This window comes from Gordionus sp. m RMFG-2023, chromosome 1, assembly GCF_954871325.1.
Source record: "Gordionus sp. m RMFG-2023 chromosome 1, tfGorSpeb1-WG-v2, whole genome shotgun sequence".
NCBI classification, from domain to species: Eukaryota; Metazoa; Nematomorpha; class Gordioida; order Chordodea; family Parachordodidae; genus Gordionus; species Gordionus sp. m RMFG-2023.
The window spans coordinates 83,187,004-83,315,203 of NC_088775.1; the positions used below are offsets into that span (position 1 = coordinate 83,187,004).

General features: G+C 27.4%; 6 protein-coding genes and 2 long non-coding RNA genes across 11 annotated transcripts; 3 read left to right on the plus strand and 5 right to left on the minus strand.

Annotated features, from left to right (window-relative positions):
- Nucleotides 1-11,369: 11,369 nt before the first annotated feature.
- On the minus strand, nucleotides 11,370-18,497 carry LOC135930242 (uncharacterized). The gene is made up of 3 exons (XR_010572737.1): nucleotides 18,481-18,497; nucleotides 17,158-17,332; nucleotides 11,370-11,472 (listed from the first exon to the last, which is right to left on the minus strand). It is a non-coding gene; the product is annotated as an uncharacterized LOC135930242 (long non-coding RNA).
- A 25,972-nt stretch (nucleotides 18,498-44,469) lies between these two features.
- On the plus strand, nucleotides 44,470-49,354 carry LOC135930835 (armadillo repeat-containing protein 1-like). The gene is made up of 5 exons (XM_065467623.1): nucleotides 44,470-44,641; nucleotides 46,118-46,170; nucleotides 47,183-47,299; nucleotides 49,040-49,114; nucleotides 49,172-49,354. The coding sequence occupies exons 1-5, from the start codon at nucleotides 44,470-44,472 to the stop codon at nucleotides 49,352-49,354; spliced, it is 600 nt and encodes a 199-aa protein (XP_065323695.1).
- Nucleotides 49,355-49,656: 302 nt separating this feature from the next.
- Nucleotides 49,657-71,844, minus strand: LOC135929763 (ADP-ribosylation factor GTPase-activating protein 1-like). The gene is made up of 10 exons (XM_065466476.1): nucleotides 71,736-71,844; nucleotides 71,324-71,417; nucleotides 71,175-71,284; nucleotides 59,553-59,727; nucleotides 56,873-57,057; nucleotides 56,686-56,775; nucleotides 56,568-56,634; nucleotides 55,337-55,531; nucleotides 52,941-53,206; nucleotides 49,657-49,978 (listed from the first exon to the last, which is right to left on the minus strand). Exons 2-10 carry the CDS (start codon nucleotides 71,381-71,383, stop codon nucleotides 49,828-49,830), a joined length of 1,299 nt encoding a protein of 432 aa, XP_065322548.1. The 5' UTR covers nucleotides 71,384-71,417; nucleotides 71,736-71,844; the 3' UTR covers nucleotides 49,657-49,827.
- A 3,055-nt stretch (nucleotides 71,845-74,899) lies between these two features.
- LOC135930128 (cysteine-rich PDZ-binding protein-like) lies at nucleotides 74,900-75,556 on the plus strand. Its single transcript, XM_065466916.1, has 4 exons — nucleotides 74,900-74,917; nucleotides 74,967-75,032; nucleotides 75,082-75,219; nucleotides 75,269-75,556. The coding sequence occupies exons 1-4, from the start codon at nucleotides 74,902-74,904 to the stop codon at nucleotides 75,349-75,351; spliced, it is 303 nt and encodes a 100-aa protein (XP_065322988.1). The 5' UTR covers nucleotides 74,900-74,901; the 3' UTR covers nucleotides 75,352-75,556.
- Nucleotides 75,406-97,539, minus strand: LOC135929645 (uncharacterized). Of its 2 annotated transcripts, none has more exons than XM_065466330.1 (13): nucleotides 97,331-97,539; nucleotides 97,063-97,289; nucleotides 96,759-97,020; nucleotides 86,755-86,896; nucleotides 83,919-84,056; nucleotides 83,020-83,114; nucleotides 82,689-82,871; nucleotides 82,266-82,589; nucleotides 81,945-82,135; nucleotides 81,594-81,690; nucleotides 80,758-81,019; nucleotides 80,152-80,419; nucleotides 75,406-75,600 (listed from the first exon to the last, which is right to left on the minus strand). In XM_065466330.1, exons 1-13 carry the CDS (start codon nucleotides 97,518-97,520, stop codon nucleotides 75,559-75,561), a joined length of 2,421 nt encoding a protein of 806 aa, XP_065322402.1. In that variant the 5' UTR covers nucleotides 97,521-97,539; the 3' UTR covers nucleotides 75,406-75,558. The 2 variants fall into 2 exon arrangements, with proteins under 2 accessions (XP_065322402.1, XP_065322409.1); XM_065466337.1 differs by lacking the exon at nucleotides 97,331-97,539 and having other exon boundaries at nucleotides 75,444-75,600; nucleotides 97,063-97,148; nucleotides 97,195-97,242.
- On the minus strand, nucleotides 92,475-92,746 carry LOC135930247 (uncharacterized). The gene is made up of 3 exons (XR_010572738.1): nucleotides 92,685-92,746; nucleotides 92,593-92,643; nucleotides 92,475-92,548 (listed from the first exon to the last, which is right to left on the minus strand). It is a non-coding gene; the product is annotated as an uncharacterized LOC135930247 (long non-coding RNA).
- An 8,011-nt stretch (nucleotides 97,540-105,550) lies between the features above and the next one.
- On the plus strand, nucleotides 105,551-109,251 carry LOC135929711 (uncharacterized). The gene is made up of 7 exons (XM_065466418.1): nucleotides 105,551-105,682; nucleotides 105,792-106,011; nucleotides 106,153-106,315; nucleotides 106,764-106,852; nucleotides 106,911-107,019; nucleotides 107,332-107,514; nucleotides 107,978-109,251. The coding sequence occupies exons 2-7, from the start codon at nucleotides 105,793-105,795 to the stop codon at nucleotides 109,237-109,239; spliced, it is 2,025 nt and encodes a 674-aa protein (XP_065322490.1). The 5' UTR covers nucleotides 105,551-105,682; nucleotide 105,792; the 3' UTR covers nucleotides 109,240-109,251.
- Nucleotides 109,252-115,034: 5,783 nt separating this feature from the next.
- LOC135929679 (basic proline-rich protein-like) lies at nucleotides 115,035-119,182 on the minus strand. Of its 3 annotated transcripts, XM_065466388.1 has the most exons (8): nucleotides 119,045-119,146; nucleotides 118,733-118,980; nucleotides 117,538-117,700; nucleotides 117,291-117,367; nucleotides 117,064-117,220; nucleotides 116,680-116,817; nucleotides 116,336-116,450; nucleotides 115,035-116,305 (listed from the first exon to the last, which is right to left on the minus strand). In XM_065466388.1, the coding sequence occupies exons 2-8, from the start codon at nucleotides 118,961-118,963 to the stop codon at nucleotides 115,174-115,176; spliced, it is 2,013 nt and encodes a 670-aa protein (XP_065322460.1). In that variant the 5' UTR covers nucleotides 118,964-118,980; nucleotides 119,045-119,146; the 3' UTR covers nucleotides 115,035-115,173. The 3 variants fall into 3 exon arrangements, with proteins under 3 accessions (XP_065322460.1, XP_065322451.1, XP_065322442.1); XM_065466379.1 differs by having other exon boundaries at nucleotides 115,035-116,450; nucleotides 118,733-118,965; nucleotides 119,045-119,182; XM_065466370.1 differs by having other exon boundaries at nucleotides 115,035-116,450.
- Nucleotides 119,183-128,200: the final 9,018 nt, after the last annotated feature.

Consider the following 128,200-nt stretch of genomic DNA (forward strand, 5'->3'; position numbering starts at 1 on the left):
TTTTTAAAAATAAAAAAAAATTGAAAACATGGGTAAAAATATATTTTTTGAGATTTTTGTGAAAGTTTCATAAGTTTAAAAACAACCTAACGAAATGGCGTAAAAATGATAGTTATTAACGCTCTAGTTTTAATAGATATAAATTTAAAATTACTTTAAAATAATAAAGATTTAATCGATTTTTAAAACCAATTATATACATTATCTCCAAATTGATAAGTTTTCAGATTGTTATAAGATGAAAATGAAATTTTATCATTGTGAACGACTATTGGTTTGAAGAACTATTAATGATTTATAATTGTTTAATTAGAAACCTTAAGTTGAATGAAAATAAAGGGATATTTAAAAAAAAATATTAATCAAATATTTGATTTGTTTTAAAATAATTCAAATCGAATGAAAACGAATATGATTGGCAAATTGCCCGTTTCGTTTAAATACGAATAAACAATCATTTGATTCAAATAAAGGGAATGATACTAATAATTCTAAAATTATGATTTTAAATATTAGATAAAAATGAATAATTTTAAATTTTATAATAATTATTTCCAAATTTATATTATATTATTTTTTCGATTTTTTTATTACTCTTTAATTAAATATAAGATTTCCAAATGTGGCGTTTTATGTTTATAAAGATATCAAAACACGACATTTTTCTAGGCTACCTTGTGTGAAAACTTATAAATTTGATTTCATAACTCTAACTTTAAATCTTAATCTCTGACTACCGAGAAATATGGATATATAGTATATGCCCAATTTTCTTGCTTACAACCTCTCTACAAATTTAAGTGTAAACCAAAAAAAAATTAAATTAGCTCATACCTTAAAAAATAAATTATAGAATCTATCTCGTATAAAAACAAATATTGTTAAATTGGTTTGAAAACTAGATTATTAACTAGTTTTCGAATTTATATAATTATCACTAAGAGCGGAGATTGAGTCTTCTAGATATATATAACCTTAAATGGAACGTCTCGGGCTGGGAAGTTCTATATTTTGGAGCCTGATTTAGAAATATAAAAATTCGGGTTTTAACTTTTAAATAGGTAGGCGTTATTTAGACTCGTTTCGTGTAAATAGAAAGAATTTTTCAAATTTTGCTTCTTATAAATTTAAGAGTGAATTGTAATTTTTATTTTTCAAAAAATATATAAGTATATTATGCATAAAGTATATTTAATTATTACCTAATTCAATCATTTTATAACAAATTTTTTAGATTTTTGATATAATATATAAAATATTACCCAATTCATATTTTAAATCATTTTATTCAATTTCACGAATCTCATTTTACAAGTGAGCGCAGTCCATTATTTTAGATTCTTTAGTAAATTGGGGGTGGTGACTGAATTTATTTTCGTTCCGGACCGCCAAAGGTCTAACTATTTATTTTCTAATAAATAAATATTTTTATCATATCATTTATACTTGAAAAGAATTTTTTTTTACAACTTTAAATAAATATTTAAATCATATTTTCAATAATTAATAAAATAAACTATATTTTCAAAGCACGTTCCGTGTGGAATTAAACTATTAAAGTGTTCTGTTTTGACCTGATATAGATATACACGGATAGACACCGATATAAAAAAAAATCGAAATCACTAATTAAAAACTAACATTTATTTTATAAATTAAATTTATTATTAGTTAGAAAATCAAGGTTTTAAAATTTTTTTATTACATTAATATTTTACATAATAATATTTTTAAATTTAAAAACTTTATAATTCTAACATTCAATAATGATATGAAATAATTATAATTAACTAAAATGGTTATAATTTTAATAATCAGAACTGGGCATCGAAAATGTTTCTTCGGTTATAAGACCATAACCCTAACATAATCATTCAAGTGGTTATATATGTGTCAAGAGTATATTTATATTATGCAAATGAGGTTTAGTCTATAGTTACGAAGTCGATATCATGTATATCTTTCAAAAAAAAATATTCTAACTTATCTATATAATAAGTAATTAATTTGAAGTAGTTATTTTAAAAAAAAATCATTTAAAATAATCAAAAAGTAATTTTTAATAATATCTGAAAAAGTAACACTGTGAATTGCCACATAATAAATTTACAGAAATCATGATATAGATCATCTAATGATTTAAATGACTGTCATCTTCCTCATAAATTTTATTGGAGGTTTATAAGCCCACTTATTGTATACCATTGGCTATATTAAATTTTATAAAAATAACTTTGATTTTTCACTTTTTTAAAAGTTATCAACTTTTACGAATTATCTTTCCAAATTCTTCCATATATTGATGAATTGTATACATTTTTGGGAAAGAGGGGGTTGGGGAGGAGGGGGGACTTTTACTAGTCTAAAATGATATTTACTAGAACAGATAGGTTTCTGAAGAGGGGGGGGGGGAATTTACTTGCCCCCCCCACCCTGGCTAAGCCTATGTAACTGATCATTATTCATTATTTTCCTTTCGAAAATAATTTTACAAAATACAGCTAAATTATTTTTAAAATAATCAAATTTTTCTAAAAATACATTCCGAGATCGGAATCAAACTTTAAAAAAATATGTCATTATTTTAAAGAAAAGTTTTTATTTTTAAAATCCAGTAAATTCAGTTTTACCGGGTTTAAAATTTTTATCGTCAAATTCATAAAAAAAACCCAAAAATTTCATCGCAAATCAACTATTTATGATTTTTTTTATTAAAAAAAATAATTTAGCAGATATTTTATGAAATATTTTCCTTTTTATCAATATATTTGAGATAAAATAGGTATAGAAATTAATATCAAATATATCATCGGTTGAATCCGGCCGAAAACTGAGTAAAAGCGGGTATGGAAAGCCCCAATATAAAGCAAACATAGAATAATTTATCCCACATATTTTTACATGGCAGCCTTGAGTCCAACGGAAGTTAACGCACACCCAGATGGCGGGACTCACTTAAAGGGTCCAAAACTTTCTTACATTTTTATAGATGGTGTGGGGTATAGACTTATTTCAAAATATTTTTCAACTGTATAACTATTAATTAATTCTTCTCTTATACCTCATTTATAGTAAAAGTCATTTGTTCAAGCGGTGCAGTATTTATAGCTGCTTTTTATTTATAAATTCAAGCCAATTAATACCCATAATTTATAAATAGGAAATGAAATGATGAAAACGCTGTGTTAAAATTTGTAAAACATATGTTGCTACGTATATTTTCAAAAATGGTTGTCGCGGTGAAGAATAAGCTGTAATTTCGATAGCGTTAAATACAGCATCGCTTGAAACAAATAGCGATTATTATAAATGTGATGTTTATTACACTTTATAATATATAGTAACCCTCTCTACTCTACGTTATTCAATATCGATTTCTGTATTATTTAAGCTATAACTTAAAAATAACTATTATTACTTGTCCGTTATCAATAATATAGAATATCATTCATATCTAATGACCACCAATCAACGGTAAAATAAAAAAGGGGGCCTGAGGGACTTTGCAGGAAGAAATTTGGGAAATTATAATATCATCATTTATTATTAAAATTTTATAATGATACTGGGGTTCAATTGTTAAAATTATTTAACCTTATTCTATTCTATTCCTTGGTAATAAGATCATGTAATATAATCATATGTTACCATGTCAGTTCCTGTAAAATTTATTGAATGTTCTGAGGATTTATATTTGCTTCATTATCATAAATGGTATATACATTGATATAATTTATTTATTAATATTTATTTTAAAGGAAAATATATTATTTTGTTGAAAGCTGTAGAACAAATATTATTTTGGAAATAAAAATATAATATTAAAATTGCATATTTTTTTCAACTTCAGCGTTTAAATAAGAAGATAATTATCAATGTTGTTATTATAAATAAATCAAAAACTTTCCAATTAGATAAGTTATTTTAAACAGACTCATGACATAACTTTCCAATTCAAGAGGGTCTGCAAGAAAGGAATTAATTGTTTTAAAAAGATTATTTTGCTTATTGAAATTTACTATCCTTAGATTTATTTTAGTATATCTCATTAAAATATCTAGAGTACATTATGTAATGTAATGGGATAATTCATAGGAATTTGGAATCTTTCAATTAAAATAATTTCTGAGGGCGATATTTAAATAAGAATATTAAAGTTGGATTTGATCAAAAATATGTATTTTAGTTGGTATAGAGAAAGTATCTATTAGGGTCCTGCATGGTGAGTCCCTCAATCCGGCCGATTAATTTCATAGTTAAACTATAGACCTGGCCAGTGGCCCGAAAAATATTAATATTATATTCCCTTCTTATTTTTCCTTTTTTTTGTCGAACTATATCTCAATTATAAAATAAGGGGATGGCAAATTATCTAAGATATTTTGCTGAAATATTTTATTTTATCACAAAACATTAAAATCAAATATTTTGAGTTTAAGATTTCTTCTCTGTAAGCTTTTTTTTAAAATGTGAGCCGCGAGCCTCATTGGTCGGACTTAGACTTAAAAAATTCCGCGGTCTGCGTAGGATCGGAAATTTCTGATTTTGCATATTTCTACAATCTACATCGGAGTTTCAGACAATTTTTAGAGAACTTTTTAAGCGAAAGCCTTTTAAAAAAATTCTTATGATAAAAAACTTAAATGTATTTAATTCTAAATTAGTTAACAACCTCTTTTTTGCGTGTAGCTTTATTTGAGCCAAATATAGTTTTGTTAAATAACTCGATTTGAGCCGAATTTTAAAAAAGTGCTAACTCAATATTGAAGCCAGAAAAAAACAATATTTCATGAGCCTCAAAATTTATCTCATAAATGTCCAAACCTTTGTGCCATCTAAAAATAAAATCTTCAAGCTTGTTTAATATCTTTCTGGATAAAATATTGAGTGAGCCATTTTTAAAAATCGGTTAAAATTGACTGTTTAATAACACTAAATAAATAGAAACTCCACCCCCATTTCTTTTTAGTAATTTAAACATTGTAAAAATCTGAAGAATAATATGCGTATATTGTGAATAAATCTCAAAGGAAATTAAGTTGGAAGGTGGGTGGAGTGTTAGCAATAATATCTTTTAGGTCGTGTCCTTGGTAGACTTAATTTTTATATTTAATTGTTTTTTTGATATTGGCTAGTAAGCATTTGAACCAGGACACTCTAAGTATTTGGTGGCATTGTTATTTTTCGTATTTTATTCTCTGTTTTTTTTTCGTTTTATTCGTTATGTTTTTTTTGTTTTAAATTTTTTTTTTAGCTTTTTTGGCTATTAAATCATAACCTTTCTTCCTATTTTAAAATGTCAGCTTTTATGAAATAAATTACTATAATATATAAGTTATGGATATATGATATAATGACAAACGTGATGTTCTTTAAATTTTCTAAAAAAAATTTGTTAAATCTTGTTTGAAATGAATTTTTTAAAATAGGTTATCACAGTGAATCATTTTTCATGATTAGAAAAGTTGATAAAAAAAAATTAATCATTTTCCTGATTTAGAAATGTTGATAAAAAAAATTTATTTTAAAAGAATTATCTTTTTAAGTATTGTTAAACGGCTCGATTTAACCGATTTAAAATTAAAATTTTAGCCAAAATAATATTACACAAGCCTCTAAATTTTGTTAATAGATGTCCAAACTTCTCTGTCAACTATACTCAAAATCTCATACGTATTTTATGGCTATAATATCAAAATAGCCGTTTTTAAAAATCGAGCCTATTAACAAACACTATCTTCATGTTTCTTTAACATTATATTTTGTCCGTAATTTTACTTTAAATTGATAATTTTTTATTTTCAAATTTTCAAATTCAATATTAAAAAAAGATTCTTTGATTATAAATATTAAAAATATACGTACTTAATAGTCGTTTAAAATAATATTACTCACGAATTTTCTCCAGGGACCGAAGATCTAAAAAAAATGTCAAAAGCGTTCTCGGGTACAAAAATCAATGCGCGCTTATATTCCCTGGGTTATACTGTAATATTTCAACTTCGTATATTGAAATGAAACATATTCCTATATTTACTATATATTATTCCCATATTAACCCAAGGTTTTGGCCCAAATGTGACGTCCTCTGATTACAACCAAGATAATCTTTAATTATTGGAATATTTAATGAGTGCATGCATAAGGAAGATGATTAAATAAAATTTAGACGAATAATTTATAATAAATATAAATTCAAGATAAAAATGAATGTATTAAAAATTTAGGCTAATAATTTTAAATACAAAGAATTAATAATTAAAAAAACCATCAAAGCAAAAAAATAAGAATTAAAATTGGCTGCGAGGCTCTAAGGGGTAGAAAGGCCTCTTATAAAAGGATTTTGACAAAACTCATTTTTAAACAAGAGTTATAGCTCAGTTCAAAATTCATCAATTATCAAATAATTAAAATAAAAAAAATTGTGATTTGGGTATTTTTGTATCTTTACCATCACTTAATTTGAAAATATGCATGATAGACTTGGAAAAATTTTAACCCAGATTTAATTTACTTTTTCAAATATATAATGCTAAATTTTTACAATTTCGAAATTCAAGCCAACACCAGGCTTTTGTTCATATCTAATATATACCATGCCACTCCTCACTAATAATCAAGTTTAGTTAATTTTTCACTATGAAGCTATTTAGCGACGGTTGTACACAGGAATATAAACCTTATTTTAGTCTAAATTTAATATTCCCTTACGGAAAATGAAGGCAATATTTTTTTAAAAATAATTGTATATAAATGCATATTTTATTTGTTAGTTCTTATTAAGTTATATATTTAAAAATAGCAATGGAACAAAACCCTTATAAAATTTTATACTAAGAACTTGAAGGAAACTGAATCGCTATGCTTAAATGTTTCAAACCCTACTTATACTAATATTTAGATAGAACCTTACAATAGTCAAGAAACGTATTGTCAAACATAGTTCTATTTATTTTTCCCGTAAGGCAACCTAGTTTAATACTTAATAGTACCAATAAATTTTCACAAAGATTTTATTTTATTAACCCTATTTTGCCTATATATCATTTGATTTCCTAAAACCATTTTAATTTTTAAAAAACATTCAAATCTGTTGTCTCAAAATTATGAAAATTGGATATTAGTCGTTTAACCACGGAATAAAATTCAAGCTACAACAAGGTATATATAATATAAGAAAGTGTTCGTTTAAATGAATCCAGTTGTAAATTATGTTTAAAATATAAATTATTATCTTATATAACTATAAAATAGAATATAAAATAATAAAAGGGTAGATAACCCATCATTCATAGTTAGCGCAAATTCACAACGAATTATACAAAATATGCTGTATTTTTGTATTATTCTCTGCCGCCAATTTGCGCTAAATGTGAATGAGAGGTTATCATGCATTCACAGTTAGCGTATATTTCGCCGCAAATTCGCGCTAAATGCAGGGTAAGGTGTTTTAAATTGATAAGAACTATTTAATATATTTATAGTTTCTTAAGATGTGTATAAACGTATATTCTTGTTTAAATACGTTCAAACAGTAAGAAAGGATTGGCTAAGTCAAACAAAATAAACAAAATGATTTTCTTCTTATATTTCAAGTAATGATGAAAATGGATTGTTTTCAATATATTATAAAAGTTTTTTTTTGGATTTACTTTTTTTTAGTTGATAAAGAGAGGGTTAGATTAGAATTTATATGTGATTTTCACTGTTGGGATTTATCTATATTAACCAAATTTGATTCCAATGTTCGAATAATGCCAAATGAGCTAAATTTGATGAGAAATTGTTCATTAGTTTTCTGGGTTATTTTATGTGTTATACTTCGTTAAATATTTATATATTATTTCGTCGCATTAAGTTTTATAATTACTTTGACGTTACTTTTAAACAAATTTTTGGATTAATTCGACCTTATCTCAAATCTTGTTAAGACTAGGAATATATATTTTTTTTATACAATTAATTTTATTTTAAAATAACTTTTGTATATTATTAATTTTTAAGTTTAGTTGTATATGGGCACATTTTTTTTAAACAATATTATTTTTATTTCTCTAATATAAAAAAATGTATAATTAATTAAGTCAACCTATCAATGATTATCTTCTTATTTCATTTTTTTTTAGCAAATTATTTATATTTTCATAACCTCATGAATTCCTTTATTTTGTCAATCTTTAATTTTATATTTATTTTATTATTTGTTATACGATTAAAATTAATAAATAAAGTTTTACTATGTGATTTATTTATAAAAATTACGAAAGGTAGGTTAATTTATATGGTAGTACATTTTAAAAAGATTTAAAATGTTATTTTTTTCTTTTTACTTTATGATTTAATTTTTGGGCGAAATTAATAATTTAAAACAAAAAAAATTCTGGTTATCTTGTAAGATCAATTTTAATTGTTTGCTTTGTCGCTAATAAAAAAAAAAGATTTCTTCATAAGTATTGCTATTTGCTACTTTATGTTATTTATTTTAATTCAATAATATTATTCTTACTTCTTTACCTTATGATCAATTTTTTTTTTCTTTCTTTTATTTCTTTCTTTTCATAATGTGATTTTTTTCATATCACGTTGGATTTGTAGGGGAAAATTTATAATATTTAAAAATAAAATAAATAATAAAAAATTATTAGGTTACATATTGATTGCATATTGCGCATTTTTTTAAAAAAACAAACTTTGTATAAATTAATAAGAATTAATGATAATATAACGGTGATGTTTGAAAAGGTAGAATTATAGTAGAATAGAAAATTAAAAATGTATTATACAAATCAAGCTACTATTCTTATATCTTTTTTAAAAAAAAATATTGTTGGTTCTTCCCTTTATACCTTTATTCCCAATTATATTCAAAAAAAAAAATTGATTATATCATTTTTTTTTTGTAATTCTCTTTGAAAATATAACGGGATTATGAAGATGCGTTAGATAAATATAAAAGATAATCTAAATAATATTTTGGTTACAAAAAGATAAATTATTTTTTGCAGATATATATATATATAATAGGACTTTATAAGTCATCAATCGTGTACCTTTTGGAAAAAATAAACATGTATGGTATACAATTATAATATAGCGAAATCTCAAAACCAATATTTTTATGGCTACAATATTGAGTTAGCCGTTTTCAAAAATCGGCTAAACTCGAGCCATTTAACTACACCAAAAACTTTTAGTTCCCCAATCTACATAAAGAAAGAAAAGTATAAATGAAAGGAAATGAGAAAGGTGGAAAGGGATTAATTAGAAATATAAAAAAACTAGCACGCATTTTTTTACGTGAATAGTATTTTTATAAACCGAAAAAAAATATATATTAATTTATTCATAACTGATCAACTGTGAGTTTAAATAATTTTTACATACTATACTCATCTCATTCATTACCTTATAAAAACTTCAGCAGTTACATTAATTTAAATTTAACATATTACCTATTTTTTCGAGGAAAAAAAAATGAGTTTTTAATCTTACACTTATGTTTATAATTTAATAAGTTATTTGAGGAGTGATAATTTCTTTGAAAATTCTCTTTTTTATTCAAATATATAATTGGTCCTCATCTTGATTTAATTTATTCAAATTAATATTTTGTTTGATTATTTTTTAAAGAATTAATCGAGACGTATAAATTCAAAAAAAATATAGGTTTTATTATGCTGACTTAAAAATTGATTGATATTCATAAATATAATTCATAACCCCTTTTTTAAAAAAAAAAATGTAAAATAAAAATAATTGTTTTCATGTAAAATAATTTGACATTCACCATAACAAGTAAGGTGTCGAATAATTGATCCTTGATTACTTTGATTAAAAAAAAATATAGAAAGAAGAAGTGTTGGAAAAGAGAATGGGGAAGAATGGAAAGGAATGAATAAAAAGGAAGATGGGGCAAGTTTATTTAGGGAACATTAGTCGACTCCAATTATAATTTAAGCTATTAATTTATAAATCTTTTAAGCCTAATATAGAACATCATACATGATTGTCTATTAGTATACCAAAGGTAACAAAAAATAATTAACTTAAACAAAGCTTTTAAAATTTTATTATAGGAGAGTTACAACACTATATTTTAATATGGCAATGTTCAGATTTATAAAACATGAATTAACATGATTCTGAATAATATTTATAAAGTAAGTGTGCTTGGTCATGGTTGGTCATTTAATCCGATTAATTGTCTATTTATTTTTTTAATTTTCAATGGATATCTAGCGATCTTTTTTTAATAATTTTTCTCATATTTAAAATATGTAAACAAAATTAGATACTGCATTGCTCTCAAGTGCAATTGAGCTTATTTAGTAAGGCAAATACTTTCTGATCGTCGCTCTAGACTTGGGGATATGGAAATAATACAACAAAAATAAATGAAGTATATATTTTAAATTTTTGCTCACATTTTTATAACCATTCCCTTTTTTTTACATGTTTGAATTTGAAATTTTAATTTATGGACACAGATTAGATATATATAAAACTACGCTACTTTTGAAGAGGTAACTAATAGCGTTACTTTTTTGAAAACATAGTAATGGCGGTAGCGTGTTGTTCTCTTTGGTTAAATAGTATTAATGTAACAAGCTACTTAAGTAGCTTTTACCAACATTGTTTTATCCATGGCTCCCTTTATTGTATAAATTAAGTTTACACTTTATATAACAAATTAATTTAAGCTAAATAAGTATAAATAAATTCCACCACCACAACGATTATGATTCCGCAAATACACGTTCTAGGTGCCATACAACATATTTGTGGTTTTAATTTCAAAGCTGTTGTAAAAGTCAAAAATGAATCTATGATCGAATGTGGGACATTTTGAAAGCCATACGGTTTTGAAGAAACCTCCAAGCCAATATAATCATTCAATTTACCGATGGTAGAAATTTTGACTGCCTTAAAAAATATATGTTTTAAATAAAATTAAAAGATATTTGTGTGAACAATAATAAATCATTATTTATATCATAAAATTGTATCATATTTTTAAAATAACTACAAGATTTTATGACAAACTTTATCGTCATATTAACACCCCACCCCATCCTAACAAGATATAACCGATAAATTTTACAATATGCTACGCATTGCGTTTGTTAAACGTACCTTTGTAAAGGTAAAGAAAATACTCGAGGTATACAAGATGGTAGTAAGCAACGTGTTCAATTTTGTTAAAACTCTGTGGATTATTTCAATTTCAACACCCTTGTGAGCTATATCATATTTACTAGTGTCTTTTAAATCAGTATTCTTGACCCAATCGCTCGAGGAATTAAAATTTAATCTATCTCTTATTTTATCATCGTTTTCCGTTGCGATTCCTTCATAAGGGTTCGATTGGAAGCGTTGCAAAATGTATATCAAACATATGGTGGAAAACAGAAATAGTGGGATAGCGTAATCGTTATTGAGTGTGTCTATCCAAGTCTTGACTCGAAACAGTTCCTTGTAAATATATTTTAAAAAAAAATAACATTCCCATTTTTAGTAAAAATATCTGAGACATAGGTACCATTTGCACAGGCCAGCCTGACCCGGATTTTTTTTTCAATTTTTTTTAGCTCCGGCCTGGGTTTTATATTTTTAGATCATGTCCGGATTTTTCTTCAAAAAATTTTTTAGGGCCCTACCCGTATTTTTTTAAATATATTATATTTATTTAATTTTTATAGCTAATAATAGCGTTTTAAAATATTTGGTTTTAAAATATATGGCCCGGGTATATTTAAAAAAATTAAACAGGCTGGGCTTAGGGCCGGGCCTGCAGGTCTCTGATAAATATAGTTACTATGTTGTATGATAATGTTATGCTATATGATTTAATTTTATGCTTTTTACTAATAATTACGCAAGTATTTAGCATATGATTTTGAATTTTGGTGATGCTATGGATATGATAGTTTTAATGTAATGTTTAAGAAAGAATCAGGGGAAGCTGATGACGATGCTAAATTGCGGTGGATTATTTGTTAGTAAGGAGATGTGATAGGAGCATAGTTAAAATTGTGAAGGTGATACCGGAAGAGGAATGTATTGACCAGCACCGACTAGTTAGGAGATCACTTTAAAAAGCGCCCCAAGGCTGAAGATTTGGAAATTGAAGGAGGAGAGTGCTAGACGTCAATCAATGTGACATAACCGATAAGAGAGACGGAGGAGGCACAAGCATTTGTGGTAACTGGCAAGTGGGAAGCCATGAAAAAAGCCTGGGTGAGGTGGATGGACAAAAGAGCGTCTAGACATAAAGAGACATGGTGGTGGAATCTAGAAGTAGAGAAAGCTGTAGACGAGATAGGGAGGTGTTTCAAAGAATGGTATAATAGTAAAGAAAATAATTATAACCATATCTACAAGGTGGCAAAAAAATTCCAAGAAATTAATAGCGAAAGCGCATGAAGAACAAAGAAGTTTGCTACAATTATGGGATGCGCTGAAAGAATGGGAAATGTGGTATGGATGGCAAAGCAGATGGCAAAAAAGACGAAGGATGTGGTAGGTGTTAAATGTTAAAAAAATATAGAAAAAAAATGGTGATTGATAATAGTGGTATTAAGAACACCTTGAGATTTACATGGAAGGACTTTTTAACGAAGAGAATAAATGAGATAATGATGTTAGTTGTGCAAAAGTAGAAGGTTCAGGGTTTAAATTTGGCAAGAACGAAATTAAGAGAGCATTGAAAGAGATGAAAAAGGGAAGGCAGCGGGTTTAACGAGAATGGTATCAGAAATTTTTAAAGGTTCTGATTACTTAGGGATAAAATGGTTAGTGAATTTAGCCAATATAATTGTCACAGAAGAAACTATTCTCGAGGATTGGCAAAGTATAATTATTCCAATAAGGGGTAAGTTGATCTTTTAGATTGAATATTAAACTCTTATGTAATGAAAGTATAAGGGAACAAACGGAAATTGATGAAATACAGCGTGATTTTATACCGAGGATCGGCAAGATTGGCGTAATTTTTTGTAGTGAGACAAATACAGGAGAAATATTTTTTGCAAAATAAGAGAAACTGTATTATGCTGTTGATTTGAAGAAGACATTTGGCAGGATGTCGTGTGAGGTTACTAGATGGGCCTTGAGAAAATCAGGTAATGAAGAATGGTTGGTTATGGCAATGTATGTGGGAGCATAAACTATAGTACGGACGGATGGAAATAATCTTAGTAATAGATGTGGTGCCTAGAGAGATGCGTGAAGGACTTCTCTGGGAGCTATTATATGTAGATGACCTTGTATGAATGGCGGTGAGGAAGAATGGAGGGATATTATTAGTAGATGGAAGATTTCTATGGAATCAAAGGGCCTGAATATGAATGCAGTAGAGACAAATGTGATAGGTGGGGATAATCTGAAGATGGAGGAATTCGGCAACTGGACTTGTGGTTTATGTAGGAAAGTAGTTGCTAGAAATTTAATCCAATGCACCAGATGCCAGAAATGGATGCATAAACGATGTAGCGGGAAAAAGGAAAGTTTAATGTTAGAAAGAATAAGCTTTATTTGTAGAATGTGCATAAAAGGTATACATAATACTGATAACGTAGAAAATGGTTTGGACATTTGCAATAGGTTGAGAAAAGTAGAAAAGTTTGCTATTTGGTTATTTCTGTTGTTGTTGCAAGGGTTAAACAAGAATTCAAGAAGTTCAGAGAGATCTCGTCTATTCTAATAAATAAAAACTCTCTCTGAATTTAAAGGGGAAAGTTTACGTAAGCTGTGTGACGAGTTGTATAGTTTTGGAGGCAAGACATTAGCAATGAAAGCGGCCCATGAAGCCAAATTGGAAAGAATAGAGATGAGGATGATTAGATGGATGTGTGTATCTCTGAGAGAGAGAACTTGCAAGGAATTGCGAGCAAGAATGGGCATAGAAGTGATTGAGTGGTAATGTGAAGAAATAGACTAAGATGGTTTGGGCATGTGGAGTGTAAAACAAAAGATGAGGGTAAAGAGAATTACTTTGATGGAAGTAGGAGGATCAAGACCTAGAGGAGGTCCCAAGATGACGTGGATAAAGGTGATAGCGTCGGATAGTCTTCCACCTGCTTTGACATATTATAACCCCTGAATTACCTATGACGCATCTAAATGTGGTTTAGGAGCTGTATTATTTCATACTGAAAAAGACGGTAAGAAAAACCTATAGCTTTCGCGTCAAGAACTTTATTAAAATCCGAAATGAACTATACCAATATTAAGCGTGAGGCTCTCGCTATTATGTTCGCTATAAAGAGATTCCAGGAATATTTAATCGGCACGAAATTTACAATTATTACTGACCATAAACCTCTAGTTCACATCTTTACCAAGGGTCTTAAGGATAATAGTACCGACTCCAGAAGTGGAATATAACATTAGGAGGATATGATTTTAATATAAAGTATAAAGCCGGTAAATATGTTGTTCCTGATTGTCTCTCGAGATTACCACAAGAATGTCATGATGAAATTGTTGAAAATATCACTATAATAAATGAATATGGGGATTTACCTATTAATTTTAATCAAATTCGTGATGAAACTTTGAAAGATATTGAATTAAAACAAGTCATAAATGATATTATGAACAACAGGCCTATAATGAACAATATTTATAAAAACATTGAATTGGAATTAAGTTTAATTAAGGATTGTCTTTACAAAAGCAACAGAATCATAATTCCGTCTTATATGAGAAAAAAAAGTACTACAGTTCTGCTGTAATAAGTTGATTTGTTTATTAAAATATTTTTATCTGTACAGGTAAAAGGTAAGTTAACTTCTTAGTCACTATTTTAAGATCTAATATGTCGGTATCAGAGCAAATTGATTTAATATTATCAAACACATCATCAGATAAATTATTAAGTAAAGTATTTATTTTAATAGAGTCCGGTAATGTGCTGGTCGAAAAATAACTTAATATTCTGTCTAAGTAAATCTCAGTGAGTGGTCAAACCAATTTTGGAATTTTTTATATTAATTCTGGTTTAATGTCCATATTTTATTAATGATTATAATAATATTTCATATACATATTTAGAAATCATAATGACACTTTATATTTTTATAAAAATAAACCGAAGTTGAATAAACTCCGAGTCGTTATAAACGTAAAACTTTCCATTGAGCTGTTCAAAATACTAAACCATTTCCTTAAGACTAACAAATTCAAAAACGACATCATCACTGCCGGGTACACTTGAATAATATACGTCACAATTGTAGGTCAACTCAAAAAGTATATCGTAAATAGATATTTCCCAAGGAATATTAATAAGTTTAAATGAAAACATAATAAGAATAACTTTAAAATGATTTTTACCTTTTTTTTTTCTTCTTATATAGAATTTATTTGTTTCGTTTTATTTTTTATTATTCATATTTTTACATACATCTAAAAAAAATTTAAAAAAATTTTTAAAAAAAAATTTCATGTTGGCGAGTCTTTTTTGCCAACCTCAACCGAATCAACATGTAGAGAAAACAAAAAATGTATTTTAAGTCCATGAGGTGCAGAACCAATGCATTGGATAATTGGATATTTATTCCTCACAAGTGTCCAGGCTTTCTTCATTACTAGCATTATCCTTTATTATGATGTTAATTTTTGTGTTTCTTCAATTACTTAAATAAATTCACTAGATATAAATATTCTCCCGTATGCAAATTGGTCCCTGGATCAATTAATTTATAGGATTGCTATAATAAAATTTATAATACATTCCATTCTTATATTTGTCCACCCACATTAATAAGGGTCAAATCTTTAACATATCTTATCTACACTTTTAATCCTTTCATATTCACTGTTTAATAAATTTTTACTGAGTAAATATCTCGAGAACATTTTAAATGGAGTTTTTAATGATTGAAATAATTTCTTTCAAATACACCTTGAATTATGGAATATGGACAATTTAACATAAAAATGACTGTTGCGAAATTATCAATATATTTTATTTTTTTCAGAAATTTAAATTATTATTAATTGAGTTAAAAGAGAAAATTGGCCTATCCTATACTATATCTCTTTAACCTTTGATCCTACTCCTTATCCTTATTTCAGTTATTAAATTTAAAAATTTTCTTCCAATAAACATTACTAGAGTGAGCTATTATTATATTATCGAAATTTAACCTACATACAAAAACAAAACATAATTATGATACATGAACCAAGAAATATACTAAAATATGATTCGAATCCAGATTATTTGATAAACATAAATAAAAAATTGGGAAAACTATATGAAATTTCTCCAATACTACATATGCCAATCTAATTATTTTATTGTGAATTTGATTCCTCATACTATGTTACCAGCGTGGAATAATGGGGCATGTATGGAAACAATGCCATCATAGTCATTCATATACAACACTACAATACCTTCTATTATGGGTAAAGGGATAGGACATCGAAATGGCTATTTGTATTTATAATATTATACACAAGAAAGCCGTGAATCACAAAGACCTTCTACTTTCTAATAATCCAGGGGAGATATATAGCTCAACCCCCGAACTAAAGATGCTAAAAAAATTTATTCTTTTTTCAGAGAAATTATACAATGATTTTACCAAATAGCCGTCCTGGATCGTCATAGAATGGAGAGGTAAAAATACATAAAAATGCTATAGTTATTTGAATAAAATTGGAATGGGAAGGGGGTAAGAGGGTAGGGGGTAAATCTTCATCGGATTAGGGGATATAGAAGTCTTTGTAGATGCACATTAATTATTACAAAGAATCCAAAATGAACCTATATGGTTTCATAGAGGGAAAAGTTGGGTATCTCCTTGAGGAACAACCTACTATCAAAAGATATAGATATACAATCTATGAATATGGAGGAGAGGCATTGTAGGATTCTAATCCCCCCCCCCCCACCAATAATTTCTTTAAGGGAAAAATGTAATAATATCCATTTAAATGTATTATGGTTTGAGTTTATTACATATAAATTTTAGGTCTATTTACACCACTAGTGTTGCTGATATTAAACTTATTATTTCTTGTTACACTATAATCTTCTATAATGAAGTAATATATCTTTACCTCAGTACCCGGGTCTATCATAACAGATTAATGATTAATAAATATTTTTATATATAACGATTAAAAATAAATTCAAATGTAAACCCGTTTGGCAATGTCTAAATCCAATTGTCGGGTTAGGATTTTTTCTTTTATGTCTCTCAGTAAAAATTCTAGAGATTGTAACAGTAGTAAATATGTGCACAGAATAACAGCGATCACCAAAGATGATAATATGACATTTGCGATCAATACACCAACAATGATCCATTCAGATATTCTTGTGTTAATAAAAACATTTATAGTAGTACAACTGTATTCAATGATAAAAAAATTATTCATCAAATAATTGTCTCATCTCTTCCATTGATTAAATTATTATAAATGTGAAAATATTGATAATTATTCAAAAGTATTCGAATATTTTATATTAATAAAAATATTCAAAATTATTTGAAAATATTCGTAATTATTTGAAAATATTCTTATTATTTGAAAATATTCTAAATTATTTGAAAATATTTTAAATTGTTTGCTAATATTTGATTTGTATAAATTAGAGATGTGCAAAACCCGGCCCATTTTGGCTTAATCTCTAATTATTTTTTCAAATCATCGAGGCTGCCATCTTCCCCATAAACAACCGGTTTATAAATCAATAGTGTTTTATATTTATATCTATAATGTGATCATAAATAATTTATTTAATATTTTATGAATTAATATTATTTGAAAGCTCTTAAAATACAAAAGAAAGAAGAATATTGCAATTTTTTAAAAAAATAACATTAACCAAAATATAGGTGGGAAGTTCAAAAAATTAAATCAAAATTTTATATATATAGATAATCCGGCCATGCCCGAAATTTTTTTTGTGTATGAATTTCCCTGCCCGACCTGCTATTTTTTAAAAAATTTGCCAGGCTCAGGCTTTGCAGATCTCGAGGATAAATATATGTAAATAATCGTATTATTGAAATTATTCCTAAATATTTAAATTATTACTAATTATTACAATATATGAAATTATTTGTAATTTGAAGTTATTTGTAAGTATAACTTGTTGTAAAACTTTACATTTTTTTAAAAAAAAATATTTCCTCACCTTTTAAATTCAATAATGCATTCTTCTCACTTTTAAAGATATTCTTTGGATCTTATATTCCACGAATCAAATAGATTTTATTTACGTAAGATTCAAATACGAATATATATTTAATTAATTTTTTCGAAATTTTTAATGGAAAACGAATAATGTAATTATTCGATGAGTATTTTTTTTAAGCCTATCAAATTACTTTTTAAAGTAATACAATTACAAATAAATTCTTCTATTTAATACTATACATGATACATTTTTCAAATTCTCAATCATATTAATCCTATATTTACTCAAAATATCAATCTTTTTTAAAAAAAAGTACAAACCTATTTTCTTTGCTAAGATTTTGATCCATTGTTAAATTTAAAACCGTTAAACTTCCTTTGACTATCAAAAGTAAAGTCAAAATCGTTAACCAAAATATCATGAATTTGTAAATTTTGTCAAAATCTTTCAAGGCTCGGATTCTTTTGGTATTTTCGTTCATATTAGAAGCCTTCTGTTTACGCCGCATACTTTTGACGATGAAAGATGTAGGGTCACTTTCCACAACTTCTTCCGCTAAGGGCGGTAGAATTTTCAAAAATGTCTTTATATTAATTTATATTATATAATATATATTACAGAATTCGCGTAAGTAATTGAATTCATCTATATTCAATTTTTGAATTTTTGATATAATTGATTTTGGATTGATCTAACTGATTTTAAATTGAAATATTATCCAAAGTAATATTACACAAGTAGGCCCCTGCTATCAGCATGGGAAAGCGGGGTAGTCACTTAAGACTGTCAATTGACGATTTTAAATCCTGCCAAATTTTTGTTTCTTTCTTGTTTTTTTATGGGGAAAAAAACAAATTTATTTAATATTTTTACAACTACTAAAATAGTAAATATAACAAATGGCCATATTTGGCAGAAACCAAGATTTAAGATTTTTTATAATTAGGGTCATAATGATGAACTGTATTAAGATAGAACTATATTTTATTAATTTTGAAAAGTCTCTTTTAGAAATAGTCCAGAAGGCACTCTTTGGATATTATGATTATTTTTCCTTTAAGATAAAGAAAAAATGCTTAAACCAAATTATCATTTTAAATCTGCATAGAATATATTTTTGGGATCTTTTTTTAATGGTATCTGGTTCATATGTTATTAAACGGCTCTATTTCGTCAATTTTAAATTAAGATTTAAGCCAAAATAATACTATACAAGCTTAGAGATTTCGTTAATAGAAATCCAAACTTTCTGCCATCTATGAGCAAAAAATCCACTAGGTTTGCTTAATATATTTTTAGTTGAAATACTGGATTAGCCGTTTAAAAAAATCGGGCTTTTTAATAATATTACCAGTTCATTCATTTTTTATACTATTAATTACAATAGGAAGTTTAAAAAAAATATCAATAATACCGTTTCCATTAAGGTATGTATGAATTCCCAATCTTTAAATCGGAACAAGTAATAGCCATCTAAGAGAAGGGCAAATGTTAAGGCATCGGGAAGGATACTATGAAAAAAACTCATAATATAATAGGAGGCATCTGAATGATGGACATTCTGAGAAATATTAGATCCATTTAAGCTATTACTTGAATTTAGGTGTGAATACCAACACCCATACTCCTTAAAAGTAATATGATAAAAATTAAAATTATAAGTTATCATTATTTTTGTTTTACATTATTAGTTTATCCGATTGGGCCCTTGAATAGATCAAAGAAAAAGGTAAGAAAAAATAATGTGTATATGTAATTAATATGTAGAACGTTATTTCTTAATTGCGGTTATTTTGTGGCTAAATAGAGAAAATATTTCAAAATAATCTATTATTTAAAATCCTTAAATAAAAATTTAAGCACTAAAAAAACGCGTACATCATACTTTATATTTAGGGTGGTGGTTCAATTCACTATCACGACAGCGAAATATTTTTAAAGTCAATCCAGCAAGATAGAATATCGCGATAAGAATAGGGTAGGCCGCGTTTGCTATACGTTGGAATATCTTAGGCTCCATGTAAATGATTCTGTGTTTAACGCATGGCTTCCACCCCAGAATCATCATCAAAATATAATAGGGTTTAAAGACCTTAATGATTTACATAATATTTTTTTTTACATGCCTGTTATAAAAAATGGTATAAATTTGAATAAAATATAAAGCAAGGATGGTACACTAATGGCGGCTTTTAAATAATTGTAAAAAAAATTTCCAAAATTATTTATATGTACGAGGAATAAACCAGCATATATATATATGTAAATTACATGCATGTTCGAATTCTAGATATTATTTATAGAGATGAGTGTCATACTTAAATATCTAATTATCATTCTAGATTTAAACATCCCAAATTATTTATTAGAAAAATTTCAGAAAGCCGGAATGCTCACCCGCCTAGTCCACTCCCTGAAAAGGTCTATGACCTAAAAAAGATATAATTTAAACAAAAATTTGTCATTTAATTCATTTACCTTTTGATCATAATAATTAGAAAAAATGTCCGTGGAAAAGATATTTTCGGAGTTCAAAGATTTATCGTTACCCAGGGTTTCTCCGGAATTGTAGAAAATAGACGGGGTGCCACGTTTAGGTTTTGATGAGCCAGACTCTTCATCTTCCGGTGGTATCACGTTAATTACTAATGAATCTTTACTAGAACTTTTGCGGGATCCCTTCATTTTTCCTTATCATTAGAGAATTATTTTGAACTCTTCTAACATATTAATTAAGATGAAGAAAAGATATTTTAGATAAAAATTGTTATTTTTATTATTTATTTTTTAATAAACAAATTCTTTTTTGAAAAAAATATAATACATTTTTTCAGAAAAATGGCGATATTTGAATGGTAAAATAATTCTTACTCATAAAATTTTATTTAAAAAAATGACAAATTTTTTTGTAATAAGCAACAAATAACGCATATTAACTCTAATACCAAAAAAGATACAACAAAATATTAATGATCTCTAAAACCACCTGATAAAAAAAACGAATTCATTTCATCAAAAAAAAAGTGTGATTTATTTGGTAATTGTTTATTAAAGGATAATTACTTAAAACACTAAAGATAGGAAATAATTACTAGTCCGGCCTTTTACTTTAAATTAATATTTTTAAATAAATATTAAATACTTTCTTGCGCATTAAATAATTTTTCATATAATACGTCATGCCTAGTGAGACTCATCAGAGTGATAGCTATTTTAAAGACTTTACATAGAATTTTAAAATGTGTGTACTTTAAAATCGACTATTAATCTATAATAATCAGAGGAGGGGAGCGAATGCATTTTTACGTTTACTATTTCGCTCTAACCAAACATGCCCTATTCCAAGTTTCGAAATAGCAAGGTGTTCCTAAAAAAATATCTAATTTTTTTAATATATACAGTTTTATTCTCTATACTTTATAAACTAAATCAATTATTACATCTTAACCATCTATATGATTGTCATTTATATTTATACATGGGTGGGTGTTATTTCTAAATTTAGGAGTCAAAGAACACCTTGATAACAAAATTATTCATTGAAAATTAGAACTTTTATTATATAATATTTATTTTATAACAAAACAATTGTTCTTGCGCAAAACTTCTATTGGTAATGTCATTCTTTTATATAGGAGCTCCCAATTTCTCTTAAGCTTTGCCAAATCTTCCAGCCCTCCCTCCCCCCATCTTCTTTCAATTAATTTGCTCAAAATTTTTAATAATATCTCATAATTTTAAAAATTTACATTTTTTATGATTATATAAATATTAAAAAAATATAGTATAATTTTAAAATTTAATTTATAATGGACAACAATATTATGTAAAACTAAAATAATGTATGACCATCCTGATCTCAAGACTATACATATCGTTTTAAAAATACTCGGATAAAAGATCATAAAAATTAGTTAATTTTATTTTATCAAACTTATAGGATTTTCTAATAAGTGTAAAAAGAAAAATCGCTTTTAAAATATTATATTTTTTTTATGAAAGTAATTTTTTATTAAAGATATAATATCGGATAAACGAGAAGTAGTTTATGGTTTTAAATTTTAATGTAATCAATTTCAGCAAAAAAAAAATGTATTGTTGCATCATTCGAGCTAACCCTAATTTAAATAAAAATAATTATTGAAGGTAGGGGCCTTCATAAGATTTAATTGGCCCATGCCGGGAATAAAAAAAATTATTTGGCCCAGGGCCCGGCCCATATTTAATATTAAAAAAAAATCCTAAAACCGGGCAAAGCCCCCCTATAAGTTTCAAAAAAATTAATTTTATTTAATAAAAATAAACATTTAAGTGTATGGCGATCATTTTCTTTACATTGCTAAAATTTATTATTATTATAAAGAAAAAAATTGCAATATATTTTTAAATTAGCTGTTTTAAAATAGATTATTTTAGGCCCAGGTCAGCTAGATAGTATTAGGCCCATACCCGACTCACCGCAGACCGCTCCGGCATATGAAGGTCTCTGATTTAAAGGTTCAAATTTGAGTATTAATTTTTTTCTTTTTTTAAATTTTATACAAAAATTATTAAGTATTGATTAAAAGAAGCTTTTTCCTATAATAAAATATTTTTTTCTTTTCATTTTAAACCTATTCATAAAAAAAAATAGACTAATATTATGATCAATATCATTCGGTCATGTAAAAAAGAGTGAATTTTTTTTAAATATGAAGTAAAAATAAAATTAAAGTTTTTTTCTATTAGTAATTCAGAAAATTCAATTATAAAATATAAAAATATAAAAATATAAAAATATAATTTAATTTTAAAATTCAGAAGAATTATTCTTTTAGGGATTTTTGCTTATACCTTCATAGATCGGAAATTAAAAACTGGCAGCCCGATATATGGAACAAGAGATCAGGAAAGTATACCATATTTAAAAAAAAAGATACCCTTATATAATTTTATAATATATATCCATTTATAAAATTATTTTTTATATATTGTATATAATGTTTTGTCATCATTTATCCGAGATATAAATGTACATTATAAATTTTTTTAGTATCATTTCTAATAAAGTGTTTACAATAAATAAAAATTTATTGGAAATTAAACTTCATATTATTTATTTGGCAATATAATTTTTTACATAATACAATATGTTTTTTTATTGTATTTATGAAGAACAAGGAGCTAATATTAAAACGCGTTGGAAGGGTGAATTTTTTAAAACTCATCTTAATTTTTGAGATATTCTAAGTTTCCTTGCTAAATAAAAAATATTTATATAAATATTTTCCTTTTATTTTAAAAATTTTAGATATATTGGACTAGAATATTAAGTTTATATGCTGAACATAATTCCAAAGAATTTACAGTAGACTAAATTATTAAGTTCATATGCTGAACATATTATGACTAAGATAATGGTGAACAGACTTAGGTAGTATGGGCACACAATGAGAAGGTCTATAAACTAACAAGGTTAAGAGTTTGGAAGTGATGGGCCAATTTAAAATAGGAAGGCCAAAAATTTAATGGGGCCATAAAGTTAGAGCCAATATGAAGAAAGATAAATTAGATAAAAGAGGTAGCATAAATAACATAAAGTGGAGAGAGATATTGAAGGAGCTTACCACCACAAAGGCGAAAGCTAAAAAGAAAAAAAAAGCTGAACATAATTCCAAGGAATACATTTTTAACTGCTAAAGTTTTCTAAGAATATTTGAATGTTACGAATTCAATTTTATTTAATTTAGAATAAATCAAAGTTACGAGTTTAATTTTATTTAATTTATTTTAAAATTTTTACATCTCTTTTAAAACAAAAATATCATGCTTATATAACAATTTACATATTAATATAATAATTTATATAAAAAAAATCAATCTTCACAATTTATAAAAAAAATCAATTTATATAAACATAAAAAAAAACAATTTAAAGGTTAGTATTAATCGGTTATATCAACAACTGCAAAATTGCTAAAGACAGTTTTGTTAAAAGTTACTTTCAAAAATAGCGCGCTATTAGCTAATTTACATTACTTTAAAAAAATTTTAAAATATTTTTTACGTATCTCCATTTCCACAAATAAAAAATATGACTAAAATTTTAAATATATACTTCATATTGGCTCTAACGGCCTCATTAAAGTTTTGGCCTTCCTCAAAAATTATCTATAGTAAGTCAGTTTTAATCTGGCTAGGGTCAGTCTAAAATTATAATACTAATATTTAGAATAAATGTTATTGGGGATAAGTGGATAGTTTTTGTCAGCTGGCCAGGCCACCACCCTTTAATTTTTATCTATTGAACTATCAAAATTTATTAAAATGGGAAAGGATTGAAATATGTATTTTTTTAGCTTGTTTTGATTAAATTTATATGTATATAAATAGATGAGTGAATCATTTTAAGTATGTTAAACATCCAGTTAATAATTTATAAAATATTATCACTAAATAGATGAGTCTGATGATAAAATAAAATGTTAATTTATTGTAATTTTAAATAATAATACAATTCTTGAATAATATCTCATGGCTAATTTTGGGCCAAAAAATCAACTGTCACATTGACATCTAGCTCATTAACTATTATAGATAGAGCTTTTATTTAAATTTTATTTTAAAAATTAATACATCACTTTTAAATATTTTTCGTCCTACTAGTCTTATTTGATGATCCGGCACATCCTACAATAAAATTTAGACTCTGAATTAGATTTTTTTTATCGAGATTAAAATATTTTGCAAATTCAGGAAAAGGAAATTTCATACTTATTATCTCATCATTATTCAATTGATATAATCTGTACCAAAGTTATCTTCAATATCAAATTCTATCTTTGACATTTTAAATTATTTTGAAAACTAGATTTTATAATGCAGATTTTTAAATATAAATTATAAAATTAAATTAAATAAAAAGATCATGATTTTAGAACTAATTATAAATATATATTAATAATTTTTATGTGTATTTATTATATATGCTACTTTCTAAATTAGTAGCGAGCTACTGTTATCACTATTTTTTCGTAATAAAGCTACCGTTACTGGAAAAAGTAGCTGGCTATAATAGCGCGCTACTTGTTGCATGTTACTTGTTGTGCTCTAGTTTAACAACCCTGGTTGGCCACACATTTTAAAAAAGTGGAAATGTGAAACATCTAAACAAGACCCAACAATAAATTACCAACATAAGGTTTGAAATAAAGCAAAAAATGTTAGAAAGCATTTATATAAAGTATGATGAGATCTCTGTGTTTTTACAGTCTCGTAACATGATTGATAAAAATAGGTCATTGTTTTTTTCCAAATTGTAAAATATTTTTGCAGGTTTTTCTGGTTCATTTTTTTATTAGACGTTTAAAAAATTTAAAGAAAAAGGCTAACATGAGTTAAATTTATTTTTAAAATAATGTGAGGGATGCCGGGTAAAAAATTTAAAACTAATGGACGGGCACGGTTATATATTTTAAACATGAAAGGATATACACTAAATCCCCTCAAAAACCTATATCTGACCCCTCTAAAACATTTTGGCAGCCATAGGTAATATTCGCATATTATGAGTTATATATTCTTAATTATAATGGTGTCCCGTTCGCTAAAAGTATCTATTCTCTACTACCAAATATTTAAAAAAGTGAATGTAAAAGAGTTATTATTTAGAAGATAAATTATTATTGATTAATATCAGTTTGCTGATAGAATGTTTAACCCTTTTAATTTTACATTTAAAAAGATGGCAGAAAATTATACAGAAATAAGTTTCTAAATTTAATGCTTATTATTGTATGCAATATATAAATTTGGTCGTTTAGCAATCGTTGTATCATTATAATCGATCAATAATATAAGTATTAAATAATTTGTTACAGAATAATATTTTGCCCCATTATACCCAATAAATTAAAAGATAACCACCCCCCCCCCCCCAAAAAAAAAAAAATTTTTTTTTATATACCCTTAAATGCCTACTCCCTACCATCTTATTGAAATTGGGAGTAAAAAACACATACCCCCACCGTCTGATGTAGACGCTAGGTGTGTGGGATAAAAAATTTTTAAATAACTAGTGCGAGGACTTGCTGGTTAAACCCGTCTTGCAGACCTCCAATACGTTAAAATTTTTAATACGTTAAAATTACCAATATATTAGCAAATACGGATTCATAGTGTGGAAGATGATAAAGATAGAATGAGAACGAACCAACAATATTTTTGAGTTTTAGAAAAAAATATTAAAAGCATCATAATACCAGTTCTCGCAGACGGATATTATTTAAAATGTTAAGAGGAGCCTGAATCCTAAGGTGATGAACAAACATGGAAGGTTTTTCATGCGAAAGGTTGAAAAAAATATTACAGAAGATATAGATATTAATTTTTTTAAAAAAGAAAGTTACTATTTTTGGAGATTACGATTCATTAGTTTTTTTTATACGATTTACCCAATAAATATTTTGTGGTTGTGATATCAACTTTATTTTTTACTTTTAATTTTTATATTTTTTAATAATTTTTATTTTAAGTTTCTTACTTAATTTTTATAATTGTATATTATTAATTTTATGATTTAACGTTGGAAATATGTGTTATTAATCAGTAAAATTATTATTTATATGTATTTTTATTACTATTAATTAGACAAATACCTTTTCTTTACAATGTTTACAAAATATTCTCTTTTTACACTCACCATGAAATTGATATCAAATATAATTTGGGCCTATAGATTCAAGGTTTCTTGAAAGTAATTACAGTTATTGTTAGCGAGATTAAGTCAAAGTTTAGTAATTGAATGAATAAATTAAATGATAACTCCAAAATTTTGATTTACTTGATTTTGATGACTAAACAACTTTCCAAATGTCGACATTTATTTCATATAATATAGTAGTGCATCTAAATTTCTAGTAAAGTAATATTTAAAAAAAAAATTTGAAATGATTTGAGAATATATTACTTTCGCCCTTTGTTAAATAATAGTGATTATAACTTTCGGTCAAAATTTTATATTAACATTTTTTTTATATCATTTTTACGTTACATTTTTTATAATATCAATTTGTATTTCACACAATTATCGCCGGGGTGGCCTAATGGGTAAGATGTAGGCTTGGAAACACGAGTATGAACAAGGACGCGGGTTCAACTGGTAAGAACCATAAAAACTTTCAAGTTTTTCTTCGATGACTGATGTGTAAAGACATATGGTATGATGAATTTCGGAGCTTAGAGATGACACCCCGGTCACCGACAGGCCTGGACAGCCGGGTGTGAAGGATACAAATGAAAATATGAATATGAAAGCTAGGGCGTTCCCTCCATGCGACGCGCAGGGTGTAGACCTCCATCCTGTGAAAAATAAAGTAAAGGTCAAAGCAAAGAAGACAAGACTGGCAAGTTTGAATATTGGGACGCTTAAAGGTAAGACGAGAGAATTGGCATCAATGTTGAACAAGAGAAAAGTTGATATAGCGTGCATACAAGAGACGAAATGGAAAGACAGAAAACTTTGATGATTGGAGATGGGTATAAATTGTACTATAATGGACTTGTTAGCAATAGGAACGGTGTCGGCATCATCCTCAGCCTCTTCAGTAGTAGAAGTCAACAGGATCTCTGATAGACTAATGAAGATAAAACTCTGCATTGGTCAATCAATACTACACATCCTATCAGTATATGCTCCTCAAACGGGTTGCAAGGAAGAAGAGAAAGATGACTTTAGAGCTATCCTTGATGAAGCTGTAATGGAAATCCCTAAGGATGACCTAGTCATAATTGGTGGTGACTTAAATGCGCATGTGGGAGCTACAAAAGGCATCATGGTGGTTTTGGATACGGAGAAAGAAATGATGAAGGAGAGCACGTACTGAAATTTGCGCAAGCCTTAACCAACACCTACTATAGGAAAAAAGTAGTGATGTTAAAAGTTTTTGAAACATAACTAGTTACAGTTACTAGTTACATTAGCAAAAACATAACTAGTTACAGTTACTAGTTACATTTTTACAAAAGTAACTAGTTATAGTTACAGTTATTTTCAAAAGTAATTAGTTACTTACTTTATACATCATTCATATGTGCATTATTTATTTATTGAATGCATTTATTTAATATAAAAAAAATTAGGATAAACAAAGTATAATCAGTTATTTAAAATAATATACAATTTATTTATATAAAAAAATATCGCAAAATTGAATATTTACATCGAAGATAAAAATATATATTTGCATTGAAAAAAAACATTTATTTTTCATAAAAATTAGAATCTAATAAATTTTTATTTGCTTTTAACAACAAATTAATTTCAAGTTATTATCTAGGAGACGTGCTCGATCTCCAAAAATGAGCTTACCTAGACTGAACAAGCGCTCTACGGGAGCACTTGATGTTAGAACAACATTATATTTAATAAAGAGTAATTTTAACTTTGGAAAATCGTTATATAAAGAAAAAGTGTTGTTATTAGATTCGATAAAGTTTTCTATAAGTTTATTATCCAGAATATTTTGTCGCTTTAGGTCAAAAAATCCAACTACATCAAGTGATGTTGGTTTTGAGCATGATTCATTCGTCTGGGATTCACTTTGAGGTATTAAGGTAAATTTGAACGGGAAATTATAACAATCAGACATTTTCACAAAATTTTAAATTAAAAAATTTAATTTAAAAAATAAATTTAATTTAAAATTAATTTATCACAACATATTAAAAATAAAATTAATTATTTGAATATATCTTTAGAAGTAACTAGTTAATTTTGGCAGTTACATTTCAAAAATTATAACTAGTTACAGTTACTAGTTACAATTTAAAAAATATAACTAGTTACAGTTATTTTTTAACCTTAACATCATTAGAAAAAAGACAGTCATTTAATAACATATGAAAGTGGTACTAGGAAAACATCTCTCGCAGAAGATTAAAAGATGTAATAGACTGCAAAGTCATCCCAGGAGAAGATATCGCCGCACAACACAAGCTACTAATCATGGATTTACAAATCTCAAATAAATCCACTCAAAATAAGATAAAACTGGAACCATGCATCAAATGGGGCAAATTAAAAACAATGACAGATGCCTTTGCAATCAATGCGAACATTGAAACAATAAATTGCTCACAGATTAATAGACACTGCAAAATCGACACTAGGCTTGACTAGGGGAGGTAACAAATCATACAAAGAACTATGGTGGTGGAATGAAGAGGTACAAACCACTATACAAGAGAAAAAAGCCCTTTATAAAATATGGTACAAATCCAAAAACCCAGATGACAAGACAAGATACAAAAAATCCAAGAGATTAGCTACAAAGGCGGTGGCTAGGGCCAAATCTATGGCATACGATGACATGTACGAAGATCTACATACCAAAGAAGGGCAAAATAAAATATACAGATTAGCCAAACAGCGAGAGAACTCTAGGGATATAAACAGAGCTCCGAGAGTAATCAAAAATAAAGATGGGAAATTGATAATAAAGGAAAAAGAAATAATGAGTAGATGGAGAGAATATTTTCAGGAGCTTCTCAACTTTAATCCGCACATACTGCATCTAGACGATCACTCCCCTTGTCAAAACCTTCTATAACGGAACAAGAAATAATCACATGCCTATGAAAAATAACAAAGCTAGGGGTTCAGACGATATTCCAATAGAAAGCCTTAAAGCACTAGGAGATGATGGAATACATCTCCTCACAAATCTGTACAATAAAATACTTGGAAATGAAGAGGTTCCCCAAAAATGGAGGAAGAGCTATCTAGTTCCTAACTTCAAAAATAAAGGGGATCCACACAATTGTCAAAATTACAGGGGCATAAAACTAATGTCACACTGTCTAAAACTATACGAAAAAATAATAGAAAAAAGATTAAGAGATATAATCGAAATAGGAGAGACACAGTTTGGCTTTATGCCTGGAAGATCAACAACCGAAGCTATCCATGCAATTAGGCAAATGAGTGAAAAATACAGAGAAAAGAACAAAAAGCTACGTCTTTCTCGATCTAGAAAAGGCCTTCGATAGAATCCCAAGAAAACTTATCTGGTGGGCGCTACGCCACAAAAAAGTTCCCGAAAAATATATAAGAATAATACATGGGACATACAACAATGGTCCGTAGCACAACAGGTACTTCAGCAGGCTTCACAATAGCCGAAGGAGTTCATCAAGGGTCGGCTCTCAGCCCACTTCTCTTCATTACAGTAATAGATGTATTAGCACAGTCTATACCTCAAACAGTCCCGTGGAATATGATATTTGCAGATGATATTGTGTTACTTGCCGAATCCAAGGATGAAATGAAAGAAAGGAATTGGATAAATATCCTAGAAACGCACGGAAATAGAGAAAAAACGGAGTATATGGTGATAGGAGGAGATGAAACGGAGAGTATTGATATAAATGATTGGCAGATATCCACAATTAAAAGCTGCAAATATTTGGGCTCCACTATACAAACAAACGGCACAATAGAAAAAGAGATAAAGAATAAGATTAATCAAGGGTGGTTAAAGTGGAGATCTTTATCTGGAGTGCTATTTGACAAAAGAATCCCACACAAATTAAAGGGAAAAATCTACAGTTCCATAGTACAACCAACTATTCTATATAGTTCGGAAACATGGCCAACCAAAGAATCAGACGAGAGAAATCTACAAACTATGGAGATGAGAATGCTGAGGATGATTGCTGGGGTAACAAGAAAGGATAAGGTGCGCAGTACAAGAATACTAAATAGTTTAAAGGTTGTGCCCATTAAGACTAAGAGGTGGTATGGGCACACAATGAGAAGGCCTATGAACTACATAGGAAATAAAGTTGAAAGTTTGGAAGTGATGGGCAAACGTAAAAGAGGAAGGCCAAAACTTCAATGGGGCTATAAAGTTAGAGCCAATATAAAGAAGTATAAAATAGATAAAAGAGATTGTATGAATAACATAAAGTGGAGAGAGATGTTGAAGGAGCTTACCACCAGAAAAGGTGAAAGCAAAAGAGAAAAAAAAAATTCACACAATTAGTTATTTTTTTATTGTTAAAAAAAAGATATATAAAGAAAAATTGTTTTTAGTGAAAGGGTGAATAAAAAATAAAAATGTAATTTATATAAAAATAAAATATATACATCATGATATTATTACTTAATGTAAGATTCTATTCAATTCTTACATGGAGGCCAAATAACGTCGAAACTTCGCGATGGATGCTTTGAACAATTCCACATATATCACTGAATTCGTCAAGCTTTTCCCTAAATTCAGTAGCGATGAGAGCGCCTACATAGGGAAATTACAGAATTTCTTTGATACCAGCAAGATTTCCAACGGAGAAAAGGCCACGTTGTTTCTCCGAAGTCTTCCAGATGACGAATTCAATAACATTGGAGCAATTTGGACAGAAGCAGGCTTCCAGGACCCAATCGCTCTGCTTGGCAAATTCAAGCTACAATATTCATCGGAGACTGAGAACGCCAAACTGTCATTATTTTATGCTGCCACTCAAGACAAGGAGGAGGCGTTCACGGCTTGGGTCACACGCGTAGCACGACTCAATAAAGAATGCAAATTCAATGGCATTTAGCGCATTATTGAGAAAGTGAGAGTTGCTTCGAAGTCCAAAGATGTCAGGAAAGCGGTCAGGAGCTCTATGACTATAGAAGATATTTACAATCTAGGTCTAGAGGAAGACACCACTGAGCCAAGTGATATCAAGGGCGTGATGAAATTGTTTAATTTGGATGAATCACCTGGAATACAAGTGGTTAATCACATAAGCAGGTCAAAAATAGTTACGTAATAAAAACTCATTCAGGACTATCAGGCACATGGTAAATCTCTTAAGCAACCCCAGTTCATCAATGACAATCGTCCCGGACAGCATTTTGATGTACGACTATTGCCGCTACAAACAATTCGATGGACGGCACAGCAACTTCCACGACAATCGTTTTGATCAAAGCTATGATAATTGTCACTATAACCGCCGTTTCGATAATCGCAACGATAACTACAACAACGATCGATACAACAATAGCGGGTACAACGTCCATGGCAATCGCCACGACTATCATTGTGACCATCATCAAAGCCCTGATTGACGAGATGACTGCTATAGAACCAACTATTCCCGTCACGGTCAACACAGACACAACCCTCAAAATATTAATGGTTTTCCGAAATATTCGTCGAAGCCCAACCAGTATAAAAATGACAATAATACTTATAATAAATCTTCTGATTACAAAGATCGTGATTGTCAATTGAATAGGAACCATGCTATGAACATCGAAGTAATCGATGACGACGACGTAAACACAGATCTTAAAGAATATAATCTGCAGAATTTGGAAGTGTGCAATCTGGGGGTCAACGATACCAGATATGACGAGTACAACGTAACGGTGAGCATCAACAACATACCCACGTTGATGCAAGTTGACACCGGTACGAGGTACACTATACTTCCAAAGCTGACAGCTAAGATTGTAGGCATAACCATGATACGTAAGATGGATATGAAACTCACTGGTTGTGATGGCAGCGCCATCAAGATATTAGGTCTTGCTAATGTGAACGTTAAGTATGAAGGTAACTCACAAACGCTGGAGGCCATAGTGGTGGATTGTGACAAGATCCCCCTGCTAGGGCGTATGTGGCTCTACGCCTTCAACAACATATTAAAAACGTTCTTAGTGGGTAACGTAGAGAATAATCTCGAGAAGGTAATCTTGACAACAAAAAAAGATCTCGAATCAACTTACTTCTACAAACCCAACATAATCAGACAAGAGAAAGTTCACCTGAAGCTTGATACCGTGCCTAATCATACATCCGAGGAGAGTTCCATATGTCAGGGTTGATGCGATGACTCGTGGCTGGCTGAAGAACAACATAAACCTTGCTTGAGAGGAATCTAGATGCCCCATGCCATGCACGCAAAGTTAGCTAAGGGCTGCCTTTACTTTACCAATCCATCATTCGGTTTGAAAAAAGATTGCACCATGAACATGGGTGGCTTATTGCGCGGCGATCATGAGCGTTAATGTTGTTCCATTCAACTTATCCAAGGAAATCATAGGTTAAATTTCTTTGGAGGGTGGAATGTTAATTAATAGTGATTATACCTTTCCGTCAAAATTTTATATTAACATTTTTTTATATATCATTTTTATGTGACATTTTTTTTAATCACTCTGTATTTAAATTTAATAAGTAACATTTTTTTATAACATTTTAACTTTACATTTTTTTCAATATCAATTTGTATTTCACACAATTATTTATTTTTTTTATTGTTAAAAAAAAGATATATAAAGAAAAATTGTTTTTAGTGAAAGAGTGAATAAAAAATAAAAATGTAATTTATATAATAATAAAATGTATACATCATGATATTATTACTTAATGGAAGATACTATTCAATTTTAATTCTTACACCCTTCTAAAATCTTCATCCTCAAAAGGTTTTACAACCAAATTTTTTACAATAAAATAGGATAGGTCTTATTCCAAAATTATAATCTAGAGATGAGGCAGCTAGGGCGTCTCACTATCCCTTACAATCTCAGAGGGCTAAAACAAAATTTTAAATTATTATCAAAATTACATCTTTTTTTTTAGTGATTATAAAAAACAAATCTCGAAAGTGAGACTACTGGTGTCAGCTCATAAATTTATTGATAGTTTGATAATCAAACGAATCAAAAAAAATAGAATATCAAATTTTTAATAAGACTTGATGACAGATTGGATTCCTGATTCATACATAAAAGTTTAGGAAAAAATGATCGTACTAATGATATATTTTCAAAAAAATATCAGCAATAAAAGGGAAAAAAGATGATTTATATATATTTTTTAAAATATATATATTATTGACTTTAATTAAAAATATATGGCCCTACAAATTTCTTAGCAATATATCACTCCCTACTACTCTCCTTATTCAATAATAACAGTGTCTTCAAGCTCCCCCCCCCCCTCTTTATAAAGTAGAATCTCATCCCACCCTAAATAATTTTTTCAGATGTATTCTAATAAAGAATATTAAGGAATAAATAAAATTATTTTTAATCAATTATTAGTTGTAGAATTTATCTCTCTCCTTTTCTCATATTATACACTTTTTGCAATAATATAATATAATTATTATATCCCATTGACTTTTTTGCAATATTTCCATTTTCGATTATTGTCCTCTAATAACTGACGATGCTAACGCGTTTGAAAGGAAAAAATATGACATTACTCAAATCCTGGTTAGTTTATTATTTTATAGATAAATGCTTAATTACTATTTAGGAGTCCAACTCTAATGGCTTATGGAACATCTAGTTTGATAATGTTGTTGTATATGACTGACTTAAATTATTATGATATGATTAAAACATTTTATAATGATAAGGATAAAGTTAAGAAATAGATAATAATCAATGTTAATAATTATTAATATACTTCTAAATATAATTTATTTATAACATATTTATGGATATCTTTAAATGACTTGTTTTCCAAAAAAATAAAATTGTTATTTTATATATAAAATTTGTGCTTAGAAATTTTTTAATATATTTATAATGGAATATCTGTTTATTGTAAAAATATCATATCAAATTTATTAAACAATCATTTAATATATATGTAATATGTTACAACTTTATAATATATCTATATTTAGAAACATACATTTTTTAAATATAAGATTGCTTAATATAATTAAAAGAAATCTACTATTTAAGATCTAAGTATAAATATATTAAGAAATTTGTCATTTCATGCTTGACAATCAAAGTGTTCATGGTGTATTAATGGGGATTAATTTTCTTTTATTGTCTTAAAATTAACTTTGATGATTAATTAATTAAAATATGTAAATTCAAGATAATATTTTGCAGATTTTTTATCCAGTAGATTTAAGATATTTGTATCAAAATCAAGGATCTCATGTTTTTAAATTATATTAATTTTAGAGACCTGAATATATTTTTAATTTCTTAAATTTTTTGTGACAATAGGAGAGTTCTTTTTATTAGGGAGGGGGCTACTTCAGGAGAGCTGGTTAATAAATGGTTGAAAAAATATCTAATTATAAACCTCTAATTTGATATTATTGTCAAATAAAAGACCGATTAGCAAATTAAAAGCCTATAATATATATACATATACACCATATCTTTTTAAGGCCAGTCTATATAATTTTTAAGAATACTATTAGGGAATTAAACCAAATTCATTTTTTTGGTTATTTTTACATAAATCTTTGATAATAGTTTTTTTTAATGAATTAATTATTTTTTTGCCATATTAAATATTTTACAAGACAAGATATTATTCTTAAATGAATCTGAGTCTGTAAATTAAGATAGCAATTATTTTACTAATTTTACCAAATATTCTATACATTTTTAAAACTCAATTTGATAGATCCTGCTGGAATCAGTGCAGAATTAGATTTTGATAGAATTGAGTTGGACTAGATATCACTCTTGCAAGTAAGAGTTATGATTTGATGTTGTTATGCTATCTGGAATTGAGGGAAACCTGTGAAATGTTTTGCAATTTAGAATATCTAAAAAGCAAAAAAGAAAATATTGGAAGACAATAAAAATATTGATATAAATAAAGAATTTGCAGAAACTATAAAAATGCCTCAAAAATGAAAATGATGACTATTTTTAGAGAAATAGATAGTCTCCAGAGTAGATGGGCATCCTACTTATTGAGGATCAGAATTTATTGTTTGATGCTTGAGACTTCTCTCCTTTCTGAATTTGGGGTGGAGAGAATGGTACTAGTCTACAAGGCTTGTCATTAGGGTTAGGTCATAAACTTTATTTTCGGGTTGTAAAAGGTCTCCGACAAGAAGCCAGACCCATTAAATAAATATCCTAAATAATCATTTTAGTTCGTAATGTCAATTAAAATAACATGTCGTTTTTCATCATTAAATTATCAATCAGAATCACATGTCGTTTTCAATTCATTCATTACCATCCAGAAATTGCCGAAGTGCAATTTCATCACCCACCAGGAGTTATAGCTTGCACCATGTATAATCACTAATATATAGATCCTATAAATGAGGTATACCCGTTTTATTATAGTGGACGGTACCACTATATAGTCTAGAATAGTGAAGATGAGAGGAGTAAGAAAGAGGTGATCTATTGGCTCCGTTACTGGCAGGATAGTGCTAAGAAATTGCAAGACCATGTAATAATACAACTATAACAATATTAATAATAATGTACCTGTCGCCTGGTTTCCGATGTCTAACGTGTCCTGTTCCAGAGGCATCTAAGTTCCCTATAATTGTAAAGTTGGTCCCTGAAACCATTACCTAAGAAGCTTATTATCGTTTGATTGTTTTTTCATATTATTATTTTTTTGAAATTGGCTTAAACATATCTGTCGTTTTCAATTATTATTTTACAAAGCATCCGTTTACCAATCTATTTTGTTATCATTACATACTTTATTTATTTAATATTCTACAGGTTAATTAAGATATATTTATCTAATATATATTTAATTAAATAGCCTCATTTCAATATTTAAAGTCGTTTACCAATCTTAAATTGGTAGAAGGCTTATCAAAACAACTTTCCAATTTATGATATTATATATATCATTGGTTTTGGCTCTTAAAGTCCTCGCTATCTCTACTTACTCGAGTAACAATGGAAAGGCATTTTCAGCAGCTCATAGAGCCTTTGAAGATATGAGGATTAGAGACTGACAAATTTGACTCCTTATTATTTATTATCACAGTTATTCACTGTGTGATACTATTGATATATCATACATATTATTTTATATAATCACAATAATTTTAAATTCCATAATATTTCAATTTTTTTATATTTAAACTGAATAAAACGTATGTGTCCAATTTAAATAAAATGCAACTTATAAATAATGATTATATTATGGCTATTATTAAACTTTTACTAAGGTAATAGACAGAATTTTTAATTGTTTTTTGGATATTATAATATTCATACTCAAATTTAAAATAAATTATTCGGGTTGAAAAAAAATTTTTAAATTTGAACTCTGACAAAATTTTTTTATAATTCGGGCTCAGGCCGCCAAAAAATCATTTTGCACTCTAATGGTAACCACACATTTTACTTTCGAACAAGCCTAAAGAAAAATATTTGAGCATCCTAGTGCATTTATTAAAATTTTTAAAAATAATTATTAGGGTGTTAAACTGTTGGGTGTAATAGATCAGTTCCACAGTTCTTACTTTAAAAAATTAAAGCAGATTTACTTATACAATCAGAGATGCATACCGTCTCTTTAGCTGATACTTAAACCAATATCTGCATCAAACTTATTCTGTTAGATCTGATTTTATAAAATTTTTCAACTATTTATCCTACCGATCCGATAAATTTCTTCAGGGATCCTAGTTTTATCCAAAATGTTCTATTAGAGAAAGGTTATATTCGATATTTTTTATTGCAGTGTTGAAAAAGTAGATATTTCAATTTAAATTGAAAAAATTATTAAAACTGACCCCTACCCTTTTTAAAAATACTTGGTTAAGCTTATGCTAAAATTTTTAGTCATTGTGAGCGATCACCCTTCGCTATATAAAATACACTTGAACTCTCTCAAATTCGATTTGATTTAGTTATGAAATTGGAGGTAAACTAAAATGGAAGCCCATCCACAATTTTTGGCAGTTACTTGTGGGCGCAAGAGGTACTTAAATGTCCAGGGGAAATAAAAATATATATAAGCCCATTTCCAGGTTAAATAAATTTTAATTATATGAGGTATAGGAAGTTTTAATTATATGAGGTATAGGTGGGCATGGGTCTAATATTTTATTCACTATACGCCCATTCACTTCATGAATGGTAAAACTTTTATCACGTACGGAAATTCGAGGATTTTTAAAAATATAATTTTCTTTAATTATTTCCATGATTTTACATTAAATAAAATAGTCATAAACATCTTTGCAGTTATTAAGAATTCACTAATCAACAGGGGCGTCACTCACCTTTATAATTTCAAGGGGCTCATCAAAATTACCTTCTTTATTTTTCTTAACATACTATATTACCTTTTTTTTTTAGCTAATATTATCAAATTTACATTTGGTATTAATAAAATTCAAAATTTTGAGAGACTCTTCATTTTTCAGGAGGTTCGAATCTATGCCCCCCCCCTACCACCTAGTTACACTACTGCTAATCAACACATTTATAATAAAAATCTTAATATTTATTTTAGTTGCGCTCAACCTTTCGGATTTTTAGCTATTGAAAAATAAATAAGGAAATAAGTTATTACAAAAAATAAAAAAATGTTAGAAATTTTGAAAAATTCTAATAGTTTATTAATTTTTTTTTTAATTTGTGAAAATTTTTGAACTTAAAAAAAAGAATAGTTTCTCAGGTAAAATGTGCAAGGAAAGTAGTTAAGCTTTTTAAGTTATTACTTTGGAAATAACTCAGTCAATCACGTAAAATTTATAATCACGTTCGGTGTGAGAAGTTGGTCACGGAGATTTTTAGGTCCCGCGCTCAACTCTGATGGAAGGTATTGGCTAGGTTAAAATTTACTTTTATTTATTGTAATCCCAAAAGTAGAATCCTGGAACAAAATAAGGAACAAATACAAAATGCCAATATCGACGTCTATCTATTACTTTTAATATGTGCTTATATCAATAAAAAATAACAAAAAATCATCTTCCTTATTTTGAAGTGTATAGAAGCCATCCTCGTAAATCCAAAATATTAATCCATCTGCTATATTTAACTAAAATTTTCAATATTTTTAATTAAATTATTTTTTTTTATTTCATGGCATAAATAAACTAGCATGTTGTCTCTTATTCATTGAGTTTCTGACCGTCGTTCTAATCATTGAAGCTGAATCCTGGTGCATCTAATTAGTTACAGATAACCATCTGGAATTCCTCTTATTCAAATAACCATATTAGAATTGGGTACCGGGAATACTTGTATCTAAGATACAAGATCCTCATTTTCTTTTTGAAATTTTTATTAATATACTATTATCTGTACCTAAGATCGTTTATTCTGAAAAGAATCTTGTAACTTTATAATTATATTGAAAAAAGATACAGATATAGCTTTTTTAAATATTAATGTCATCACAGAATATAACCTTATTTTCTTCGTAGACTTGTATGAATTTTCTTATTTTATTTCCGCGATATTTTAAATATTTTGACAACCAAAATAATCTGGAAATTTAACATCTCACATAAAGTTAGATAGATAAAAAATGATGGTTTGGGAAAAATTTTGGGAAAATTATTTCCTATGATGATGAATATTGAGGCTTCTTTGGTATCAATATCGAATCTATATTTTAAGAACTTATGGTTTGAGTTGGATGATAAAAAAAATAATTTCAAAATGCATTATTAAAAGAAGCCCTAAATATAGTACTTGTAGTATATGATCAAGCTCATCAAACTATAACTCCAATAGATTTAACATCTTCTTGATTATTTTTCTTTCTGCGAAACAAATGTTGCTGAGTTCAATAATTCAGATAACACTGAGCTGTAAGTTTTAATTATATCAAAGATTGTTGAAATACATTAGAAAAATAATTATTATTCTTCCATTAAGAATTTAAAAAAAATAAATATATAATACTATAAATACCATCATCAGCTCCAGTTAAAAGGTTATTCAGTTTTGGCATAATGTTAAATACGCTGAAGAGGCAAAGGGTTAATGAAAATATATTTGAAAAATTAAATATTGAAAAATAATGACTTGATTTAATCAATTTTAAATACCCCTTTGCAAATTTATATTTCAACTCCCATTAAAAATACTAGTCTTCTTTCTCTGTTTACATAATTGAGTTAAAACTAATAAAAGGCATGATTATTAAAATTAACTCGTCATTAAATATTTTATTAATTATTGTAATATTCATTTTTATTATATGCTTATGTTATATTCTTTTCTTCACTAATAAATAATAATTATTCTAATTTAATTTGTAATGATAATTTATAAAGGTATCTTGTATTTAATATACTCTCATTTAGAAAAAAATACAAGATTTTGTATCTTTTTGATATTTTGAATAAGATTCTAGTATCTGTATCTAAGTTCCATCTTTTCATTAAGAATTTATATCTAGATATTTTTTTCATGAGGACCTGCATAACTCTGCACCACATTAGATTCCTAATAGTATCATATGTCTATTTCAGGTCAATTAACATCTCTAGCTTATTCCCCATTTACCAATATTTTTCCATCAGTGTGAAGGGCAAAAATGAAATCAATGGTTGAACAGCCTTGTACAAAATCAAATTGATTTCCTGATATATACACTTAATACGTAGTCACCTGACAAAGATTTTATTCCAAAATTTTTATAATATGGCTTATCAACTTTATCACCCTTTTATTCCAGCATTCTAATGGTTCAACTGTACCTTTGTTTATGGATATAATGATGCTCTCCATTCAATTAACTAAAATTTTGCTTTCCATCCATATTTTATTAATCAATCATGTCAAGGCTTCTTTTTCCCTGCACCCAAACACACTTCAACAAGTAACATGTCTGACGCATTGCATTTCACCATTTTTTTGTATTTCAGACTTTCATTCGTCCCTTAAACATCTAAATCTGATCATGGAAATTATGGGATTGGGGCTAACTAATCCCTTAAATTTTCAATATTTAGAAGGCATTAAAAGTACTATCGTAATTTTTTGGTCCCCTCTTGCTGAAGATATACACTTTTTGACATATCTTTATCTCTTTCAAGTTAAATTTCTCAGTCGTCTCGAGATATGTGCCGTTCTTTGCCATCGCCACTGTTATTTGCTAACCTTTTACACTGTGACTACATGACCGGAGTGGGTAGGAGACAAATACCTCCAAAATATATTGGCATTTAGGGGTGGGGGAGGTAGGTATTGATTTTTGTGGGTAGATATTAATTTTTTAGGGGTAGGCATTAAATTTTTTTTTGGGGGGGGGGGGTAGGTATTGTTTTTTGAGGGGTAGTTTATCACTTGAGTTTTTTTTTGAATCCAATAATTGATACGATTATGATGTTTATCGTTGGTTTTATTCTGACAGATGAATTAAAAAGAGATCTGTCTATTAAAAAAAATAAAAAACTATAAATTTTTTCAACATCCAAAGTTATTGACGATTCCTAGATTATATTTTCTCCTCATTCAATAATCAATCCCAATGGAGAAACCTAAGCAGCTCTTCCAATTTTTTAAAATATATTTTACGCATCTCTCTTTCTATAAATAAAAAATATGACTAAAATTTAAAATAATTATATATAATTTATTTATTTTTTATTGTATCCCCAAAATAATAAAATTTCCTTACTGTCATCCCAACTAGAGCGCGTCGATCAGATGTTATAATCTATAATCAAATAATAGTTCAACCCTAGCACTTGAGGGCAATGCAATATTAAATTTAATATATATTATTTATATAAGAAAAATCATCAAAAAAATTTTTATTCGATTATTTTTAGTATTATTTATTCCAAAAAAATTATTGATAGTAGGTGTCTTTTTTGATGTGTCTAAAATTATAATAGTAATAGTTAAAATAAAAATTATATAAGGGATAAGTAGCATAAATGGTCATGCTTGCTGACTGACCAGGTCAAGATCCTTTAACTTTTTATCAATTTCACTAAAATTGTTAAAAATCAGGATTGAAATAAGTATTTCTTTAGCATGTTTTGATAAAATTTATAAATATATAAAAAGATCAGTGGTTAATTTTAAACACGTTTAATATTCATATAATAACTTATAAAATATTGAGGATGATAAAATGAAAATTTAATATTCATTTTAATTTATAATATAATTTTTGAATAATATCTTATAGCCAGTTAAAACATAACATGTTTGAATTCAAATAAACTCACCTTAATCAAAAACTATTATAGATACAGCTTGATTCAAATTTTATTTTAAAAATTAAGGATTGGGCTATACACATTTATATTAGATTTGTTTGATATCACTTTCATTCCTCGTTAATGCTACTAGTCTTGTTTGAATATAAAACCTTCCGGTATACAATAAATTTATACCCTATGTTAATTTTTTATCGAGATGCGAATTCAGGAAAAGAAAATTCAGGGAAATTACTTTGTCGATATGAACTGTACCAAAATTATCTTCAATATTAATCTCTATCGTCGACATTTATTTATTTTGAAATAGATTTATAATGCAGATTTTTAAATATAAAATTTCAAAAAAAAATTATATTAAATAAAAATGAATATGATTATAGAATTAAAATTTTTATGTGTATTCGCTACTTTCTATATTAGTAGCGAGCTGCCTATATAGATATTTTATTTTCTAAAGTAACGCGCAAAAGCTACGGCTACTGAAAAAAACGCGTTATATAACGTTAACAACAATTTATAACCAACAAATAATTAATTGTGTTTTCTAGCCTAAATAGATTTTGAAGGATGTAAATTTTTGTTGTGAGATTAGAAATGATAGCTAATTATAAGATTTTTCTTTTTATTAATATCACTATAGCATCGGGTTTGACAAATACGCTGAAGGTCACGGTATTTTTAAGGGGGGGGGGGGGATTGGGGTAGATTTTGTAGAGGGGTTTGCCTCCATCAAATTTTCTGCCATTTAGATGATTTTACATTCCTTGTAAGCTTTCTGTTGTTCAAATCAACGTTTTTATGAGCGGGGGGAGGGGAATATTATTTAGAGTGTTATCTATTATATTTTTGAATGATTTATGGACAATATATTGATGTAATAATTTATAATTTAATTTTTTTTTCTTTTTAAATTTTCATTTAATAAATTATGGTATAAAAAACAAGATTAATATCACATTTTATCTATATTTATTTTATAAATTATCTAAAAATGATTCAAACATGTAAAATGTTCTTAAAAAATATTGATTTAGTCACGAAAAAAAAATATGTGAATTCATAAAAATTTAAATAATAAAATCACAATCAAAACCTTGGAAATTTTATATTTTCGCCAATCGTTATTTCAACCGGACAGTACCTATCACTTTTGCTTCAAAATTAACAAAGAAAACAGACACTTTAGGGAATTCTTATTCATTAGACAAAATATATAAATAAATAAATTTTCCACGGTATTTGAATATTAGTTGATATAATATGTTATCAAAAGGTAATAATTAATTTTTCTAAGATAAAATTAATATAGGTGAAAAATATATAAATAGAATTTACGATAAAAAGATAAGGGATAAAAAAGTAAAAATTATTGCTAGATATCGACCAATATAATATACATAGTCATTATTTTTAAAAAACTTATTTCTGAAAAATTTCCTGCTATCTTTTTAAATATCATTTTAAAGGGTTAGATATCTTATTAGTTAACTCATATTCATCCCCAAACATAATAATGGATTAATTAGAGTATTTAGAATTTAAGTTATTCTCTTTAAAATATAAAAAGGAGTACCATTATAATTAAAAACGTGTAATTAAAAATTGGCCTTCGAAGGCGGCGAAGATTTTTTAGGGGATTAGGCATAGGTTTTTGAGGGAGTTTGCATTCAATCAATATCCTGTCATGTAAATGCTTTGAATCATTAGTAATATACCCTACCTTGTGCAGTCCTTTCTTCTTGCTGACACAATTTTGGATTTCCTCATTTCACACCAGATCTCTATTTTCATCACCTTGCCTCCTTGAAGATGGAGATCTGGTGGGGTAATATATTCTGCTATATTTTTTCTTTTAATATTAATTATATTAATAGATATTGTATTTAAAGACGCCGCATGTGTGGCATATATATATTAATGCGGTAGAGATTACATAACTTAGTTACAAAATTATAGTATAAATTTTGTCCAATGTATACCAAATAATATTTAAAATTAAATGGATTTAATGAAAAGTTACTTATAAATTATATGACTTGGAAAAATGTTATTTATTTGTCGTATCTATTTATAATATTAATTAAAAGTTATATTTGTTTCCAATTTATAGGAAATATATGGTAATAGGGAAAAAACCCCCCGGAAAAAAGCCCATGGAAAAAAAATTGAAAAAAAAGAAAATCGTTATTTTTTAAAAAAATTTTCTTGTCAATTTTTCTTAAATTTTTTTCTCAATTTATATTTTTCTTCCCATTTTTGTTTTAAGTCATTATTAATCTTTATTTTTCTGATCTTTTCTCAATTTTTTTCTTCTCAATTTTCCATAATTTTTTTAATATAACCTAGCAATAATTAATATTGATAAATAATTTTATAAGCGAATGCCACAATCATTAACAGCTATTAAACTCCAAAAGAAAACACAAAACACTTACGAAAAAATATTCGAAGTAATAATGTCTAAATGTCAAGAACGGGAATTATTTCCTGATCCATTATATATATACATGGATTTTGATAAGTCTGCTATGAGCGCGGTTAAAACTGTCATTGGTATGATTATTAATATGTTAAATTATTTAGATTTATTTTTTCAATGGGGATCACATCATAATCAGAGGATGCGTTTACCATTTGTGAGTACCCATAGAAAAATTCAAAAGCTATGTCTGGAAAGCCAATACAGAACCGATGAAGCCCTAAGCTTCTTTTGTGGCATGATGGACGGCTTAGCATTTGTTCCTTAATGTGATATGGGCAATGCAATGGCATTCCTTAGGGTTAAGCAATGGTAAGGATACTTGAATATTTCGATATAAATTACATCAATGGAGTATCAAGGGAGGTCACAAGAAGCAATTCTCAATCCCAGACAAGTAGAATTGAGCCTCGATTTCCTCCAGAAACTTGAAACGTGAATGAAAGCACTCTATCCGACGAAGAACGCACGTTTAATCAATGCGAAGGTTGGAATCATAGTTTTTCTAATCTGGTTCGGAATAAACACCCATCAATCTGGGTATTGATTAAAAAAATGAAATGCGAGGTGGCTGCCAATGAAACCAAACTTGAACGATGGCGTGTAGGTAGTTAGACACCGAAAACAAAATCGCAGTGCAAAAAAAATGCTGATGTTCAAATTGGTACAGGGAAAAAAATATGAGTAATCTTTAAATAATGAATTGGGGCCTAAAAAAATTTATTATTAAATTTTATTTTTATAATATTTTTTACTAAAATACTAATTTGTCTATAACTTATTAAATCCAAATAAAAATATACATATATTATTAGATCTTAAGTAAATTCAAAAAAAAATTTCGGGGGTTTTTTTTCCTGGGAGTTTTATTTCCGAGGGGTTTTTTCCGGGGTTTTTTTTCCATGATTCGAAATATATATAATGTTATGTTGATTATTAAAATATATAAAATATAAATTAAAAAAGTAAATATTTTTAAATATATATATAAAATAATGGAAAAAAGAGATGTATATTATGGTGGAAAAATTTCTGGAAAATATTGAATATTTCTTTTTTATAACAACGTAATAATTTGAACCAATATTATGTTCAAGACAAAGGTCATATTTAATTAATAAATAAATATGAATATTATTGTCAAAGATAGTAGAATTTAAGATTGGGAGAATAGAACCGTTGTCAAATAAAGAAAAGTTAGAACTAAAATATGATACTAAATCTTTATTAAATACTTAAATATAAAGTGAAAACATAATTAAAATAAAAGAAAAATAAAATTAATATAAATTAATATTTAAAAATTAAGTTCGCAAAATAATAATTGGAATCATCTTACAAGTAAAATATTCCCGATTATATATACTTTTCTATACTATTCATTTACATAGTGTTTAAACAACAAACTTAAAATCTTGAACTTTATTTAATCTGAATAATAAATCCTTTTTATTCATTTTTCTTATTTGAATATTACAACAATTATTATGTATAAAGATTAGTATTTACTCTCATCTATATTATTTATAACCTTTATTATTGTTATATAGCCCACACCGATGACGCGACGAGCATGACAGGCATTAACCTGAATAGCGTAGCGGTAAATACTAACAGAAATTTATTAGCTTCTTTGCTCTGTTTAACCCTAAGTATCTGAAAGATTTTACCGAATATAGGGGGTTTTATAATTAATCACCCGGATTAGGTCGGTAAAAACTAACTGAAACTTATTGGTTGCTTTCAGCAGCAAGTATTTTAACGTAGCAAGTTCATTAATTAAACATGCTCATTATCTAATTCATAATAATCGCTCAAAATTATACAATTAAATAAAAATCTTTCAGCATTAATATATTTTGTTAACAAATATAAATTTTTTTTTAAACATTTTTTTTTAAAATATATAATATTAGATATTTAGAAGCAATTATATTGTATAAAACTTAACAAAATGTCAATCACTCTAAATTTATCTTAAAACTTTTCATTGCCGCAAATTTCAAAAAATGAATTCAAAAGTACCTCAAAATGACATATTAGAAACATTGATTAATTATAAAAATATTACCAGAAATGATTTTGGAATTTCACATTTACTTAAAGTACAAATCTTTAGATCGATATTGGTTAACTTTTTTTTTGCTAAGGATGATATATTTTTCTCTTTCTTAATATATGTACTTGATGATAAAGACAAAGATATTGTGACAGAATCTCTAAATATCATTTTTATAATAGCATCTAAGCCGCAATATATTAATTATGTGAAGAACATTACAAATATCAATAATATATTAAAACATCTACAAATCAAGTTAATAAATATTTGAACATATTTAATATAATGCTAGATATAAAAATGAAAAAACATTAAATGATTTAGCTTATAAAATATTCAAGTTAATTAATGGATCTATTGCAAAAGATATAATAAAGTTTAAAACAAATTAATATACTTATATATTAATTTAAGTAATGATTATCGACTATCAAATCTACAACCAAAAAACTATTTACAGAATGAAATCCAAAAATCAAAAACATTTGAATTATCACTTAATGGATTATTGAAAGTTTTATATATTTTATAAACATATTATAATTTAATATAGGACAATTTAAAACAATGCCAAGAAGCCTTGTTAAATTTGAGAGGAATTATAAGTTTTACCTTTAATATACCAAGTTCCTTATGTATTGTCAGAACCAAAATTTTATTTGACCCTCACGTGAGTAAAATTTACTAATATATTTGTTTTTGAATAAGGAAGATTATATATTTCTTATCAATGATATCATAAGGAGTATTCCCCATTATCCAAATTGTTTGACCACAGATAAAATTTGTCAAAAATTCTATCCATCAAATTTTTCTCTTGTCACCTCTGTCTTTAACATCACTTCTTCATTTACCTAAGTTTCCATTTTTACCAGCCTTACTCATCAATTTTTATTTACTAATGATTCTTAGTTTTCCAAGCAGACCATTCTTTTTCATGTATCCAAACAAGTGGTTGTGACAGGCCAGACAGAAAATTTTGATCAGAATTTTCAAGTATTCCCATAAATTTTTTTCCTAACTAAAATATTCTATAAAAGTTCTCCAGCCCCTAATATTTTTTATAAAAGAAAAATACAATTCTGAGCTCATAATATTTATGAACTTCAGCCCAACTCAGTTTTGTCTGAGAATCTAAGCAGTTAGACAAACCTCTAATCCAAAACCATTCCCATTAACTCCCTTAGTATCTCCTTTATGCCTACAAATCAGAATACTTTTTAGATTCACCATCCATCTTAATATCTCTGCCATGACTAGGGCTCTAACCAAATATATAAAAAATATATCTCATAATTAAGCAAACTGATTGGAGTTTTCCACTTGACATTTATTTAATAAAATAATTAGGGTTGGGACAATGGCATGACAAAAATACATGCCCTCGGAAACTACACGTTTCTATGCGCCCCTTACTTTATAAAAAAATGATGCAGAATCATAAATAGCATATTAAAAAAATCAAAAAATGTTAATATTATATTTAAAATTTTTTTATAATTTAACGGGCTTTTGTAAAAATACATGTTTTTTACTTAACTATGTGCCCTCGGTAAATTACATTATTTTTAAAAAAATGAAAGCATATTCATATAAAACTCATTAAAAGGATTTAGAAAATGTTAATATTAAGTTTATAAATTTTTTATAACTTAGTGGGCTTTTGAAAAAACACATTTTTATTTTTTCTTTTTTTTGACTAAAATACGTGCCCACGGTAAATATATATTATTTTTTAAAAATAAATGCAGTATCATGTTTAGCTTTTCAGATTCATCATTTTTTTTTTAATTATCAAAAAAATATTTTTTTTTGACTAAAATACGCGCTTCCTATGAGCTTTGATTATTAAATGTATGATGAAACTCTTTCTTTTTATAATATTTCTTATTTTCTAACATTAAAAATAATTAATTTTGGTTCTTTTTATTAACTTATTGAAAAATTATGTATTAAATAAAAAATACTACATAAAAATATTCAATATAAAATAACCCCAAATAATGATAATATTGGTTCATCCAATATTTAATATTGACATATCCCTAGTAAAAATTACATAAGAAAAAAGATTATTTTAAACTAAAACAACTTACTTCTTTTTTTTGGTTTTCCAAGTCAGTCACAACCATCTCCTTTTCCTCATTCTACTTCAATAACCGAACATTCAGATCTTTACATAACTGGTGCTAGCCTCATAATAATTTCTGAATTTTAATTCTAAGGAGCAGTCTTTTATCCTACAAATTACTCTTCCTTTATCTTACCGAGGCCACGTTTAAGTCTTAATCAAATATTCACTTTGATTGCTAACCATGCCTTTATGAACTCCATTGCAGGATAACTGATAGTTTTTGTTTACCATATATGTCATATTGTATATTTAGATAAAATATAAATTGGATTTAAGGTTATGCTGAAGCAACTTAATAATATACCTGAAATAAAAGCTCATTTGTTGGTAAAAAATGAATTTGGGGAAAAGGTAATATTTTTGAAAATACTTTTTTCAAAGACAAAATCTACTAATTTAAACAATTAGGTTATTTTACAAACAGACGACGATTACCTAGATAACGATAAACTTGTCTCCAAAAGTCCCCCTTCAAATAAGAACAATCAAGACATATGTAAAAAGAGTGATATAACATCGGACATGGCTAATAAAGCTTCTGGGTGGTTCAAATCGGCCTATAGTTTTATCAATGATTCATTTTATTGGTGACCAAAAAAAATCATATACCATAAAAAAAAGAAAATGCTACCTATATTTATTGATCTTATATTTTAATGACTCGATTTTTTATATGGAAACATTTGGAAATCTGATTTTTTTTCAAAAATGTAACAAATATAAAAATGACAAATTGACCAATGCAATTTTTATTATCATTAATATATTAGCCTCATGCGTGGAAAATCATTTTTTTTAAAAAAACGTCGTAAAATTTATGTCATATTGATTTGTAAGATTTTAAACAAACGTTCATTGATAAAATTATAATGTAAAATAATTAATAAATTAAATATTTAAAAATTTTTCATAGAGGATTTACGTTTATAATTCAAAGATTAAGTAAATATATGCCTTCATATCTCAACCAAAATCATTATTGGAAATATATATAAATAAATAGAGGGTTTATTTTGACAAAGATTTTAAAATTTGATCAAGTTAAACACCATCTGACTGTATTGTCACCAAGCTTCCCAATTATCGTTATTTTTTTTAACTGAAGTACTATAGTTGTTAGCCTTAGAATTCGTTTTATGCGCGTTATTGACATTAGTAGTGGAAACCGGATTTTGAAATGATTGAAATCCTCCAAAAAAATCATCATCTTCAGTTCTTAAAATTAATGTAAGAATTATTAAAGTTAATATAAATACGCCACTATGGATTATTTTTTTAAGAAAATTTTTCATTAATATTATAAACTGAAATATAAATATCAAAAATAAAATTCGGAAACTTTCGTAAATTTAGTGAGAAAAAAAGAAATTAGATACTTTTATATTTAAAAATAAATACATGTCCTAAACATAATTCTGCAAAGTTTTAACATACTATTTGATAAAATCTTAAAGTTCTTTTTTTATTTTAGCGAATTTTTAAACCAGATTTAAAAAAATCATCGGCTTATTATATACATAGTGCTTAAGCAACCAAAAAGAATGAGACAAAAAAAGCATGAATAACCCTGCATTCATATATACGTATATTCGCCACCACAAGTTCGTTGTTAATTCAGGGTAAACTTGTTTAATTTAGTGCTTACAATTTTAACATTAAAAATTATTGTAGCATGAGAAAAAATATCCAAAAAATGATTATTTTTTAAAATAAATTCTAAAAATAATATTTTATAGTAATTTATACAATCTATCATAAAACTCATTTGTAAAAATATTTTAAAAACTAGTTCGAGAGTTCCAATTTTTTTGACTTCACAGTAATAAGTATTAAGGAAATTAGTTCTGGACCATGTATAATTTTTTAATACTTTGGAGGTAGTTTAGAATCAATAGTAACCATTTTTTATTACTCCACGAGAAAAAAGATCCAAATTTTTAACCAGCAATCTAGACTGGATCATAAGATCTAATTTGTCTAAAATTTCAACTTTTTTCTCTCGAAGACACAATTCATTTCAAATCACTCCTAAAAGTTTGTAATATAAACCATCCAGTTTTTTCCAAAAATGCTTTTACACGATAAACGCAATCAATACAAATTTTTATGCAGTTTTTTAATATATCAAATAATTCCAAGTAATACATTATTTAAGAGAACCAATCAGAAAAGTGGACGAATTTACGATCAAATTACTTTACGATCATGGTCAGGCAAATCAAAGATAGAATGCTCAATATATTCTTCACCAAAAATAATGAATAATATAAGTGTATGAAAAAAATATTCTAGTATACTTTATTATAAAATCCTTACTTTTTTTTTAAAAAAAATTTCAAATCTATCAACAAATTTGTTTATATTTATATTATAATTTTCTATTCAAACCATATTGAAAAGAGTGTTGTTAAATGGCTCGATTGGAGCCGATTTTTAAAAACGGCTTGGACAAAATATTACGCGAGCCCGATGATTTTGCTAATAAATAGCACAAAGGTTTGGACATCTATCTGGTTCCAGGGTTAGGCAATAATTTTTTTGGCCGAAATATTAATTTAACCGTTTTTAAAAATCTGCTCAAATCAAGCCATCTTTGATAAATAATATAATAAAACAAATTTATATTAATTTTCATGAAACGATTAAAACAATCGTTTTTTGAACTAAAACATAATGAAACAACATTTAGTACAAATTGTTGTAAATATTTGTTTTTATAGCAAGTCATTTTGAATATTTTTTGTTGTCAATATTATAATTTTGTCATTATTATTATGTTGGGTTATAAAAACCTTGAAAAAAGAGGAAAATAGAGTTTTTTTTTTTTTTTATAATTATTAATTTATATTTTTTGTTTTTTGGAATTAAGAAAATTATCCTTGTAGATTCAATAACCGTTGTGATATGTTGCTATTGTAGATTCAATAAAAACCGTATATTAATTTATATTTTTTGTTTTTTGGTAATTAAGAAATTGTACTTAAGAAACAAATCACATTGGTAACCAATTTACATCCAGGGTTCAATAAGCTATTAAATCATGTCTTATTTCTCTCTGAGGAATAAGACTTGCCGATCCCTTACGACATTTTTCTCTATATTTGGCATGATACTCGTTTTTTAGGCCAGAGTTCATATTTTTATTACACTAACAGAGCACCTCTGTTATTGAAATTTTAAAAGTTAATAATGGCATGTGTTCTTTTACTGATAACTTAATGGCATGATAATAGGTTTGTAATTATTCTAAGTACATATACATGTAGTTACCTAGTTGGAGATTTGAACAGTTTCGTAGAAAGGAACGATGGAAAATTAAAATTCAGTGTCCAGCAGCTATAAAAGTTTTACAATAAAAATATGGGAGGCGATGTCAAATATTGAGAAAAATGTTGCAACCGACAAGTCTTATTCCGCAGAGAAATAAAACATGATTTAATAGCTTATTGGCAAAAATATAGTAAAAATACGAGATGCAAAAACCCTGGGTGTAAATTGGTTACGAAAGTGATTTGTAGTGGTGTATCATGAAATTATTTCAAAATTAAAATAAATTTGTTTTACTATATTATTTATCAAATAATAAAATTATATGTCTTTATTTTGTAATAGGTTTGAAATTGAAAAAACTTTTTACACGCATTGTGCATTTAAATATACATACTGCAATTTTTTTACGGTTTAAATTTTCTTTAGTTTATGAAGGGCTAATTAGATAAAAATAAGTTTTTAAAAAAATAATTATATCATTAATTGATATGTCGCGAAATAGAGGGTTAATTATAAAGATTAATCAAAATATTTTTTAACATAAAAAATGGGGGCAGGCTAAATTAGGGCTCTACAAGTAAAAATTTCTCAAATAAATGTTTCTGGGAATAAAAAATCAATTAATGACTTTTTAAACAACATTCGTTATATGATTTCACCAAAAAGAGAAAACATTTTGATGTAAGATGTCAGGATTTACCCTCCCCTTCTTCGAAATCTCTTTATTTCCTACATCATCAAAAAGAATTTTAATAAAGAGGCAAACACTGAGAACCCCCTACCAGAATTATATTATTACTTCTGTAGCAATTTTTTAATATTAAATATATTTTTTTACAACTCGATTAAAAAATCGCATTTTAAACAAAAATCACTTAAAACTAAATAAGATTACATCATATTAAACCTATTATCTATTCCACCATAAGAATTTTTTGCTTTATTATTACTGCTACCACCATTATTACTCAATTCGCTTTTTACGTTAGTCCTAAAATCGTTATTGGTGTGATTAAAAGCATGATTAGAATCAATTTCGTTATCGTCAAACGAGTTGGCCGTGTCGTAATTGTCAAAATCGACGTCTTGGTAAGAAGGATGATTTAAATCGCGATATTTAGTGGTTAGGTATTGAGAAGCTTCGTTTAATCCTGATTTAGCTAGGTTGGTTGCCTGTTTGATATAATATAAAAATCGAAAATAATGATGTCACAGATGGATGTTTCGTTTTTTCGCCTCTCTAATATTTAACCCAAACGACCTCGATACCGATATTTAAATAGATTTTTTTATCAGAATATTCATCCCTGTTACAGATTAGTATATATATTATATATATATAATTTTTTCGTAGTCATTATTAGCGCTATATTTCGATTTAGATTATGTAATAAATAATGATTTATTATTGGAATTTAATTATTAATACATTAATATTTATCGCGAAAAATACAAAAAACAAGATTATTTTTATGTTTTTTGTGTCGTGGAAATTACAATAAAGATTGGTAAGTCATTGAATCGTAGGCAAATTTTTTTGTATTTATTATTTTAAAAATAATATTTTAAACAAACTCGTGAGTTTTTAAAGTTTAATAAAAAATCCTTTTATGTCATTATTCCGCTAATAAAAAAAAATTAAACACATACTTAATATATAATGTTTTTAGTTATCTAATCCTAAAACGAATTATTCGTATTTTACGAATGACAAAATTTTTCGATTCAATGAATAAGGAAAAATATTATGAGTTGAACAATTTTTTTATCTATTATTCTATCGAATTATTCTAAACAATTTATAAATAAAAATTATTCTTAATTGCGAAAGGCATTTTTTTCCACATCTAAAAATCGTCCCCTCTTTCAATAATTATAAATAAGGATGTACCGATATTTTTTATCGGATCGGGTCGATATTTCACCCATTTTAAAATATTGGTTATCGGCCAATATTATAAATTTTTCGATCCGATCCGATATAAAATGGCGTATTTAACAAAAACAAAATGTTATAAAAAAGTTATATCTAAAATCATTTATTTTTATAAATAAAATCGAAATCCTATTTATGTATATTTTTTTTAATAATAATAATTAATTAATAAACATTATGCCATATTGTTATTTTTTTTTGCGCATTCTGTTTATAAAAGTGTGCGATAATCTCTTCAGAATCAGTTTTTAGTGAAGCTGGTGATATTGACAGTTACCGTCACCGCAGGCTGACCTCTGATAAATTGGAAATTTTTAAAAAGAAATCTTGGATATATTGATGTTAAATAATTCATATATATTTGTTTATTATTTATATGTATATAGATAAATATATTACTTATTATATAAAAGTGATTTAACAATAAAAATATTTTATATACTTTTAAAATTGCAATTGAATTGAATATAAACTATAACTGATCATTATAATATATTTAATTATGGTATAGTTAAATTATAGATACTAATAAAAAGTATATTAAAAATTAAACCCATTGGTATCTTTATAGAATACAAAATTAGATATGATATCGGATCAATAATCGGCCGATATCAATATAATATTGAAAATATCGGATCGGCCTCTAAAAAGTAATATCGGTACACCCCTAATTATAAAAGATAAAAATCGAGGACGAGTTAGTAAAAAAAAATTATTTATGAAATTGTTAACATTATATATGTTCCAATGTAAAAAAAATTTTAAAGAATTTTATAATATATTTCCCAACTCATTGGCTAACCCTTTTATTTTAACATTTTGTTTTCCCTTTTTTAATAAAAAAAATGATGATTTTTATAAAGTTTTATTGGTAATAATACCAATATATATCAACGGCAATACAATAGAGGTAATGTCGAAATTTATGACGCAAAAGTTTTTTTTATAAAGCAAATTATCTTTTTTAGTCGGATATTTGGTTATTAAAATATTTTTATTATTACAAATAGTTTTAATTTTAAATAGTTGCGTTTTAGTAAAGAAAAATTTAAATACAAGAAAATCAGACATATAGTTAAAATTTTTATTATAATTTGAAAATGATTAATTTATGATTATGGTCAATAATGTAAAGAGAAAATGATATAAAAAGAGAGGAAAAATTATAATCCCGATTGTTTTTTTTATATATTAAATAAAGTTAAATTTTATTATTAATTGTGATTCTATAATACCACGAAATCTCAAAACTTTCATTAAAAAATTTTTATCTGAAAATATTGTCTTTTTTAATTGTCATAGAATGCATTATTTGTATCTTATAAATATCTCATGCTAATTTTTTCTTCTTCTATAAATATAACTTTGGATGTAAGGTCTAGGAATTTATTAGTATGGGCAGTTAAAGTTTCATTCATCTTATCCTTTGAAGACAAAATTTCGTTCAAATTTGTGCCTAATTGAAAAGCTTTTTGACCGGTTTGAGAGCCAATTTTTACAACCTTATCGGAAGAGTAGGCCAAGATTTTCGAGGCGTTGTTGCTTAGCAAGGACCAGCCCTAGATAGAGAAGAGAAAAAAATAAAATAAATACTAGGTAGTAATTAATCAAAATGGATGAATATACTGAATAAACCATTTGCTAACATAATAACTGAAAATATATTCTAAACCATTTTAGGGAGATTTTTCAAATATAAAAAGATGGGGGGGGGGGCTCCATACGATTTAATCTAGAGTTGCCGCCATATTTATGGTAACAGCGACAATTATATTTATGGAATATTTGGTTAACTAAATTTTAGATACAATTTTGCGTATTAAAAAGTGATATTTTATTACAAATTATTTTTATAATTTCATTTATAGCAAAAATTGTTAATTTTATAAGGCCCTTTTTATTTTATAGAAGTTGCCTAACCTGTGTTTCCCTGTATTTTCAGGCCTATTACATTTCATTTAAAAATTCCATTATTACCTGTTGGTTTTCTTCTGAAAAAGGTAAAATTTTATAACCTGGTTGGTGGCTTTCCTTAAAAAAAAATTAATTACAATCCGAAAAAAAAAAATCTCAAAATAATAATGATTTTTTTCAACATTGGGAATCATTTATTATCCATTCTTTTGCCAAAATATATTAAAATAAGTTTAAAAAATTTATTTAATATACTTTATCAATATCAAAATATAAGAAAAAAACCCAATCATATTAGCACAGTACTTCAGTGTTGTTAAACGACTCGATTTGAGGCGATTTTAAAAAATGGCTTACTGATATTTTAGCCAAAAAAATATTGCCTACTCAAAATTTAGCTAATAGATGTCCAACCTTTCTATATCCAAAATCTTTAGGCTTGGGTAATATTTGTCTGGATAAAATATTGAGTCAGCCGTTCATAGGCTCAAATCCGCCGTTCAATAACACTAAGTGGTAAAAATAATTTTTATGTTTTTAGTAAATATTTTATATAAGTATCGGTGATAAGAAAAAAATGGCGTAGGATTATCTCGTAGAACTTTATATCAACGAGAGATAAATGCGATTCTTATTTTATATCTTGTATTATTTTAGTAATAAATGAATAATAGATAATACCGTGTTTATGCTTGACATAGCACCATCCACCAAGGACGAATTGTTTTCCCGTAAAAAGGCAGAATTTCTATTCGTTTTGATAATATTGTATTAATTAAAGTATAACATAAACAATTACCTCGAGGAGTTATTCTGAGTAAAATTAGAGTCATTGCTACCATAGGAATTGGAGCCAAAACCCCCGTAAGATTGATTATTGTTTTTGAAGCTATAAAAAAGAGAAAGTTTGCCAAGTTGTAAAATTGTAAATAATATTTCAAATCAAAATGCATAATCCTTTATAAATTTAATCTTGTCTTTGTAACCTTTGGTTGGATTTAAAGTTATCGCCTTGACAGTTATTATTAAAGGAATCATTGGTGTATGATGAATTGGAAAAAGATGAAATATTATTAAAGGTAGTTTCTTTATTGGATTTTTTGGAAGCTTGGATTCGTTGCTTAGCTTCATTCACGTCCCATTCATCATTTCCTCGTGCCAAATAATTTATCTTCAGTATTTATAAAGATTAGAGGGGAAAAAATAATAGTATACAGATGTTCTCGGAAAATGGCAAGTAGCAAATTAAAACAGCTATTAAAATAATAGTATAAAATATGCCCATTAAGTAATCATTATTAATGGATGCAAGATGAATCAATACCTTGAATTATTTCACCCATTATATCACAGCGGTACAGGGTTTATACCCAAAAATCGAATATTTCGATAGCTACGTTGTACAAAACGTGACTACTTTTTTTTAAATATAATTTTGAAGTGCTATAAAAATAAAGTTTTCATGTGTAACTACCATTTTAGGTATGAAATTTTTTTTTTATATAGTCATCTTAAATATAATCTACCAATATTTTTTTGAATTTTCTTTTATCATTTTATAACTCGCTCATTTTTTTTAAAAAATGATAAAAATAATTATTTTATATCGTTATAATAATTTTTAAGCATCCTTTTCATTTTGCCGTTTTTTTACATCTGTAAATGTAGTTTCTACTCCAAAAAAAAATGTAAAATTCAAAAATTTAAAAATATACATTTTATTTGTATAATTCAAGTGAAGATCACATTATGGGCGTATTTATTAGTATGAACTAATCAATTTTTTTTAAAAATAAAATATATTGAATTTGATTTTTCAGATCTCTTAAATTTAATAGGTTTATCAACAAATTTAAAGTAAGGAATTTCTGGTAGAAATTTTTACGATACTACCGGTTCTGTACAGTTTTCTATTGGGTGTAAAATTTCCCCAATATATGCGTTGGATAAAATAGTTACGATTTTATTTTTTATTAAAAATAATTAATGTTATAAACAAATGCGTTCGTGAACGAAGTTCGTTTATTTAAAAAAAATGATGAAAGGCGTGAGGATATTTTATTTCTTGATTGATTGTTAATTTTTATACTATTTACAAATTTTATTTTTTTTGTATGCTTTTATTACGATGGCCTTTCAAGATTTATTAGTCCTGTCCTGACTCCGAGGTATTTTATATCATGAGTCTCAAAACGTTAAGACTTGTTAATGTACGAAGTAAACATTGGTCGATGAAAATTTATTTTCTATCATATATTCAGTCGGTCCAGCCATCCTGCACCAATACCAGCAATTTTACAATTTCAACTAAGGAAAATAAACGTTTCCCCAACTTCCTATTAAATTGAAAAAAAGTAAAGATATCACTTACAAGATTCCCGAAACTTCAAGTCCGTTCTGAGCATAGTAATGTGAAGGCCTACCCACAAAAAAATAAAATTATTAATGACCTAGTAGTAGAACAACATCCGTAGGGGTGTACCAATACCACTTTTTGGAGGTCGATCCGATCCGATATTCCAGATATTTAATTGATATCGGCCGATAACCGATCCGATATCATATCTAATTTTGTATTCTGTAAAGATACCGGTTTTAATTTTTAATATTCTTTTTATTAGTACAACATCTATAATTTTACTATACCATAACATATGTCATTTAAATATATTATAATGATCAGTTATAGTTTATATTCAATTCAATTGCAATTATTTATATAATAAGTAATAACATTAATCTATTTACATAATTAGTAATAAACAAATATATTGAAATTTGAAATTAATATATAAAATTAATTTATCGAAGATTTCTTTTTAGAAATACCAAAATTTCCAATTTATCAGAGATCGGTCTGCGGTGATGGGGACTGTTAATATCAGTATCACTAAAAACAGATTCTGAAGAGATTAATGAACACTTTTTTAAACAGATTGCGAAAAAAAATAACTATATTGCAGAATGTTTATTAACTAATTATTACTATTAAAATAATTAAGCATAAAAATATATTCCGATTTTATTTATAAAAATAAATGGATTTTTAGATATAACTTTTTTTAAATTTTGTTAAAAGCGCCATTTTATATCGGATCGGAAAATTTTATAATATTTGCCGATAACCGATATTTTAAAATGGGCGAAATATCGGCCCGATCCGATATAAAATATCGGTACATCCCTAAACATCCGTATCACTTTTTTTCAAAGATCTAATTTGTAAAAATAGTTATTAGTAAGTGAATAACGTCCGTAACATTTTTATTTCTTATATTAAAAATATATAAATGATACCACAAACCAAAATCACTTACTAAATCATTACATATAAAATCTTGTGATTTATGGAGCATATTTCTTTCCCCCAAAACGCCATGATATAAAGGATCAATGTTGGTAATTGGCTCGATTAACCAATTTAAATTAAAATTGTAGTCAAAATAGTATCGCAAGTCTCGTGATTTCGTTAGATGTCCAAACCGTTGTGCCAACTATATAAGCAAAATTTCTAGACTTGTATAATATTTTTGGTTAAAAAATAGTGTTAGCCATTTTTTTAAATCAAGCCATTTAACAGCAATGTAAAGGATTAATGGACTACCAACAAATAAATATGTACACACCTCAACTAGTTCATAAACATGATGATAAAAAATATATAACTTTATCTCTATAAAGAGTGGCAGCATTGGAATTGTATTTTTCTTGTAAATTCATAGAACTTCCTTTGTAATCGGGTTGACCCTCTAAAAACTCCCTAAACTTTTGATTCCCGCCAACTTTCATCTTTTCAAGTTCCACGTCTTTCCATTTGTCCATGGTTGTCGAGCGCACAAAGCTGTAATTTTTTTTAACAAATAAAATGTCATTAACCTAAAATAATTATATTAGGGTGTGAAAAAAAAACTTTTATTTTGGTTTAAAAAAAACTTTATTTTTAAAATCCTTATTAAAATTAAAAAATAATTATATCTAATAGTAAAAATATATTAAAAAATTATGATTTAAAAGATATAAAAAGAAAGTAATTCCCCTTTTTACGATCTCGATTTGAATCCTTTCCTTTAAATGATAAAAATTTAAGATTATTGCTCAGAAAAAAATGTTATTTTTCTAGGCGCTACGAGGCTATAATTAGTGTTGTTAAAACGGCGCGAGTCGCGATCCCGACCCAAAGTTAGGGTGGTTTTTTCGACCTTGACCAGAGTCCAAGCCTAAAAAAACGACCTCGACGCAAAATATGGGTCGTTTTTTTCGACTCAGACTTGAAGTTTGGGTCGTTTTTTTCGACTCAGACTTGAAGTTTATTGTTTAAGGCAAATATGTAAAAATATATTTTGCAAACATGTTAAATTAAAATTTCAGTGAAGATGTGGGTAATTCCATGACAAATCGACCTGTGATTCGGCCGACCATCTCAAAAATGAATGAAACTTGGCATGTTAGTTATTTATGTTGTAAATGTTATTAAAATCCAAATTTTAGAGCCCCAGCTCAACCAGATCCAAAGATATACGCCTTCAAAGTAGAGAATCGCGTAATGCGTGATTTCTTATATCTTGTTTTTCTTAAAAAATACTTAAGATAGAATTACAAATAATATATCACTTTATAGCCCTTAAAATATTGAAAAAAAGTTTAAAAATTTTAAGTGTTTTTGTATTTCCGGTAAAAAATAAAAAATTAACATTCCTGGGAAGGGATTTTTTTTTGGTGTTGATACTCTGTTTATTACCTTTATATTAAACTATTTAATGAAAAATCTCGATAGCCATTTTTGTTTTTTTAATTTTATTAAAATTTTTATTATTTTTGTAAATAAAAAAGGATAATACAGATGGCGTTATACTAAATTTATTAATAATATATTATATTTAATAATAATATATTTTATATCGGTATTAAAATCAAAAGAAATCAATTAAGTATAACCAGTATGATGTCCTGGGGCAATAAATGAGCAGCGGGCCATATAAAGATACTTTAAAATTATATTCAAGCTATTATAAAATTATATCTATTTATAGCAAAAACAAAATATGCCATCAGTAAATTTTATGTATATAACCAACGAACAATACAATTTAGAAGAGATTAAACTACGAGAAAGATTCAATTTAGCTCGTCCCATTCCAGGAACTCGGGAAATACATGCTGTTTTTCCTTTGAGTTTAAGTAAACTTAAATCAAAAATATATTCATATGCAAAGGACTTTCAAATTAATAATATCTCAAATGCCGATTTGTCTTTTGCCGATAATTTGTGTTTTGCTGATATTAAAGGATTCGTAACATGTGTTTATGACGATTTTTGGTGGTCAGCCACAGTACTGAAAAAGAATGAAAATACTGAGGAGATATATATTTCCTTTTTACATCCCCATGGACCATCACCATCCTTCTTTTATCTCACAATTGATGAAACGATATGGTTGCCCATGAATCAAATAATAACGATAGTAGATCCTATAACAGTGACAGGACGTACCTATAAACGCTTCAAGAAATAGTATTAATAAGTGCAAAATGGGATAAGATTAAAACAAGAGGTATTTTATTTTATAATTGTTTGTATATGAAATTTTATATGTTTATTTTAAAATATAGCGTCCTAATAACCATATCCGTATGGGCCGCTTCCTTATTTATTGCATCAAGACATCATACTGGTTATATTTAATCGATTTTTTTTTGATTTTAATACCGATAAAAAACATATTTTTATTAAATTAAATATATTATTATTAAAATTAATATAACGCCATCTATATTATCCTTTTTTATTTATAAAAATAATAAAAATTTTAATAAAATTAAAAAACAAAAATGGCTATCGAGATTTTTCATTAAATAGTTTAATATAAAGGTAATAAACATTTTTAGAGAGTATCAACACCAAAAAATATCCCTTCCCAGGAATGTTAATTTTTTATTTTTACCGGAAATACAAAAACACTTAAAATTTTTTAATTTTTTTTAAATATTTTCCAATGTAAAATTTTAAGGGCTATAAAATGATATATTTATTATTTGTAATTTTATCTTAAGTATTTTTTAAGAAAAACAAGATTTAAGAAATCACGCAGTATGCGATTCTCTACTTTGAAGGCGTATATCTTTGGATTTGGTTGAGCTAGCACTCTAAAATTTAGAATTTACAAAAATATACAAAATAAATAACTATCATGTCAAGTTCCGTTTATTTTAAAGGTATTCGTCCGAAAATCGCGTTTTTTTGGTCGATTTGACGTGGAATGACCCATGTACCATATCGTCATTTTTGAACTTTTTTGAATTTTTTTTAGACAAATGGGTAAAAATATATTTTGTAAACATGTTAAATTTAAATTTCAGTGAAGATGTACCATAGGAAAGTGACAATTGTCATAATCGTCATTTTTGAATCTTTTTTAGGCAAATGGGTAAAAATATATTTTGTAAACATGTTAAATTTAAATTTCCGTGAAGATGTACCATAAGAAAGTGACAATTGTCATAATCGTCATTTTTGAACTTTTTACAATTTTTTTTAAGGCAAATGGGTAAAAATATATTTTGTAAACATGTTAAATTTAAATTTCATTGAGGATGTACCATAGAAAAGTGACAATTGTCATAATCGTCATTTTTGAACTTTTTTTAAGGCAAATGTGTAAAAATATATTGTAAACATGTTAAATTTAAATTTCAGTGAAGATGTACCATAGGAAAGTGACAATTGTCATAATCGTCATTTTTGAATTTTTTTTAGACAAATGGGTAAAAATATATTTTGTAAACATGTTAAATTAAAATTTCAGTGAAGATGTACCATAGGAAAGTGACAATTGGTCATTTTTGAACTTTTTTCAATTTAATTGAAGCAGATAGATAAAAATATAGACTGTAAACATGTTAAATCAATTTTTCAGTGATGAAAAACCTTGAAAAAATTAGAATAGTCGATAATTTATTTGGGATATTTTGAAGAAAATGGTTAAAATATAAATTATAAGCTAGTTAATTAAAATTTCGATAAAAGCAATAGAAAAGTGATAAAAGTCATAATTATTTTTAAACTCTATTTAATCAAATAGTAAAAATCTTATTTGTAAAACATGTTATATTAATATTTTAGTATAGAAGAACCCGAGAAAAAGATTCATGGTCGCAAACTATCTCATATAAATACTTATTTATTTTTGGAAAACTGATTTTATTTATAATAAGTATTTCAAAGCCTGTTTTTATAAGAGTGCCCGCTATTTTTTCAATAAAGTAGCGTCTTATTAACCACTTTTTACAATACTTCGAAATTTTTTTTTAATATCTCTATTTCCACAAATAAAATAAATATGATTAAAATATTAAATTAATATTTTTTTATTATATCTTAATAATAATATAGTGTCATCCCCAACTTTAGCGATGAGAAAGTATAATCCGAATAAATAAACTTTCTTTTTTAATTTAATATAATAAAATTTTTATAGAAAAATCACTAAGAGTATTTTCAGTAGTACATTTTTTTCTAAAAGAATCTTCTATACTAGATAGCTAAGGTATCCTGGTGAGGTATTAGATTCACTCTAATTAATATATGGTCATTTAGCTTGAAACTTGGGTGAACAAACATCCACATAATAATTTTTAAAATAGATGATAAAATTATATTTACTGTATTTTTTATTTAAAATATAATTATGGTCAGAGACTTAGTCATAAAATTAACTATCACATAAATTCATCTGTTTGATTCATATTTTATTTTAAAGATTAAGTATAGGACTACACATTAATGTTATAATTAAAATATTTCTTCTCACAATGAAATACCTTATGATTTTTTTATCGAGACTAAATTTATGCGATATCAGGAAGGAATTACATATCATTGTAACAGGGAAATAACTTTGTATATATTATCTATACCAAATGTATCTTCAATATATATCTCTATCGTTGATATTTTAAATTATTTTAGTAACTAGATTATGTAGATTCTTAATATTAATTTAAATGATTAAGATTTTAGAATTATTTATAAATATATCTTAATAATTTGTATGTGTATTTTATATGTAAAATAGCTCGTTTTAAGCCTATTTTAGGTCAATAATTTAGACAGAAAAATAATGACTAATCCTCAGATTACGATAAATGATGTCTAGACCTTTATACCAATTATGAGAAAAATGGCTCTCGTAATATTCTTTTCAATAAAATAGTGAATTAACCGCTTTAAAAATTTGCTCAAATCGCGCCATTTAACACAACTTTATGGAATTAACGCCTGAAAATAAGTATAGCGCTCTATTTTAACAACATTAGTTCAAAGTTAATCCCAGTATAAATTTTAATGTGCAATTTTTCTTAAGTGTTCAAAATTCTAAATATAAATATCAAAAACTATTTTAGTACAAATTTAAAGTCAAATATTATTAAATCACTCATGTTCTCCAATATTCATAAAAAAACAACAGACTGAAACAAGAACACTATGCTCAACTAAAATCTTTGATATTATAGTATAAATATTCTGATTGATTTTATTAAGCATGAGATATTTAGAATTCCATCTTGTTGATACATCGAGCGGAATTTTACAATCACAAATTTTAACAAATTCCTGTATCAGAGAAGGACTTTTATGGATCCTTTTCACCAATGACTCAACCTTTTCCAATTCTGTTGAGATCGTTGATAGTCCTTCTTGTACAATCAGATTTATAATATGGGCAAGACATCGTATTGTGCTGAAATTGGCGTTATAGGTTTCGCGAATTAAAGGAATAATCATTTTCCCAGCCGAAATAATATTTGACCCATTATCATGGGTAATGGATGATATTTTATCAAGTATTTTATACTCGGCCAGTATTGTTATTATTATATCTTTAACATCCTCACCCGTGTAAGGGTGGGCAAATTCCTCAATTGATAATAAAGAGTTTGCTAAATCCCAATTATCATTGATATAAAGGACCGTTATGGCACAATAACTAATCAAATTGTTACTGGTCCATACGTCCGTAGTTATGCCCATCTTGTATTTGTAATTATCGAAAACATTCATAATATTAGTTTTGGCCTCGATATATTAGGTGTTTAAATATTTTACAGCAGTTTGTCTGCACCATACTTTAGAAGATTTATTTAAAAATATAAAGATCTCTTTAAAATCTTTACTATCATATGTCCTAGAATTTGCCCACCCTCACACGGGTGAGAATGTTAAAGATATAATAATAACAATACTGGCCGAGTATAAAATACTTGATAAAATATCATCCATTACCCATGATAATGGATCAAATATAATTTCGGCGGGGAAATTGATTATTCCTCTAATTCGCGTAACCTATAACGCCAATTTCTGCACAATACGATGTCTTGCCCATATTATAAATCTGATTGTACAAGAAGGACTATCAACGATCTCAACAGAATTGGAAAAGGTTAAGTCGTTGGTGAAAAAGATCCATAAAAGTCCTTCTATGATGCAGGAATTGGTTAAAATTTGTGATTGTAAAATTCCGCTCGATGTATCAACAAGATGGAATTCTAAATATCTCATGCTTAATAAAATCAATCCGGTATTAATATAGCATAAAATATTTAATTATTTTATATTTCATTTTATAGAATATAGAATCCATAATCAAATTGGGCAAAAGATGTATTAATGATAGCTTTTACATTAACGCTGAAGAGGTTAAAATGTTGAGGGATATTGAAAATTTTTTGCACCCTTTTTACAAGATTACATGTGAAATAAGTGCAAACTCATCAACAATAGGCATGTATCTTTTATATATAGATACAATGCAACAATTGCTGGTATTAAATATTGGCACTAACATTAATAATGTTATTGTAAAAGCAGCAGAACTTATGTTAACCAAATGCGAAAAATATATTAAAATAATAGATAATTTCGATCTTTATTTATGTAGTTTTTTAGATCCACGTATCAAAAAAACTTTTATACCTATATGGATGAATAAAGTTTGTTATTATGAAAAGTTGATAGCTTTCTACAATAAATATCGTTGTAATCCGGCGCCCGAAAAACCAGGGATAAATGATAATTTAGAAGTGATGTCAACAACTATTTTAAATAATCTCAGAAGGTATATATTATTTCATTATATTAAAACTTTTTTAAATGTCATAAAAGAGTAGATATATTTAATTTAAAAAAAATTTCATTATATATTATTAGGAAAGCATCCCTAGATCCGATGATTGACGAGATCGCGATTACCTAGCTAATCCAGTCGCCTCCTCCTCGATTATAGTGTTGGATTGGTGGCGAAGTAATTCCATGCGTTTTCCCTACCTTTCCTTAATGGCTAGGGATTTTCTATCGCGACAAAGCACATCCGTAGCAAGCGAGCGTGTCTTCTCGAGAGGGGTGGACACCATTACGAAAAAAAGAAATCGCATGGCGTCAGAAACGTTTAAACAATGTTTATGTTTAAATTCATGGAATGCGAATATCATGAATAATAAATTTTGGACATAATTTTTATATGTATATATATATATTGTTAAATATAAATTTTTGTATGTTAATAAATATCATATATAATTTAAATAAAAATATTTATACTATAAATGTATCAAAGATTTTAGATGTTTTGAGCATAGTGTTCTTGTTTCAGGCTGTTGTTTTTTTATGAATACTGGAGAACATGAGTGATTTAATAATATTTGACTTAAAATTTGTACTAAAATATTGATATTAAGATTTAGAATTTTGAACACTTAAGAAAAATTACACATTAAAATTTATACTGGGATTAACTTTGAACTAATGTTGTCAAAATAGAGCGCTATACTTATTTTCAGACGTTAATTCCCTAAAGTTGTGTTAAATGGCGCGATTTGGCAAATTTTTAAAGCGGTTAATTCACTATTTTATTGAAAAGAATATTACGAGAGCCATTTTTCTAATAGATGGTATAAAGGTCTAGACATCATTTATCGTAATCTGAGGATTAGTCATTATTTTTCTGTCTAAATTATTGACCTGACGGTTTCTAAAAATAGGCTTAAAAGAGTTATTTTACATATAAAATACACATACAAATTATTAAGATATATTTATAAATAATTCTAAAATCTTAATCATTTAAATTAATATTAAGAATCTACATAATCTAGTTACTAAAATAATTTAAAATATCAACGATAGAGATATATATTGAAGATACATTTGGTATAGATAATATATACAAAGTTATTTCCCTGTTACAATGATATGTAATTCCTTCCTGATATCGCATAAATTTTAGTCTCGATAAAAAAATCATAAGGTATTTCATTGTGAGATGTGCAGGTAGGTTTTATCATAACTAATAGCTTCAACGAGGAAATATTTTAATCATAACATTAATGTGTAGTCCTATATTTAATCTTTAAAATAAAATATGAATCAAACATAGATGAATTTATGTGATAGTTAATTTTATGACCCAGTCTCTGACCATAAGATATTTAATAATTATATTTTAAATAAAAAATACATTAAATATATTTATGTGGATGTTTGTTCACCCAAGTTTCAAGCTAAATGACCATATATTAATTAGAGTGAATCTAATACCTCACCAGGGATACCTTAGCTATCTCTAGTATAGAAGATTCTTTTAGAAAAAAATATACTACTGAAAATACTCTAGCCGCTATTTTATAAATCTAAAAAAAATTTAAATTAATATTTTTAATGATTTTTCTATAAAAATTTTATTATATTAAATTAAATAAGAAAGTTTATTTATTCAGATTATACTTTCTCATCGCTAAAGTTGGGGATGACACTATATTATTATTATTAAGATTAATAAAAAAATATATATATTTAATATTTTAATCATATTTATTTTATTTGTGGAAATAGAGATATTTAAAAAAAATTTCGATGTATTGTAAAAAGTGGTTAATAAGAAGCTACTTTATTGAAATAATAGCGGACACTCTTATAAAAACAGGCTTTGAAATACTAATTATAAATAAAATCCGCAAATAAATAAGTATTTATATGAGATAGTTTGCCACCATGAATCTTTTTCTCGGGTTCTTCTACACTAAAATATTAATATAACATGTTTTACAAATAAGATTAGTTTAAAAATAATTATGACTTTTATCACTTTTCTATAGCTTTTATCGAAATTTAAATAAACTAGTTTATAATTTATATTTTAACCATTTTCTTCAAAATATTCCAAATAAATTATCGACTATTTTAATTTTTTCAAGGTTTTTCATCACTGAAAAATTGATTTAACATGTTTACAGTCTATATTTTTATCTATCTGCTTCAATTAAATTGAAAAAAGTTCAAAAATGACGATTATGACAATTGTAACTTTCCTATGGTACATCTTCACTGAAATTTTAATTTAACATGTTTGCAAAATATATTTTTATTTGGCCTTAAAAAAATAAACTTCAAGTCTGAGTCGAAAAAAACAACCAAGCTTCAAGTCTGAGTCGAAAAAAATAACCAAACTTCAAGTCTGAGTCGAAAAAAACGACCCAAAATTTGGGTCAGCTCTGTTCGAGCCGACTCGGCTAAGTCGATTAACAACACTAGCTATAATGCCAAGGTTCTGCGTGCCTATTGTCAGAGCAAATAAATCTCTGCAAGGCAATTTGGTGTGGTTACTTATTTGTTGATATTCTGTTAAAAAAACTAAATTTTGTTGTGGGGGGGGGGACTGGACAAAAGAAAAATTTTGTGGCTAACCCAACTATTAATAGTATTACCCCCAGGCGTCTTGCAGTTGATATAGATATGTTTGAAGACTCTAGAATATTCAGAAACAAGAGATTTGAATAATATCCAATACACATTACCATGATGAATGTGACAGACAACCCAATCTATTACACTAGCTATGGTGGCCATTGTGAGTGTAAACAATTTTCATGATGAATTCGGCTGCCCACCCAATCTGTTACACTAGCTATGGCGGTTATTATGATTGAAAACAATTTAGCAAGTAATGACTTTAAATTCACTAAGAGACACAAGGGATCTACTAAGAAGAGACTGAGTCATTCATAGCAATTTTTTAAGGTCAAGACGTCCTCAGTAGTTGCAGGAGCATCAGTGGGCAAGCCTTAAGATATTTTTGTGGTTTGTCAAAATAATGTCAAAAATTGGGAAGGTGTTAGGGACTACCCAAACTATGATTTGATGGTGGTGTCTAAAAGGCTTTCAGAAGAATTAATTAGTCTTAATATATTTCTGAAGAATAATATAAAGATCAAAGACTTGATAGAGCAATTAATCCTAGATGTACCATTTTGGGAAGAATTGAAACTAAACTGCAGTTTTTATCTGACAAATTAATAGTTAATGGTTTAAAAAGATAGCAATAATTCCGAAATCAAGTAACAGGAAGAAGTTCTCCAAAATAAATTAATTGTATAGACCTTTGTTATATTACTTCCAAAAAATAGGGCTGTGCCGTTTAACATCGGATAGGCTATATTTAGCGTTTTCCAAAAACATTGGATCGGGTTGATTATTTAAAAAAGCGATCCGATATTTTTTATTGTTTTTTTTGGTTATTTTATAATAGTATATGTAATCATATAATTTTTTATAATTTTATAAATAATTGAACTAATATACAATTTAATTGTTGTAATGTATAAAATTTTACACTATTTTTTGTTAAATTATCTGCAAAAAGGAAAGGATTTTAAAACATCAAAAGAGTCAGATTTAATTAGTGTTGCTAAAAGGCTCAATTAGTCAACAGTAAATTACCCATGCTTGGTTTAAGTAATATCACAAAATGTGATATGATCGGTGAAAAATTTGTGTATTGGCACCAGGGATCCAAACCGAACCTGAACCGTTAAACCTCTAAAACCGGTATTTTTTATCGAACCTGAACCGAGCCTAAACTGCTAAAAAAATTCTAGCCGAACCTGAACCGAACCGATAAAATGCCTCTGAACCGGTTCGAGACTCATGATTTTATGCTTATAAAATAATATGTAAGTTATTATTAGTATAATTGAAAAAATTTCAATTATATTCTAATTATTTTGAAGATTATCATGAATCACGTTTGATTGATAAGTGTCGGTAATAATTTTTGTAAACTTGAGTAAATTGTCATTTAACAACATTTTCCTCTAAGCTTATAAATTATAAGGCTTAGAGAAAAATTAAATCCAAAATATTATTATAAATCACATATCAAATCTGATATCATATTGGCAGTGCATGCTACCAGAGTTAGTGTGGACTATGGAAAGATGTTTTTCAACAATTAAATTTATAAGCTATCTCCATATAGATGTAATTTGAGTGGGAAATTTTGAAAATATATTAATTGTGTGGCTTAATAAAAAAAAATTTAAGTAAAAAAAGTAAAATATTGTTCATATTAAAATTAATCATTGATATTTATTTTTATATTTATAAATTAAATTTTATTTTATAATGTGCAATTAAAATAAAAGGTAGGTTTTATACATGTATTTTTTTAAATTAATGATAAAATTAAAAAAATATTTTCCCTATACATAATTCGAATGTGAATACAAAAGTGTTCAAACCAGTTTTTAGAGGTTCAAACCGAACCGATATTTTGATTTTTTACGAACCAAACCTGAACCGTTATTTTTATCCAAACCTCAACCCGAACCGATATTCGTTTCAGTTTGGATCCCTGATTGGCACAGCCCTACAAAAATTACACTAATTATATTCAACACTAAATTTTATTAGTAATGTAAATAAACCTGTTTAATATTTTTATTTTTTTTAAATTAAATTTTGGAACTTTTACATTTTTTATTACTATATCATATGACATATACAGTATACAATTGCAAATCATTTATAAAATTAGACCAAAAGAGTTATGAAAGTGCAAATGTAGATATGCTAAATAGTGAAAATTATGGAAAACATGTTAGACCCACTATAGATGACGATCGGTCACTTATAGCTCAAAATATTATAATAGCATTTTTTATGTAATCACTAATTAGACCAACATTGGAGATAATTCTTTAATATAAAAAATAAAACAGAGGTAGATTGATAGCCTAATATTTCAGTGGGATGTGTCCAATAGGGGTATCAAACTATTTATGTATCTGTGAATAAATTAGGTAAATATCAGATTATAAATATTAGAATCATAAAAAATGTGATTGAATATTTTATAAGCAAAAATTTAGTTTTTGATAGCATTGCATCAGAAAGATTACTTAAATGACAATAATATGAATTGTATCCAAGACATGGTTATCATATTTTAATTAAACCTTAAATGGACACCAAGGCCTCTATGTTTTCCTGAGCATTCTAAACATATCCAAATTCCATATGATACACTAACCCATTGAGGATTTCTGCTATCACATTCAAAACAACGCTATAAAAAATTATATTACATAATGAATATGTATATTACATTGTTTTCATTCTTTAACTTAACATCTTTTAGAGTTCGCAATGTTCTAGGACTAGCCATGGTTATGTAAGCAGGTTATCACTATAAAAAATGTCTAAAAATAGATAATAATTATATATATTAATAATTTCATAACTTGACCAATATATGCTATAATTAATAATTTCATAACTTGACCAATATATGCTATAATTAATATATTTTTATAATATATTTTGAAATAGGAAAGAAAGTTTCCTACAAATTAACTAAGGTAGCAAAATTAATTATGTAATGACTACAAAGTATATAAATTCCTAAAACTTATATGGAAAAAATATCAGCCAATATCACAGTTTATCAATTTAATCAAGCCTACAACTCAACGGGGAAAAAGTCCTAAGGGAACATAATAGTTTTGAATGAAAACTACCTAAATTTTAATTTTGACTAAGAATACGAATCCCAAAGAATAAGAATTTTATTTCATACGAATAAGGACAGCTTATCAATGTAATCAAGCCTACGATTCAGCGAAAAACTCAATGGGAAAAAAGCCCTAAGGAAACGTGGTGGCGAATGAATATAAACAAGAATTATTTTGCCTTGACTGCTTTTACAAACTTAAATTAAATGAGAATAAATATTTCATATAGAAAAAACTAGACAATTGCAACATGTACAACTCCTATGCAATCATAATATAACTTTTTTTTCGAGAATTTAGTCACTTTTTTGTTTTAAACAAATATATACGTTTTCTAAAATGCTCATATTTTAAGTATAACAAAAATAAAATAACTAATCTTAGATTTATTTTGAATTAATAATTTGGAATTTTTTGATTCGAATGATTTTTATACTCATCTTGAATAAAACTATATATTTATATAACTATATTTTTGGCAAATTGTTAAAGTAGATTATAAAAAGATTAGTTTGTATATTATAACTTTGAAATGTACCCATTGTTACATTTAAATATATAATTAGTTGAATTAAAATTTTTTTATTAATCATATGTATTGTATAAATAAAAATCAGTATTTTTATAGTACATGCACAAAGATGAATAGCACAATATAATATTAATTCTTTGAACATTTTAAGATAAATAAATTTTTATTAATTAAAATTTTTCAAAACTATGCATCTAAACCAGAGTTGTTAAACTCTACTTTTAAAAGTAGCGCGCTATCGCTATCGCTATTTGTTAAAAAAGGTAGCGCGCTACCGCTATCGTGATTTGTCAAGAAATGTAGCTCGCTATTAGCTACTATTCTTAAAAGTAGCTTTAACTACTTTTTATAAAAAAAATTTACAAACAAATTGTTTATTTTTTGCTTATAATGTTATTATATAGTAAATGTATAAAAATCAACATTTATAAATATTAAAATATAGTTAGTTTTAATTATAAAAAAATTTAGGTAATGAAAATAAATATTTATGGTAATTTGTTGCATTTCAATAATAAAATCATTTCAATATTATCATCCCCAAATCTAGAGCGACGCTCAGAAAGTATAAGTTTTGATTTATTAAATAATCTCTCGACACTAGCACTTGAGGTTAAGCGCGTATTTAATCTTATATACGTATTTTTTAATATGAGATAGATTATCAATAATTCTATTTTCAAGTATATCATATGTCTGGCATCCTATTATCATTTTGAGGGCTAATGCCACAGATCTTCTTTTTAAAGTTCTAGGATCTAGTCAATGTGTGATTTCCAAATAAGCTCAAAAGTATTTAATCAGATCAATTTATAAATATAAATAAGTTTTTAACTTCTGTTATGTGTTCAACTATCTCCTGTGGTCAAATATATGATATCTCTGATAACTCTACTATTAGAGCATCTTTCATCATAATATAAATATGTTTTTACCTTCTGTTATGTGTTTAACTATCTACCGTGGCAAAATGTATGATATCTCTGATAACTCTACTATTACAGCATCTTTCATCATTTTAAAGTTATCTCCTATTTTATTCATTAGTGTCTTGCTGCATAAAATTGTTGAACCAGGGGGATAGAGTTTTAATCATCATGGTAAATGATGGATTATCAAAAGGACATTGTCTGAACTGTATAAAATATAAAATCGACAATAACTTTATCAGCCAATTTCTGAGAAATATTGTCATTTGCATTATTAACAAATTTGGTTTGAATTAGTATTTTTGGATGTAGAGTGGCCTATACCAAAATTATTTAGATGTTTCTCCATTTCCTTAAAACTCATGAACAATCTTATAAAATAAATATTATCAGAATGTAAAAATGACAATTTACCTTTAGGTGTTTCTTGATGTTATAGCTACTGGATTGATTTGGGTATATATTTTTTTTTACATTTTAAACAAATAAATTTGAAACCAGTTTTGGTTATATATTTATTTAAAAAAAATTTCAAATCTAGGGAATGGGAAATTTGTATTATAGCTATTAAGAACATTTTCATCCCTTTGTATCTTACAATTCATTAATATCATTGTCTGAATCACTTTATTCGATATGGATATCCATAGGCGATGACATTTTTAATTATTAACACATGATTTAGGTTTATAATACAAATGAAAATATAAATTACGGTTCGGTTCATCCGGTGGAAAATTCGAAGTGAAAGAACGGTAAATATTATTTTATTTTAATCATATTTATTTACAGATTCTATGAACATTATATCTCAATATTTTACAAAAAGCAAAGTTGAGTTAATAAACAAATTCAATATAGAACATAAACTTAAAATTTACCAATACCCCTCCCTATAATATACATTTTACTTAATCGGGTACGGGATTTTCTCTCTCTTCTTATCTCCCGTAGGCGTTTAAGCAAGTGGTTTCGCCTCTTGCGCGCACAGGTAACTGCAGCCTGCCCAAAAATTGTGGATGGGCTCATCTCATAGGCTACCCGCAAATTTCTTAACCCAATAAGATGAGATAGTCCAAGCGTAGCTCTGCTGTTTCATATAGCAATAAAGGGCAATTGCGCTTATTATGACGTATGACGTAAAATATAAATTACAAATTGAAATTATATTTAATTTCAAATAATAAATAATATAATTAATTATGATATTATATTTAAATTTTCATGTTTATACTTACCTTCATTCAGCGTCTACATGACAGGATTTCTACTGTATGATAACCCCCTTATCGCCACCTTCGGCGACGGCGTCTCTCTATTATTATTTTCACCTTTTTAATTTATTGATACTCTTTTCAGAGAATTAATAAAGAACTTAAATTAATCTATCTTTACTACCAACTATCGATATTTTGTGAATATAAAGAATTTATTTTTTAGCGCGCTAAAAAGTTAAATAATTACAAAAAATAACCGCTATTAGCTATAGCTACCAAAAAAGTTGCGCGCTCTGAAAAAAACCTTCTCTAAACAAACTTTTTACAAGAGCACTAGTTAGGCATAAGCATTAATTATAAATTTCGAAAATCATAATATAAAAAAATTGAATGTATATAAATATTTACATATAAAAGTTGTTCACAAAAATAATGGAACTAGTTAAAACTACTGAAAAAGATTCTTACCAGATTTTTTTTATAGTGGAGTTAAAATGGTCTGCGATAAATGTAAGTAACTTAACAATTTTTATAATTTTCATATAAAAGTTAATTATAGGTGAAAAGAAATTAGGCAAAGTAATAACTCCTGATCCTTGGAAATCTGGATCCAGAAATAACACAGGTTGGTGGTTTAATATCAACCTTTTTAATATATATATATATACATTTAGAAAAAAGTGGTAGAATTATTAATGAAAACAAATTATTAACTGGCAAAAAATCAAGATTTATACCATATCAAAAAACTTTTGATAGGTGCCGAATATGTAAGACTAGTGTGCATCAAGCTCATTCTCATTATTGTCAAGGTATATAATATAATTAGAATCATATAATATGAAATATATATTTAAATAGAATGTGCATACAAAAAAGGAATATGTGCCATTTGTGGAACAAAAATTCTTAATACAAAAAATTATATGCAATCTACAGTGTAACATTTATTTTATTAAGAACAACAATTTATCTAGATTTTCTATAAATCATTATGTACATTTACCAATAAATTATATACATTTTAAAATTGATTACAAAATTCAAATGACATAGTTAATATTTATTATATTATGATGGTATATATATTTATTTATAATTTGTTCTGTTAAATGATCTGCCCATCATAATAAATGTATTATACAGTGAAATCAATTTTCATGTTGTGACATCTTTTCATAATTTTTTCTTTGCTTTATTAATTAAATGTAAGAGATTAAATTTTAAATTATTGTGATAGTAAGAATTTTATAAAAAATCTAAAAGGTACAATTTCTCGAATTGTACTATGTCTTTAATACTGTTATCTCCTCAAAAATCAGCCTTTAATTCTTTTAAATTGATAATCCTTCCTGCCCCTTTTAAATTTCTATATCTATAAAATTGTCTCAGAAAAATTTTCTATTTAAAAAAATACGAATAAACAATACTATATATCAGGGACGAGAACCCGAACCTTCAATATTTCGCTGAACCTAAACCCTTTCTTAAAATTTAGGTTTTAGGGTTTTTTTTTGATTTTAAATTTATATATTAATTTTAAAGAATGATTGTTTGATCATTTTTTTGTGTAATTATTTTTGTTATATTTAGTATTTTTTTAAATTGTATTGTAGTATTATAATTATGATGAATTATTTTTATGGTGATAATTAAAATAAATAATTTTTAAAAATTTGATGTTTCTGTTATTTTAACTAATTTATGCCTTTATGTGGGTTCTATTTTCAAGAGTATTTTGAAGAAAAAAATTAAGTCATTATTTTTCTGGTCCCCGAACCAGGTTCAGGGATTTTTCACTGAACCCAAACCCATTTTTTAGAAGGAGGGTTCTCATTCCTGCTATATACACATTTTATTTTAAAATCAAATTTTTACAAAAAAATAGCTTAATTTATATGGGATTGATAACTATTACTTATATTTAGAACTTTGGGGGTAAAAGATCATCTATTGTGATCATTTCAGTTTCACCATAATCAACCCATCTTATTTTGATGTAGTGCCTAGATGACTATTTTTCAATGCCACCACTACAATTATAAAAGTATTAAGGCTACAGCAAGACACATCAAGTCTCTTATTTAAAAATATTATGAAAAGTTGATTTTACTGATAGTAATTTTTTAATTAAATGCTACATATTTTTTTTATAATTTCTTGCTTCTATATTTTTTATTTACCTTGAATCTTGATACTAATTTTCCTATTAGCTAATAACTTTTTTATTTATATTTTTATGGCCATGAAACATTAAACTATTTAAACTTGTAACACATATGGTCTAAGAAATAGAATTAATGCTGTCTAGGGTTTAACAAACTCCATACTTAGAATGGTGTCATTAATATAAGATTCGGATTCATTTCTAATCATTGATATAAGATGCAAGGTTAATGCAGATGTTTTTTATCATTAATCTTGATACCAATTTTAGAAATTTTCTTATTAATTTTTTTATAAGGTGTTTACCAAATGGATTGAAGTATTAAATTAAAATGTATATTTAAGCATTACATATTGGCCTAGGCATTAGAATTAGTGCTTTCAAAATTTGGCAAACAAGTTTAGCCTAATATAAGACTCAGATTTGTATCAAAATTTTAAAAATATTCAAAATATGATGAGATTTTAATTATTTTATTCCTAATATCTATTAAATAAACCAAAAAGAACAAATAATTATATAAACTATAAAATTCATAAATATTTTGAATTGGGGAAAAAGATGCTTTATTATATTCAGATGTAATTAATTTTTTGAAATGCAATTTATAGTCATAAATTTTTTCCTTTGTGCTATTGCTTTATTGTATTAAATCTTTCTGTTTATTACAAGAAAAACTCAATGAATTAGAATACTAATCAGACATTACATATTAGTGGACTCAGATATTTAATGCTATAATAATTTTTTCTCTAACTTTTAATATTATTTTTTCAAAATGCGTTATTCTTGAAATTATCTATTAAATTATTTTAAGTGTTTATATGTGCATGCCCACTAATTATTTATATAAGTTTCAGAGTTCCTCCAAACGTTTGACTGACTTTACGTTTTAGGAAATATCACTTATTTGAATTATAATTCAGTTCCCTTTTCTGATTGGTGAATTGACTGAAGAATCAATAAGTTAGTAACTAAATATTAACGCAAACTAAATATTCAGATCTTATACATTCTGGCACGATGCCAATTTTTTTCATATTTTACTAAATCCTTTTAAATTCGAATAGAAATTAAAGCAATAAAAATTTTTTTTAAAAGCTCATTTCTTTTATTTTTTAAAAATTATATATATTTAAAATAACATGTAAACCATTTGTAAAATAAAATTTATACATCGATGGCTTCTAATGCCGGACCTAAAGGGTCTCCTTGTTGGATGCCCTGTTTAGAGAGAATAATAGAATCATTAAATTGCAAAAGGTCGGTTGATTATAACATGCACATGCAGCGATGTATGTTGTATAATCTGGGAAAGTTTCACAAAAGGAGGGTATAAAATGTTTCCTCCTAAGTGAGTTGAAGACATTATGTAGGTCGATTTTGAGAATGCATTGATCATGTGTATTATGGAGGATGACAGTGTCGAGTAGGATGCAGCCTCACATCCTCCAGGAACATTGAAACCAAGCTGGTTTGGATGTAGTAGATTGGATAGGTTAGATTTTATACGGGAGCAAATTTTTTTGGAAATGATTCGCTGGAAGAGTGGCCCTATTGCAATAGGCCTGATGTTGTCTCCATTGGTTTTGTTTAAGGATATTAAGCGGGCTCCAAAAATGATGGGCTGAATGAGATTAGGTATATTATTATGAAAGAAATGATTAAGCAATATGGTGAATTGTGTAAGTATGTTTTGATATAGGGGTATAGTTGTTTTATTTTGGAGATAAATGGCTTGAAAGTATCCATATCCCTAAGCATTTCAGCTTTTCTATCCTCAGTGGCTAAATTTTGACACATACTGGGAGATTTGTATATCGACCCACATCGAACGGCAGCACTAGACCTCTGGAGCAAAAATGCCCCAAATCGCTCATATCCAGATTCACTAAAACAGAGACTGGAACTTTCCATTGATATAGCATTGCGTTGATTACTTACACTTCAAAGCTGTTCAAAGAAAATCTCCATCGCTCTTTCTCCACCTAAACCCTAACCCAATTATACATAATGACAATAATATGACCCCTCTGCCAGATCCAATAATTCCAACTTCACCCATATGCCATCTAGGATATGAATGGTTAAAAACTGTACCTAGTTCTAATCTAGGCTTGTTATTAACCAACGAAGAACTCAGAATATCCATAGGCCTTTGCTTAGGATGTGAAATCGTAACACCTACATCATGCGTACTATGTGAAACCCACATCGATAGCCTTGGACACCACCTTCTACACTGTCGTTTCTCAAAAGGCAGATTACCCAGACACCATGCTATCAATTCAATCATCATCAGAACCTTGAAATCCTCAAATATTCCCTCCACCCTGGAACCATCCGGCCTCAGCCCCGACAATCAACCCAGACTAGAAGGTATGACGCTAGTCCCTTGGAACCAAGGTCTACCTTTCGCCTAGGAATATACTATCGTGGATCGTTTTGCCAGATCTTTTTCTTCCAACTCTATCACGAAAGACGAAAACACAAAAACAAATATAGCAACCTTAATAATGTTTTGTTAGTTCCGGTAGTCTTAGATACCTGTGGATCATTTGGACTCCAAGCCCTGAAATTATTCAAAACAATAGGGCAAATGTTACGCTTAATCACAGGTGATCCAATTCGACAGAGAATATCAACTGAAATCTGCCGTTCTAACTGTATATCCATACATGGGTCTATAAGCCCCGTTGATCATACCTAATTAAATGTTTAATTATTATTTTATTTAATATAGTTTTAATATAAATTTTATTTTACTAATAGTTTACATGTTATTTTAAATATATATAATTTTTAAAAAATAAAAGCAATAAATTACTAATTAAATTACTTAATATACAAATTTTTTCTTATTTTGCTAATAATTTTATTCTTTATATTGTCTACAAAACGGATTAAAATAAAAAACAGATTGATAAAATTTTTAGAATATATGCTTTCAGTGGCTTAATTGTAAGTTTGATCAAAATTTTGTTGCTAATAATTTTTTCCTTTATACTGTGCCATCTATACTGGTTCCATATTACAAATCTTATTGTACATTATACATACTTAAAATATTTTAATTAATATATCTATCTACTTTTAGTATACCACCATCTATAATTATACCATAACAAACATATCATTTAAAATAATACTAATATTAAATTTTAATATGCCTATTTTATATTTATTCCATTATACTTAGCAAATATAAAATTATATAAATATTGATTTGTAAATTTTTTGCTCCAAAAGTTTTTCTAACGTGTAAGTAGAGAAAACTGTTTAAATTAAAAATCATTATTTAGTTTTAAAATATTTAAATAAACATCCTAATAAAATAAATTATGTATTTTATATATTTTTTAATATAAATCTTTACCTAAGATGTTTTAGAATTAAAATCGTTTAATGCTTTGATATACTTATTTTATATAAGATAGTAAGGAAAAAATACATTTTTTTAATCCCCTCCTAAAAGATATATGGAAGCAAACTACAACATCCCTTCGTTCATGTAGATACCCTAACAAAAATAATACATTTAAGCGTTTGGCTTTAAAAAAGATTTCTTTTAAAGTACCTGTAAAGTAACCGAAGGTTTGATTATATCTAGAGCGGTCATAAAATGTTCCATCTTCACCGTTGGATTTCTCATCATATTTTCAACGAGACGTTTATTTTCATGAACTTTATCCTGATTTTGGCTGTTAGAAATATTTTCTAATTTAAGCTTTTTAGTTGCAAAATTGGTAGCTTCCAGGCTATCTTCCAAGTTTTCATTGTATTCTATAATATCTTTAAGAGCTTGTCTCGAAGCTTCCTTGACTAGGGCAGACAAATCTGCACCACTAAAAAAATAAAATTTCTTCGATAATTAATATTTTTTAAAATTTATATCAAACTTGTAGAGTTCAAAATTAAGCCCGACTCGATATTTAAGAAAAAATTTTTGGCCTGGTTCAGATTTTTATTTTTGATCATTTTTCTAGAACCTTAAATTTTTTTATTATTTTGAACATTATTACCTTGTATTTTGCAAATTTTTTCAAAGATTTTCCATTTGATAAAATTTGAAAATCTTTTTTAGGATTTTTAATATTTTAAGATTATACCATTTTTCAACTCTTACCAGGTCCAATTTTTTTTAAAAGAAATCAAATTCCGACGAATCAATAAATATTTTAACCTAAATCCCCAGCATCTCTCATCATAAGCTATATTTTGTAAATCGACACATGGCGAATATAAATTTTGACCATAGCCATAATCAGAATGACATTCTACATAATGATGATTTTTTAAAAAGTTTGTTTTTGCCGAGCGTGAGATGGTGGCGCAAGAATCGGTTATAACTTTGAGAATATCAAGTCGGTCCTCGGAATTGGGTAAATCGACGTAAAATATCTTGTCAAAACGACCGGGCCTTAAAATAGCTTTATCAATCACATCTACAAAGAGTTATTATTAAATAAAATGAATTATATAACTTCTCTAGGCTATGGTCTAGCTGTTTTTCAAAAAAGAAGAAAGAATTTTCCATTCAAATAATAAATTTTGGTTAAGAATTTATAAATATATGTTTAATATTATAGCCTGACATTACTTTGGATTATATTAAAAATACATATAAAATAGTAAATTATAAGAGAATTAAAACTAAATGTTGACTATCATACAAGCTTGATCTCAATATATAAGGTGGTTGATATTAATGTCGCTTAAAAACAATTGTATTTAATTATTTAGTGTTTTATTTAGATTTAATAACAAAATTCAAGAAAAATTATGACACACTCCAAAAAATGGAAAATTCGATGACTATTAAGCCTTCTATCTCAGGTATTGAGGTGGGTTTTTTTTTTAAATTTAGCCTTAGCAGCTGCTTAAATAATATGTAAAAAAATGAAAAAACGCCTGATTTAAAAAAAATTAATATAGGTGGAGATGTTTAAAGAAATATCTTCAGAACCCGAACCCGTTTAAATCTAATACTCTATCTTTTTTAACATTTTTAAAGTAAACCTAATCTGTTAGTAGCTCCCATTACAAACACTCTTTTCCTAGAATCGATTCCGTCCATTTCTGTTAAAAGTTGGTTGACTATTCTTGAAGCGGAACTCTAAAACGAAAAAAACAAGGTTTACATTTATACTTCTTTCTATGACTTATAATAATTCGAAATCTACGTTATAGGTAGATGAACAGAGATGCGTCGATACCCCCTTTATAGCCAATGCTATTAAAGTATCTGCCAACGATCTCTCTTTATAGATCATTCTTCGCCACAGCATCTTTCTCAAGGCCCCCCCCCCAAAAAAAATTTTTTTTTTTATATCTTTAAAAAAAAGAAAGGAGACAACAAAAAAAACTAACCTCGTAACCGGTACCGCTATTGCCTCCCCCCTTTCCGCCACTTTCATCGTGGCTACCACCTCCTCTTTTGGGGCAAAGAGAATCGATTTCGTCAAAAAAGACTAAACAAGGAGCAGAATCTCGGGCCCTAGAAAAACATTTTCTCACTGCCCGCTCGGTTTCACCGACGTACATGTCTAACAGCTCGGGGCCTGGAATGGGTAAATATAAATGTAATAAATCGCAGTTTTTTGCCTTGATCCTTTAAGTAGTTGCATCAAAAATATTTTGGACTAAAGAAATTTAATGCGTTAAAAATTTTAAAATCTGCTGACCACATACCTTTAACGGCGATAAAATTAAGGGCCGATTCCCTAGCAACAGCTTTAGCTAGCAAGGTCTTACCGCAACCTGGCGGACCTACGAGCAGAACTCCGGAACTCGTGTTAGCCAATCCGAACAGGGAATAAACCTCGGGATATTTTACGGCTCCCCTCAAGCATAATGTTAGTTCCCGTTTGAGTTTGAATAAAGCGCCGACGTCCGAGTCCCATTTTTCGTAATTTGGTAGGTCACGAGAGATTGAAGTATCGATGTTATTTGGCTTCTCGCCACCATCTGATTCATTGACGGCTGTGGGCAAGCACTTTTGGTCAGAAATATAATCTATTTTTAAAAAAATCATGATTTAGAGAATATTTTTTAAGACTGGGATTCCTATGCTATTATTTTTGAAATAAGATTATTTGTAAATGAATTTTTAACCTGGAATACTATCTTTAGTAGATATAGATGAGGTATAAAATCCTTCACGTTTGCAAGAGGGAATCACATTTTTTAGAGCAGTTTCAAAATCTGTTAGGGTTATCAAAAATGGTGAAGCCTTGCAATCAGGCGAACTTAAATTGACAATTTTAGGCATGATAGGCGACTTGAGAAAGTTCAAATCTAATGATTTAATAGAAGGAGAAAAAAAACTATCAATATGGTGAGAATAACTAAATAGAGATTATTTTTAAAATAAATCTAAGATTATATACAACTTTGACTATTATAAATATTCCATATTCTTAAAAATCTTATAATAATAAATTACACGTTTTCAAATTCCGTTTATCTAAATCGTCATCTTGCGAGATAAGGGTGTTGGATAAATTGTTATTGTTTAAGTTGTTATCTTGAAATAAGGATCTATATTTTTATATAAAAAAAACAAAATATAACCGAATGATGCTATTAAATGGCCGAACGAAGAAATTATTTTTATTTAAATTGGTCGAATTAATTATTTTAAAAAATTCGTCGATGAAGAAGTATGGCTAAGCTTTTACCTAATAAATTTAATTTTCTAAATTAATTGCCAATGATTTATCATCAGTATTAATAAAATATCTCGTTTAATTTCTAAAAGAAGTAAAATTTATCCGCCATCTGATTTTAACTGAACCGCAATTTGTCCGGGCCATTGTCCAATATAAAAAGACCTGTCTATTGATCTTTTCATTCTAAAACTACTAATTTGAGATAGAAGTACAACGAAATTTTTAACTCAAGTAGAAAAAAATGTTTAACTTAAAAAGCATATTATAATTATAGGGGCACTGAAAATACTTGTACAGAATTCTAGAGACCGAAATATTTTTTTAATTATACTTATAATTTATTATATACTTTTAACACTATTACATAATGCCCCAATATTTTTTCTTAATTTAATTTTATAAAGAAGTAAAAGAATATTTACCATATTTCAAAGAACAAAAATAATATATATTTCATGATCCCATATTGTAATCATAAATATATAAATTTTAAAAAAATCCCCCATTTTGTCTTAAATCGGTCAGTATATAAAAACCATCGCCGATAAGGATAAAATAAAAAAATTAAATATATCGAATAGAGTGGCTCCGATTGAAATAGGCAAGTGCGCAATATATGTGCATTATATTAATAAGAAAAATATATAATAATTAAATTAAGAAAATTCCAAACCTAGAAATGGCGGAGATGGTAGCCTCTCGAATCAAGGTTTTTAAATCAGCGGCAACAAAACCAGGCGTATTCCGGACAATTTTTCTAAAATCAATATTGCTCGAGATGTTGAGTTTTGAGCAGAAATGTTGTAAAAGTCTATAAATTAATAATTACAAATTAAAGGATTGGTTTTGATACAGTTAAAATATTTTAAATTACAATTATTGACGATAACGTAAATTTTAATTTAAGATTTTAGGTAATTTTATGAAAGATAAATAACATCCAAATTCAACACTTATATAATACATCCCTAAAATTGGTAATTATATAATTTATTTTTTGTTCGGAAACATTCATTCATAGGGATGTATCGTTATTTCATCTTTTTTAAAATATCGGTTAAAGGCCGGTATTATAAGAATTTCCGATCTGATAAATGGCGTCTTAATTTTTAAAAAATTTATTTCAAATTTTATAATATATTCGTTTATGACTTATTATTAGGGGTGTCTCGATATTATTTACCGGATCGGGCCTATATTTTACCCATTTAAAAAGATTGGTTATCGGCCAATATTATAAAATTTTCCGATCCGATCCGATATAAAATGGCGTCTAACAAAAATAAAATGTTATAAAATTTTTAAAAAAAAATATATCTAAAATCATTTATTTTTATAAATAAAATCGAAATCCATTTTTATGTATATTTTTTTAATAATTAATTAATAAACATTCTGCCATATTGCTATTTTTTGCGCATTCTGTTTATAAAAGTGTGCTATAATCTCTTCAGAATCTGTTTTTAGTGAAGCAGGTGATATTGACAGTTACAATTCCCGCAGGCTGACCTCTGATAAATTGGAAATTTTGTTATTTCTAAAAAGAAATCTTCGATATATTAATGTTAAATATTATTTTAAATTTCATAATATATTTGTTTATTACTTATTATATATATAAATTAATGTTATTACTTATTATATAAAAGTAATTTAACAACTTTTAGAATCGCAATTTAATTGAATATAAGCTATAACTGATAATTATAATATATTAAAATGACATAAGTTATGGTATAGTTAAATTATTGATGTTATACTAATAAAAAGCATATTAAAAATTAAAGCCATTAGTATCTTTACAGAATACAAAATTAGATATGATAACGGATCGGTAATCGGCCGATATCAATTTAATATCGGATAGGATCGGCCTCCAAAAGTTGTATCGGTACACCCCCTACTTATTATGTAAATATATAAAAATATTTTATATACTTTTAAATTCATCAATATAAACTATAACTGATCATTATTGTTATGGTATAGCTAAATAATAAATGTTATACTATTAATTATGAGAGATGAATGTATGTAAAAATTAAAACATTAATATGAATCAGATCAGTAATCGGACAATATCAATTTAATATCGGTAATATCGGATCGGTCGATACACCGCTAGTTCCTAAATATCTTGAATGAATTTGAGTCCTATAGGACCGGCCCGATCACAAATAAAATATAGGTTCGGTTTGGCTCAAGAAAATATTAATATTAAAAACAGGTGGGAAATATTAATATCAAATTTTGTAATAAATAGAGAGAATTATCGTTAAATTGTCAAGGTTATTGCTGAATATTAAAATTTAATGCATAAATTTAATATAATTTGAATTTTTTCCATTATACGTTTTTATAGGCCGCGGTGAGCAAGGAGATTTTGTCACCAAGCCGCGGGTGGACTTGGGTCAAAAAAAGGACTTTATAAGTTTCTAATATGACTGAACCTTTTGATCCCAACAATTAATTCAAAATTATGTTTCACTTTGATCTTATGTATTTATTAACAATATTATAATTTATTTTTTAAATGTGCCGTTTCAATAATTATTTTTAACACAATAATTTTAATTTTGATATTTAAAAAAAGAAATAACAAGATCTTTTAAAATATATTTAAGATATGAATTGATTAACAAATAAAAATCAAATGTATTTTCTATAAAATATTTTTTTAATTTATGAAAATTGGAAGGTAAAATAATAATTATTTTTCTTTGCTTTTTTAAATTTCATCTTCGGAAATGGCGTTTTTGCTTTACTTTTGGCTAATTTAAAAATATTTCTTTTTCCATAAGGTCCTTACATTTATTATAAAGCAGAGATTTATAAGCTTATACCAAAGCCCGGTAATTGAGCTGTAAAATGTGCATAATTTCAAAAAATAAAGACCAAGCCTAAAAAGTCAAATGTTTGATAACTAACTTGGAACCATTAGTTCCTCATAGTTTTCTACTTCTCTTTAAAGTTAAACCCAATTTAGAAAATACAGAGGTTTAAGCATGAATTTGGGACTCTAAAATAGTTTAGATATTTTGAGAATAAAGATCAAATAGGAGCCAATTAATGGGCAACCCATAGCTCGGGGATTTTCGCAGGGGGGCTGCTTAGGACCATTTTAAAAAAATCGGTTGCGAAGTTGATTTTATTAAAATTTCTGATAAATCGTAGTGTTGTTAAACTGCTTGATTTTTAAAAATGGTGAATACAATATTTTAGCCACAAAAATTATGCGACGAGATTTCATTAATAGAAGTCCAAACCATTTTTCTATCTATGAGCAAAATTTCCAGGCTTGCGTATTTTTTTGGCTAAAATATCGGGCTACCCGTTTAACAACACTAATAAATCGAGTTAAAAATTCCTGAATCAGAATTCGAGTTCAAACCTGTTCAAAATTCAAAAAACCGGGAGGGGTCATAAAATAAAAAACTTTGGCTATGCTGGAATTTAAAAAAAATTCTGAACAGGCCAGTGGGTACATATATATATAATGTATATTAAACTTATATCGACTATTCTCATTTGGCATTCCTAATACAATTTCACGATCAAAACGTCCTGCTCTTCTTATACCTGGGTCTATGGAGTCAACAAAATTGGTTGCGGCAATTAACAAAACATGGCTATCAGAGTTATGAGTGAGATCTTTTAATAAATTTTAATCAAATATATTTATAGTATTGTAAACGTTACTTCAAAAAAGTAACGCGTTACTCGTTAGTTGAAAAATTAAACATTATATAGAATTTCCTGCACATAATATAAATAAAATTATACAAAAATAATATATTATAAGATAACTTATTTATTTTTAACAGCAATTGATTTTCAAAATTTTGATCAGATAAACAAAAGAGTGCTCAACACATCTTTTGCCGTGCTAAAAACAAGTTCAACTGGCGCAGAAAATGGGAGGGTTGTATCATATGTAATAAATAAAAATTTTAATTGGGGGAATTTTATAAAAATAAAAGAAAAATCTTTCCTATCTAGATCAAAGATCTACTTATATATATATAAGAAAGGAAGAAGGAAAGAAAGAAATCGAATCCATTTTATATATTCATTTTCTTTTTACTTTATATATTTTTTTCTTTCAATCAAATTTACTATAATATGGCGTTATTTTTAAGTTTACTAGATTATATTTGAATGAATAAGCCCAGAGATATTTTAATTTCAAAATTCAAAAATTAACAATATGAACGCCCAAATATCTGCCCTTGGGCGGCGTAAAAAAATCGAGCATGATAATTTTTATTAGATACCATAGTTATACTAACAATACATACCTTTTTTAAAAAAAAAATAGGAGGGGGTAAGGTAGAAACTATTGTAGATTTGTCATGGATTTCACCAATATAAAACAAGCCCAAAATTACATTAAAAATTTTGTTTGATAATTAAGTCATATATTGGGTTCAAATACGCCATCTTGCAGAAAGGATTTTATATAAAGAATCAATAAAATTAATATTAAAAAAAATTAAGGAAGTCATTATATCAAATCGATCATAATGGCAAGATATTCGATTAATTCCTTTCAATTTCTTTTAAAATTTAATATACACTAGGGTTCGTGCAATATATGTTGGCAACTTTCAGCCTCCTAGTTGTTATACCTTTTGGAGATATCGAGGATTAAAACATTACATTATTTACGTTACGAATGTCAGTTTTAAAAACTACATGATTGTAAATAATGAATTTTAGTATCAAAATAAAGTCTATACTTTAATTTTTAAGAAAAATAAAGTTAAAATTTTTTTAAGGTCAAATAATCTTTTGACAAATAATAATATTCAAAATCCTTATAAAGAAAAATTGGTTATTTAACATTAGTGTCATGAGTACAAAAAAAATGGAGGTAAGCATTAATCGATAAAAAAATCAGGGATGTGAACCCCGTCCCTGAACCCTCGTATTTTCGCTACCCAGAGTTTTTTCAAAATTGATGGTTCTAGCTGTAAAAAAAATTTTTTTCTTATTAATTTTTTACTGGTAAATTATTAAAAAATAAATAAATGAAAAAAAAAATTGTTATTTTGAGTCGATATTTCTTGATGTTCTCCAAACCCTGTATTGTGATAATCAAATATATATTTCTTTTTATATAATTCACAATTTTTATTATATTCAAATTTATGTACTTATTCATGAATTTTTTGTTATTCATAGATAGTAGAATTTTTTTTATATAATTTAAATTATTGGCATACGCGAGATAAATTAAAGAGTTTTATACTTTAACGTTTTAACAATTTTTTAATTCGCTTTTTGGGATTATATTTTTTTAACTTTTCATATTTAATTTTGTTCAAATGACAATAAATGGTGATTCAATTTTACAAATTTATAATAGTTTATTTTGGTATTTTAAATGGGGTTTCAAGTTTCTATTTGTTATACTCTGAACCCGGACCCTATTATTTGTCGAAGAGTTCAAATCCCTAAATGCAATTATAATGATGGCATATTTTATTTTATTCGTCTAAATGATTAATGTAATGGCCCAATATAGGGTTGAAAATTTCCGGGAATTTTTATTGATATAAACTTCCCTTGAGAATTTATGGGAATCAATCATATTGCTTAAATAACTAATAATTTTCAATTAGTATAGTATATTTTATTATATTCAAGTGGCATCAAATAAATAATGCAAATAATAAATATAATAAGTATATGCATGAAAGGTTTAGTAAAATACATTATCAAAACTGGATACCTCTTTATTCCCGGTTTGGAGTGTAGGCTTCCAAAAAATAACCATATATGTTCTGATGAAGTACCAGTAGGCGATATTGATAAAATTCTTTGGACAATTTTAGATAATGATTTGTTTGTACAGAGCCATTTCCACCATGTTAATGGAATAAGATATCTCACTCCACTCCAAATTCCAGAGTTTCTATAAAGACCATCTTTAGCTCGATATTGGCCTAAGTATTCAATAATCTCAGCATCTAATTAAAAAAAATCCGAAAAAGACTTTATTATTGATATCCCGTGACCTCTCAATATCATCAAGGTTATCCCTAAATCTGGTATCCAATAGATTTGCAGAAAAGTGAATTTCTTTGCAGCAGAATTATTTTCTCTCAACAGATTTTAATATTAAATATTCAGGTATTTCAGAAAGTGTTACTTTGTCAATTCAACATATATTGGGTAGTATAATTTCTGAGATCTTCTTTATATGCCCCCAAAAATTATCATCCTCCAGAATTTGGGTTTTAAGGGTTTTATCAAAAATATTATGGATTGCTATTTCTTGTAAAATCTCTTGATTTTTAAACTCTTTATCATTATTATTACACCATCCCATCTAGTTGGTGTAATAGAATACCTTCAAGGCATAAAAAAAGATAAAATGATATATTGTATTCAATTAAATTAATGTATTAAAAAATAAATAAATAAATGTATTTTATATAAAAGGACATAAAAAACAGATAAAAACATTATTGAAATAAAATATTAGATTATTAAAATAAAATATTATATAATTACGACAGTTAGACTTGGCAATTTTAGTGTTGAATATGTATTAACCTTGTTTCTCTTTTAATTTCTGCAGAAAAATGAAATGATTCCCTTTAATTTATTTTATTAACGTTTTAGTCCTATATATTTTATTCAATGAATCTTTAGTAAATTTATTTTATATTAATAAATTTAGCCTGTGTGCAGCCCAACCATTGCACTGTAAATGGGAATAGATTTGCTTATTTTAATTATTTTTAAAAATATTTATAAAATTGGGAATTTTGGGAATATTCTATTGCTCATTCAATAAATTCCTAGGGAATATTCCAGATTTTAACAACCCTAGTGATATATCATATTTTTTAAATAATATTTTAAACTTAGAATTCAAATATATGATTTTTATTCCTTTACAATTGGGTGGTAGGGGTGGATAACTTATATAAAAATAAATATTTTGCACAAGTTTCAATGTTTATTGAATATTATAAAAATTGGAGGAAAACATTTCTCTTTATGAGGATTTTATATTATATAGTTCTGGGAAAAAGATGCCCAAAATATTTTTTTTAAAGTATTAATTATATGCTTTAATAATGAATTTATTATGCACAATCAAGTAATTCTTATTTAACCATTAATTAAATAAAAACGAACACTCCTAATCCTCACCTTTTTTTTAACCCCACATAGTAACTTAAATTTTGCAAAAATATAGCTCACAAGAACATAATTATAAACAAAGTTAGGTGGTAACACAAATACTTGCATCTATGATTTAAGATTATTTGGAGCCTATTCTCCTTTTAGGCTGCGTCCAAAGTCATTAAAAAAAAATAAATAAATTTTGAGGAAAAAAATAACATAAGCTATTTTTAATGTAAAAATAAAATAGTGTCCTATTTCATTTTTCGGTATTTGTAAAAATTTATTTTTTTTAAAAAATAATAAAAAAAAAATAAAGTTGAATAAAAATATATTCAAAATTTTGAAATTTTTAGAAGAAAATTAGTAAGTAAAATTTTTAATGATATTAATTTTTATAAGGCTGCGTCCAAATTCATTTGAAAAAATACTTAAAATTTTCACAAATTAATAACAAAACACTTTGGACACATTTAAGTTTTTAAAAATAAAAATATTCAAAATGCTTGATATGAATCAATTATTAGTTATTTATTATATAATATTTGAAGAAACGACTCAACATAGAAATAGGAATAGATATTTGGAATTAAGGTATATATTATAATTAGAATATTAATAAATATATTATTCATTATAGAGATCAAGGACTTTTTAATATTTTTGATACTATACCTTATTATCCTGATAAATTCCGTGAGACATTTCACATGCATGTGGAAACTTTTAATTATATTCTAACATATTTGAATGAAATAGAGACCCCTCAAGTCATACATAAAAACAATATTAGTATGAAGAATAGGCTTTATATAATTCTTCTGTATGATTTTTATTTTTTAATAAATTAGCTTAATATTTTTAGATATTTGACAACAGGAATGAGTTAGAGAAAAATAGCCTTATTTGCAAAAATTGGCAAATCATCAGTAGCTACTATAGTTACATCTATTTGTAGATAATTATGGGTAAGTCTTCAACCCAAACATCTTTCTCTACCTACAGTTCAACAAATGCTTAATATATCAGCAGAATACCTCAGGAAATCTGGCTTTCCTCATATAATAGGTGCTATTGATGGAAAGCATGTGAGAATAAAACAACCTCAAAAAAGTGGATCTGTGTTTTTTAATTATAAAAAATTTAATTCTATTGTGCTACAAGCTGTAGCTGATAACAGAGCAAGGTTATTATTTATTTTATTAATTTTAATTCTTTTCTAGATTCATGTTAATAGAGGTTGGCTTTCCTGGGTCTGTGTCAGATAGGAGCATTTTTACCAAGAGCCAATTTTATCAAGGAATGATCAATAAAATTATTAAGATACCTACTCCAAATTTCTTACCTTTAACAGACATAATATCTCCATATGTATTTGTAGGGGATGATGCATATCCTTTATTAGACTTTATAATGAAACCTTATAAAAATAATTTAAATGCCCAAAAAATAAATTATAATAATAAATTATCTTGTGCTAGTCTCAATTGAGCGATGCTTTGGGGTTTTAACTGCCAAATTTAGGCATCTACATAAATTATCAGAAACTAATATAGTAAATTCAATTCAAATTGTTAAGGCAGATTGTCTATTGCATAATATAATAATAGATAGAGAGGGCATTCAAAATATAGAGCTTAGTTCAATTGAAGAATGCCCTTTACCAGATTCTATTGAATCTCAATACCATCGCTCAAATGAGAACTCTAATAATATAAGAGAAAATTTTATAAGATATGTAAACATGTAAATATTTAATTTATTATATTTTTTATTATCTTTCATTTATAAATTTAATAAATACATATATATTGTAAATAATTGCATCAAATAAACAGTTTTTTTATTTAAATAATGATAAATTGTCAGAGAATAATTTTTTAAATTTAAATATATCATCAATTGTCATAGCATTATATTTGATCCAAAAAGGATTGATAGAATCCCATCATATGATGTACATCCTTAATCTTTTCCATTTTATTTGAATCTAATATTTCTATTTTTTTAAATAATATATAGTGTTATTTATTATTTTACCTTTTAGAATCTCTGTTCTTTCAGATTCTTTAACTTTTAATTTTTTCCTTTTAAATATAGGAGTTGGAATATTTTTAATGATAATTGGGTTTTCATTCTCTTGTTTGTGGTATCTTGATCTAACTATTATTCAATAATAAATATAAAATAATAGTAAAATAATGTACAGCATCCAATTCAAATACTGGATTAGCAATTTGATTCAGATATGATTCTGCCTAAAAATAAATTACTTTTTAATACAAATATAAAATAATACTGTTCCCATATGGCTATTTTCATATTCCTAATTAAAATCAATTTTATATTTTTAATATTTTACATTTGTCTGTATCAATATCAATCTTGAAATTTGGTAATATTTTCCTTCAACCATGAATAATTTTCAATATATATGACATCTTTCCCTTTAAGAACTCCAGATCCAGATCCAGAACCTAAAATATAATATAATTTAAAAATAAAATTTTTATTTTTACCTGATTTTTGCTGGGTGAGAAAATATAACTTATTAAATTTAGCCTTTACTGCTCAAAGCGATTATGAAAATCCAATAAATAAAAATATCAGGGATAACATGGTTGGGAGAAGTGTACATTTAAGATTAGTAAGTGTATATATTATAAATTTTGAAACAATAATTTAATATTTTGACATCACCTTATGTGATTAAATAGAGATTCTATAGAAATTAGGCAAATTTTGGAGGAAAGGCCAGGACTATGAAAAAATTTTGAAATAAAATCAAACATATAACTTCAATTATGATCAATTGAAAACAAACCCTTTGCAATTTATTTTTACCATAATTTAGCCAATATTAACTTTAGAAATTAATGTAAAAAGAATAATAGGGTATGATTTATTAAGATATTGACTATTTATATAGAAAATATTTACTAAGTTTTATTGAGCTAATATTTTGACATCACCTTATGAGATTAAATAGAGATTCTATAGAAATTAGGCAAATTCTTTATATAATAATATATTTTTTAGTGTCTGAGTATAATTTTATGGAGAGCATCAGAGAGCACAGAAGCCTCTGGTGTAAAAGTGACCTAAAATTTAGAGATTCTGTAGAAAACAAGCGAATATGGGAGGAAATAGGAAAAACCTATAGCTTGAATTATGATCAAGTGAAGAAAAATTTTTTAGCAGTAAAGGCTAAATTTAATAGGTTATATTTTCTCACCCAGCAAAAATCAGGTAAAAATAAAAATTTTATTTTTAAATTATATTATATTTTAGGTTCTGGATCTGGAGTTCTTAAAGGGAAAGATGTCATATATATTGAAAATTATTCATGGTTGAAGGAAAATGTGTATCCAAATTTTCTGAGTCAAGCTTGATATTGACACAGACAAATGTAAAATATTAAAAGACAAAAATATAAAATTGATTTTAATTAGGAATATGAAAATAGCCATCTGGGAACAGTATTATTTTATATTTGTATTAAAAAGTAATTTATTTTTAGGTAGAATCATATCTGAATCAAATTCCTAATCCAGTATTTGAATTGGATGCTCTACATTATTTTACTATTATTTTATATTTATTATTGAATAATAGTTAGATCAAGACACCACAAAGAAAGAGAATGAAAACCCAATTATCATTAAAAATATTCCAACTCCTATATTTAAAAGGAAAAAATTAAAAGTTATAGAATCTGAAAGAACAGAGATTCTAAAAGGTAAAATAATAAATAACACTATATATTATTTAAAAAAATAAAATATTAGATTCAAATAAAATGGAAAAGATTAAGGATGTACATCATATGATGGGATTCTATCAATCCTTTTTGAATCAAACTAATGCTATAACAATTGATGATATATTTAAATTTAAAAAATTATTCTCTGACAATTTATCATTATTTAAATAAAAAAACTGTTTATTTGATGCAATTATTTACAATATATATGTATTTATTAAATTTATAAATGAAAGATAATAAAAAATATAATAAATTAAATATTTACATGTTTACATATCTTATAAAATTTTCTTATATTATTAGAGTTCTCATTTGAGCGATGGTATTAAGATTCAATAGAATCTGGTAAAGGGCATTCTTCAATTGAACTAAGCTCTATATTTTGAATGCCCTCTCTATCTATTATTGTATTATGCAATAGACAATCTGCCTTAACAATTTGAATTGAATTTACTATATTAGTTTCTGATAATTTATGTAGATGCCTAAATTTGGCAGTTAAAACCCCAAAGCATCGCTCAATTGAGACTCTAGCACAAGATAATTTATTATTATAATTTATTTTTTGGGCATTTAAATTATTTTTATAAGGTTTCATTATAAAGTCTAATAAAGGATATGCATCATCCCCTACAAATACATATGGAGATATTATGTCTGTTAAAGGTAAGAAATTTGGAGTAGGTATCTTAATAATTTTATTGATCATTCCTTGATAAAATTGGCTCTTGGTAAAAATGCTCCTATCTGACACAGACCCAGGAAAGCCAACCTCTATTAACATGAATCTAGAAAAGAATTAAAATTAATAAAATAAATAATAACCTTGCTCTGTTATCAGCTACAGCTTGTAGCACAATAGAATTAAATTTTTTATAATTAAAAAACACAGATCCACTTTTTTGAGGTTGTTTTATTCTCACATGCTTTCCATCAATAGCACCTATTATATGAGGAAAGCCAGATTTCCTGAGGTATTCTGCTGATATATTAAGCATTTGTTGAACTGTAGGTAGAGAAAGATGTTTGGGTTGAAGACTTACCCATAATAATCTACAAATAGATGTAACTATAGTAGCTACTGATGATTTGCCAATTTTTGCAAATAAGGCTATTTTTCTGTAACTCATTCCTGTTGTCAAATATCTAAAAATATTAAGCTAATTTATTAAAAAATAAAAATCATACACAAGAGTTATATAAAGCCTATTCTTCATACTAATATTGTTTTTATGTATGACTTGAGGGGTCTCTATTTCATTCAAATATGTTAGAATATAATTAAAAGTTTCCACATGCATGTGAAATGTCTCACGGAATTTATCAGGATAATAAGGTATAGTATCAAAAATATTAAAAAGTCCTTGATCTCTATAATGAATAATATATTTATTAATATTCTAATTATAATATATACCTTAATTCCAAATATCTGCCTATTTCTATGTTGAGTCGTTTCTTCAAATATTATATAATAAATAACTAATAATTGATTCATATCAAGCATTTTGAATATTTTAATTTTTATTTTTTTAAAACTTAAATGTGCCCAAAGTGTTTTGTTATTAATTTGTGAAAATTTTAAGTATTTTTTCAAATGAATTTGGACGCAGCCTTAAGAACATTTTTTATGATACTTAAATATGTGGACAAAAGATACAGGTACTTTTTTCTTCTATAGAATCTTGAATTATCTTCGTGTTTTTTTTTCAATCTATATATTTTAAATTAATATTCAATATTTTATTTTGCCAAACCAACTTTTTGTTATATTACAAATTAATATTTCATTATGATTCCTTATCCATATTTATATTAATCATTATATATTAAAATAATCATCTTATAGGGTTGAATAAAACATGTTTATTTATATTTCAATGTCCAACATTTTGGATTGCCCCTTTGACACAGTATAGTATACTTGATTATTAAAATAAAATAGTAATATTTGGGTAATTTTGATTTGTTAATTGTTTTGTCTAAATTTTTTTTATAATGATGCATCTAATTGGTTTAATAAAACTTATATAAATGATAACATAAGAATATTTTACCATAGTTGTCAAAATTTTATGTGTCTGCTAAGTTTTAGATAATTTTAAAAAATTTCTAAACAATTTGAAAATTTTTGGGGTAGTTCTTCTAGAATAAAAAACCAAGAATTCAATATTTATTTAGAATTATCTTTCAGCTTGTCAAAACAATCAACATATATATATATATTAGAGCTCTTAAATGGCAAAATTTACAGGCCTGGCCTGAAGGGAATTTAGTGTTAGTCTGACCAAATTATTGCCCTGCCCAGTTTCAATTTTTTACAAAGATTGCCTGACCTAGTTTTTAAATATAAGGTGTAAACCAAAATATATGTTATTCACCAAAATATATTAATAATTGTGGGGAGTGGTTAAATCAAAAACAGAATAGTTTATGGATTACCAATTCTACGAAATATTAAATTCCTCAAATATATATTTTAAAATTTTTTTGCCCAGCCCTGTTATTTTTTTTGCCTACCTATACAAAAAAGGACTAAAGCAAGCCCTAGGGGCATCAATTAAGAAAAATTATAAGAATAGTATAGTGTATATAATTTAATAATACCATCAATAGAGCACAAAATTTGGGATATAATTCTTCGCTCCATATCTTTAGTTGTTGATTCTCTTTTAGGAGTAATAACATCAAGTTCATCTATAAATAAAATGACACATTTTTTTGGCTCATCATCATTTTTTTCATTATTTATCAAAGATGATAAAGTTAAAGCATCACCAAATACCTTACGTATTTTTTTTTCAGCAACACCACTTATGCTAGATATAATTTCTGGTCCTGCAATTTTTAAAAAAGGCCAACTAAACTCCTATTTAAAATATAAATTTATAAAATTATATGTGAATTAAACCCCTGCTATTGCCTCAGCCAACATTGACTTGCCTGTACCAGGAGGACCATGTATTAATAAACCAATTGGAGGTAAAATTTCTAAATCTTTATAAATTTTCGAGTGAGTTAGATGAATTATGCTCTGGCATACTTCAACAAGTAAGTTATCATAACCAATAAAATCATCAAATTTTAATTTTGGGACATACCAATTATATAGTAGGAAATCTTGAGCATTTTCATTTACTTTGATATATATATATACATATTTTCTTAATATGTAAAACTTGATTTATTAGATTGATCCTGATTTTTGAAATCATCAAGTTTAGGAGAATCTTTTAATTGAAAGGATAAATTATTTTTGCCTTTAAATTTATTTTTTGATTTGTGTGTTGTTGAAGCTGGAGTAGTATCACAATTTTGATTACTATTTGCTCTGTATAAACTATGTAGGCTACTATTTAAAACATTCATATATTAGTAAATTTTGAAATTTTTCAAGAAATAAATTTATGCATGTATGTTATACATTAATTTGTAATATCTGGCAATATATAGCAACTTATATAACAAAGATCAAATTTAATAATGTAAATGGATATCAGAGATATATTGCTCCCCTTTAATTTTTTTTGATATTTAGCCCCTTTTTTAAATTTTGTGAATGGGTTGAGCTGCTTACCTGCCAAATTTTTCTTTTAATAATGGTATTTAAATCCCTTTCTCTTAAAGGCTCTTCATACAGCGTCTAGATAAGGGGCATAAAGGGAGCGAGATAGTATGAGCAGTTTGTTTCCAAATTTTTTAATTGTAGCAGGCATCTAAGCGGGTAGACAAAATTTATTATGGGTTACGAATGATTTTTTGATGAAATAGGAAAGATGTATCCTGTAAAAATTTATAAAATACTTTTGTTATGATCTTATTTATTATGCATCCATCAATTGCTAAACATCGATTAAACTATAGATTGTCAACAAATATAACCACGAGAAATTTTATAAAAAAAACTTATATTTGGATTATTTCTACTATATTTGTAAATATAATTTAAAGAGGGTAGATATTCTATCAACAAGTTTGAATTCATAATAATACATTCATCCTAAATGTGTAAAAGATTTTTAATTTAATTCATTCTAAAAAATTAGTTCATCACATTAACAATTTTAGATAGTTTGTTGTAGATTGACAATTTAATAATTATTTGTAATATTTGAAAGTATTACAATTATAATTAAATGGGAGTATCGTCGTCTAAGGTGGCAATTATTTTTAAGGAGATTGCCTCAATAGAATATCTGTCAAGTAAGCGCTGGCTTCATTGCATAAAAAATAAAGAAACAAAAAGTTTAATTTTTCGATATTTTTATTATATATTTTATTAACAACCAAAAATATCTTTGATTTGTCTTATTTTAGCAATTTTTATGACTATTAGAAAATTATTTCATGTTAAAAAAGAGTTTATAAAAAAGTTGTTTTTTGAAAATATTAAGCATAATAAATAATGCTAAAATAAAGGTTAATAAAAACTACTGGCTCGAGAAATAAATGCAATGACCACTGATAGTAATGACAAGATTTTAAATGTTTATTCAGTAGAGCCAACTCCATGGGAGCAGGAGGCTATCAACCCATTGATATATTCCATAAATCAAATAGTATTGACTCAAAAATATTTTAAATATGAAATTTTAAAAAAAAAATTACAACCCCTATAGATATTTGACAAATAGCTACATTTTTAGCAAGTTTTGAGTCGATTCTAAAAAGACAAAATAAAATTTTAAAGCGAAAACGATCATCATAGTCTATATTAAGATTTAAAATTACAGTTGAAAATAATCAACTAGCGCTCTTATCAAATTTTTTCAGCTTTTAAGATTGATCCGACAAGAAATAGTATAATTTTTAACAAAATCACTAGAAGTTTATATTTTTGTTTAAGTTCGTTATTAATTTTTAGGATTAAATCAATATACTGTATAAGAAATAAGAAATTGGGTTATTTTTTAGTCATGTTCTTAGGTGTCCTTACACAGGGAGGTAAACCCGAGCCCGGATCCTGAACCCTCGTATTTTGGCTGTACCCGGACCCTTTTTAAAAGTGGAGGGTCCAAGGTTTCTAGGTGTCATAAAAAAAAATTAAAAATAAAATATTTTTTTAAAAAATTATATAAAAGCCTAAAAAATATTCACTTTAAAACTATCATTGATAAAGAAAGGGATGTTGCAAAATATTTAAGAACTCCTAAAATTGTAAGATAATTAAAATCAATGAAAAGGTCAATGGAAATATTAGATTGTGCAATAAGTTAGTCATCAATTTGTATGATGCTAGAACGATTATTAAGTTTGAAAGATTTTTGTAATTTTATTATTGGAGCATGTGAAGTCATTATATCGGAAGATGCAACAATATTTACAAAATAGTTTTGTATACGCTTCTATATATTTAGACTCTCGATATCAGGTTTTCTTGATTATTGAGCAAAACCAAATGGCTAAAGATCATCTTAAGGATTTATGGCATACGCAAAATTCCATTATTTACAATATATTGGAGGCTACGACAACAATGCTTAATGGTTGTAGTGATAATGATGGAAATGATAGCAACATTGATGATCGTAAAATTTTACTTTTAGAGTGAGAAAATCAAATTATCATCAAATAGAAAGGAGGATCAAAAAAAGCGTATTGCATTTTTAGGAGAAAAGTTCTCAGAAGTTAAGAGAATAAATAAGACAAATATTTTAAAATTCTGGAAAGAAAATTCTTCAATATATCCAGAATTATATATCTTGTCTAGAATCGTAATGGCTGTACCGGCGGCACAAGTGCAATAATTTATGTATTATAAAGATAACTATCTATTTTAGGTAAGTGTGAACGTGGATTCTCATTCTTGAAATATATATTGTCTAATTTACGTGGAAATCTCAATGATGATAATTTAGAAGATATTTTAATTGTGCGATTAAATAAAACATTTAAAATATAAATTATTTCATTTTTAATTTTGTAAATTATGATCGGGTATTGAAGTATAATAAATTAATGGAAAAAAAAGTCTTATTTTAAGTCATTTTTTTATGTTCCCTGAACCCGGACCCTGAGCCTGGACTCTTTTTAAATTTTATTACTGTTCCCGAACCCGGACCTGGACCTTTTTTTTGTCGAAAGATTCACATCCCTGCTTTTACAGATGAACCGTTTTTTCCATTGATGAATTGATATTTAAAAAAAATTAAATTATTAAGAACATGTTGAATAGATTATTTTGAGACTATTTATTTACGCATTATTCGATTAATTTCGAGTGTAAGTAAATAATAACTTTGAATATTAATATTTACAAATAATGTGACCTAAAAATAAAGACGAGATGAATATTCGATGAATTATATTTTTTATCATGATTCCTTGTATTCGTTTCAAATTTTTGACTCAAATTATTGTGTTCTAATAAAATCGCATTACTAATAATTCATTTTATTAATATTTTTAAATTTTGGCTACAAAAATAAATATTAATTTTACTCTATGATATATTTATATAGATTCTTTATTATTGTATAGGATACTTTATCCTGCAATAGTATCGAGTGTGAAAGGTAGATAATCGAGCCAATTAATTTGTCAAACGGGGAATCTTTTTTTCTAGGGAAATATTTTCCGGGAAATTATTTTCTCTTAAAATATTATTCCTGAGATTTTTTTTTCCCGAGGAAATATTTTTCGGGAAATTTTTTTCAAGAGGAATAATTTTCTGAAGATTTTTTTTCTCCGGGGAATTATTTTCCTATATTTATCACTGGTACATATGTGTCGTATTAACAAGGTTGGAATGTATCACAGATACTTGTATCTTTTTAAAATTTTTATAAATATTTTTATATAGTAACAAAATTGTCAGTATATTATTCATTTTACCATTATAAATAATAAAAGGTCAGTATCTTAGATTCAAGTATAAAATTTTCATTAAATATAGGATATTTGATGTATTTTAATAGATTTATCAGTAAATAAATTTTTCCCTCTGTATTTTAATTGATTTATGAGTAAATGCATTAGCCTCCCCCCCCCCCCATTATCTTAATTATACTACCAGTAAAATAAGTATACACTTTTCAAATCAATTTGCCACTAATAAATTCAATATTATAATAATTAATTTTATCCAAATTTTGGTATTAATATATTGATTCATTCATTTTACACGTTGGTCTACAATCCATCCTACAATGAATTCACCTCACCTTCATTTTGTTGTCTGATAAATTTAACATTTTCCAGTTGAATACTTTTCTTCTCAATTTATAAATATAAAAATTTGGAAGATTTAATGATAAATAAAAAGTTTTATATGACTCTTTTTTTTATAAGGATGATATAAAAACTGAAAAATCGCCACTAATTATTAGCATATTTTTAATATAAAAATCAATAAAAACATGCAAAAAATCTGAAAATTATTTATCCCTTTATATTAGTATAAATTTATAAAAAACAATGTTATTTATACGTATGTGATACGTGATATATAGCGCTTTTGCCCTCTAACGTTGAAGATTCAACAGAGCTACGCTAGGTTTTCCTCATTTCCATCTAATTGGAACAATTTAATTTGGGTATAAAAATAAAAATATGAGGAGCCCTCCACACGTTTGTGGGCAAGCCGCACGTACTTGTAGGCACAAAATTTCGAAAACTGTTGCTTAAACCTCTATAGGCTTTAATTTAGAAGGAGTGGGACAAAGAAAAAGCCTATACCCGAGAACTACAGTATAATTTAATTACTTTAAAGGTGGGTGATGGCTGATTTTAAGCTTAATTTCTTTAATGTAAGTTATATCTGTAAATAAATATGATTAAAATAAAATAATATTTACCACCGGATGAACCGAACCCCACATGTTATTTATATTATATACAATTTTTCAAAATCACGTGAGTACCAGGTGTGATCTAAAGAAGCTACATAAACATAAATTGCTTATATCTTAGTATCAAATAAAAATAGATAACACTTTGCAAAATATGTGTTTAGGTAAAATAGAAGGGACTGAATAAAAAAAACCAAGTCATGTAGTAACCATTTAAATGTCTATGAGATGTTGCTAGACTCCGATACACTAACACACTGACAACAATAATTGATAACCTAGATTGCCAATTCCTTCTCGTTAAAATGCGATTAAAAAGTGTATATACATTGAAGTGCCAATGACATTAACTAAAATACATCAATATATGTATACACTTTTAATAAATGAATCATCATTATCTAGGTTGGTATTAGTATTCCCGCCATTGAGTATACCAATCATAGATTAAAATAGAAAGGTTAAAATATATAAACCTAAAAATTAGTTGTCCGATATGTGTTTTGAATAAATAGAGTGGCTAATGAAAATATATATGTGTATAATATCGAATTCCTCCTAGCAATTTTTATGTTTAATCTGTTTGATCTCATCCAAAAATTCAGACTTGGGCCATTTACAAATCCCTATAAATTTTGTACGAAGTCACACTTTCCACGAAAATCATTTTAAAAAATTATTTATTAATGATTATAATAATCTGCCAAACTTTATTATTATTTATCTAGTTAACACCCCAAAATACAAAAATTAACAAGTTGGCACATAAATATATTGCAAATACAAATATATTACATCTCCTCCCAATTTATTCCATGCCAAACTCCCGACGATATCACAACTGATCTAAATATTTCCTCTGAACACTATATTCCATCTAAGTCATATCTCTATAAATATTTTCACATCAAAATTCTTGCCTTCATTCCAACCATAACCTAAAACTTTTATCGTCCATAACGCTTTTCTCGGTTCTTCACTTTTAACATGATAATTTTATGGTAATCGCATATTTTCTGAATCGTTGGAATATTTCTCTCACATAATATTTGTTCGAACGAATTTTTTAGTAGTCGATTGAGATGTGTTTCGATAAGTCATAATATCTGAAGCATGGCCAACTCTCAATCATTTTAATTCATCAAAGCATAATATATTGACTTTAAGGTTCTACCACCCACTCTACCACATTATTGATTTAAGTGAATAGAGAGTACTCATAAGTTTTAGCACGTAATTGTTTCAAATTTTTTTAAAATTATTTGGGACACTGTCTCCCTTTTTCATTTATAAACATTTCAGGTAAACCACATCTGAAGATGTGTAACTTTCTTTGTTATTATCACCAAAATAATTTGCATAATGGTAGGTACTTCAACTCATTTTGATAGGCTATCTACTAATCATTATTTTTTTTAGTGTAACCTGCGATTTCCAGTCTAGGTCTACTCGAACAAAATAAAATTTTCGATTGAATAGTATATGTGAAAAGACTTTTTACTCATGCATCCACATTATGATATTTTTGAACACATGACATAATGTATCGTCTCGCGTTCGACCCTAACATGCATGTGTAGCTGGATGAAGAGTTGTAACGCATTTTCATGGAATGAGGATTAGGCTTCCCAATATATTTATTACTTTTTCTGAATGTTAATTTGTTTCTTTTATTCCAAAAGACTTTTTGTCCATTTAGCCTAATAAATACTAGGAATTAGCTTTAACCCAGATACCTGCTGGGGGAATGAGAAGAGAGTAAAGGTCGATGCGGCATTTAATGTCGATCTGTCCTAATCGGCACAGTCCGTCAATTATCTTCCTTCCTCCCAATTAGGCTCCTCTAACCTTATTCCAGTGTTGATAAAGGACATATTTAACCTACTTTAAATTACAGTAATTTTAAATAGAGTCTTTTAACCACACTACCTATTCCCCCTTTAAGCAGGGCTTCAACATTGAAAATTTTTGAATCTTCAAATAATCATTAATTTGTAAGAGGCTTAACAAAACAATAAATTAGACGTCTTTTATCATTTTTATCTTATTTGCTATGGGAAAGAACAAATTATTATACATTCAACCCCGTATAATTTGGGCCCCGTAGGGACCAAGGTTTTTGTCTAACTTAACAGTTGCCCAATTTATCAAAACCTTTTACTTTTTGATTTTACCATATATTATATTCATAATTTAGCCAAATGTGAGATTATGTCCATCCAAAATCATGAGTAAAGTTATGGTTTATTACAAAACAAATGGTTGTACAAATATTTGTTATATATAAAATATATAAATAATAATATAAATATAAAATATAAGATGTTTTTGTTCGTTTATTGCTACAATATGTTTTATTTTTATGGTGTTCGATAATGTCCTCTTAGGATTTCTGAATAATTCCTTAAGAAATATTAAATCTTTTAGCACATTCTCTTTGAATATGATGATTTAGTTTAATACCCTCATCTTTTTTAATTAACAAAGACTCCTTCTATTTATACTTTGTACTATATGAAATAATTCTTAAGAGTATTTTTGCCCATTAATCTAGATTTGGAACAATATATTGAATTTTAAATGCTTAATATTCTTTCAATAAGTTTTTTTTTCGAGACCTATATTATATAGTTATTCATAGGCCGATTATATATATATTTTATCATCAATTTATATTTGAATTTATATATTAGAAATTGTCAATATTTTATGGTTATTAGTCCTAATAAATTTATGAAACTTAAGATATTCTTAAATAACTCCAAGAATAAAATTTTTTAATTACCTCCCCCCCCCCCTTTTTTTAAAGGCCTGAGCGGTGATATAGGCAAGTAGTCAAATAGACCTGTGGCATCTTTGGAAAATGTGACACCAAAATAAGATGGATTGGTTATGGTAAAATTGAAAACTATAACTTATTTTCCTTAAGTGATATTAAGCTATTGTTTGGTAAAGTAATGTTTAACACTACAGTGCAAGTGCGCATTTACAATTGAAAAATAGTCATAGCGTCTTTGGGAAGAATTCTGATTTTTAATTTTCTTTTAATCTTTCTTTAATATTGTTAATTAGTAAATTTTTAAAGATTTTCTCGTTTACTTTTTTGATTAGAAGAAATTTCCTAGTTGATTATATAGAATTAAAAATTTTAGGAGTGGATTTTTTAAATTTGAAATAAATGAAAGCTAATTTCTGGAAAAAAGTATTATTATAACAAAATTTTACAATAAAATTTTTCGCAGGGGGGGGGGGGTTTCCACTTAACTTGCCTACACCACTGTATAAAACATTGATATACAAAAAAATTTAAAGGGGAAGATAAGTTTTGAATCCCTCCAAAACTAAGATACCAAAGTTTGGGAGGGGATAAAATCAAAAAATACTTAAAAAATTAAAAGAAAGAAAAAATCACAATGGACCCTTTGATCTTAACCCTGTCCTTATAAATATGAGAACTAAGGAGATTTGAAAGACATTACTTAGAAATTAGAATATATAAAAGGCATTAAATATTTTTTAAAATTTATAGTAATCTACGAATAAATCTTGCGCAATATGTTAACAATTTTACGCAATTGCTATCATCATTTTAATTATATTAAATTTTGTTTTCAGTATACTCGGAATTATTATTATTTTAGATAATGTTTTTTGATTTAAGTGTATCGCAACTCTTCTATTTAATATATAAATTCAGTTTTCGCACATTCGCTGAGTAATTCATATTTTCGGGATATAAGGGTATTACTATATATTTTTTAAAATATTTATAGACCATATTTTAAAATTAATTCCGAAATATATTAAATTTTAGTTATACCAGCTGATACATTAACATATTTAAATTAAGGATGGATTTTCATGGAAGGAACATTAACTCTATGAGATCAGTTTCCGGTGTAGATTTTTCGGGATCATCTAGCCCATTTTATCCACCGGGATTTCAAAATACGGGATTTACTCAAACAGATATATTCGAATTAACGAAAATCACTCAGTTAATAAAAACTAAATATCCTTATTATAATTCTAATCAAGTCAGTCAAGTGACATTGGACACATGGCAAAAAGTATTTTATTTATTTCTAGTCTATATTTATATTACTATCGAAAATTTTATTAGTATATATTGTCTAAAAAATAAATGGCGTTTAATTCAAAAGTAATATAATCAAATATCATGTAATTAAAAAAACAAATTTCATTAATAGCTAAGAAACCACCCAGATCCTTATGTTAGGCAAAGCATAGTGAGCCAGCTATTGGAAGGACCTATTGTAATGGCAGATGAAAATATAGAAGCTTCCCAAGAAGTCTTGGAAGCTGTAACGGCTATTAAAGAAGGAATTACTAAACTTAAAGGAACAGCGGAAGGTTTCTTTATAATTGTTTTTAAAAGTTTTCCTAGTATAGATATTTAAAATTGTATCTCAAAAAGAATTTCATGGTGCATCCCAAAATCCGGTTAGGCTCATAGACCCAATCCGTAGAAGGTGATGTGAAATTTTGAAAATCCGGGCCGGACTTAGAAATAAGAATTTACGAATCACGCTCATGCCTAAATTTTTTTTTTATAAAGCACATCGGGCTGGGTTTGAAAATAATAATTTTTTTTAAATCTGAGCCATAATCTCTTTAAAGTTTTTGCTATTTATTATATTCCAATTCAAGATGAAGGGTTAATTTAGTCCATCCCTATAGTATTTTTATTACTATTCTAATTTTAAAATAGAATGTATGTTAAATGTTAATTTAATCATAAAAATCAGTTAATGCTCTTATAAAAAGGTAAGTATTTTATATGATTAATTTACACTTTCAGATATTAAGATAATCGAGGAAGCGATATCCTCAATTCCGTCTATCGATGTCGAAAAAATACGTGAGGAGGCAGAAAATGCCCATTTTCAGGTATACATATGAATATTAAAAGCGTATAATTATATAAAAAAAATAAATTATATTTGAGATGGAGGTAGAGCGCGCTAGACAACAAAGGGCGCAAATAGCTAGGTTGGTCACTCCGGAAAAAAAGGCAAGGAAATCTAGATCTAAAGGAAAGGCGAAGAGAAAAAAAGGTTTAAATAAATATATGTATATACTATATATCAGAGACATGCAGGCCCCTAATTTTTTTTAAAAAAATCCGGAAATGGCCGAAATGATATTTTTTTAAAAAATTCGAGCTAGACCGGGCCTAAAATACTAGGGCTGGGTCGGCCTAAAAAATTTTTTTTTAAATAAATACGGTCCCGGCCGGGCCGTGCTAGTGGTATATCGCCAGGTCTCTGCTATATAAAACATATACACTTTTAAGGGCACCAGCACACAAACATTTATGCAAATATATTCTATTGTTACTTTATTTTTATTTAAATTGAAAAAAAAAGATAAAAAAGCTAAGAAGAAAAAACCCAAAAAGACTAGCAAGAAAGAAAAAAAGAAAAAGCAGAAGCAGAAGCCGAAGAAGAAGAAGAAATTAAAGAGCGAATCTGAGACAGAGGGACCTTCCGAAAGCGATGTTTCCGCTTCCGAAACAGAAGTAGAGGAGTCAGAAACTGCTGCATCGGAAAGTAAAATCAATAAATATTCAATTTAGGCCGTGTCCGGGATAATCTTATTTTTGTAATTTAAATCTGTTTAGGAACTATGGACACCCTATTCTGTTTTGTTTTAAGTGAGTTTACGAAATCTAATTTCCCTCTTTCTTTTTATTCTGATTAGAGGAAGCTATATAGACGGCTCAGAATGCTATTTAAAAATAAGGGGAGTCAGGACATGGCCATGTGATTTGTTTTGATATTTGGTTTTTCTGAAAGTTAAATAATTTCAAATTTCGTGTAGAAAAAAATATTCTGAATCTTTAATGAACTCCGCTCCGCACTTTGAGAATCTTAAATTAAACCTTATAACATTTCTTTTAAAAATATAGTCATGATGGCGTAAGATTGAATATTTATTAAATGATTTTTCTAAAAATTGAAATGCTAAAATATAATAAAATTTTCTAAAAAAAATTAATTTTTATTAACAAAGGTGAAAGTTCGGTAGCTAGTAGTAAAGGTAGTAAAAAGAAAAAGAAAAAGAGTAGCAAGAGCGAAGATAAGAGTGATAATGAGACCGATGAAGAAAGTTTAAAAGAGAAGGATAAAAAAGAAGGAGGTAAAGAAGTAAAAGATAAACCTGACGAGAAAAAAAAAATGGAAGAAGATAAAGATTTTGACAAGAACAAAGATATTGACAAGAATAAAGATATTGATAAAGATAAAGATATTGACAAAGATAAAGGTATTGATAAAGATAAAGGTATCGACAAAGATAAAGATAAAGATGACAAAGATAAAGATATTAACAAGGGTAAAGATAAAGATTTAGCGACCAAAGATACGGATGTCTCTAAAGATAAAGACTCTCCTTCGACTCCTGAAAATATGCCAGGTCAACCCACTCCCCAAACTGGAGGGCCAGGTTCTCCTAGAGCACCACTTCCATCCTCCTTACCTGGAGCACCTCCTAGAGGACCTTCTGTTCCTGGACAATTGGGATCTCCTGGCGCACTAGGAAGTCCCAGATCTGGACCACCTGGAACCGCCGCGAGGCCAGCAGCAAATTTGGGAAGTCCAAGATCAAGTCCCCCTGGGGATCTATCAAAACCACCAGGTGCTCAAGATGGTGTCAAACCAACTCCACCAGGAGTTCCACCAAAACCTCCGGGTGCTGATACGCCAGGGTCACCTGGTCAACCAGGTGCTAGAATGCCAGTTCCAACTAGTGGTCCGCCCGGTGCAAGAATGCCAGTACCACCTGGATCTCCTCCCGGCCCTCCAGGAGCAAGAACATCTGGTCCACCTGGAGCCCCTGGGGCTCCACCAGGAATTCGAGGACCTATTCGAGCTGCAGGCGGATCACCAAGATCCGCTCCTCCTGGTCCACCTGGAGCTCCACCTGGAGCTCGACCAGGAGGTCCAGGGCCCACTAAAGCTGCAGGCGGATCACCAAGATCCGCTCCCCCTGGTCCACCTGGATCAACACCTGCTAAGCCTACTGGACCACCTGGGGCTTCCGCAGATAGACCAGGCGGACCGGGCGGTCCACCTGGTGCTGGAGCTAGACCACCAGGACCACCAGGAGCCGGGGCACGTCCAGGAGCTCCTCCTGCACCTCCAGGAGGAGCTCCACCTGGAATGAGACCAGGAATGGCTCCACCAAGAGTTCCACCTGGAGCAGCACCAGGAGCCAGAGCACCTCCACCTCCAGGAGCTGTGAGAGGCCCACCGCCTCCAGTCATCCGGCCTTAAAACGGTGAGAATTAGCAGTCCTCTGTTGTATTTCTTTTGTTAATGTTAAATTATTTTATAAATAAATTTTATTTATGATTTTCTTATAAAAATTATGATTTATCAATAAAGTTTATCATTTGTATATTTGTGTAATAAATTTTATTTTTTACATTTGTTCTGAGAGATATATTTACAACGGATGATATTATTTTTAAAGAACCCGATGCCATCTATGAGCAGTATATACATAATATTATTTTAGCTAAAATCTTAATCGGGTCGTTTTTAAAAATAAACCCTAATCGGGCTTTTTGATAATCCTAGAATTTTCCATATTCTTTATACAAAATAATGTTGTATAACCCTCAAAATCAGGCATTCCTTGCCTTTTAAAATTAAATTTTATTTATCTTTCTAGCATAGAAAAGATGACTGCCAACTGAAAATTTTTAACAATTGCTCTATTCATAAATCATTGTCAAAGAATGTTTAAATGCAGGGGGGACCAGGGTAAAACGATTGACGGGCTAACAATGCTTACTAAATATATTTTTAAACTTTGAACATAAAGACCTTAAACCTTGTGTGAAGATGTATTTTTATATCTAATTTCTTACCTTTCATTTTTTAAAAAACTTTTAGTTTGACATATTTTGCCAAAAAAACGTTTTTTTTACCCTAAAATAAAAATTAACCTCTAGTTTACTTTAGTGATCTGCATCGGGCCTATCAAGCCCGGCCAGGCCCGAATCTGACATTTTTTAAAAAAAGTTTTGCCAGCCCGGCCCGAACCCGATTTTTTTTTAAAAAAAATTTACAGGCCCGGCCCGAATTTATTTAAATAGAGAAATTAATTATTATAATTACTCAAAATATGTCGTTTAGTTTTAATAAATAAAATCAAATATTTTTATTTTAATTCAATATAAAATTGATAAATTTAGATATATTTAATAAAATTTCCAAGGTCCGACCCGACACGGCCCGAATTTTTTTAAAAAATATTAGGCCAGGCCCGAACCTAATTATTTTAAATAAAATTAGGCCCGAGTCCGGCCCGAATTTGCAGATCTCTATTACCTTGCTTTTTGCCAAATATATAAAGGCTCAAAACATTTCTATATATGTTCTTTAAAACCTTAGCTATAAAAAATGTATCGGAAGTTTGTAGCATCACTAGAAGTTATGCAATAATGATTTGTTCAATCTATCTCACCTTGGGGTAAAGTTGTTATGGGTAAAACGGTTTTAAGGGCTAAATTTTAAATATGGTCGTCTAAACCATATAAAAAGATACTTTTGAATAATTTATGTATTATTTGAAATAAAATTAGAATAATCGTAAAGGAGAAGATTAATTGAAATGTACGATGTGCCAAAAATAGGCACACTCGAAATGTGCTATTTTTGATATAATTTTTTATATTCCCGTATTGTATTAATTAGTTTATACTAAAAGTCATTAATAGATGTCAAAATTGCAATATTTTGTTTAATTAAACAATATAGTGTGTTCAATTTTATTTTAACCACTTTACCCTAATGCTCTTAACCCCGGGTATGGGGTAAAGTGACAAAAATATCTATCTTCACCTAATTTCCGGTCCTAAAGTAACAGAGAGCTATACATTTTTTTATTTTGTAGATGAGGGATTTGACTACATATAAATCTATAATTTTTCCTGTTTTGTTTATGTTTCAAAATTTTATGATAAAAATGCAAAATACCAATCGTTTAACCCCGTTCTAATAAATAAATCTTAGATTTTAAATAAGTAGAATCACTCAAAATGTGGGATGTTTTTAAAATCTATCTTGCATTCTATATTTTGTTTGTTACTTGATTTAAAAATGCTTTAATTTTTTTCCCCCCAAATTAACAACTTATACTTTTTAACTAGATAATGGTTAAAAGACGAACTCCGATTATTAAATATTATAATGATTTTAAAAAAATAAGTAAATTGTCCATCAAATCTGCCCAACAATGTTTATATCAATTTTAAAATATGCGAATTAAGGACTACTTACCATATTATATAATATATTTTACCTTATAAAGTGTTTTTAAAATTGTAATATATTAGAAGAGAACTGTAAGGCCAACCCCGCTATGGCCAATTTAAAATTTTTGCAAATGTTGATCGGAGCGTTAAATTTTTTGCCAGGCCCGGCCAGTTATAATTTTTAAAATCCTGTCCGTTCAAATTTACGCCCAGACCTATTACATTTTTTTGTACGAATTTGGCGTCATATTTTTAATATTTATATCTATTTTTTTTCCAATGTCAATTTCTTATATCTCTTCTGTATGATAACCTATTTCCACACAACAGTTTTATAAATAAAGTGTTTGATACTGAATTGTGTATTTGTAATTGAATCATATCATAAATAAATTGTTTAATTATTTCTGAATTTACTAATCTGGACCGCTGATATTATAAAATCCGGGCAGGGCAAGAATTTTTTTTTTGCTTGTAAAAGATTTTAAAAATTAGAATATACGTTTAAAAAGATAATTATAAATTTTATTTATCTAACAAAGATTGTAAGATTTATAAGTACGCACGCCTATATAAACATGTAAATTTTATTAATATTGAATAAAAATTACATAAAAATAGTAATATTTATAAATAACTAAAATTCAGAAATTCTACTCGATATGTTTCGACATATAATAATGTAAATAAATTAGGCTGTTATTTTTATTATATTATAAAAGACCCGCAATATCTTCTTCGCCACGAATATCTGCATGAATTCAGGTGGAATAAAGATTAGATCCATATCCGGAATATGACTTTTGTTGAATTTTGTTAGCAATTCTTTTATTTTATTTAAAACCATCATTTTTCATGATTTAAAATTAATGAATAATCTATAGGAATCATTTTTAGAGTTGATTTGGATGAATGGTATAAAAACATAACTTATAAAATTTAAAATTTTGATCAAATATCGGATTCTGGATGCGGGCCTTTTTCATATAGTTAATATAGATAGAATCATAGTCTGAATTTTCTAGGGGAGAAAGTCCTATTATGAAGGTTAGCCACATAAATTATATTATTTTAGTCTGTTATATTTTCGGTACATAGGTCATTGAGAGTATAAGACGTAAAAGGGACAGGGTAGTTATAGGATTTGGTGCGCCGGCTGCTAGCTCAGGTTTTAGAATATGAGGGCTATCTTTAACTATGATGGACTTAGGTGACTCACGGTAGAAGGAACTAGACACAAGTCTATTTATTTCTAACTTTACTTAATTTAAGAGAACTGTAAATGAATTTGAATCAAAGTCAATTTGCTTCTAGCTTTACTTAGAGGACGGTAGAAGAAATAGACATAAAACAATATTTCATAATATAAATGATTTAAAGTAACTTATAATATAATTCGTTATTTTTGAAATGTAGCTGTGGCTAGTAACTAGTTATATCTAAAATAACTAGTAATTGTGTAACATGTTCCTTTTTCAAATGTAACTTTTGACAACACTAGAATTTACCATATAAGTTTACGAAGAATTTAAAGATATGTAACCTTCCAATTTAATCATTAAAACAATAATTGAAATTAAAATAAAATGACTATCTTATTTTCATTCATTATACTACAAATTTATTTTTTGTTATCTTTTTCATTGCTTCACGTTTTGTTATTAAAAGAAATTTTTTTACTGATTAAATGGCGATAAAATTATAAAGTTTCACTAATCATTTATTATAATGGATTTTATTCTTTCTTTAAAGTGTCAATATGTCATGGGTGGGCCTAAGATTTTGTTAATCTCTCGAGATTGCATAGCTAAAGCTGATCAATTTTGTTATTGAGATTTTCATAAATATAATTTAAAATTAACTGTTTAAAATATTTTATAATAAAGTTTGTGGGTTACAAAGGTGCATCCCCCCTTCCCCCTACATAAAGTTTAAAAGAAGGAATAATATTTTGGGTTCAGTATTAGAACGAGTTATACTGAGATTGTAAAAAAAAATATAATATAATTTGTTTGCCTCAATATAACATTTTAAGAAAAGATGTTTTATTCTCCATTCCATAGTGAAATAAAAGAGATTTATTTAGTATAATCTTTTTAATATTTTAAAGTTAAACAATTTCGATCATAACGATTTGAAGGATAAAATAATATTAGAATTTTAAAACGATTTTTCTGTCCTGATTTTAAACAAGCCTGATACAATTTTTTTGAATAAAGATATTAATAATGTTCACATTATTTCGAGTTTCTTCAAAAATTAAAAATTTCGGCTAGGCTCATTCTGAAAAATATTATTACTGATAAGGCTATGCACATCTTTAGAGGAAATATACTTATAATCTCTCATCTTTTTTTAAAAAAAAATCCTTCACGTGTCAATGATCCCAAAGACTAAACATTTAGCAAATGCCTACAATATAATAATATGGAGGACTTTTCAACCGTCGAAAAGATTAGATTCTTGATTATTTAAAACGCCTCAACAAGTTTCTACATTGGTTTTATTTTTTTAAAAAAATACATATTTTCAAAACAAAAAAAACTTTTAATCCTCTGGGTATTTCGTATCCATAATCTGCCCAAATCATTCATTTATATTTTGAGAATTCTTATTAATTTAAATATAAAAGTATATGGCAAAAAAATAGAATAGTTCCAATCAAAAACCCTTACAATACAAGTATGATTTTCTTTTATAAATTATTTACCATATATATTTATTTTCCTCAACTTAAAATATGGTTAATAAAAAAAATTTTCATTTACTTTGAAAAAGAAAGTGGTAAATTAAAATAGTATCATATAGACAATCCGTGAATGAAGGAACCAATATTCAAGATGTTTATAAGGGCATTTTCATTTTATATCAATTCTTCCTTCATTTTTTGAAAAAGAGAAGTAATTTAGAAAGAACGCGCTTAAAAACTATACCGTGGGTGAAACGCATTCTTCCCCTACGAGACTGATCTTATATCCTAAGCTTTAGATCAGTGCTGAGTTTAATAATTCTATATTTTACGTTTATATAATGTCAATTTTTGCAGTTCTTCATTCTTTCTCAAATGCTCTTGGTATGATATATTTTTCAAATAATCCTGCTTTTGCTCATAAATTAAATCATCTAGTATTTCTATTAGCTGAATACATTTATCCTAATGATTTAAAATTTTCTACATATTAATATAAGCTATAAAATAAAAGTTATTTGGTAGTTCATAGCTTAAATTAGAAGCCACACTTTAACGATTTATATAAATATCTTATGAGTAGAGCGGCTTTAGGAAAAATTATTAATGTTTTGTTTGATTAAAGCTATAGAAAAAGAATTTTGAAATACAAACGTCTACTCTATATAGAAAAAAATTTGAACATTAGTTTATCATATATGGAATAGAAATTTTAAAAATTTATAACTAAAATTAATTAATAGATATGTCCTAGGCATAATTTTTTATTCAATTTTACAATAAATTATGTTCAATTTTATTAAAACCTAGACCTTGGTGCGGGACCATTTTACCCTGGGTATGAGGTAAAATGGCGAAAATTTCGTATTTCACATTAATAATTAACACCTTTATTTTTATTTAGTAGGTTAGGACTAGGGTTACATATTTATAATTTATTCTGTTTTGCTTTTGCTTTAAGGTTTTATAGTGAAGATACAAAATTCCAACGTTTTCTACTATTTCTTCTTACTATTTCATTTATATAATTAATATTAAAATGATATGGAATTTAATTAATGCATTTTAATAATATCGTTAAATTAAATGGATTATATAACTTAAATAATTAGGCGAAAAATATAAATGACGAATTTATTATTATAAAATTATAATCATTAAAAATAATCCATAAATACAATTTTAAATAAGAATAATTCGTAATATTAACTAAAAATATAATATTATAATGTTTGGGAATTCTTTTTGAAAACAGTTCTAAGGCCTGACAGCTGGGGGTGGCGGACCTCTCACAGCTCCAGGAGGTGGCCTCATTCCTGGTGGGGCTCCTGGTGGGCCCGCAGGTGGTCCTGGCATTCTAGGAGGAGCCATTCCGGGTCTCATTCCAGGAGGTGGTCCCCCAGGAGGTCCAGGGGGGCCTCCTGGCCTTGCCAAAGCTCCTGGTGGTCCTGGTGGTCCAGGGGGGCCTCCTGGTCTTGCCAAAGCTCCTGGTGGTCCAGGTGGTCCTGGAGGTCTAGCCATAGGTGCGCCAGGTGGTGCGGGTGGTCCAGGTGGTCCGGGTGCCCTAGCCATGGGAGCGCCAGGTGGAAGAGGTGGGCCAGCTGGTCTAGCCATAGGTGGTGCAGCTCCGGGTGCGCCAGGTGGGCCAGGAATTCTTGAGCCTGGAGGACCAGGAGGGGCTCCAGGAGGCCCTGGCATTCTTGCACCTGGTGGACCTGGTGGGGCTCCAGGCGGGCCTGGAATTCTTGTTCCTGGTGGAGGTTGACCAGTAGGGCCTCCAACTGTAGCGGGCATTCTAGCATCTGGTGGACCAGGTGGTCCCGGCATTCCAGTTCCTGGAGGTCTGGGTGGGCCTCCAGGTGTTCCTGGTAGTCTTGCACCAGGTGGGCCGGGTGGCCCGGGCATTCCAGCTCCTGGAGGTCTTGGAGGGCCCCCAGGTGGGGCTCCAGGAGGGGCTCCAGGTGCGCCTGGCAGTCTAGTACCTGGTGGACCAGGTGGTCCTGGTATTCCAACTCCCGGGGGTCTTGGTGGGGCTCCAGGTGGACCGGGTCTTGGACTTCCTACAGCTCCCGGTGGTCCAGGTGGCGCTAATCTGGGACCTCCCAAAGCTCCTGGAGGCCCCGGTGGCCCAGGTCTGGGACTTCCTAAACCTCTCGGAGGCCCAGGTGGAGCTCCAATTGGACCTGGTCTGGGACTTCCTACGGCACCTGGGGCTGGTCTTGGAGGTGCTTGTCCAGGTTGAGGAGGAGCTTGAGGTGGTCCTCTAGGTAAGCTCTGCCCAGGTGGGGCTCCTGGTCCAGTTGGTGGAGGTGGTGCTCTAGGAGAACTCAGGATTGGTCTAGGTGGCGGTGAAAGACCTTTATCTTTTGAGGCATCTTTATCCTTTACGTCTTTCTCTTTCTCTTTCTCTTTCTCTTTCTCTTTCTCTTTCTCTTTCTCTTTATCTTTGTCTTTGTCTTTATCTTTATCTTTTTTATCTTTATCTTTGCTGCCTTTTTTCTTCTTTTCGCTTCCTTTACTGGCCGAGTCTTCAGCTTTGGGGTAATATAATATGATACTTATATTTTAGCATATTTATAATTTTTGAGAATGTATCTATCTTATGTTACCCAAAACTATACAAAAGATTTATTGTTTCTAGAGACTTAATATTTTTTTGCTCATTATAGTTTTCTTTATTTATAAGCACACATGGGTTGCCGATTAATTTTCATAAAGTATAATATTTGTTAAAATAATTTAAAATTATAATATATTTTTTACTATCAGAGCCCTCTGATTCTGATTCATCTTTCTCTGTTTCGGAAACCTCGCTTTCGGAAGGTTCTTCCGACTCAGATCCCTTCTTCGATTTCTTTTTCTTTTCATCTTTCTTGCTACCCTTTTTCGTTTCTTTTTTATCTTTTTCATAATATAATAAATATAGTTATGAATGTAAAATGTAGTTATATCAAGCAATTGAAAATAACTCATGAATTTTGTAATTCAGGAGAAAAAAAAAGAGAAAAAAATAATATGAATTTTATTTTAATATAAATTAGAGACCTGCAGAGGTGTTTTTTACGGCCCATCCCGTATTTCCGGACAGGATTGGGCTTAGGACCGGACATAAGGTCTCTAATATAAATGATTATATAACTATTTTACCTTTTTTCGCTAATTTTTCTTTGGATTTAGCTTTCGCCAATTTTTCTTTAGATTTAGCTTTCACCAATTTTTCTTTCGATTTAGCTTTCGCTAATTTTGTTTCCGAGGCCTTGACTTTCGCAACCAATTTAGAATTTTGTTGTTTAATATGCTCCATCTTTAATGTGTAATTTTAAAAATGAATGAAATTGAAATTTTAACCTTCCATTATATATATGTAAATTTACCTTATCTGTCTCTTTCTGTATTTTCTCAAGATCTGGAGAAGGAATCGAGGATATAGCTGCTCCAATTAACTTAATATCTGTATATGGTAGGTTATTTTTTGGAAAATATTATTTTATAAAATTTTTTTCATTTATTTTTGTTTTTTAAATATATGAATTTATTGTTCCAAGTTGTGGATAAATATATTATTTATGATAATTCTTTGGAAATTGGTAATTTTATTTAGGATTTTTGTCAAAAAAAAACCTTCTGCTGTGCTTCTAAGTTTAGTAATTCCCTCTCTAATGGCGAGTACGGCATTCATAATTTCTTGAGAAACTTCTGTCATATCATCGGTCATCTCGACAGGTCCCTCCATTAGCTGATTCAATATGCTTTGTCGAATGTAAGGATCTGGTTGGTTTTTTAACTATTTTATAAAATCATTTTTGAATATTTTCTTAGGCCATGTCCAAAGTCATTTTTAAAAAAAATTCAAAATGTTTGAAAACTTTCCTAGATTTTAAAATTCTAGTGTATGTTAAATTTTTGAAATATTTTTAAAATTTAATTATGTTTTGGACATGATTTTTTTTTTAAATTTAAAATGGCCTATATATATATATATTAATTTTCATTAAAGTTCCGAAAGTTTGTGGTTTTGTTAAGTAGCTTCCATTTTTTATAAACGACTAGCCCACTATTTTATTCAAAAAATATTATGCAAGCCTGGAGATTTTGTTCATAAATGGCAGAAAGGGTTGTACATCTATTAACGAAATCTCCGGGCTTGCGTAATATTCTTTTGGGTATAAGCTTATTTAAAATCGGCGAAATAACAACACTATTTCATTCAATGTTGGGGGTTGGTTGGAATGATCATTAAAATCCTTTAATTTTGATAGTATCATAGAATTTTTTATTCTTTTGAAAGAAAGAAAACTAAATAAAAACTTATGGAAAATATCAAGTTTTTATTTTTTAACATCGATAAAATAGCAAAAATTACCGATAATGATTATAATTTTTTTCTGGAATAATGACTTATCAAGAATCTTCAAGTGAAATTTCAAATTTAATAGCATCCACTATGGCGATATTTCAAGATTTGAAAAATATGCTCTTTTTTTACCGGAAATGGATATTCCAACACGTATCGAGTGACTACCCTATCGAACAGACAATTTTTTGCCATAAAGTTTATTTATTTTTTTAAATAATTTAAGTATAAATTAAAAGTATGGTTCATAAGCTAATGGCAAAATTATTTGAAATTTATTAGGGTAGGAATATGATAGGTGTAATACATTCAGGAATATATGTGTATATTCCTCCAGAAAAATTCCCTCATTACGAGTAACAAGCATATATCATAAAAACAATTATCTTTACAGCAACTATAGACAATTTTAAAAAATAAATAAAATATAGTGAATAATTTTCATATATCAAAATTAAATACCCTTTGCCAGGTATCCATTGCCATTTCACTGATTTGATTGGAGCTATAGTGAGGATATTTGGCTTGTATTAAACTTGAGATTTTTGACAATTCATACATATCTGTTTGAGTTAATGGCATATTTCGGAACCCGGTGGGGTTAAATGGACTCATATTAGTAGATGATCCAGAAAAGACATCCGTAACTGAAACTGATCTCACCCTGTAAATGGGTCTATCATTCGGATCCATCCCTAAATATAGATTTTCTAAAATATATAATTTTTTCTTCACCACAAATATAGTCTATATGTACAAAACAATACACATTACCTTTAAATTCAAAAAAATATGAGAATTAGGAAAGAGTATAACAAAGATATATGAATGCAATTTCTAAACTGAAAGAGTTTGAAGATAAAGTCTAAATAAAGAAAAACATTATATAAAATTATATTGAGTAATTTGAAAATAAAATGCAAAATAAATTAAAATGATGATGATTGCGTAATTTTTTTGTAGCATAAGCGATGCGTCAAATTATTCCCTTATATTATTTAAAAAAATAAATAAAAATAATCTGTGTTTAATTTAGAACGCAATAAAATATAAAACATCTAATTTTCAAAGATTCTCTATTGAAGTCATACGGTTTTTATAATGATAAAATTCATCATTAAAGTTGTTTATGTGGAAGAAAGAAGATATGATGAATGGGATTAATCGGTTAAAAAAAATTCTATATGTTAAAATTATAAAAATGATTTTTATAAAATATATGGCCCGGCCCGGGTATTTAAAAGTTACAGGGTTTCCCATTCAAAAAAGGAAAAGACCCAATCAAAAAAAGGAAAAGGACCGATCAAATAAGAAAAGTGTCAATCAAAAAGGAAAAGTCCCAAAGGTTTAGGAAAAAGTCCGATCAAAAAATGAAAAAGTCCAATCAAAAAATTAATTTCTTGAAGATTTCTTTTGAATTAGAACTTTCAGCCTTTTAAGAAACCATTATAAAAGATATTTGATATTTTTTAAAAAATAATATAGTATATTTGTAATTATTATTAATGAATTAAAGAATTTTTTCCAAATTTCTTATTAATATCTGATTTGTAATGAAAATATGTTAGGATAAATTAATATTATTAGAAAAATTTTGGAGGGAATATGGTGAAATTAATAGTGAAGAGGAGATAATGAATTATAAATTTATCTATATTAAAATATTATTAAATCTAAAATTATATATATCGTAAAGTTATGCGAGAATAGAATGAGTTTTCAGGAATGCTTATAAGTGAGGATTTAAAAATATCTGAATTTTAAATCATTTTACGGTGAAGTTTTGTGGGGTAATCTTAATTAATATACATTCGATTTTTCGTTTAAATTTTAAAAAAATACAAAAATTTATTGCGTTTCAAAATTTATAGGATAGGTAGACTTTACAGATACATGAACATTTCCGGTAAAAAAAAGGAGTCTTAAAAATTACAAATCTCCCTCCTAGATGATTCAAAAGATCGATTCTTCACGTTATGATTCCAATAAGATTATTGCTGCATAACTGAGTTAGGACATGTATAGTACCTTTAAAAACAAAGAACACCTCATTGCATATATAAGAGTGGGAATATGAAAAAAGTCATAGACACGAGGAAGGGATTAAAAAAATTGGTAGCGTATCTTAAAGTAATATTGCTACTCTAGCATAGGTTTGAAGTGATAGAGATTATAAAACTGGTTAAGAAAGTGAGTTCCTCAGTCAAATAAGCTTGAATCTAGAAAATAATCGAAGAAATTAAGAAGTACATCAGAATCTTAAAACCTTGAGATAGGGGAGAGCCAATGGCTCAGGCTGGCATGGTATCGGAATTTTGATAAGTGAATTCGTCTTTTCTTTCAGTTAATTTAACATTTTGATATTTGGCATAATTTTAAATTAAAGATTTTATTAATCAGCGTTATACTTATTTCATGTTCCTCAATTCCCATCGAATTAAGCGATTATTTTCAATTTTCTTAAGCGTCGGATATGAAATATTTCCTTCATCAGCTTGTGATCTGTATAAAGAAAAATTCTTCAAAAAGAGTATGAAATTTTGGAAAGAAGGATTTTAAGGCGGCAACTTCTCAATCAATGCGAGTGTGTGATTTCTCCCCAATTAGTAGTGTACTAATTGCGCACTCTATCGGTCGTTCGCACTAATGGAATATTACTGCTTTCCGAATATGTCACAACAAGCTATCCAACTGATCTGTCCTGTTTGTTAGTATAGGATACTAAGGCATATTTTTTAGTCAAATTTTTTTAAACAGATTTTTCTTCTTCAAATATATATTTCCATACGGTACTTAGATACTTGTTTTATGTAGTTTAACAGCCTAACCCTACATTGAAATCCGCTTACATCTTTTAATAAATGAATCATCCGCTTAGGTTATAAATATTGTCCTAGGCTTGAGTTATCTACTTCAGACTGGTTTATTTTTGTGATGAAACACATATTTTGGAAAAATTTTATTTCGGATAAATTTTTTTTACAACACAGCTATTAAACCTAAAATTTATTTTAGTGTCTGTATATGTTTTCATTATCTGGATCCCGTAACAGCTACATCATCTAAGAACATACCTTTGGTAACTCCTTTGACAATTTTTCCTTTCAACGTTGAATAGTTGGAGAACTAGCTAAAGAAAGAAAGAAAGAAAGAAAGAAAGAAAGAAAGAAAGAAAGAAAGAAAGAAAGAAAGAAAGAAAGAAAGAAAGAAAGAAAGAAAGAAAGAAAGAAAGAAAGAAAGAAAGAAAGAAAGAAAGAAAGAAAGAAAGAAAGAAAGAAAGAAAGAAAGAAAGAAAGAAAGAAAGAAAGAAAGAAAGAAAGAAAGAAAGAAAGAAAGAAAGAAAGAAAGAAAGAAAGAAAGAAAGAAGGGTAAGAAGTATCACTAAAAATATGTATTAAAGGGAAGCATACTATCAGCTGTTAATTTATTCCATCTTCATACGTTGTTAATATTGATTCACTGTTAGGTTAACATTTTATCTGGCACAAAAATCTTCTCAACTTCAAACTCTACGAACGTTTATTTAAAACGTTGACAATGTGGGCAGATCACTCAGTCCAATTAGTCGTTAGTTCGGCATCGCATATCTTTTATTTCGCAAGTTTTTTTACTGGTATGGCATTTTTGACTACGCAGAGTAATACAATGATGTATATTTGCGTAGTTTTTTTTTATTTTAAAAATTATTATATTATGTGGTCATTGGCATAATTTTGAGACTGATTGTGAATCGCGCGTTGTCTTGTGTAAAGTTTATTTTATTTATATTATTTATATTTGTGATTGTGATTGTAATTGACATAATCAAGTATAAAAAGTGAAGAATTTTTTGTAACTTTACATTATTATAATTATCCCCTTTTTTCCTTGTTCTTGCTTTAGAAATAAAGTCGTTGCCAATAAAATAAAGGACTAAGAATATTAATTCAAAGTTTCTATAAAAGGGAGTAAATCTAAAATTTATGAAGCTAAATGTCTTTAGGGGGGACAGCAGTCCCTCTAGGAGTTGTATTTTCACTTAATTTATTTTCGAAAATTCCTTAAAATTCTTTCATTAATTCCTTCCTCCCTCCTCCCCATACTTTTATTTGTCTCATTAAGCAATAAATATTTTTTATTGGTTTGATAGTAGTTTTAAATCAAACACTAACAAATAATCCAAACAAGGGTAATTTATTGATATTGGCCGCAATAGTCGTTAGATGGTTTTCCATCGAACGGATTTTATTTTTTATTTCACATATACCTCTACTTGGGTAGGGGTTTTCCCCTGCCATGGGATTAGTTCTTTTTCCTAATTGAGGCTGCAAATATTGAATATAAAACCAAATTGACTCCTGAGTTTATACTATGACTGCCTTTTATTTATATACACTTTGAATTTTGCTTACTGTGCCTTACATGGTGATATCTGAAACTTTGCTCAATTTTTTTAATAGTATCCCCTTTTATCAAATTTCAACCCTTTCACCACATTTAAGGCATATTACTTTATAGGCTGACATGCTTTTCGTGCGCATATTCCCACCATTTATCATACGTTTCGTAATTTTTGTTGTAATTATTATTGTAATTGCTTCGGTCATTATTTTTTTTTATAAACTATCTTTCTTAATTATTTTTCATAACTTTTTTTTGTTTTTTTTGTAATTATTGTTATAGTTTATCATAATTGTTTTCAATTATCATCATTTTTTTTTATATATAAAGTGAGATATGCTCTACTTCCCTTATTTCAGGTATTTTTGCAAGAAATATATATAAAATATGTATAGTGAGTGTATGGGAGGAACTTAATACCATATAATAATACCTAGACGATTCATTCATAACCCTGCTTTCACAATTAGCACGAATTCGCGACGAAGTATACAAAATATGCTGTATTTTATAGCATTTTTATACATTTCCCCGCGAATTCAGACTGTGAATGCAGGGTAATAATGGAGCTAAAAGCGTCGTTGAATGCAAATCAGCTGCAGAACAAGTCACACGCCATTTTTGGTAACCTACAGAGGATCCAGAATATTTTAAATTATTAAAAATTTGGTCTACTAAATACTTATGAGAATAGCCTTGGAATAATTGTGGAGGCAGGAAAATTATTCGATTAATTTTTTTTATATAAACTATGCATAACCATAATGGCGTCCTCATCTGTTTTTTCATTGATATACACTTTTAATGCATTGTCAGTCTAGGTATTATTATTTTTCATTGAAGTGACTTCAAAGGTATCTAATAAATACATTCCTTTTTTTTGGCATATATTTTAGAGTAATAGCGATTTTTTTCCGAAATTAATAAAAAAATGTACGAATGATATAAAATATTCCATACACTTTCGACAAAAAAATATTGCATTATGCAAACATGATTTTTGAGTGATTTTCAAACAATTCGATTTTCATTATCAATTTATAAAGAAATTCAAAATGTTTCCCCATCATGGGTATAGTGGTATAAAAAGAATCATAGACTTGTGTGGGTTGACTATAGCAGTGTTGACAAGTCGAAATTATTGGATTGTGATAGATTTTAGCAAAAATAATGATAATTGGGAAACCCCCCTTTCCCCAGTCTTTAGTCTGGCTACAAAAGGGAGCCAATGAAACCTGTCAAACGTCCCGTTTCGATTCTGTCATCCTTTTACATCCCATGGAAAATTAGATATTCCGCAAAATAGTTTAAATTTTAAAATTCCATAAAATTATCAAAAATCATAAAATATCATTTATTTTTAAGAAACCAAAATATTTAAAAATTAGCTATAAATTATAATCATTTTTTATTAAATTTCTTCTCTTTGATGTTAAATTTTATGTATATTATATAAAATCAGTTAAAAAGATTCATTCATATTTTATCCAATCTCCTATTTTTACCGTCAAATTTGGAAATACACAAATGATATAAAAATTGACCTATCCTTTATTCCCAGCCAGGCGCGTACGTAGAGAGGGGGGCAGAGGGCAAATCCCCCCCCCCCCCAAAGCCAAAAAATGCAGATGCCGGATATATTTTTCAAAAATATTATTGTTTAGAATGTTGTGCAGATTTAATTTAAAACATTTCCATATTTTTAAATTCGTTTGTAAATAAAAATTTTAACTTTAAAAATTGATAAGAATATATAAATTTGTTATTTTAACAATTTTTTACAAGTCAGATAATTTTATTTTCAAATAAATTAATAAATATGGAAATGTTTTGAATTAAATCTGCACAGCACTATATATTAATTTATATTTGTTAATATTTATTCCTATCTCGTATTAAATATATATTTAATTACATTTATTATCACATTCATCACTAAGTTTATCAATTAATTTCGATTTCAAGTTTTCCGGCGTAATATTATCTTATTATTTTCAAATTTTTAGTGGCGTAATATTTTCTACCATTTTTAAATTTCTAGTCAAATAATAATTATTCTGAAATTGTCCAACAGAGAGAAAGAAATTGCACTTTATCCAACGAGATAGAGTCTCCGCCATCAAGCAGTAACAGCTTTTATGGAGTTAGAAAAGCCGATTATTTGCTATTACTGAAATATCAAATTTTTCCTTAGAAGCAAGAAAATTATTGGATTCAATGCTTATTCCAAATTTTTTTCTCATTAGAATGTATTATTTAATTATTCAACTATTTTATGTATTACTTTTCAAAAATATGATGACTTGATTAAGAAGATAATAGCGGAGAGCATTTTATTAGAATTCAAGGAAATTAGGGCTAATGTTTATGAAGAATTTCATATTTTATATGTTATTGTTAAGTCAAAAGCAGAGCTATACGTGTTTAATATTTGTTTCCCTCGACTTGCAGCAAGGCAAGCTCATAGTTAAAACATTAATATAGGATCAGTAGAAGAGTATATCTTAGATACAAATACATTTATAAACCAAATAAATGAATGGTTTTTAATTCATTATGCAGCACTTATCAATCTGCAAATATTATTTCCATAAAAACCTTCCCAACCTTTTTCAGATGGTGATAGAAAAAAAATATATTTGTTGGATTTTGATCATGAAGATGACAAAGTATCTTCCGATGCCTTATTAGCTGAATAACTATGTTTATAAGATTAACTATGGTTGATACAGTCCCAAAAAATGTTATGGATGCTCTGCATTATTTCAAACACATTTTAGATTATATTCCTAATGTATTAAAAGGGTTTATATATATTAGCAACTCTTCCCAATAGTAAACTAATGAGAGAACATTCTCTTTTTAAGAAGGATAACAGAGCCCTGCAGAGGTACCATTTGCATAGCACGGCCCGGATTTTTTTTTAAATTTTTACCGTCCAGCTCAATTTTCAGGTCGGCCCCGGCATTTTTTAAAATTTTTAGGCCCAGCCCGGCTTTTTTTAAAATCAAATTTTCAGGCCCGACCCGGATTTTTTTAAAATAAATTACATTTATTTTTGATTTTTATAGATAATAATAACGATTTCAAATATAGGCTGTTTTAAAATATACAGTCCGGCCATGATATTTTTTTTAAAAAAATTCAGGCCCAGCCCGGGTGTTTTTTTTAAATTTCGGGCCCGGCCATGCGGTCCGGCTCGGGGGCTGGGCCTGCAGGTCTCTGAAAAACATACCAAGAAGTACAACTTCTGAAAGTAGATTGAAAGGTTTGGATCTTTTGAATATTTATAGGTATTTGACAACAAGCAAGGATGAGATAATTGAAAAATTAGCTCAGTCCCAACGAATATTGGATTTTACATTGTAAATATATAACATACAAAATACAATTATTCCCTAAGAAACTTTTTGTGTATTAATTTATATTTCTAACATTTAAATTTTTTATACTTTATAATATAAATTTTAAAGGCTCAAAAATTCAAATTTTGGGTCATTTAAGTGATTCTTTACATATAATTTTTTTATAATTCACATTAATTTAAAATTGTGTATTAGAAATAGTTATTAGTCCTAATAAATTTATGCTTGATATTTTTAAAAAACAATAATATTTCTTAAAAAAAATTTATTATCCCCCCCCAGACCAAATTCCTGCGTACGCGCCTGCTCCCAGCATAGGATCCCGCAGAGCTGGCCCGTCAGCTCAATCTGCAGACTACTAGACCGAGTCGGTAGTAATATCATCAATAAAATATAGCCCGAAATATTTCCTATTTTTCATTTTTTTTTTGCATGATTGAGAATATTACATAATTATTTTTTTTTAAAAATTTGAAATTCACAGTGTGGGTATATTCTATACATGTTAGAAAACATTTTTGGTCAAATTTGATTCACAAAATACAATATCATTAAACGAATGATTTAAATTTAGAGATTTTGAATTCCTATGCATTTCCCGTTATAAATAGACCAGCAAAGGAGATTCTCTTTCTCAGACCCGTTTTAAATTATTATATGGTAGATAATTTTAGCTATATTTTATTAAATGTAATTGAAGGAAAATTGAATAAGAAATAACTGTGAATGTTCCATCAAATTTTTTTGACTTGTTATAGCGAATATCAACGGTTCAAATTTATCATTAAATTGGAAGATAATGGTTAGGTCTTTATAATAAATTCGGTTTAATTTTATTTATATAAATTACTATATTATCTCACTTTTTAAAAAATTTAAAAATTAAATAAGTAAACAATATTAAGAAGTTTCAGCATTAAAGTTCTTTAATAATATTTTGAATCTACTTATTTCAATTCTATTTTCCATTCCTATGTTGTTATTGGTATACTATTAATTAAAATCTTACCAAATATTATTTGCCATCCGTTTAGCGTGGTTAAATCTACAATTACACTATGTATACTATGCACGAAAAAATATTTAAATGTTACGTTTCAAAAGATACATGGAAACTATTTAAAAACATCTGATTTTTTTTAATTAACTGGTAAGTTTTCATTTACTATCACTATTAGCTAGAGGTTCAGTTTTTTGTGAAACACTATATTCTAAGCAAGCGATTTTATTATAAAGTAGTGAAATAGATAATCAAGCAAGATGATACGCTCTATATTGTGTATGCTTGATCATGGCATAAAAAAATGGAATATTCTCAAGGGGAAAAAAGAATTTTTTAATCTAATTTTAAACTGATTTTTATTATTCTAAAAATTAAACTGTTTCTTTCTTATATGCGAATAAATTTTTTATCAATTGTATAATAATGATAATTATATATAAGATCAAATTAAAATCAATCCACGGTTAGGTTCAGTCTTTTATGGTGCAGGCTTTAGGGTTCGGTTGAGTCTAAAAATCGGTTCCAAATTGAAGCGGACACAGAGGTGGCCTTCACTAACTGGGTTGATATAATTTGAATTTTTTTTTTATAGAATTCGGACTGATACGGGGTTTCAAGTTTAAAAAATTGATTAATTTTCCGATTTTTATTGGAAATCGCTTGCATTTTAATATGGAAGAAAATCCCGAATAGTTTGAACATGTTTTTAACTTTAGGTCAGACACAACATATTTCTCGGGAAATGTGATCCGAAAATAAATAATTGCAAGGAAAAGAAGCGAATTCTTATGTCATTTCTAATTATTCTATATTAAACGATAAGTTTTAATATTTAGTTACACTTTATAAAATATTAAAAATTAAATTTATACATCAACCAGGAAGAAAATTTTAGCGGCCATCCACTTATTACTTTTATCTGAATAACCCTGCATTCAGAATTAGAGCTTCGCGACGAAAGCATACAAAAATGAATGTAAGATTATTATATTAAATATCACATATTTTGTATATTTCGCAGCGAATTCGCAACACTGTGAATGCAGGGTTAACAAGGTTTTGTCAGCTTTGCGAAGTTCCATAAAGGACGGGTCGGGTCGTAAACCACCGCGCAAAATGAATAAATATATTTGGTCCTTTTTTTAAAAAAATTTTTACAATTTAATAACGGGTTCTAAAAGA

What these genes read in the sequence shown, in the direction of transcription:
- LOC135930835 (XM_065467623.1), top strand. Translation starts at nt 44,470, where the DNA reads ATGCCACAATCATTAACAGCTATTAAACTCCAAAAGAAAACACAAAAC. An exon ending in TTAACCTGAATAGCGTAGCG is followed by an intron (nt 46,171 to 47,182) that starts GTAAATACTAAC and finishes AATTTAATATAG; the next exon opens with GACAATTTAAAACAATGCCA. An exon ending in AAATTTTATTTGACCCTCAC is followed by an intron (nt 47,300 to 49,039) that starts GTGAGTAAAATT and finishes ATTGGATTTAAG; the next exon opens with GTTATGCTGAAGCAACTTAA.
- LOC135929763 (XM_065466476.1), bottom strand. Translation starts at nt 71,383, where the DNA reads ATGGCTAGTCCTAGAACATTGCGAACTCTAAAAGATGTTAAGTTAAAG. An exon ending in ACTCAGAATAACTCCTCGAG is followed by an intron (nt 56,635 to 56,685) that starts GTAATTGTTTAT and finishes CAAAACGAATAG; the next exon opens with AAATTCTGCCTTTTTACGGG. An exon ending in TATGGTGGAATAGATAATAG is followed by an intron (nt 49,979 to 52,940) that starts GTTTAATATGAT and finishes ATTAATTTTAAG; the next exon opens with AACTGAAGATGATGATTTTT.
- LOC135930128 (XM_065466916.1), top strand. An exon ending in TGGATCCAGAAATAACACAG is followed by an intron (nt 75,033 to 75,081) that starts GTTGGTGGTTTA and finishes ATATACATTTAG; the next exon opens with AAAAAAGTGGTAGAATTATT. An exon ending in TCATTCTCATTATTGTCAAG is followed by an intron (nt 75,220 to 75,268) that starts GTATATAATATA and finishes ATATTTAAATAG; the next exon opens with AATGTGCATACAAAAAAGGA.
- LOC135929645 (XM_065466330.1), bottom strand. Translation starts at nt 97,520, where the DNA reads ATGAATGTTTTAAATAGTAGCCTACATAGTTTATACAGAGCAAATAGT. An exon ending in TGGCTGAGGCAATAGCAGGG is followed by an intron (nt 97,021 to 97,062) that starts GTTTAATTCACA and finishes TATTTTAAATAG; the next exon opens with GAGTTTAGTTGGCCTTTTTT. An exon ending in GAGAGATGCTGGGGATTTAG is followed by an intron (nt 80,420 to 80,757) that starts GTTAAAATATTT and finishes TTATTTTTTTAG; the next exon opens with TGGTGCAGATTTGTCTGCCC.
- LOC135929711 (XM_065466418.1), top strand. Translation starts at nt 105,793, where the DNA reads ATGGATTTTCATGGAAGGAACATTAACTCTATGAGATCAGTTTCCGGT. An exon ending in ACTTAAAGGAACAGCGGAAG is followed by an intron (nt 106,316 to 106,763) that starts GTTTCTTTATAA and finishes TTACACTTTCAG; the next exon opens with ATATTAAGATAATCGAGGAA. An exon ending in AGAAACTGCTGCATCGGAAA is followed by an intron (nt 107,515 to 107,977) that starts GTAAAATCAATA and finishes TTATTAACAAAG; the next exon opens with GTGAAAGTTCGGTAGCTAGT.
- LOC135929679 (XM_065466379.1), bottom strand. Translation starts at nt 118,963, where the DNA reads ATGGATCCGAATGATAGACCCATTTACAGGGTGAGATCAGTTTCAGTT. An exon ending in CAATGGATACCTGGCAAAGG is followed by an intron (nt 117,701 to 118,732) that starts GTATTTAATTTT and finishes TTTATAAAATAG; the next exon opens with TTAAAAAACCAACCAGATCC. An exon ending in AGAATCAGAGGGCTCTGATA is followed by an intron (nt 116,451 to 116,679) that starts GTAAAAAATATA and finishes ATTACCCCAAAG; the next exon opens with CTGAAGACTCGGCCAGTAAA.